General features: G+C 36.0%; 1 protein-coding gene across 4 annotated transcripts; it reads right to left on the bottom strand.

Annotated features, from left to right (window-relative positions):
* Positions 1-3658: 3658 nt before the first annotated feature.
* On the bottom strand, positions 3659-64552 carry GABRA1 (gamma-aminobutyric acid type A receptor subunit alpha1). Of its 4 annotated transcripts, none has more exons than XM_040444028.1 (10): positions 64442-64552; positions 62016-62104; positions 58491-58603; positions 44005-44072; positions 36744-36964; positions 34416-34498; positions 27379-27522; positions 17739-17891; positions 11755-11957; positions 3659-6552 (listed from the first exon to the last, which is right to left on the bottom strand). In XM_040444028.1, the coding sequence occupies exons 2-10, from the start codon at positions 62087-62089 to the stop codon at positions 6241-6243; spliced, it is 1371 nt and encodes a 456-aa protein (XP_040299962.1). In that variant the 5' UTR covers positions 62090-62104; positions 64442-64552; the 3' UTR covers positions 3659-6240. The 4 variants fall into 4 exon arrangements, with proteins under 4 accessions (XP_040299962.1, XP_040299969.1, XP_040299978.1 ...); XM_040444035.1 differs by lacking the exon at positions 64442-64552 and adding an exon at positions 64316-64339; XM_040444044.1 differs by lacking the exon at positions 44005-44072 and having other exon boundaries at positions 64442-64469.
* Positions 64553-123468: the final 58916 nt, after the last annotated feature.

The following is a 123468-nucleotide window of genomic DNA, read 5'->3' as shown; positions in this document are numbered from 1 at the left end:
TAGAGGAGAAAGCAGGAAAAGACCTCTCTGACCTCAGCCGTAGCAATCTCTTACTCGACACATCCCCAAAGGCAAGGGAATTAAAAGCAAAAGTGAATTACTGGGACCTTATGAAGATAAAAAGCTTCTGCACAGCAAAGGAAACAACCAACAAAACTAAAAGGCAACCAACGGAATGGGAAAAGATATTTGCAAATGACATATCGGACAAAGGGCTAGTATCCAAAATCTATAAAGAGCTCACCAAACTCCACACCCGAAAAGCAAATAACCCAGTGAAGAAATGGGCAGAAAACATGAATAGACACTTCTCTAAAGAAGACATCCGGATGGCCAACAGGCACATGAAAAGATGTTCAGCGTCGCTCCTTATCAGGGAAATACAAATCAAAACCACACTCAGGTATCACCTCACGCCAGTCAGAGTGGCCAAAATGAACAAATCAGGAGACTATAGATGCTGGAGAGGATGTAGAGAAACGGGAACCCTCTTGCACTGTTGGTGGGAATGCAAATTGGTGCAGCCACTCTGGAAAGCAGTGTGGAGGTTCCTCAGAAAATTAAAAATAGACCTACCCTATGACCCAGCAATAGCACTGCTAGGAATTTATCCAAGGGATACAGGAGTACTGATGCATAGGGGCACTTGTACCCCAATGTTCATAGCTGCACTCTCAACAGTAGCCAAATTATGGAAAGAGCCTAAATGTCCATCAACTGATGAATGGATAAAGAAATTGTGGTTTATATACACAATGGAATACTACGTGGCAATGAGAAAAAATGAAATATGGCCTTTTGTAGCAACGTGGATGGAACTGGAGAGTGTGATGCCAAGTGAAATAAGCCATACAGAGAAAGACAGATACCATATGGTTTCACTCTTATGTGGATCCTGAGAAACTTAACAGGAACCCATGGGGGAGGGGAAGGAAAAAAAAAAAAAGAGGTTAGAGTGGGAGAGAGCCAAAGCATAAGAGACTGTTGAGAACTGAGAGCAAACTGAGGGTTGATGGGGGGTGGGAGGGAGGAGAGGGTGGGTGATGGGTATTGAGGAGGCCACCTTTTGGGATGAGCACTGGGTGTTGTATGGAAACCAATTTGACAATAAATTTCATATATAAATAAAAAAAAATTTAACTCGAATAGAAAAAAAAAAAAGAAAAGATGAGTTTTGAAAGTATCAGCTTTATAATGAAGGCAATATTACTTACACAGTCTTTTAGGCAAATCAACAGACCTGTATGAATTTCTTTTTTTATAACTACACTGTTTATGGTAAGAATCAAAGAAAATAATATCCAGGATTATACTTTGATGGACTATTAATGAAGAAATCATACCTTCCATAATAAAATTTGCTACGTTATAGAGAAAGGTAAATTACCAACGAAAACCGAAAAGAACCTTACTGTTTTTCAGCCCCATGCAGATATTGATTTCTCTTTACACCACAAATATTTTGTTGAAAAATAATATGACTTCAGAAGATGTAGGTAGTTAGTATCCTTTCAAATACAGTTTTAAAGCTTGCTCACTAATAATGAGGAGGATCACCTGCCCTTTCTCTGTGAAATAATTCTCACACCATAGTATAGGCTGTTCAATTAATGACCACCAAATGAATGCATGGATCTGCATAGATTTTCTGAAAAACAGAGATCACTGATCAGTTGAATTAGCCAAATTCAACTGGCTCATATATTTAATAAATGTAGTAGTTTCAAAATTAGAGTTAAAAAGAATTTCAGTACTGAATGTTTTTTTGTAACATTGGAGTAATGTTACAATACATGGACTCTTTCTCCACATGGCACAAAATAACTGGGGCTGAGGGTAAATACACTGGGAATGGGGTCTGTTTCTCACGGTACCTGGTGCTTCCTTTCGTGTCATATTTGGTCTTCACTCACATGTGTTAGTTCCCTGGCAATAGACTTTGTAACTCTCTGAGTTAAGTTTTAGTGTGTTACTACCATCTTTGAATGAAAGGCCTGCCCCTCATCACCATCGGCCATCCTCAGCAATAGAGCACCTGATAAATACTGAATCATCTTTTAAAAACTAGCTCAGCTAACACATTGATTTGAAGCCTTCCCTCATACCATTTCCCGAGTATAAATGCCCCATACCTTGTACATTTATTGGTAGATGTACATCTTGTTTAAAGTGTTGTGACTTTGGGTTCCCTTGGATTCTCTATGAATTATGAACTTTCCAAGATCACACAGTCATCTTCATTTCTGTAATCTCAGTACCTACCACAGTATCTGACGGTTTGTAAGAGGTCTCAAATGTTAGATGGTGGTTAAATGGCTAACAACGCATAGTGCTGGCATTATACCCCTAGTCCACTGACAAACTGTCCAAGACCACTTCAATTCGTCTGACATTTTAAGTTTTATCTTGGATATTATTAGTTCCTCTAGATAAAAGCATGTACCTTATGAAGAGTGCCAAATTAGCCTTGCCATTTGTCTCTTAGCTTCCTCTACTTTTCTTACAGTATTTATATTATTATTTTCGCCTGATCTCTTCCTCCCCTATCATAATCAATTTCCTAAAGGAAAAGGGCCATGAAATATTTATGTCTCCATCCTATCATGTAGCACAATACTTAACACAGGTTAGAGACACAGCAAATGTTAGAGAATTTAGTTTAATTAAATTAACATTTGGAGTTTATTTGACTGAAATGTGGTTATAATGTAATGAGTCAGATGATTGTTCTTGTTGGTCATCAGAGGTGGATAGATTTTAGAAAACTCCAACAGAAGGTATTAACAAACAGATATAATGAAATTCAAACAGATGGCCAACTACCATGCCAAGTTCATTCTTATTTTGATACCTTAGATAATTATTATGGTGAGCCCTGACATGCATATATTTTGATAGCCAAAATTATCATCATTCACTACATTCATTTTTGTGAGAGCCAATAAATCAATGAATGTAATAATTTTCCTAGTATATTTGGATTGAATAAGTAATTTGGAGGATTTTTAAATGATTAATTTTGCTAAACCCTGAATCCTTTTTTAGGAAGATTATTTGTAAAAACACAATTTATTTTGTTTTTGCCTGGCCACCATCTGACACAGAAAGATTGTGCCTCACATAGTCTTATCTGTGGAAACCAAGTACAGTTTTATGCCTTACACTGAAATAATTTTTCTATTGTCTTTCAAGTAGTTGTAAGTATTTTGTACTTTAATCTGACTTTGTGGTTATAGAAACATTGAGGAATGTTATAGCTCCAGGGGAGACTTAAAAATACAGTGCTCAGATTCCTCCCTCCAAAAATGAAACCAGTCTCTACGAAGTAGATCAGAAAACGAATGTGCTGTATTGGCAGTCGATAGATACTCTATTATCAGTTCAGTGTTTTGATTCTGTTCTATTTATGTTTTATAAATTTTAAGTTGACGTGCTACTGGCAGCATCAGATACCGGGTGTTTCGTAACTCCTCTTTGTAAAAGTGATTCAATTAAAACCACAGTTTAGAGTCGTACTATTTATACATGTTCAAAATTCTTCTCTGTACCCGAGATTCTTGCTAGCACTTGGCACTTTTAGGTGCTCCTATGTGAAAATGTTTAAAACGAGTCGTTGGTAGGTCCTATTGATAATATGAAAAGAGAGTCAAGCATTCCATTTTGTTATTGAATAATGTTAGCTTTATTGTTATAATAGAATACAGTATGACATAAAATTAAGAGCTTTTGCTAAACTCTGTAAAGCAATACATGCATCTGCCATAAACAACCTCGATTCATGTTAGGTTTTATTGCCACTTCACTGCACTGAGGTGCAATAAACATTCAGCGTCATCTTTTAAAAAATGTTCCTGGGAATAAACAGGAACTGTCCTCTATAAGAGTGTATCTTTATTTTCAAGGAAGACTTAACTAGTATTACATGGTTTAGCAAAGCACTGTAGAAAAGCTACATAGAATAATTTATCTTTGATAAATTGTGCAGTCAATTTATACAATAGAATACTATCCACACACACTAACAAACTAAGAAATGATAGAAATGCAATCATTGCATAGCAGAAAGCAGACTAATAAGAAATATTCACATCTAATGAGTAAAATACAGACCAAATGTTAGGCGTGAGGAGTCTGGAAGATAAAATGCTTTTAATAAACACATTAAGTTAACGCCGAAAAATAACAGATATAAACAGCAACACAGATGTTAGAGCCATATATATATATATTTTTTTTATTTTCTATACATGATATCTACACATGATACCAGAGGATGAAACGTCCTTGGTTCAGTCTTTATTGGCCTAGCTCATTGAATTTAGGCAGGACCAAATCAAACAATAAAGCACATTTAAAAAGAAAACCAGAGTTTGCTTAGGAAAACACAAACTGTGTTTTTTCCTACATCATTGGATAGCAGCTTTTTGAAAGAAACATTGCTCAAAAGTTGGATATGGATCCCAATGGACTTATTTGGCAATTATGCTGATAGGTTTATATGTCGTAGCATTTTAAGTGTGGTTAGACTATGACCTGTGGATTCTGGATGCTAATTTTAAACATCTCTGAAATTCTGTTAGACAAAAGGAGACTTCAAAAATACCTTCTGCATAAATATTCATCTCTAAAACTTCTGGGAAGTAATGAAACAGACCAGAATTTTTATAGGGAGTATTAATGGACCTCCTATAGTTAAAGCCCTTACATAGTATACCTACAAATATATTGCTACAGTATAAATGAAATGTAATAATGTTACTCAATAAAAGCTATTTCCTGTACATTCTTTCATGTATTTTTATATTTAATGCTACATATGGTACAACACTTATTGAAATAATTGGTATCAGCAAATATAGCGATAATATACAGTTGATCTTCTAGCTCCAACTAATGCTTTTCCATTTTCTTTCTATTTTACAAGAGCCTAAAATAGGGAAATGTGGCATGACTTGAGCAGATAGCAGCTGATTTACTACTGTACCCCAGATAATAGTTTGAAATTACAAGCTTTCTCTACATAAGTAGACTTTATATTTTAAATTCCATCTGATTCCCACAGGCTGTTCTGTTCTTAATGCAGGCTCTAAAGGTATTTCCATATAGCACTTAACAACATTCTAACAGCTAAGAGCGGTGAGTCCTACACAATATTTTAAGAACACAACTTTAAAAAAGTAAAAAATGTACAATCTCATGCTGTATATTTACATATATAATTTGTTTATATAGTCTATATTTGTTTACTAATCATAAATTTCAATCTAAAGCTTTTAATGTACTGTTATATAAAATAATACATTCAACAATTCTAGAGCTTGCAAAATAGGTTTGCCTCTCTAAAAACATCTTCATAATGAGTATCAAGTGATTATTGGACCCATGTGCTATCTGGATATAGACAAGGTGGCAAAGGGAATATTTTTAATTGTTTTATTTCATTTTTATTAATATTTTTTTTAGTTTTTAGTTTTTATTGAGTGTATGTCTCTGTTAAAATGATTTCTCATCGAAGCAAGTGGTAAAAGCTCAGATGATGATGAAGTAGCCTATTTAAAGCATTTCTCTTTTTTGGATTAAATGCTTAAGGAACTGTACGTTTGCTTATGCAATCTCCATGGATTCTAAAATAGCATTTAACAGCAATATAATGCACTAGCCATTTTTAAAAGGAGGAAAAAAATTGGGATCTTTAGCTTTGGAAACAAAGTGTTAAAGCTATACATCCGTTCAAAAAACAAAACAAAATGTAAGCACACTGTAGTTTGTGCAATAAAGACATAGATTTTTAAAATTGTTGTCATTAAACATTTATAATGTATTCTTTGAAACACCTCCACATAAAAATATTTTTGACATATACAGTATCTTTTTTTTAGAATATTTGGAAATAAATATCTACAAATGACCTGGAGTTACAGACTTAAGTTTTATTTTCCTTCTACTTTCCCTCATAGCTTGGACCTCCTTCCCCACCTTTCCTCTCTGTTTCATTCTGTCTCCTTCTGTCGTGATTTTTCTCTCTCGCTTCCTCTCTCAGAATCCTGTCTCTCAGCTGTATGTTCTGCTTTGCTCTGGACTGCTGGACAGGGGTCTGTTGTTCTCGTATGAATTATGGAAATAAGGAAACCTTCAAATTCTTTAAGACAGAGGCAAGAAAGCAGATGGGAATCACCGCGTTGAGAACAGAAAGCAATTCCCAGTGCAGAAGACGGAACAACGGAATGTGAATAGAAGGACTTATTGATGTGGGGTGGGGGCTTTCAGCTGAGGCTCTCTGTTTAAATATGTAGCCCAGTAGACCAAGTTAAAGATTCCGAATAGCAGCGGGAAGGCTATTCTTGACAGTCGGTCAATTTTGCTGACACTGTTAAAGGTTTTCTTGGGTTCTGGTGGTTTTGTTTCCGGCTTGACTTCTTTGGGTTCTATGGTTGCACTTTTAGCAATCGTGGCTAAGCCAGGGTCACCCCTGGCCAAATTCGGGGTATAGCTGGTTGCTGTTGGAGCATAAGTGTTGTTTTTCTTAATGAGAGGATCCTTCACTTTCTTTGGCTGTCGAAGGAAAGAGTAAAAGCATTTGTTCAGTAAACTGTGGGAAGGAAGTTTATAAGTTGCTGAGCAAAATCTATACTTTGATTAATATGTAAGAAATGGAATGTATACCTGCTTTATTGAGACAAATTAAAAATGCAGACACAAATGCCCAGTTATAAGATTGACAAGTTTGGGCATCTACTGTACAGGATGGTGATTATACCTAGAGACATACATATACTTATCATATACTATGATATACTAAATACATATCATATACTTGAATGTTGCTAAGGCTAAGTCTTAAATGTTCTCACCACACACACACAAAAAAAGAAATGGTAACTTTGTGATGGGATGGAGACAGTAGTAGGGTAGGGTAGGGTAGTAATGACTTCATAATATATGAATGTATCATCAATCATATCAACTACATGGTATACCTCAAACTTACACAGTATCATGTGTCACATATCAATAAAGCTGGCGGAAAAATGCAGACACAGTATTTTCCAGGCTTCCCTATCAAGAGGTAGAGTGATGTGATGCCATGTTAGGAGCCTATCCTCAAGAAGCTTTGCAGCCTCAGCATTTACCCTCTGAAAACATTACTGCCTCATGAATTAGCTTGGACTAGAAAACTGAGTGACCAGAGACCATGTACAGTGAGAAGCCCAGTCCCAGTGTCAGGCCCCAGATGAGTGAGAGGCCATTGTGGATCCTCTGCTCCTGATGGAGTCTCCAGTTTACTGCAACCATGTTGGTGAGCCCATATCCTAATAGAAGTACCACCAGGTTGCTCCCAGCCCCACACGCCTGGAGGTTGCTGTAGGTCACTAAGTTTTGAAGTGGTTTGTTTTGCAGCGATGAGTTGCTGAGACAACAATTATTTGCTCCTTCTCCCCAGGTTGCAAGTGGGCAAATGATAAAACAGTTTTTCAGGGTATCTTGAAGCCAATTTCTTGTTCAATGTCAGCGGCTTGTCAATGTTATCTGCACAACTGCAGCATTTCTTGGGGTTTCTATCATATAGACATTTCCAAAAAATGAAGTGGATCATTGTTCACAGCTATGTGGTCTGATATACTGTCATTAGCCACTTGTGACTATTGAGCACTTGAAACATCGCTACTCTGAGATGTGTGTAAGTATAAAAATGCACACAGGATTTTGAAGGCCTAGTATAAAAAAAGGAAAAGAATGCAATATATCTCTTTAATAATGATTTTTATTGTTTACACATTATAAAGATGCTATTTTGGATATATTGGTAAAAGCATATTACTAAATCACTAAATTCTACACCTAAAACTAATATTACACTATATGTTAACTAACTGGAAATTAAATCAAAACTTGAAAAAGAAAACAAAAAAAAATAATTTCCCTGATTTGTACTTTTGAAAAAAGCTAATAGAAAATTTTAAATTATATACATCATTCACATTTGTGGCTCACATGTTTCTGTTGGATAGCAGTAGTTTAGAAGAGTAGTTCTCATTCTTTTGTGCACACTAAATCACTAGTTAAACACTTTTAAAGGGCAAATATCTTGGGCACAATCTCATATTTTGAATCAGAAAACCAGAAGTGGAGTCTGGTTACTGATGTTCCAAAAAGGTATAGAGAATACTGATGAACAGCTAAACTTAGCCAACCAGACTCAATGTTCTCTGAATAATCCGCATTTTTATTATTGAATCAGAATAAAATTTTACTACCAAAAGACCTGATGCTCTTCACAAGAAATACTAGTTAATTTTAACAGGTTAATTTCTTTATTATCCAGCCCTGTGATGTCTCTGTTACCTTTTCCCCTCCTTCAAATCTGTAAACATTACACTAGGACAACAACAGAAAGCCCAGAAATTGTTTTTTTCTAGTATTACATCATAAAAAGTAAGGCCACTCACTCTAACTGTACTCCTATTTTATAGTGAAGACAGATTTGGTTAAGCTTTATGAAGAATGACAGAAAGTTCCATAATTATTTGTACAAAACTGAGGCAAGTAAAAGTAATTCTCTCTTTCACTGTCAAAATGACTACAGGTCAAAAATAGATACGGTTTAGTAAGTTACACAGAGAAAGACAAATACCACATGATTTCACTTATATGTGGAATCCAAAAAACCAAAACAAATGAATAAATAAACACAAAGCAGAAACAGACCCACAAATACAGAGTAGGGTAGGCAAATACAGAGGGGGGAAGGCAAAATGGGGAAAGGGGAGTGGGAGATACAGGCTTCCAGTTATGGAATGAGTCATGAGAATAAAGGCACAGCATAGGGAATATAGTGAATGGTATGATAATGGCATTGTATGGTGACTTGGTAGTTACACATGTGGTGAGCATAGCATTAAGGTGTAGAATTACTGAATCACTATGTTGTAGGCCTGAAGTAATGTAACATTTTTTGTCACCGTACTAGAATAAAAAAAAGATATGGTTTGTTTCAACACAGTTAAACAGCCAAACTGAACTTGTAATAGTCCACTTCTTAAAAAATAAGAATTCTAATATTGCAGAATACAAGCATGCATGTCCTTTAGATAAAATGTATATGTACTCTGATGTTGAAGAGAGGCAATGGGTTCCAATCTAAACAAAACTTGTTGAATGACAGACACCCTATTAGATAAGCTGAAATGGGTAATCAGCAACAAGAATAATTCTTGGAGGAGAGTTTATATTATTAATAGATTTCATTTCTCCCAGTGCCAAATTATTATAGTACTCCAGTACTAGAATACTAAAATTTATCAAGTTAAGTGCTTTTATTTGCAACATCAAGTTGAATAACATATTGAGAATTATCTGGCTGGCTTATCAGGAAAGAGCACTTAACATTTTTTTTTTTTTTAATTTTTAAGAACGTTAAGCTCCCCATATTCTCTAAGAAGCTGGTGTTTCTTTCAGCAATTTAGTATATGAGAATGGATCTTAAGCCAGCTACTGAATGTTGACTTGATAATGTGATGACTTATGGAAATTTTCTCTTTATTTTCAAGTTATATCATGTTAGAGACTGAAATTTAACTCTCCTGATCATAGAATACACTCATCTGGTCATACAAAAAATATTTTATTCATCCTCTCTGAATGTCAAAACGAGACCTGGGTCACATTGTGATCACACTCCCTGTAATAAGCAAATCAAACTGTCAAATCCCTGGGGAAGATTTTTACAGAGGCATAGATAATTTACAGAAAATATTGTCTTTCTTCTTAGGATGATAGATATAGATGATTCGCTGATAAATATATATGTGTGTATATATATAGGTAAGATATGACTATACCTATATCTACATTTGTATACTGAATAACATAGACTATAGACTGATAGAGATTAGAATATTTTCATTTGACACAGGACTTGGAAACCTAATACAGCATCAGACAGAGATAAATATAAACTTACCTGTGAGCTCAACCAATGCTGCAACCTAAATTCTATGTTTTCCAGACCAAATTCATGTAACAAATCACTAACAACCAATACTGATGAGCCAGAATCAGAAAGACACTGGTCTCATGCAGCAAAGTATTAAGACAGAAAAGCAATTTTTTCCAATGTTTGCACATCACTTCAGTTGCATATCACCCACGTTTGCATATCATTAATTCTGAAGAACTTTAGTAGACTATTCCAGTGATTCTAAGATGTGCATTTAAAAATTGTTCACATCTATGACTCTGGGCTATGTCTTACGACTGGTAGTGTCTTATGATTACCCATCTCTATGTTTGGATCTCTCTCCTTTGGGCTGCTCTTCTTTTCTAGGACAAATGGAGGCCATCAGTGGCTAAAGTAAGTATTTGACAATTACTCTGTCTTCACTCTTTTCATTCCTCTCTCCAACTAGTCAACACAATCCCTTTGTCTTATCTCCTCTCTCTACTGAACCCGAGCCAAGGTTCTTGGTTTGAAAATTCAGAGATTTTTTTTTTTTTTAATACTTGCCAAGCATGTTTCAAGGGAAGGCAAATTTTGAGGGTGTGGTTCAGGTACTGTTGGCTGCCACAGTGCATTCTACACAGAGCCTCCCTTCGCTTTTACCTGTGTAGGAGAGCATGGGGGTGTTCAGCTGATTGATCTGGGGTAGATCTAAAAGGGCTTTTACTTGGCAGTATATTTTCTTTCATATGCATATATTAATGACTCATCTTATAATCAGTAACACTATAAATTCATTTAAATACGGTAGCTGTTTCCACCACAAAGCATTCCTTTTTCTAGTACATCTGTAGAGCTATGAGGAAAACACCATTAAATTAATTTCTTTACTATAGACCCTTTCAGGTTCTCGAATACATTGTGACTCTGTGATATAGTATACACCATTATATAAGTGTATTCAACCACACAACTTTATTTTTAGGGACTAGCTCATGAGATTAGTACTCTGAGGAACAGAATTTTGGGAAAACTACTATAGAGTGAATTCTTCTAAATTACTTCTAGATGTCTTACAATCTCTGTGTCTCTGACTTTGACCTTCTTTCTACCACCTGAAGGTTCACCTGCATTTTGACATACTTTACTTTCAAGCCACAGAAGTAGAAATCTCCTCCTTTCATGTTCTTTAAAATACACTCTAGAATAGATTCTAATTTAGAAAAACAGTAATGAGCTGTACTTGATAATTTTCTACAAAGAAGAATTTTTCTGTGATTTCTGTGTATGATCCTTAAAGCAAAACTCCAATTTGGGGAAAGAAATATCTTTATTGCCCCTTGCTTTACTGAAAATTGGAGATAATGCATCTCACAAACTCAATTCCACTGAGGCATTATAGTCATAATATTTATGACCAAGGTGATTAGGCTCAGAAAATGACCAAAAGGCTATGATTTTCAAATTCTAAAAATTATAATGGCATAGCTTTATTTGCTCCTAATGTCAGGTTGATTAAAGCTGTTCTCAAATCGATGGAGGGCACAGGAAAGCATACTTGAGTAGAAATGTTCTCCTTCATCTCTCTATGATCTCCTTACTCTACTCTGCTCTGCCCATCTGCCCACTCAAACAACCCCTCTCTTTAGCACTACCAAAATTACCATAGCACATAGTCACTGATGATATAAGAAACAAAGAATCCTCATCACCCTGTCTCTGCATTCTTCAGCCATTTCCCAAAGTCTGAACATGCCATCTCACAGGGCTAATAAGACATACCAGTGATGCATTACAGGGGATCTTAAAGCATTTACCTTTTCTGGAACCACACTTTTGCCATCCCATGCGTAACCTCTCTTGGTGAAATAATTTACTGTGGCAAACTCAATCAGAGCCGAGAACACAAAGGCATAGCACACTGCAATGAACCAATCCATAGCAGTTGCATAAGCCACCTTCGGAAGGGAATTTCTGGCACTGATACTCAAAGTTGTCATGGTGAGCACAGTTGTTACCCCTGTAAAGAGAGAAATTAAGTGAATTTGTAGGTTCATACTGCAAAATTTGATCACTGGAGGCCAACCTACTTGTGCAAAAGGTAACCAACAGTGCCATAGATACAGTGGGTTGTTTTTGTTGTTTTTTAATCATCCCATGTTGGTTTGGGATGAATGAGTTTTAATACAACCCCAGTGTAGTGTATAGTTCATGGTATGGCAGTATTGAGGGGGATCTCTTGGAGAGATAAACTGCTCTGCTACCGAGAAGCTGTTAATAAAATCATGAATTCCCTTAAACGGGCACCTTGAACAGGTGTCCTGGGCAGGGAAGGAAACAGTACTGTCTCACTGTCCCCAACGCTTTCAAACAGAAAGCATAGATCTTCATTGTCTCTGACCCACAAGAAATTGTTGTATCCTCATCTCTGTTTAATATTCTATCTGCATATCCTAAATGTATAAACCAAGAAGCTAGTAGCTTCTTGTTAATCAATAATTGATAGATAATTGAATTATTTTAGGATAATATTTTGCTACATTGTTAACTTTTCTGCTTTTATACTATTTTCCCCCTAATTCTAAAATAGCTCCTCTTTGGGGCACCTGGGTAGCTCAGTTGGTTGAGCTCCTACTCTTGATTTTGGTTCAGGTCATGATCAAACAGTTCGTGATTTCAAGCTCTGCATTGGGCTCTGTGCTTACAGTGTGGAGTCTACTTGGGATTCTCTGTCTCCCTTTCTCTCTGCCCCTTCCCCTCTCACTCTCTCAAAAATAAATAAATAAACATTAATATAATAAAATAAAACAGCTCCTCTTTTGAAGAGATTCCTGAAATAAGTTGCATGTCATTTGCTTGAGGTTATACAGCTCAGAAGTGGCAAGACAAAAATACGAACACAAGTTTGATTCAAATGTCCACAATCTTTCCCCTTTTTTTGGTAATGCTGCCTCATTTGCCCGATTCTGTGAATCCATTCCTAGTGATTAATGTTACCTATATTCAAAGCAGTTTTCAAACCAGTTGTTTTTAGCTTATTTAGACAATTATGAGTTGGTATGTGAATGATATCCATTAATGTTCATTTAATAAATTGATACAATCAACCTACTATATGCAAAACCCTATAACAGAAGCATTGTAACGTATCTCTTAAGCCATTTGAAAATGTATTAAAAAACTCACAGTAGTCCCATAGGGGTGGCTCAGGCTGCATGGTATGGAAAGACTTCTAACCTCTTCCAGTGACTAGTCCCAACCTTACCACTTACTAGCTCTATGGCCTCAAGTAGGCAAATTTACTTGTAGGGACCTCAGTCTCCACATCTGTAAAAGGGGTGATTTACATTTCATTCTCTCAACTATCTATAATTGTTAAAATTATCAGAGAAACTTCTGTACAATTTTTCACAAGATTACTTGAGGATTAAATGTAATAATAGGTAAAAGAATTTTAAAGATGGTAAATTATTTCCATGGAAGATACTGTCATCTCATGTCTAAAACTCATATCTATGATTACCCTTTTGGATTAATATTTACAGAATCAGCAGTGTCACACAGCTGGTAGGTGACTAATTTTTCTAAGCTGCTTTAAGCCATCCAATATTTCCTAGTTTTCCATGAATTTTAAGGTAGATGATCTTTGTAACTATGTTACGGAGTGATAAGATTAAAAAGAAACATTGAGACTTTTATTAAATCATATTTTTTTGATACATGGTCACAGATATAGGGAGTAGACTTACTCTAAATTTTGGAGGTGTTACAGAAAGTTCTGGGAAATTATCTGTATTATATAACCAACAAATGGTTTAAGAAATATTTGCCGGTAAACAGTTCTTAAATTTACATATCAGTATTAACTTGAGCTAAGAGCAAAGTAATTAAATGTCAGTATTTGAGGAACTGAACAACCCAGTTCAAATCCCAACTCTGTAATTGCTGAATGACCTTGGGAAAACTGCCTCACAATCCTGAACTTTTTTTTTTTTTAATTTTAATGCTTATTATTTTTGAGAGACAGAGAGCATGAGTAGAGGATGGGCCAAGAGAAGGAGACACAAAATCCAAAGCAGGCTCCAGGCTCTGAGCTGTCAGCAGAGTCTGACACAGGGCTCTAACTAATGAACCACAAGATCATGACCTGAGCTGAAGTCGGACATTTAACCAACTGAGCCACTGAGGCATCCCTGTTGTCTTTTTTAAAAATTATCTCTTTTTGGGTCACTGGGTGGCTCAGTCTGTTGGGCATCTAACTTCGGCTCAGGTTGTGATCTCACAGCTTATGTATTTGAGCCCCACATCGGGCTTGCTGCTGTCATCATGAAGCCTGTTTGGGATCCTCTGTCCCTCTCCCACTCGTGCTCTCTCTCTCTCACAAATAGTAAATAAACATTAAGAAAATTATATCTTTTAAAATTAATTTTAATAAGTCTAACTCAGAGGGATATTATGAATATTAAATAAAATACTGTAAAAAAAAGTGTTTAGTATTAAGCCTGATACCAAGAACAAAGCTAATGGCTACTATTATTTTTTTAATGTTTTTTATGTTTTTATTTACTTTTGAGAGAGAGAGAGACAGAGACAGAGCATGAGCGGGGTAGGGGCAAAGAGAGAGAGGGAGACAGAATCTGAGGCAGGCTCCAGGCTCTGAGCTGTCAGCACAGAGCCCGACATGGGACTTGAACTCATGAGCTGCAAGATCATGACTTGAGCTGAAGCCGGATCCTTAACCGACTGAGCCACCCAGGTGCCCCAATGGCTATTATTATCGACAACTTTGTTCCTTGTTAGTAAATCTCTGCTGCAGTGAGTTTCATTTTTTTTTTTTTTTTAATTTTGGTTCATGTAGACAACTGTCAGAAGTAATTTGGGAATGGGTGTTCTTAAACTAAATGTATCGGTAAATTAAGAGTGAAGACTAGCATAAACAGAGGTGTGTGTGTGTGTGTGTGTGGTCTTCCAACACTTGCTACAGGGGCAGAGAAAGGAAAAAAAAAAAAAAAAAACTGTGTTGAGCACCTATTAAAAGTTCCAAGAACTCAATCTGACAATGCATATATTTTATTTCTCTCAATATTTTAAAAAGCACTATTTTACTTTAATTGCTCTCTCATTTTACAGGCAACTGAATCTTTGAAAAATGAAGATTGGATCTAAAACTTGGATCTATGTGGCAACAAAATTACAGGACCACACTGCCTCTAAATGACAGCATGGACCATCAAAATGATGTTTTAAGACATAAAACAGGCTTTTGATTTGCTGCATTCTTCAACCTTATACTAACCTGTTAGAAAGAACAACTTTTTTTTTTCTTTTTCCTTTGTATATTTTTTCTTTAAATATCCATGACCCTGTCAGGCATCTGACACAGCACAGAGGAATGTGCTGAATTGAGACTAAAAACAATGGAAACATGTGTACTAAGTAAATGTTAAAAGGCTAAAGGTCTAGAGAAATTGTACTAGTGATTGTATTGAACTTAAAATGTTACAAATATATGACTTGATACACAGAAATACTTGCCACAGCTGAGTTTACAAATACGTAGTTAGGTTCACCAGAAGGGCATGAGTTGGCTGAGATATCACATTGCTGGAAATGTGAAGAGCAAGGGTTTTGACTTATAAAAGATTCCAAAATGCTTTAGAGAATTTCCAAAAAGGAAGGATAGAATTTATTAGGGTGAGAAGGAGGGAGAGTGAGTATTAAAATAAATAAATAAATAAATAAATAAATAAATAAATAAATATAACTTTTTCACTGCACTTCTGGGTTCATTCTACAAAAATAAACACAAATATTCAAACATTTTCTCTATTCCCTTTCTTTTTCAATTTCCAGTGAATAAAGGGCTCAAATTAAATATACATATAGAAGTAAGCACCTTGACAAGAGTTCAATCTTCAGTTCTAGTAAGTGGCTTCAACACTAGTTAATATTAACAAATGGTAATTAAAGAAAGAATTTGAAATGAGCTACTCTTGTGCTCTGCAGCTTGAATCATCTGGGATCTTTTTTAATGTTTATTTATTTATTTTTAGAGATGTGGGGGTGGGTGGCAAAAGGGGGAGAGAGAGAACCCGAAGCAGGCTCTGCACTGTCAACACAGAGCCTGACGTGAGGGCTCTGGGCTCAAGCCCACAAACTTCAAGATTATGACTTGAGCTGAAACGAAGAGTCAGATGCTCAACCAACTGAACCACCCAGGCGCCCCCATCCCAGACCTTAATACAGCTATGTTTCTAGGCTACACTCAGAGCAAAGATTTGGTCATTTCCAACCTGGAAGCACTTTGCTAAGTTCAAAAGAAAAGACTCTTTCCTGGGCACTCATAGCAAAGTCTTGTTTTTTTCATGAGATAACAGATTTTTCATGCCTTGCCTGTTATTGAAGATTGATGCCATAGGGATCTCGGCACATGAATAATCCTCAATTTAAATTATAAGCTTCTTAAGGTTTTTTTATTCTCTGGTAAAGAGGCTTAAATATAGCATGTGCCTAGTTGATGTTTTAGAATAAACCTTGATAATTTCACATTTCACCAATAAATATGTGATTATTATTTCCAAATGAATCCCACAACCACCTGATTTCATGTCTCATCATTCCATCTATATAGCATATTGATTTTGGTTTGGAATGGTCATTAAGGCACCAACTCTACAGCGAAGAGAGAGTCTGGGTCTTACTACAGACACCTTCACCTAATAGCTTCTGAAGGTGCTATTCTTGGGCAGGTTACCCAATTTCTTATTCTTTAGCTTTCTCTTCTATAACACAGGGATAATAACAGTACATAGAATTTTTTAGCATTAAATAAGAGAATATAGGTTTATATAATATAACCTGATATAAGAGCATTCAATAAATATTATCTATGATTTTCAATGTGACTCAAATTTTAAGCTCCAGAATATAATCTTCATAAGGGGAGTGGTTTATGTTCAGTTCACTGTAGCATTCTATGTCTACAACATAGTAGGAGCTCACAGTAGGTTTCAAAGAAATGTTCGCTGAATCAATGTATGAATCAATCAATGAATTCATTTTTTGTAATGGAATATTTTGTTTTCATCAGTCTTTAAAGTAAAATTAATATAGTGTACTACAATACAGGCAGGAAATCCCTCTTTATATGAAATACAAGCTTCTAAAATTATAAGTTAGGGGGTGATTTTTCCAATAAGTAAAAAGTTTGTTACAATTTAAACAATATTGCAATTAGATTTCCTTAACTCATAACATATAGAACATTTAAAACATCTTGATAGGAAAAAACAAAAGTGTATTTGAAACTCTTCAGAAGCATACACATGAGGTAAAATGAGGTATTTCTATACTGATGATGGTCATTCATGAGCTCTCCCTACCTAAAGAATCCCTGCCTTCATATATGTAAGGAAGTAATTCTGCTGATATTTTCTCAGATTCTCCAAAAATACACTGATACATGATTATACATTCTAAATATATGATTTCAATATTAATATTTCTGTTTTTCATCTATCACCATGTATTTTATGTTTGCTTTATTCCTCAACTCTCCCAAAACATCACATCAAATGTTCGTTAGTTCCATCTAACTACATGCGCTAGAAACAGCTTTTGCTATTTAGAGAAAAAGTTTTTAAAAATCATACCATAATGACAATGGTAACTCTGAACCTTTCTATTGTGCTAACTTCAGATTTTAATGTATAATTACTTTTTCATTCCATCAGCGACGTCACCAATATGATATAACTTGCCCTCCATGTTAATCGGCATGCAAATGTTAATCGGCACTCACCAAAGACAGTCCTTGCTGGTACAGACTCTCTGTTGAGCCAGAAAGAGACTTGGGAGAGAATAACCGTCATTATGCATGGCAGGTATGTTTGAATAACGAAATAGCCAATCTTTCTCTTCAGGTGGAAATGAGTGGTCATTACAACATATTCTCCTAGAGGGTAAAACAGACAGTAAGGTGAAACAATTTGACCTTGAAAAGAAGTATCTTTAAATTTTTCCAGCAACAGCAAAAGCCTGTTCTTTAGACCTATCCTGTCTCCAGGTGACATTTGTTTCCCAAAGAGAAAAGCTTTTATCCAGGAAAGGAAAGAGATATTACAAAAACACACCAAGACGGGTCTGAGGATGAGACTGAGGTGCCAGAAATGTCATAGATATTGTCAGAACCTTATCATGGTGCATCACACATTTCAGACATATCTGAGCATCTATTTACAGATTGGCTTTAATGACCATGAAGGCAATGTGTGAGTCCCCGATGACACCTACTAATGGGTTAGAACAGATCAGATCCCCAGTTTACCACTATGGAAGACATTCAGGCTGTCTAATGAAGAAGCTTTGGTGTCCAACTTGGGGGAGTTCCTCGCAACACCAACAATTCCTTTCAGCAGCTCTGTCACCTTCAGTAAGTCATTTAGCTTAAGCCTGATCTTTGAAATAGGAGAGTGAGCTATCCCCTGGGTTCTATACCCAGAGTTTCTCAAAATTTATTTTGAGTAATACATTCATCAGAATCACCTGGAAAGGTTTTGACATTCAGTTCTTCAGGTCCTACCTAGATACACAAACCATTCTTTAAAAAATTTTTTTTTTTTAAATTTTTATTTTTTAAAGAGAGAGAGAGAGACAGAGCACAAGTCGGGAAGGAGCAGAGAGAGAGGAACACAGAATCCAAAGCAGGCTCCAGGCTCTGAGCTGTCAGTACAGAGCCCGAAGTGGGGCTCAAATCCATGAACTGTGAGATTATGACCTGAGCCAAAGTCGGACACTTACCGACTAAGCCACCCAGGTGCCCCCACAAACCATTCTTCAGGCAGGCCCAGGAAAATCCATTCCAATACAACTTTTGAACTTGTCCCAATTCCTAGCCTAAGCTAGGAAACAGTAGACTAGGTAGGCACAATTCATGGTTTTGATATGTATCAAAATCTGATTTCACTTAGAGGTCGAAAGTGATAGACATACAAACCAAATTGTAGGAGTTTATTTTTTTAATTGATGTTATATTTTCTCAATTATAAACCTTTAGAATCCATTCTGAATATATATATACTTAGCTATCTGTCAGTGGGTAGAAGAGAACTAGGTGTATTCTTACCCTATCACTTCCTTTGGTATTCACATTCTCCATCTTTCTCCTTCCCTTCAACTCCAAACTTCCTCCTATGCAACCTGTTATATATGTTTCAATCTGTGGCCATCCAGCTTCAGACCTTAATGAGGCTAAAACTGTTCATGATCTCTTAAAATCCTAAACTTCATCTTTCTGGAAAATAATTATAGAGGTTCTGAGTGTAGTTTGGCTTTCAGCTTTCTTCCCCTTTTTTTCTTGACTCTGGCCAGGATTTCCTTTCTCACCCCTGACCCTAGTGTCATTTGTACCTAGAGGGCTGCCAAATCTAGAGCTCTAAGTAACATCATTTTTAAAATCAACCTGTATTCCCAAATATCTACAAGACATCTCAGACATTCTGATTTTTTATTGACATCACCAACTAAATACATTCAAAAACAGACATTAGTTAACCTTTCCCATAAAAAATAATGACCAGCATACAGCTGTGTTGAATTTCCACTTAGAGTCCATCTTTAAATTCATGGTACTCTCATCTTTCTACTCACTCAGGCTAAAATCCTGGAATTGATCCATGGATGTGAAGTAGGGCTTCAGAGGGAGAAAGAAAGGAATAAGTTGAGCATCACAATTTTAATTTCTCCTGTGCAGTATCTCCCAGTCTATCGTTTATCTGGTGGTCACTGCTCTTAGTGCCTTTGTAGATCCGTCAATTGTCTTGCTCATCTCTAGCCACTCCCTCACTCCAGTTTTCCCTAAACTTTGATGCAGAGTAATCTTTTTAAAGCATATGTAGGTGCACCTGGGTGGCTCAGTTACTTGAGCATCCTACTCTTGATTCCAGCTCAGGTCATGATCTCATAGTTGTGGCATCAAGCCCCGCGTCAGGCTCTGCGTTGAACATGGAGCCTGCTTAAGATTCTCTCTTTCCCTCTGCCTCCTCTCTTCCTTGTTCTCTCTCTCTCTCTCTCTCTAAAATAATAATAAAAAAAGGATATGTAAAATCTTAAAATACCTTAATGGATTCCCATTGTCTACATTAAGGTTTCTCAACCTCAGCACTATTGACATTTCTGACCAGATAATTATTTATTGTGAGGGCTGTCCTATATGTTGCTGTATATTCAGCCTGACCTGTACCCACTAGATGCCACTAGCAAATACTCCACTCTTCCCCAGTGTCACAATCAACACTGTCTCCAGTGTTACATATTGGCAAGCAAACTCCCTAAGCTGTATTTAAGACTCTGTCACAGCGCTAAAAATGCATTTTAGCATTACGTCTCATAGCTCAGCACTCATTCTCACAACTCGGTATATTGAGATACTGATACAAAATTCTCTACATGACATCTATTACTGCTGAATATTTTGTTCACCTATGGGTTGGGATGAATCCATAGCAGAATAGGAAGAAATGTACCGTAAAGGAAAGCTTATTAGCTTTGGAAGCAAATGGATTTGAGCTCAAAACTTAGACATCTTATATTCTTACTGTTAGCCTTGGGCAACTCAGTCTCTGATCCTCTGTTTCCTAATCTATAAAATAGTGAGAAGTATACTGTGGGGAGAATGAAGAATAGGGAGTCTATTTAAGATCATGTTGTGTAAGAGTTTTAAAATAAATTTTAGTTCCTTTTCCCATTTTCTTACCTGTTCCCTCCAATCAGAATTGGTAAAAGTATTAGTAAAATAAATGCATTTATTCTTCACAGTAGGAAATAATTCACAAGTGTAAATAAGCTTTCACTGATAATTGTTAATAATGATAACAATTTTAATTGTTATCAGTAATGTTAGTTGTTTTAATTGTTATCAGTAATTTTAATTGTTATCAGTAATGATTTACTGATCCCTTGTAATTTCAAATTTATTTATAGCTTGTTTACATTTATAATAATATCTTATACTTTTTAGTTTATCTAATTTATATGCTTATATTCCTCTCATCAAACTTAAAATTAATTGGAAAAGGATAGTTCTTTGAATATAGCATGGTTTTACATATTTTAAGTATTCAAATATCTGTGTATGGTGAAAAGGGACACACTGAGATTTAAGGGCACTCACTCAAATCAACATCCATCAGAATCTCTCTTTGGGAGGGAAATATGCTTACTAATTTCTTTTAATTTTCTATAGATACATTAGGTGACCTCCAAGGTCACCCAAAAGAATTAAATGATTCAAAATTGAGAAAGATGCAAAAAACCAATTTTCCCTGGGCTACTAAAATGTCATCTTATGGACATGGCCATGTTACATTTTATCCTCTCAGGAGTACTCATTATTATTCTAACCATTCATTCAACTGAGGTTTACAAAATTTTACCAGCCCAAAGAGAAAATTCCAGAATGTCAGAAAGATGAATATCTATACATATTCCATTATCATCTTTTGTTGTTCACAATGAACATTTTAGGAAGATTCTGAAAATAATATTATTTTGGGGGAACTATTATTCAACATATTTGTTATATAAACCATTTTGTCACTAACAAAATAGAGAAAGGAAGATTTCAAATCTTCTGAAATCATTTTCTTAAATTAAACAAAATCTAAGAAGCTTTGGCACAAAACATTTAAGTAAGGAAAAGAAAAGGCAGCAAAATCAGAATCATGTTGTAATAGTTTAAAAATAAAAGAAAAACACAACAAAAAAAATCAGTCTCCTAAATTGAATAGAGATATTCCTAAAGAATATCTCTAGACATCAAGTGTTTATGCACTAAGCATGTCAAATTCTTTTCCTCTAATTCAATAATCTAGAAGAATTGTAATTCAAATATCCTTGCATATCATGTAACCCTCAGGGAGGCTTGTAAATTAGATGTGACAATATTTCTGATACGTTACCATACAAAATTAAGGAGAAGGAAGGAAAAGAAACAGGGATTTAAGTCAGAAAGCAGCTTTGAGGGTTTGTTTAGAACTGGCTTCCATTTACTTGAAGAGCAAATTCCTTGCTTAACTTTATTTGACTTCAGTTTCCTCATTTGTTCAATTAAAATGATAGTGCTTTACTTAATTATTTCCTTGGATGCTGTGAGGATAAAATGAAATGGTAGATATGGAAGTTATTTTAAAAAAAATTGAGTCACATGCATATTTATAGCGTGTAGACAAAAGGATAGAAAGGTATTCTTTCCATATCTAGAAAGCAACCATTCACTTCAACAAAGTTGTAGTGAACATTAGGTCCATATAAAGTTGATCCTTTCCTTCCAAGTACTCTAAAATTTGTGTTTCTAAGTTATGTGTTTCCTAAGTTTCTATGATACCTTTTTAATGGGAACGAGGAATGAAAAATATCGAGGGAATAATTCGTATTTTAATATCTGCTCAAAGGGTTATGAAAAAGAAATAAGAAAAAAAAATGGTGAGAGTTCTAGGCCACTTAGCCTCTCTAGACCCATCTCTTCATCTGAAATAAGAATAGGTTGATCAGATGACTATAGAGTCTTTTCTCCCCATCCCCAACTGCCAGGCTTTACATTTTATGGCTACAATGATTTCTCTGGAGATCATGTACTAGGTTTCATAAATGGGAGACTTGAGGCTCCTTGGATGAATGTTTAACAAAACTGCTGCCTCCGGTCTGGGAAAATGGTTGTTTCCTCATTCATTTTGACCCTGCAGGGTCGTCCTTAAATAAAGTCATCCAGAGAAGATTTTAAGGATGTCACAATTTCTTTTGGTCTGATGTTCTAAGGATAAAAGATAGTCATTCACAAAGAAGAAATATTCATACTCAGCAAAGCTCACCTAAATTTCCTCTGATCAAATCCATCTAGTAACTTAGGTAAATATGAAGGTTTTAGTCATCACTGTGTACTTAAAAAATGCATTACATATTATTTTGTTATTGTTTTCTGGCCATATTTTCATTACACCTAATGACTAATTACCTATACTTATTTAATTATTATACTTTCTGTATAAGTCATATTTCCATGCCTCTTAATGACTACTATGATTTTTGCATGGGCTCTCCTTAAAGAATTATTTAGGAAACATAATGTGGTATAGTAGAATGAGATGGGGCCATGTCTGTGGTCTAGTTCCAAACTGCTTTCTCTGATATGTCAAGCAGAAATGACCTCTTCTTCTTGCCATGTGGCTCTCTTGCACTAACCCTATCACTATTATTGATAGTAATATCTAATATTTATTACATAGTTTTTACATGTCAGGTGCTCTGCTAAGGAGGTCACGTGCATTTTCTCATTTCAATCTCACAGTAGCTCATGAAGTAGATCCTCTTATTATCTCCAAATAGCACAAGAGAAAAATGAACAGAGAAATGTCTTGCCAAAGGTCAGGAAGTTAATAAGTGGTAAAACCAACATTCATTCAAAACTTCATGGCATAATTCCAGAGCCCACACTCTTAAATCCATGATGCACCACATTATAGGATTTCACACATGTCTACATTTCCTGTTTCTAGTCATGTGGTTGAGAGCACTCTGCAGCTAGACTACCCAGGTTCAAATCCCAGCTCTGCCAATGCCTTGCTGTATGACCTAAGAAGAATAGTTAAATCTCCCTGGATTCAATTATGTCCCATCTGTATAATGGTTATAGTAAGAATAATACCTATATCCTGGGATTGTTGTGATGATTTGAACAATGGCAAGTGCAGGTTAGCTATTTATATCAATCAACTATGAGCTTCTTGAAGGCAGGAATTATGTGTCCTTCATCTATCTTTTCCAGGCCCAATTACAATGTCAAACACAGTAAGTGAGCAAATGGCTGAAGGAATTAGTTAATAAATAAATTAATAACATAGGATTGTATTGGATTTGAGAGCTGACTGGTCTCATCATTTAGTGTGCCTTTAAGGTTTCTCTCTGCCAGGTGACTAGCTGTACTTCAAACTAAATCTCCAACTTACTTTCTTCTCCAAAATTTTATGGCAGACTCCAGAGAAAGATTGTGCTTTAGTGGGTTTGTACTGAATTTACAAATCCAGGGATTGAACTGAACCTCTTATTTCCCCCCTCCTAGGTCACAGAAAAAGACCACTGAAAAAGACCACTGGTGTTCACATGTGAGTTGGCTCAGGCAAGTAGGGCAACCCCTTCTAAGAGGTGATCTATATTGCTTCTCTCCCCACAGAGAAATTTAAGGTAGAAGATGGTTTTTATCTAGTCATTCTCAACGTGTGTGCTCTTTCTTGCTATCATTCCTAGTCTTCTGGCAGAAACAGGGAGGTAGCAGCACTCAGTGCCATTTTAACTTACTGTTTTTAGGGCTCCACAAGGATATTTGAAATATGGGATGGAAGACCTTAGAAAAGATCTTTGTTTCTTCCTACAGAAATCTATCAGGGTGGGTTTTTGATGAGCTAAAGGGGACCCAGAAGAAGTATAGTTCAGTGACTTATCATGGAGATGAAAATGTACACCAAACTGAGCTCCTACATTGGAGAATTTGCTCACTAGTTTCCTCGCCTCCCTTTCTCCCATCCCCCAAACAATATCCATTACGGGAATGATAAGAAAAAATTTTTATTTGTACAGATAAACTTGCTGTTCTAGCGCAGATGAGTACTTTTAATGTACGCAACTTATGAGGTCCAGCCAGAGTGGTGGTGGTAGATTAGGCCACTGCCTCTCATCTCCTATCCCCAATTTGTGCCTGTGTCTTATTTCTGAATAACTAGAACGTATATAGGCTAAAGCCTGATGAGGCCAGAGACGTCTCCAAGTTCATCAGACTAAGCCTTTCACTTTGAAGACATGGAAACTGGTCATAAAGAGGGATGCAGAGACATGTCAAGGTCACTAGCACTAGAAGTAGAGTGGAGGCACACCTTCCGTGAGTAATCCTCATGGTTTGTGTATACTTTTACTATTGAATACCTGCATGCCACTGAATTTGAATTATTGTTTCATTCACATCCCTCAGCCTCCATTCTACTGATATTAGATGGAGAATTTCTAGAGGGAAAGTCCTATGATTATTATTTTCAATGTTCTGGGCTTAAAATACTGATTATTTGGTTTCCAATAAATACAAATTAACAACATGAAAGTCAACCCCTGCAGTTACTCTTCCTTGATTATTCTAGGCTGGATACATTTCTTTTTTTATTCATTAATTCAAAATATTTAGTGTCTCCTCTGTTTTAGCTACTATAGTAAATAATAGGGATACAGAAGACAGATATGGTCCCTGCCCTCACAAAATGTTAATCACGGCACTTACCACCCATTTTGATAATTATAGTTTATATGTTTGTCTTCCTTTAGATTTCACATTCCATGACAGCAAGATCTCTGCCTTGTCTGTCATCAACTCTCCAGTGCCTGCCACAATATCCAAATAGCATTCGATTTTTAAAAGTAAACACTGCTCATTTTAGTATGTTTTCTCACTTGTGAAGAAAAAAACATTTTCACTATTTTCCATGTTATGTAATATCTTCAAGACTATAGCAATAACTGCTACATACCATTTTGAGTATTTACTATATGTAGCACTGTTTAATGTTTTATATTATCTCATCTTTAATGCAAAATTATAGAATCACCACTTCTTAGAAGACACCAGAGTTTCTTTTTTTTTTTTTTCAACGTTTATTTATTTTTGGGACAGAGAGAGACAGAGCATGAACGGGGGAGGGGCAGAGAGAGAGGGAGACACAGAATCGGAAACAGGCTCCAGGCTCTGAGCTATCAGCCCAGAGCCCGACGCGGGGCTCGAACTCACAGACCGCGAGATTGTGACCTGGCTGAAGTCGGACGCTTAACCGACTGCGCCACCCAGGCGCCCCAAAAGACACCAGAGTTTCTAATTGGATACAGGACTTTCCCAAAGTCACCAGGCTTCTATGTGGCAGGACCAAGATTTGAGTCTACCTATTTCTCACTGCAAAGTTGAAAACTTTATACTATGCCACATGTATTTTTAATGTTGGCAAAACTGAGGAGCAATTTTCTCCATTTTTCAAAATAAGAAACATAAACATTTGAATTTACAGATTAGCCATGGTTTCTATAAAGTAAGCAAAAGGCAGATACCATTAAGCAGGAATTTTCCAATAACCAGAATAAGATATATTGACCTATTACATGAACATGTTAGAATTATCAGGGTCCTAATATAAAGCCTGAAACATAAGGAAGAAATTTTTCTTAGAAAATCAGCACTTCTACCCTTACATATTACCAAATTGCATTTTTTAGAAATTATAAATCAAAGTGAATGAACTAATGTAAAATTTTAAAGACAACAATAAACTTGTTAAGTCTTCAATAGTTGAGCATAACTAAAAGTATTAGGATTGAGGGAGGGTTAAAATCCAAACTTTATAATTTTCCAGCCTGATGATCACATTACATTTAGTCATAAAATGGATATTTATATAACTAAACTCTTAATTTCTTGAAGCAACTTTAAAAGTTTAAAGTTTTGGGTCCAGCTGCTTAATAGTTATCTGATCTAGTTCTCAGTATTCTGTTGGTAAAGCAGTTACAATACTAAGAAGAATGGTACCTCACCTACTTTTAATTCCAAAGTGAAGTGGTCAGTAATGTAATTATGTTTCTGTGGAATTTAGCTGTGGAAGATCCATCGCTGGAGACATGAATGGATAGGTTTATGTTGAAGAAATTGACTTTTGGTATCATATGTGTAGAGGTCACTGCTACAAATGCACGAAGATTCATCAAATCATGGCAATAAATTGGGCGTAGATGATATTAATAGCTAACATTTATTAAGAATTTTTTCATGGGGCACCTGGGTGCCTCAGTTGGTTAAGAGTCTGACGTCAGCTCAGGTCATGATCTTGTGGTTTGTGAGTTTGAGCCCCATATCGGGCTATGTGCTGACAGCTCAGGGTCTGGAGCCTGCTTCAGATTCTGGGTCTCCCTCTCTTTCTGCCCCTCCCCCACTCATGCTTTGTCTCTCTCTGTCTCTCAAAAAATAAGTAAACATTAAAAAAATTTAAAAAAAAAGATTTTTTTATGTGCCAGAAAATATCATAAGCACTCTTTATGGATTTAATTTATTTCTTCCACAATCATCAGGTAAGGTAGGAGTAAGAATTTAATCCGTACATTCTTCCCCAGAAGTTCACATTCCTAAATACTCTGCTACCCTGATCACATAGAACCAGTACCTTATTTTGCCAAGAAAGAAACAGAGGCCAAAAGACGTTAAATGCTGAATCCAAGGGCAAAACTCTATAAACTCGCTTAATTGGTCCTGGTTTAGCAGAATTTCTTGTTTCTATATGTGTTATTGAAGACCTTACTGAATTCTCACATTCTCACAAAAACAGCTTATATTTCTTCTGAAATATCTGGAATAATCAAATGGCACTTACCTGTACTAGATTGAACAATTCCAGAATCTACTGTTTGCCCAAGAAGGTCATACTGATTTAGGCGTGATCCATCTTCTGCTACAACCACTGAGCGTGCTGGCTCTCTGGTCCACTCATAAACAACTTCTGCTCTGGTATAGGCATCTGAAAGGAAAGAAGGGTACATGGCCCATGTGTTATGCTACTTTCATTCTCCTAATTATTTGGTGAGTCCTATCAGTTTCATATTTTCTATTGCATGGTTGCAGAGGGCAGGCCAGGAAAGGAGAGCCCATATCCCTTAGTTTAGAACACTAAAACACATTTTCCTGACTTGTTCAGTCATCTGTTCACTCTTACAACAAATGGTTATTAAGCATCTACAAAAGACAAAGTGCCTTACTGAAAATATGCTACTGAACATAACTAACAAGGTTCCCTACCGCTGTGACAGTAATGGGGACAAAAACAGATAAGCTAATAAACATATAACTTCAAGTAGTGTTAAATGCAATAAAACCATTCACAATAGGTAAGAGGGTAGAGAATGCACTTATTTTAGGTGAAAGACTCAGAGAGGGTCATTGTGGAAATGACAATTATATGCATGACAGAAATGAGAGTAGGCTATATAAATCTTGGGGAAGAGTTTGATAGATAAATGAACAAACAATTTTTTTTTTCCTCTGGTGCAGGTAAAAGCGTGATATGTTTGAGTAAGAACAGGAATACCAATATGGGCAGAGCTGAAGTCCATATGAGATGACATAAGGTTAGAGGTAGTAGCCTGGGTCCAGATTATGTCTGGCCAGCAGAAGGTCATGATAAATGTAAAAAGTAACACTGGAAATTTTACTGAACATCTGTTTCTAAAGGAAGTCCGATTTTACTTCTTTTTACATTAATTCTCCTTTTAATAGATATTTACTATGACAATGATGATGTTGATGAGTGACACCATTTAGCTCATTACACTTCTCAATTGTTTTCATTTACCATATCAGTTTTAACCTAGTCATCCTTCTATATGAGAAGCTAGGTCAAAATCCTGATTCATTACTCAGGAAAGTTGGGGGAAGAATTGTACAGAATAAGTGAGAAGAAGAAGAGATTCCATAGTTTTTCTGGTGGTCACAGAACACCCACTACACATAGGGTGGAAAGATAGTACACACTTTCCTCTCTTGAGATGTAGAGTGATATTAAAAGTTAAAAGACTATTAGATTAGCAAAAGCAAAGTTTCCAGGGTGATTGAGAGGCAGATATGTTGGCAAAAGTTGGCTTTACTGTAAAAGCTTTATCCCTTACCCAATTTCTGCAGTAGGCATGGTAGACAAAATGCCCAGGGTCCACAATATCTTCAGGTGGACAAATAATGTTTTAATTTCTTTTAAAATCAGAAAAAAAAGTGATCCCATTTGGGTTTTATTAATCTTTATACAAATATAGTCCTCAAGTATAAAAGTTTAAAATATAAAATTATAAATCAAAGTATAGTTTTAATATACATTTTTTGAGGAATTGTTCAAAAAAGGCAAACGTGCCTAGAGCCCATAAAAGTCATAATGCATCCCTGCTTTACCCATCCCCTCCCATCCCAAGGTAACCAAACTTGGGTGTGTTTTTTTTCAAATCTTTATTTGTCCAAACTCAAATATTATGAGATATGAAGTGATCATTGCATTTTTACACACACGTGAAGCTGCCATAAAAAAGATGAGAGCCGTGCCCCTCATTCTCTGAACAAAAGCTTTTTTCTGTCTCTGGGATGAGTTTTGCAGAAGGTGCAGTCAATATTAGTATTAGTATTCTCCTAATTTTACATGGGTACCCCATCTGCTCCAGCATTACTTCTGGACAGGTTGATAGTCAAGTTCAAGTATATTTTTTTATCAAATTTTCCAGGAGTTTGAGAGAATATACTAGAAATTAATTTAGTGGTTATTGCTTCTTTCATAAATATGTAAGACTGATAAATGAATAGTTTTGGAATCTGTTCTCACTGATTTTTCTTTTTTAATTGTGGCTCTCCTCATTGACTTTTTTCATGGCACTAGTCTTGTATGTATGTACATATGTATGTACGTATATATGTGTGTGTGTATTTATTCACAGCTTTATTAAGGTATAATTGACAAAAATGTAAGACATTTAAAGTGTACAACATGAGGATTTGATATACATATGCATTGTGAAATAATTCCTACCATTGAGTTAACACATCTCATTGACTTAAAAATGTTTTGAATCATTTTAGCATTGCATTTGTTAGAGAGGAGGATTGCATTTGTTAATAGCATCTGAAACATGATTTATTTTTATAAAATCCCTCAAAGAGTGCAGAGCACATTAGTTTGAGAACCATATTGCTTACAATTTGTAGGTACCTATATTCAGTAAAATATTTTTCTGATCATGATAAAATTTTTTAATGGGCCTTATCTAAGAAGACATATCAAGTTTATGATAACAAAGAATCATTGATTGTTAATATGGAAGGACTTTAGAGGTGATATAGCTTATCTCATTTTACAGATGATAGACCGAAGCACAGAAACTGTGAATGACTTGTTTAAGGGTGCATAGCTGTATAGTGGGAAAACCGAAGTAAGAGCATAGGATGACATCCATTCTACTCCAGTGCTATTGATAAAGATATTCTAGGCAAAAACTGTATATTAGATGCTTAAAATCCAAGTAAGGATACTTGTTGGTCAAGTAATTAGGGATGAAACCAATTATACACTTTGTGTCATTTCATAACTAATAAAAAAAAAAAAAACTCTTGCTACTGTATTACACTAGCATTAGCAACAGTGCCTGGACTCCCTATTTTTTTGTACCTCATCATGTGTTGCCAATGGGCTGCTAATATAATTTTAGAGGAAAAGATCTGTTGCCATTGACTTCTCATGTCATATAATTCCATGTCTGATTCTTGCAACTTGTTAGAAACTCCATTGTGCACAAAATCTACAATAAACATGACATTGTTGTGAAAGTGGAGATTACGTATTGTTCATGTCTCTCAGTGGAAATCTCCCAAAATGCAGAGTAGATCCACATGGTGAAATGGGTGATGGGGATTAAGGAGGCCACTGTGAGGAGCACCGAGTGTTTTATGGAAGTGTGGAATGACTATATTGTACACCTGAATACATTACACTGTATGCTAACTAACTGGAATTTAAATAAAAATTAAAAAAATGGCATTTTAAGATGTAAAAGACAGATATACATAAGGCATCGTAATAGGTAATATACCTTATTTCTTCATTTCAGTATCTAGTAGAAAGTAGGTCTATGAAAACTTCCTTCCTTTGAGACTATTCAGCAAAGAGAAAAGAAGCTTAAAGAGAACCTTCAGCTATTTAGTCAAAATGTTAAGCTCAGATTTCAAATAAATGCGCAGATTACCTAAGAAAAATTTAAAATATAAGACAAAAAGTTTTGGTTGGGGTTATGAAAGAACTTTCTGGGGCTACAGCACTGGAAGCATAGACTTGGTATCAGAAGAGCAGCTACTTATAGACACTATCATTTTACATTTAGGAGCCTTCATCTCTCCATTTGTATGAAGCGGGTGCACTGAATAATTTCTAAAGTTATTTATTGTTCAGAATTCACTTACATTTCTACTTATCCCTCTCTCCTTATTTACAAAGCACTGTGCTTGATAGTCAGGGAACCATCACTTATCAAGTCCTTTCTAGATCTAGCACTTGCTTAGATATTCTTTTCAGAATATAACCTGAATCTCTTATTTTAATTTTTTAAAGGTTTATTTATATTTGAGAGAGTCGGAGAGAGTGCAAGCAGTGGTAGGGCGGGGGGGGGGGGGCGGGGGCAGAGGATCCAAACTGGGCTCTGAGCTGACAATGCAAAGCCTGACGTGGGGCTCGAGCTCATCAACCATGAGATCATGATCTGAGCTGAAGTCAGAAGCTCAACTGACTAAGCCACCCAGCCACCCCTGAATCTCTTCTTTTAGTATCAAAGCCCCATTTGTATTTTCCTCAAAATGTAGTTAAAAGACGTCAGCTGGAGCATGCATGTTGTCTTCTGGTTATCTGGCCTTATGAAGAGGGCTCTATCCCCAATAAGCAAAAAATGTGATGTAACACTGACAATCAGGGTCTAATGGAGAGTGGTAAGGAAAAACATCTGCTTTTCTGAGCTTAGTTCTTATCAACATATGGATGAGGTTGCCCTGGATGCTTCATAAACATAGATTACTTAGTGTTCTACTAAATTATTACCAAATCCTCTATCTTATCTCTTGCTTATTCTCTTCTCTGACATTTTGGCAAGACATTTGCTTCAAAAACTGGGCCAAAGCAATTTTAGCACACGTTTGCCTCAGTTTCTTCATTTCAGAAGTGTGCTGACTAGGCCAGGTCAGAGAACTAACCATACAATAAATCAACCACTGTGGCTTCTCAAGCCAATGGCAGGCAACGGTAATTAGTCATGGTGCTCTCCCACTGAGCTCCAATGCTTACCTTTCAGTGTCAAGTCTTTTCTGTTTCTTTAATTCCCCACAGGCCTGAAATTGGCTATCTTTTCTGAGACTTAAACATTGAAGGGGCATTTTAAACCTGATTGTTATAATTTTTATCCATTCAATAAATATTTACTGAATGTCTCCATTATATCAGGCTCTGTGCTAGGAAATGCTGAAAAAAAATAGACTGTACTCTCATGGAGTTTACAGTCCCCAGACAATAAAAATGTCAACCAATAAATAAAACTAATAATTATTGCTGTAATATATCTAAATTAAATATGTATTGTAATCAAGAAGACTGGCAGGACTGTATGTAAATTTAGATAAGGTCATTAGGGAAGGCCCTAGGAAATGTCATTTATACTGAGAAGTGGAAAAATAAAAGAAGCCAGTCCCATTAAGAACCAAGGGAAGAGTAATCCAAATAGAGAAAAGAGTATGTAAAAAGGCTCTGAGGTGGAAAACAGATTTTTATTTTTCTTACACAAGACACTACTTGTTTTCTACTCACTATCCATTTCTCCCTTCCTAAAATACCTCCTATTTTCTTCTTAAGTAGGCTGACAATGTGCCTACTTAAGAATATTTCTTCCCAGCCTAATTTGCAGTTAGCATGGGCAATGGGACACATCTTTGATTAATGAGATGTGAGCAAATGCCTGCTAAGATTTTAGGGAAAGCTTTTATCTTTTTGATACAGGTGCTAGTTCTTTCTTCTTTGTCCACTGTTCTTTGTTTTTAAAGCAGATGCAATGACTAGAGTTGCAGCAGCCATTTTGTGATCAGGAAGAACATCTAAGGGCATCTTAAAACATCATCCTTGTTGAGATGCTGACTAACCAATAATCAACCAACAATCACTTACCTTAATTCATCTCATATAAAAATATAAACTATTTTTTTCAGCTATACAAACTGCTTGAAAACATTCCTGACTAATATACTAAACAAGTAATTTGTTGTCCAAGACAAGGTATTTCTGAAAGTAAAAGGGGGCACTATTAGTAGTTATGCCATGATATTAGGCATAAAATAAGTATAGTCCCAGGCAAACTATAATGAATGATTTTCCTAACTATAAGATTATTTTGTGGATTGGATGAACTGATACATATTCAAATGTTTAATATACTATCTGACCTACAAGTAACACATAATGCATCATATTATTGTTAAAAATGAAAGTGGTAACCAAGAGAAAACATAGTAGTCCATAACATAGAATATACATTAAATTGGGGAAAGAGTGGGAAGGGGAGGGTTACCACCAAAGGCCTGTTTGGCTGACAATTTTTTAAGTAGTTTGTCCTTGGGTTTCAGTAGGGAATTAGATTTATAAATAGAGACACTTGTCTCTCCATGAGGAGTGCTGCTAGGAGCCTGAAGGCCCTTTGCTATTTTCTTTGCTTGCTGTCTTCCTACACTACCCCTATTTTTTTTTCTATGAATCATATCTTCACCAAAATAGTTGCTTAGACTGTCTGTCTAGTGGGAACAGAAAGCTGGTTAGGTAGTCCAGCAGTTGACTCAGTATTTGTAAGTAACTCTCCTGCAGGAAACCAGGAATACACTGGTCTCACTCACTTTCTGCGTGTGTGCTATTCAAAGCAGAAGGATAAAGGAGGACCAGAGAACCTGACTCCATTGGCCAAGGTTCTCTTGGCTCCTCTGATGTGTGCCTGCATATTTTCAAATAGCAGAAGCCCAGACAATTATCATAAAGGTATCTAGGATACCTCCAAAAGCATTAATAGACACATGGATTTCATGGTATATCCAAACAGACCTAGAAGTCTTCTAAAGACTATGATTAGGGTAAGTTCTTTTCTGGCAATATATTTTTTTTGGTGTAGGCTTCATTATTAAGAAAAAAGTACCATCTGTTGCTGCCACCTACCAATATTTCTATCTGATAAACAATGTGCAATATTCTTTTTAAAATTTTTTTAATGTTTATTTTTGAGAGAGAGAGAGAGAGAGAGAGAGAGAGAGATAGCAGGGGAGGGGCAGAGACATAGAGACACAGAATCCAAAGCAGTCTCCAGGCTCTGAACTGTCAGCATGGAACCCAACGCAGGGCCCAAACTCACAAACTGTGAGATCATGACCCAAGCTGAAGTCGAACGCTTAACGAACTGAGCCACCCAGGTGCCCCACAACTTGCAATATTCTTAAGGTTAAACAAATGTCATCAATGATGCAAAATAAACATAACGATCTCCATTTATTGGAAGGAAGATATTATATATGGGGTAAAAACATCCATACTCCTCTTGTTTTTCTATTAATACAACTTTAACAAAAGTAGAATTTTTCTAATTAATTAAATCCATTCTTTCTCATTGAGGAGATAGGGAATAATGTCTTCCTAAAATAACATTAAAAATGAAATAAAAGATTATTACTTATAGAAAGTACTTGCAGCAAATAGCTATTTAAACTTTCTTCATGCTATTTACATTTCTAACAGACGTTATTAACCGCAGCTTTCTTTACTAAAGATGGAGGTCTCTCATAAGAATAAAGAAAAATTAAAAGAAATTTACTCACAGCTTCCAAATTTTAGTGGGCAGGCATGGGCATCCATAGGGAAGTCCTCTAAATGCATTGGACACTCAGCTCTCACTGTCAGCCTTATCAATTAAAGAAAACAGCAGAAATAAACAAGAGCCCTATAGATTAGATACTTTCTGATAAGTACAAATGGTGTGTTACTAACTATAGCAAATATATTAACAAAGCAAGAGAGGCCCACACAAACTGCAGCACTATTCTGAGCTATTAATCAAAAGATCTAAAAGGAATTATTTACAACAATGACTGGATGACACCAGATTTTGTATGATGAGCAAGAATTGTTACTGTTTCCCAAGACAAGGATCATCACCTCATCCATTAAACCCAGCAAATATTTGGAGACTAAAATTAAATATAAGCAAATAAATGCTGGTATAAGACTTGGTGGAGAAGACATGGGTGGTGAGGAAGAGAAGAGAATGCTTTCTCTCCTCAGTGCAGCTCTCCCTATCTCCTTCCATCTCCTTCCCAAAAAAGCACCAAATGCATAAACCAACAAAGGAGTAGGTAAAGGAGGAAATGTCCGCAGGCCTTGTGAGATTGATAATAACATAGAGTCTCCTTGAGATTTTGCATGTGATCTCACTATATTCTAACCATTTCATTTTCTTTACAAATCTCTGACTAATGGAAGCCAGGACTCTGCTGTGCTTCTCTTTAGTTCCTCTCTTCAGAGAATATGAATTCTATTTATGTTTGAAAAAGGGTAAAGAAAAAATTTCACTGAAATATGTTTGATCTTGTTTGGTGGGAATTATGAAGGGATTTATGGTTTTTATAAAATATATTTACCCATATTATTAAGTAGCTCAAGAAATGTGGTCAGGATGGCTTTATAGCCAGTAAACTCATTAAGTGATTATAATACTGACTGAAGCAAATATGAAATGGGTAAATTAATGATTAAACTCACATTTTAAAATTAAAATATTAAGGAAAGTGATAACATATTAGCAAAGGTGGTGAGAAACTTATGAGATGGGAGATACAGTCTAGTTATTGATGAAGAAAAGTGAATATATCAGAAAGTATTAATTGGTAAACTTATCAGATATGCAAGTCCTGCCCTAAAAGAGTGCCAACTTGGAGGAATAAATACTGAACTTAGGCTCAAAAACAAGATATTTTTTACAAGGGGAGAATATTTCAAGTTTCAATTATAAATAGATCCTATTGGATAATCTGGAAAGGTCTCAACACATCTGTCCACTGATCTTCTATTTTCTTTCTTTCTTTTCTTTTTTTTTTGTGAGATTTTTTTTTCATTCTTTAAGTCCTATTATACATTTACTAGTTGAATCCAACATCTAAAATGGCTCTTGAGGCATTTTATTTTTCTTTCTTTTCCATTTGGATATTTTTGTATAAAAAGGTAGGAATCCTGGCAGCTTTCTTCAAAAGCAAACTATCACTCTATTCCCATGCTAAACAAATTCCATCAAGTCCAGGATTTTGCCTCCGTTACCTTTTCATGACAAAGGAATAATCGGACAGTCTGAATTACCAAGTACTGTCCAGATCTACAAAAACAACATTCTAACAAGTCACTTGGGTATGAAATCACTGCTTCCCTTAATAATGAGTTCTGGACAATTTTTAATTTCTCATGAATTAGCAGTATTCTAAACATCTTTTCTTTAAAAATATTCACAACTTTTTTGATTCATGTTTCCTTCATTCAATCATGAATGAATGAATGGTATCCAGCTGCTGGATTTTCAGTAATCTCAAAATGAGGGAAATGTTTATAAAGCAGAAACATATATATATATATATATATATATATATATATATATATACACATAATAGTATCATTATAAATTCTTCTAAATGTATACCTTCACATGAATCTATAGTTTTTAAGACCCTTATGCTGTCCTAATTTTTCCCCTTCCCTTTATTCCCTTCCCCCCTCTTTTTTTAAGTAGAAAAACTTTCAGATATATACTTTGAGATAGCTTCTAGAAATTTAATCTAGACTTTACTGGGATGCAGGAATATATGGGGTTAATAGTAGGGGAAGAATTTCCTTATACTGAATTAGAGTATGTTGGAGAGATATATCACTTAGTATACATTATAAATTTTTTCCCATTTTATCTAATCATTTTACTTAACACCTCAATACTTGCATAATATTTCAGTCAATTTATTTCTCACAACAGAGTAATTATTAAAGTTGTAGAATAGGGCAGACAGGAAACGAGACACTCTACCATGGCCCACTGGCTTCATGATCACATATATATGGGAGAGAAAGAAGTTCAGAAAGAGACCCAAACAGAACACAGTCATCCTTACCTCATGGTATACAACAAGGTACCATCCTCTGTGATCCTCAGGAGTTTGTTGGGCATGGTCATGTTGTGTGCCACTGACTTCTTTCCATTGTGAAAAAAGGTATCTGGAGTCCAGATCTTACTTGCCATTAGGTTATTTAACCGGAGAACTGTCATGGGTCCTTTAAATTTTAATCTTTCATCCTTCCAGCTTTGACGGAAAAATACATCTATTGTATATTCCTAGGTAATTTTGGAAAATGGCAAAGAGTACACTGAGCTATATTTTGCAATGCAAATAGCTTACACAGACCATGCATAATTTCTGTAACTTTAGAAGCAAAATATGAGCTAGGTGATGTTTCCAGAAGTAAACTTGTGGTAGCCTGTACATATTGGTGGCAGGTGAATCATTGGCTGGCATAATCATTTTTTAAAACACCTAAAATGCCTGAAATATTTCTTGGTCAGAAAATTTCCACTGATTATTTCCTGAGATATGTGAAAGGAAATTCATGTCCTACTCCCTACAGCTCCACCACAGCAGCACTCAAAAAAACCAGAATACAGTACACATAAAAAATAAAATTCATGTTAGAGCTTACTACATACAGGAAAATATTTAAATTAGGTTAATTCCAGTTATGAAGACCCAGCATAGTATCTGGAGCGGGGGTGGGGGTGGGAACAGTGCTTCCATAGTTTCTGAAAATCTCAGTCAATCTCAAATCATCCACTGTGGCTTCTATGGTTGTGTTTTCCTCTCTCTTGTTCCAGCTTCTAATAAGAGTGTGAGAATCCCATATCCTTTTTGGCTAAGTAAATTTTTTTCTTTTTCACATATAATGTGCAGAGACTTTCAATTCTCCACAACAAAGAACATTATGAGGATAAAGAATCTGTTTCACTGTTAATTGGGATCTTTGCCAAAAAAAAAAAAAATACAGAATACGCGGGTGTGTGTGAGTGTGTGTTTGTGAGATTATGTGTGTATAAGACACATGAGAAATGTGTGAAGCTCATCATCATTCACAGCCAGGGAATCTATTTATTTGAATAAACACAGCATTCCTTATGGCAATACCCAGAGACAAACATCTGCTAATCTGAAAACAAGCAATGTGACTTACCAGCTCCTAAAATTGAAAAGGGTAATATCCATCTTCCTTGCAGCACTTGCTACACTGACACTAAATTTCGAACTTAATGGTTTGAAATAAAGATTACCACATTCTCCATTAATCTTAGCTTGCTTCAAACTGGAAGAAAGACTAACTTGAAAACATCATGGTACATTTTCTTAATCCCCTAAACCTCAGAAAGCTGTTGTTGTTGTTGTTGTTGTTGTTGTTGTTGTTGTTTTTAATCGTATACATATAATCTTAAAGCATGCAGAATATATAATGTCTGTGTATAGACATTTTGTGCATGAATTTAACCACCTGTCTCTTTCTCAGGGTTTAAGTAAGATTGGGTAAAGACTGAATAAAGGTTTATGCTTCGGCCACATGTTTGGCATTGCTGAGCTCTTACTGATCAAGTAGCTAACAATTATTACTGCATAGTTTACAGTGTGTCAGGCATAGTGTTAAATGCTGATTGAGACAGCAACAAGGAAGTGTGACATAATGCCAGTTTATTTTTGTGGGCAAGAGAAAATACCTTGATTTTTGCTTAGGTTTTCCTGTGTCCGGAAGTGTGAGGTGAAAAAGCACTGAGATACATGACATAGGAATTTACTCACCAAGAAACATTTGTTAAGCATCTTTTAATTTAGCAGAGGGAGAAGCTGTTTAGATATGGATGCTGTAAGGGAAACTCATGTAGTGCGATGGGCTTGGAAAGGCATTTTCCATGAGGAGAGAAATGGGGAGGGAGTCTATGGGCTATGTGGGGAAGTGATACAGAGTAGCAGTGCTTACCCTGAAAGCAAATGGAAGGATTTACCCTGGGCTGTGTTTGTTCTCATCTCTGGACAACAGACAGGCTTATGAGATAGGGACATGATAATGATGATATTTCTATTACTCAGGAATCAGCCACATAAGCTCTATTTTCTGTCCAACTGAACTACTTTACCCTGTCAAACAGTAGAGGGAATAGTCACTTGTAAATCAAGATTTCAAGGATGCCTAAACTGACCATATTCCCATGAATCCAACAACTTTGCTTGTTTACTCACTCCAAGGAGATCTTTGAAAATGAAATGTTAAATATTTTAAAAACCTTAAAATGTATTTATTATCAAATCTTTAACAAGCTCTATCCCAAAGTCAATGATTCCAAAAAATTATGTCAAAACTTGCCAAATTGCTTTTTTTACATAGTTGTCATGTTTACAACCAGCTTTACTTACCTGTGCTAATGGCAGACATTGAAATGCCCAAATTCATTTATGAAATTCTCCCTTCAAATACCGTACTGGTGGCACAAACAGGCCACACACACACAGAAAATTAACTGGATAAGCTTTGATTCCCACGTTCCCTTCAGTTCAAAGTAGAAATGAAAATTGAAATAAAAGCACTTGATAATGATCAAAACTCATCTAATCAAGAGTGTAAATATTTGGTTTCTCATTTTCTATGAAAGGCCCTGCAATATTGCCATGGGAGCGGCAGGTGGCTCTTGGCATGACCTAACCCTCAGGGTCAGAGTTCATTAGGCCAGGATGGGCCAGAGCTTTCTTCAGGAAGCTGGAACAAGAGAGAGGAAATAGACCCATACATAGCATGATGGTTATGGATATAAGTTCCAAACTTGCTAATTAGAACTGAATTGTCTGTCTTCCAGATATATGACTTTAGGTCATTTTCTTGGCTTTCTAAACTCCAGTTTTTGACCTAGAAAGTGGGGATCATGGCAGTACTGATTTCACTGGCCTATTGTGAGAAGCGAGTTAATGCAAGTGAATAGCTTGCAAGAATGTCTGAAACATAGGAAGTTCTCAGTAAACATTAGAAGTTATTTGTCTCCCAATTTTTTGTTTGTTTGTTTCTAATCAACACAGATTTAGACTAGAGTTCAGTGTCACTGGGAATGAAAAAGTGCTATTTGTTTGGACAGGTAGCAGGATAGGAAACCTGAGGAAAGTGAGGTGGTCATAACTAAGCAAAGAAAAATCAGAAGGCACAAGAAAAGACTCTAGAGAAGACCGTCTGAACAAAGAGGAAGCTCTGGTGAAGAATCTGTTCAAGGTCTGGCGTTCCAGCCCCCACCATCCAAGTGAAGTCTCTCCAAGTGACCCTGTTCAATACAGTGGTCCCTGTAGAATTTGAGTCTTATTCTGAAGACTGGGATAAAACATCCGATATGTTTCTAAATAAATATTGTGTGGAAGTGTTCCCACTCGCACCAGCTATTACCATCTGTGTGTGCTCTGACTTCGTACATTTTAAGCACCATGGAAAACAGGGCTCTGTGATTGTGCTGCCTAGATATTTCTGTCAGAACCTAGTGCCCTGGGAATGTGCTGTTTGATTGCCAATTAATGGTTTTTAAAATAAAGCTAAGGAGTTGTCCTAATTTTGTTTTCTATTCCAGATGAAGTCAGATGCCTTGGGAGCGGCAGAGTCTCTAGGGACACAGAGCCTGAGTTCAAGTTGCTACCTAGATAGGTCACTTTCCTCCTCTGGAAAATGTGGATAATAATAATAATACGTAGGTAAAATACACAGTATGAGTTACTAGATGAAATATGATCTATAAAACTGTTAGCATGGTGCCTCACATATTATAAACATTCAATAGTGTTTATTATTAATTACACATTTTAGTAATTCTTATTTTAAAAACTATGAAGTTTTTCTGGTCTTGAAAAATAGCTTTTTCATTTGGCCTTCTAACTTTAATAGCCTCTAAATCATACTTTACTGCTCTTTATGCATAATTCTCCCATAATGTGGTTTAAAGTTTTGTTTGTTTGTTTGTTTGTTTACTTATTTTGAAAGAGAGAGAGAGACAGCAAAAGAGGGGCAGAGAGAGAGAATCCCAAGTAGGCTCAGCACTATCAGTGCAGAGCCCAGTTCAGGGCTCGATCCCACGAACCGAACTGTGTTATCATGACCTGAGCCGGAGTCAAGAGTCACGCTTAACTGACTGAGCCACCAAGGCGCCCCTCCCATAATGTGGTTTAAATAAGTAATCTTCCCAAATGACTTGGCCAGGTATAATTTCCACTAGCCACTTAGCATATCAGTTGTAGACCTGACTAATTTGGTCCTTTGACAGAACAACTCAAACATCGTCTGGTTCTGGAATTTTAGGCAATAAGAAGTATAACTGGCTTAGACACTCTGTTCCTTCTTCCTATCTGATATATGACAAAGGCCATGTATGAAAAGTAACTCATGATAATCATAGGGTTAATGCATGCATCTTTAGTCCAAGACAAAAACAGACAAACAAACAAACAAACAAACAACTGTGGTTCCTTAAATCACAATCTAAACTGATGACTCAAAAGTATATCAAATATTTTCAAGAGAAGTTTTTGATTGCATATACCTTTACTTGAACACTGTCCCTTAACAACTCCTATTGGGCATCTACTCTATGTGAGGCATTATGAAAGATGCCAGAGATAGACAATATTCACTTTTCATTATGATGATGATAATGATAATAATGAGGAGGAGGAGGAATAATATAATTATTAGTGTGTGATGTTTGTAATGCTTCATCCCCTCTCAATGTTTCCACTGATGAGAAGAGAGCTTCAGCAGTGCAAAATCTTCTGGATGCTCCCCATTCCCTCATACCCTTCTATTTAGGGAGGGGAGGAGGAAGAATAATTTAATTTGATGGGTAAATTTGGAAGGAGAAATCAATCTTGTCTATCTCAGCCTCTTCCTGCTCTGCGCTGTCCATAAGACTCATAAATTCGGCTGTTTCTCTATGCTAGAAGTTTTACATAGACAGTCTATGCCTTAACAGAGGGAGGCCAAAGTGTTGCCTGTTAACTAGGTGGTAATCTAGCTGATTCTGATGTTTACTCTCTGCAAACCTACTTTTCTGCAGTTATAAGCCACTCCTGCAGTACCACCATCATTAGTAATAAAGATGATATTCTCATTTTCCAAACCCCTTACTCTATTACCTTATTTCTAAAAAGGCTCAGAACTCACATAGGAAAGAGGGCATTATTTATTGAGTCCCATAAGACCGTATTTTTTTAAAGACAATATAGACTCCTAAACCTATCACTAAATAAGTAGTAAGTCAACACATACTGCAGCCCAGCGATGCACTGATACTGTGAGGGATATGAAACAAATGTGTCTTTATATTTCTTGGCATCACTTGAAGAAAATAAGACATTTATATAAGAGAAATAACCTTACAAAGTATTGTTATAAATGAGACCAAGAGCTAAGTTGTTATTTTACCATCAGTAAATGTGACTAGAATGCAGAAAGGGAAACTTAATCCATTATTGGATTGGTAAAAAAAAGTTTTCATTAATCTTTTAGGTTTTGATTTGGGCCTTTATAGAAACATAGGATTTAGATGGGTACAAAATAGAGGGAATTTCCATGAAGGGTACATGGCATGATAAGGAGTTCAGAGGCAAAAATAGTAACTATTATTTATTGAGCACTGTCTATGAACACTTTATATAGGTCATTTAAAATTCCTAACTATCTTATAAGGATGGGCAATTACAATAGTATACCCATTTTAGTACTTTGAGGCTTACTCACTTACCAAGGTTATATTGGTAGTGGTAAGATTTGAATTCAGCCAGCCTGGATCCTAGGCAAGTTCACTCACCCCCCAGTGGTGTTGCCTCACAGAAAGTAATATGTAAGCAAATAACTAAGATAGTCAACATTAGGAACAAGAGAGGATGAGTAGTGGCATCATCTATGGACTGTATGAAATACAGGCAGAGAAGTTTAAATCTGACCTTAAATCTGACTGGGATCTTTTACATGTTCTTAATTAGAGTAGTAGCATAAGAGAATAGTGTTGTAAGACAGAATTCCAACATGGGAGAATCACAAGACGTTCTCAGAGAGTGATCAGTTTGGCAAAAACTATGTAGAACACAACATTTCAATAAAGTAGTCTACAAACCAACCACTGTAATAAGTTGCCAAAGGAATAAATCCACAATTATGGGTACTTTTATATCTCTATTTCTTGCATAGTAATAATGGCTGACATTTGTTGAGTGCTTCCTATAGGCAAGATTTTTTTAAGTGCTTGTCATGTATGAATTCATTTAATATTTGTGATAACCCCATGAGGTATTATCATTACTCCCATCTTACATGTAAAGAAACTGAGGCAAAGAGATATTAAGGAACTTCCAAGAATACAACAATATAAAATATAAGTGCAGAAGCTGGAATTATAAACCCAGGCAGCGTTCTGGTTCAGAAATCTGTATTCTTATCTACTACTCTGCTGTCTCTCTTATGTTCTGCTGACTCTAATTGCCATAGTTGGTACATTTCTTAACCTGTGTTAAGATCTAACATATGTAATTATCCTGAGCCAGCACTCCCCAGTGTTTGACTCACAGAGTACTAGGTCCACAGAATGTCAACAGGTATCATATAAAAGGTTTTAGGCAAATATGATTGGAAAAACACTAGCTTAAATGTAGTTAAACAGGTTTCCTTACCTCGGGATTTATCAGAGCTTTTACCCTGCCAAACTGTGAGCTTCCACACTTTGGGAAATGCTGGTCTAAATTGATACTTTCTGTAATTTTTATTCTGAATCATCTGAACTACTCTGAAATGAGAGGACTTTTATGTAAAGACGGTGTCAACAAAAAGGCATTTCAAAAATGATATTCAACAAATAGATCTTTGAAAAATTCATAACAATATGTCTTCATGACTTCTTTATGATTTTTTTGGCTTCCATAGTTCACAAATATTACATAACATCCTGAGAGCTCTACTGATTTACCAATTCCCATCAGACAGAAGAGATATCCATGTTAATTTATTGGGTTGGGAAAAGAAAGAACAGGTATGTACTAGTTTTATTTTCCTTCTTGGTAATAATTTAATGAATGTCTTTTGCAGTGAAGCTAAACATTTCCCTCCAGTGTGTTTTATTTTAACTATTTCTCTGTCTAATATATTCCTATTATGCTAATATTATACATTATATGTAAGTATATATTACATATTACACTTTTGGAAAGACACAAAGATACAGCCAAGCTATTTGAAGTTATTTTCGACATACTTGGTCTGTACTTTTCTTTCCAAAGTTAAATTTAGAAAATATACCAAGAAAACCAAAAATGTAGTGTCACTTACCATATCATGGTCTGAAACAGGGCCGAAACTGGTGACGAAGATGTCAGTCTTCACTTCAGTTACACGCTCTGATGAAGCAGGAAATTAGGACAGTGAATGTCCATCAATAGTCCTTATTAGATCTCACCACCACATACTCACACCCAAATGGGAAATTTATTGGCTTTGATTAGCTATTTCTAAAATTGGTCCACTGTGTAGTCCTGATAATTTGCTGCTTACACATGAAATTTCACAGTTAATATTTTTTCAATGGAGAATGCAGCCCAAATATGCCACTTTGGGAAGCAGACTCCATGGAGGAGCCAGCGGCTGCTTAATGAATTCTTCAATAATGGACACACTTTCCTAAATGATACCAAGCCATTTCACATTGTCATAACAACATTAGCATATGGGTATGATTTCAGCTTAAACATTCTTACAGAGCTCAAGAGATCCTCCAGGTATTTAGGATACCCTTGGGAAGTATATAGTATACTGCAGCAAGCTTTATTAACTCTTTAAGGACTCAAGGGTATGTTTTACAAATGACTGCTTGCTGGCACTAAATCATAACTGAAATATCCAAATTACTCCCTGGGAAAAATCTGACAACCTATACAAATATTTTCAATTTTGAGGATAAGAAGGACATATATTGGCACAGAAAAAGTTCCTTTAATAGATTCCATTTCAAGTTCAATGTGGTTTTATTTTATTAATCTCTGAGGCATATATATCAACCAACAAAACATATTTATTGTAGTTAGGTGACAACTCAACACAGACATTTTGAAGGAAATAGTACCCCCTCCCCCCAAAAATTGAAAAATGTTGCTTTCATATAAGGACACAATTTGTTTGAGGTCAGAATGAAAAAGGTGGCTTTGTCATTTTCAACTGTAGCTCTGACAACTAATGGCCCAGTATCTTAAGCTACTCATTTTATTTATCAGGACATTTGTATCTCAAAGGTAGGACATTAAGAAGGTGATCTGATATATGCAATAATGAATTCTTTTGAAAATCAAGAATTTTATCTTTGAGCAAGTCACTTGCAAACAGAAAATACTTTCAGTATAGATTTCTCTCAAGAAGGTCTTATTATATACTACACATAATGTGTACCACAAATTATAATCTAAGTTGGAGGTACAGATAATCCCTTCAACAACCAATCCAATATTTCTTTTTTTTTCCTTTCTATGCTTTTTTTTTTTTTTTTTTTTTTTTTGGCTAACAATTTCATTGGCTCCAAAATGCTTAAATGAACCCCTTGATGTAAGAATTATCTGGGATTTACCCTTTAAAAACTTCAAAATGGAGGACATAGTTTGAGACAAATAAAATAGAGCTATGTATTTAGAACTTATTTCCAACATCAGTGTTAACATTCTACAGCAAGTGTTTCACTTGTCCTTCACTGTTCCTTCACAGCCATCAGCAACGTCTAAGCTGCAATAACCATTTGCCTCTTCTACCTGCCCCCATCCTCTCCCCTTCTGTAAGTTATTTTCCCAGTGCACACATCTCTTTCTTTTTATTGCACTCTCTTTCCATAAGTATTTTTTTCTTAATTTTTTTAAATGTTTATTTATTTTGAGAATGGGAGAGACAGACTGCAAGCAGTGGAGGGGCAGACAGAAGGAGACACAGAATCTGAAGTGGGTTCCAGGCTCTGAGCTGTCAGCCCAGAGCCCCACACAGGGCTTGGACTCGCGAACCATGAGATGATGACCTGGAGCCGAAGTCAGACGCTTAACCGACTGAGCCACTCAGGCGCCCCTCCAAAAGTATTTTTTACTAGACTAATTCTTTTCCTTAGCCTAAACATCTGCTATTTCTTAAGACTCCACCTAGAGCTCATACTTTATGAGAATTTCATGGCCTGACTTCGAATTAAAACAATAATAAAAAGAAAAATGTATGCTATCTATTCACAAAAACTAGAATTTATTTTATTAATTGAGCTCATTTTTGGCCTTTCTCTTTCAGCATTTTCCTTTCTAGTTCAAGCAAAGGAACCATCACTTGGACTTTCTTTGATATGACAAAATATGCACTTACTGTCATGAAAACAATACAAAAAGAAAGACAACAGATAATATAGAATTGGGCATATTTGCATCCTAATTCTTTGAATACCAGGTATGCTCCTTATAGGAAATAATTTTCTTTATTATTTACAGATTAATTTCTTGCAATTAAAAGCACTCCAAATTGTGTGATAAGAGAAAAATTAATGTCTGTATTTTCTTTCTACATAAGTCTTGAAATAGTTGGATCATCCTGTTATTTTATTTATTTTTCTAACTGTATGGCTCAACCTAATTTTGTTTCTAAGGCTGAGTTTTGATTCTCTGCAGATTATAAACTGTAAGACTTACAGTGAATACCTTATAGATCTGAGAGACATCTGCAGAATTAAAATGATACCCATTCTTTCATTTTTATTTTTGTGGCAGGGATCCACTATTAAATGCGTGTTCATTTAGGAAATATATATGAATCCCTGTCTGCACACTTGCAACTGCTTGGCAGTGTGGGGTAGTTTTTTGAACTCCTTTATCACCATTATCTATTTCTTGGGTGCAGGCAGGGCATAATTTCTGCACTTCAAGGTAACTCCCCAAGGTAGCTAGTAGCTTTACAAAAATTGACTTAGCAGATGTTTTAGGAGCAACCAATCTGTTTAATCTAGCATGATAAAGCACTGCAAAGAAGTGAGATACCCACTTTCTAAATATATGGGCCATTTCCCCTTGCAGTTTTAGATTGTTAGTAAATGACGATGCTATATAACTAACAAATTATAAAGACCAAACAGCCTATTTATAAAGATTACTGTAACAATAAAATAGAATGTAAAACATGGTTAAGTTTACATACATTTATTGCCACACATAATTGTTACTGTGCCATATAGAGGTTAGGTATAAATGCAAAGCAGTTCACACAAATGGCTATAATCACACTTTGAAAGTATATTTCTTTAATCTTTTATCTATCCCTACCCCTAAGTATACTTACCATACCAGTTCATCATCTTCAAGTGCTTCATCTTATTTTCCACTAGCTACCTCCCTCTGATATTTCCCAAAAGTCACCACTGTAATATTTGCAGGTATGTACCCTGACCAAGAGCCCTTACCTCATGCATCCCTCAAATGACCTCACCCTGCACTCTAACCATACAGATATCTTTAAAGAGTTTCTGATTTTTGCTGTCTGTTCATCCTGTTTCTCCTCCAAACATAATCACAAACCCTAAGGTTAAGGTAGCAAAATTTCCAAGTCCCCAAACTGAAGTTGCCTGGGGGTGGGGGAGGGGCCTGCAGGGACCACTCAACTACTGAATGGAAGAGGTGGGTGATGGCACCAAAGCACAATGCAGTGAAATACAGGAAAACATCTGGACCTTGGGATAAGATTAACTAGAGAAAGGAAACAACACCTTCTGTATTTTCCCCTCTAAAGTATTTTCCTTACCGCATACCCAAACAGTTTTCTTTGATTTCTCATTGGCTGTTTGTGATTGTCCAGTTTCCACTGTTTATTATGCATGCCTCTGGAAGATTCATCATGAATATTAGCGTGCCAATGTCTCTAAGATGTCATGTTTTAAATAAATGCGATCAACCTTGTTTAGCCCCGTATTTCCCAAACTTATCTAGGAATGCTGCTCTAAAATGTTACAAAAGCTTTTGGATAAACATGAAGGCAATAGAATGCATCATGTTGTTTATTTAATTTTTTAAATCTTCATAGTATGTTTGGAAATTTCAAAAAAAAACATAAAAAAAATTAAACTCCCTAGAATACTACCATTTACATAAATCCACTGCTAACATCTTATGTATTCCTTTCCTTCGTTTTTCCTTTTCAAATACATACCTAATGATTAGCCTCAAACCACATTCTCATTCAGTTGAGTACAATTTCAGTGACAAGAAATAGGTTCCTTTGACCAAAAGTATGTCTTTCACTCCAGCTCACCAGCAATTTCCTTAGTGATAAGTGAAGTCATTGTTCTTTAAGACAGAAGATTTATAATTCAGAGTGCAAGGGTTCAAGATAGAGGACTGTTATGAATGTACTTTAGCCAAACTGTAAAAAGTGACATGGTTAACTTGCCTGTTTTATATATATATATATATTTTATAGATAGATAGATAGATAGATAGATAGATAGACATTGCACTGGACTCTTAAAGTATTATTAGAAACATCTAGAAAATACTCAAGGCCTTTCTATGGATCTCATCAGGAAAAGTAAAGATATTTTTATGTTTCCAATATTCTACTTAAGAGCACACAACATGAGTCAGGAACTTCTAATAAAGTTCAACTGGAATGATTTTACAGCTAGCCAAAGTTAAACATGAATGGACCCCTTATGTAACTAGGAAATTGTCTGAAAATGGAAATCAATTAAAATAACTCAGCTGGAGGAAACGTTCAAAGAGCAGATTAATTAGCAAATAAATTTTTTAAAGTATATTTTTCACAATAATCTATCTCTGTCCACTGTAAAAAAAAAAAGATCAACAGTCTTTAAAATTTGTGTAAATTTATATGTATGTTCAAGTGTCAAAGGGATAAATGTGGAATCATGTAAAATGAGATGATGATGATGATGATGATGATGAATACAGTGGTTGGGGATACCTTTTTTTAAATGTTTATTTATTTATTTTGAAAGATAAAGAGGGAACATGTGCTTGTGAGCAGGAGAGGGGCAGAGAGAGAGGGAGAGAGAGAATCCCAAGCAGGCTCAGCCCTGTCAGTGCAGAGCCTGACACGGGGCTCGATCTCATGAATGAGAAATCATGACACGGGGCTCAATACCATGAATGTGAAATCATGAAATCAAGAGCTGAAATCAAGATTCAGGTGTTGGGGCACCAGGGTGGCTCAGTCGGTTAAGTGTCCAACTTTGGCCCAGGTCATGATCTTACAGTTCCTGAGATCAAGCCCCGCGTTGGGCTCTGTGCTGACAGCATGGAGCCTAGAGCCCACTTCAAGTTCTGTGTCTCCCCATCTCTTTACCCCTCCCCCCAACCCCTGCTCACATTCTGTCTCTGTCTCTCAAAAATAAATAAACATTAAAAAAAAAAGTAAAAATAAAAAAAAAAAAAGAGTCAGATGCTTCATCAACTGAGCCACCCAGGTGCCCTGGAGATATCTTAAAATAGTATATCAATATAAATAAAATTTATAATGATAAGTAAACCAATCAAAATCAGTCTTTAAAGAAGCATAACCTTCAAAGATACACTTTACATACATATATATAAGTATTTTATGTGCTTTATATATATGATTTATATACATTTATATGCTTTATATATATATATATATACACACACACAGAAATATATATATACATACACATACACACACACACACACACACTATATTATATACTCTATAGCTGCTAGACAGCAGTAAATTTGTTTTTACCAGGGATTTCTTACAATGTTGATATCCTGCTGATAAGTATTGAAATAACAGATGTTTTTAAGTGATAATTCAAAAAGATGATTAGTGCTTGAGGCAGAAATGAGAAAAGCAGTGTGGTATAGTAAGAAGTAAGCACATTGGATTAAAAGTCAAAACAGTCAGATTTTTACTCTGATTCTCCTGGAGAACAAGCTGTGTGATTGCAGGTACAATACTTTAATCTCTCTGAGCCTGTTTTCTTGCCTTTTCAGTGAAGAAATAATACCTGTGCAGTTGACTACATCACACTGGAGTAAGGGTGGAATAATATTTGATGCCAAAAACACTTTGAGATGCGTTTGTTGAGTACATTAATTTAACCAGCAAATGTTTATTGAGCATTTTCTAAATGTCAGGCAGGCACTGTTCCAAGTTATAGTAATATTATGAAAAAAAAAGTGTAAGTGTTCCTATTCTGTAGTTTATCTTTTAGTCTTGGGGAAAACATTTTAGATAGATTAGAAACATAGATGGGATAAATAGATGATAGATTAGAAATGTAGATTGCTAGATCGTAGTTATATACAAACACATACACAAATTATACTAATTAATTTCAGATCATTATACATGCTCTGAAAGAATGACTTTTGAAGAGATAACTTTGAACTGAGACCTCAATAATGAGAAATATTCAAGGATGAGCAGAAAGGGAAAGACAATTAAAGGAGGAGATTTCAGAAAGAACAAGATTTAAGGTAAGAATAAATATGTGATGTTTAAGAAACAGAAAATCCAATAATATATCTGGAGTCTGGTGATGCTGATGGTCATGGTAAAAGATGACACTCTGGATGCAAGTGGGGCCACACCTAAAGAGATTTGTGCATTTTACCAAGCAGTTGACCTTTATTCTAATGCAATAAGAAGCCTTTGGGTAATGAGGTGAAATGATGTTACTTGCAGTTTAAGAAGAAAGCTGATGCTGTGTGAATAATGCATTATAAAGAGTGTAATAAAGAAAATGGAAGAGGGAATCAACAGTGAAGAATTACAGGTGGTGGTTTATTAGGAATGCCTATCCCAATAATTTATTTAATATGGTACTGGCCATATTTTTCCTGGAAATGCTATCTGCTGAAGAACTCAGAGTAATATTCACTAGGCCCTGTTCTGTGGACTTATAACTTATGAGGGAGGTTTATTGCCTCCTTTAAGTTACTTTTTGTCTATTAATTCAGAGAGGCAGTCACTATATGGAGACTAAATGGACTAACATTAGTCATCATAATAAAGTATATCTTAAAACCCCACTTGGAAATAGTCCTGTTTGGAAATTGAAAATATCCTGGGCTCTCTACATAACCATCAGTGTGTACTCTTGGAAAGGACAATGTTTCAACTCCTTGCCAATATGCCTGGGGCAACATTTTTGTTCCCTATCCTTCATTTTCATTCCCTAAATTCTTTAGAATAGTTGGCAACTTTCCCTAGCTGATATGTAGAGCTACATATATAGCCTACAGCCTGATATAGCCTACAGCCACTATATCTGGATATGGGGTAGGAACTCACATTTCAAGATATCTAATCAATCCCTAATCCTTTCGTGCTTTCGGATTCAAAGTACTCAAATGATACAGGCATCTTCCAGGACAAAAATAAATAAATAAATAAATTTTATTGTGGCAGGGATTAATCTCATTTCCATTGAGAATTTCCCTCCTTTCTTCCTTATATTATAGGCAGTTTTTACTGGGAGAGGGTAACCTTTAGAGAAGAATATGATGGTTGTGCTGGAGAAATGGGTTTCTTTTGGTCTATATTAAGTCTTGAACAAGACTGTATAACCTGTAATAGCTTTGAGGCATCATACTTCCTGTTCGCATGATAGTATTTTAGTTACATGAGACTAAACTATAGCACTCTTGGAAGAATATGACATCCATTTAGGATTTTGTTTTCTCTTAAATTTTCCAAAATGGCAGAGTTTCTCATCTCAGAAACACTACAACATTATTTTTCAAAGAACGAGTTCAGATTCTACCTGAAGAAAAGCACAATCATCTACAGAAAACATTTTTTAAAATATTCTACATTGGTTGTAGAATCAAGATGAGAAATAAAAACTATAAAAATTTCAAAAGTAACTGCACAAAAAATAAACTGCAGCTGTTCACTAATAACTTGATCTTTATAACTTGAGCATAATCTCAGTAGCTACATTTTATCTCAGGAACTTCTTGGCACTGATCAGAAGATGATTTATATACAACAGGAAAAGATGAGAGTAGATAGTTTCTAAACATGCTACAACATTCCTTTGGGTATCTAGGTTGGATTCATTAGACAAGCTGGCTTCAGGAACTGACTGGAGATCTCAGCCAGGAAAGGTTAAAAGGTGTTCTCTGTTCATTTTAACAATTCCTCTTGGGTTTTTGGTAACTGCTTTTTCTCAAAAATTCAACTGAACTATGGAATGTCTGGATACAGTATTTCTGGTGAAATGGATTACATTATGCCAAAGTCTGAGCATCGGTTTCATACCCCACATTAAAAGCACCCAATAAAACTACAGCAAATTCAGAGAGAAGGATCCCAGAGTCCAATTTCAAAAGGCAATACTAAACACCATTATCTGGCAACGTAAATATAACACCACTACCACCAACAAAAAGTACTGGATGAATCTAACCTTTTAAATTGTTTTGGATATTGTCAGTAACTTAGAATCTTTCTATTCTGTCAAAAGCCACCGCATTGTCCTCTTAATATCTCAGCCTCTTAATTTTTGCAATTCTGGCTGTTTAATATAAATATAAAATGTATGTGTTAGCTTCTGTTGAACATGAATAAAATGGTTGCTTCTGATATCATCATCACACAGGATACAAATAATACAAATAATACAAAGTTGAATTTTGACAAAGAGGTAAACCATACTGCTTTCTCTACCCCCTAATCACCTAAACTTTACAAAGTTATACAAAATTTCACAAAAGTCGATTTGCTTTTTTTTCCGGAGCACTTAGTTTTCCGCCTTTGCTTATTTTGATGTAGAAAGAACCCTAACCAAAGAACCTAAACTAATTCTCCAAGGAGTTAACACCATTTTGCCAGCTGTGCACATATCCAAGCCAGTCACCTTCCTTAGTCGGAGACGTTTGCATCTTAAAGCTGAGATCTCTTGCAATAATTGGGCTAAAAGAAGTCCAAAAGGTCTTATATAGCATAACAAATCCAAAATTGGGAAAATTAGGAAGTTAAGGAGAAAGTTTGCTTTGAAGCATAAGATTGTTTGTTAAATATTATGTTAGTGCTTTTAAAAAATATTACCTTGAGAGAAAAACCCCAATTATATTCCAGTTCCAAATATTCATCTAAATGATATATTCAAGTAAAATATGAGAGAAGTAAATAAATAAAAACCCCAAATCTATAAGACTTATGGAAAAAGGAGAAAATCTTAACTAAATATCCCTTAAGGGTGTAGAAGGGATAAGTAAAGTACATTATCTACTCATCTAGCTATCTACTTCTCCCATCCACCTAGGTTTGTCACATGATGAGTATGCATTCACTCTCTCTCCTTTACCATCTTCATCTTTTTGGCTTAATGATGAAGTCTTTGAGAGGCATCCATCACCCTAGATGTTATTCATTGAGGTTAAACCTAAGGCAAAATTAAGAAATTATATTATTTCTAGAAACTACTGTTACAGGGAGGGAGAGAGTCAAAAGTGTTCTGTAATCCTTTCAAAATGTGCTTCAACCAAGAAAGATATCATTCCTTTGGCACTATCCTTTTTGAGTTCCATTAAAAATGGTTTTACCCTGGGGCACCTGGGTGGCTCAGTCGGTTGAGCAGTTGAGCAGGCCTGCTCTGGAGTTTATTTAGTTCAGGTCATGATCTCACGGTTCTGGGATGGAGCCCCGAGCTTTAGCTCTGCACTGACTACACAGAGCATGCTTAAGATTCTCTCTCTCCCCCTCTCACTCTGACCTTCCTCTGCTTGTGCTCATGCTTTCTTTCTCTCAAAATAAATAAATAAACTTTAAGAAACCTTAATCAGTTTTCCAAGGATGAAATAAAATTGTTTATAGAAGAAAAGGTCTTTTGTAAGCAAGATGCTTAAGAAGCCTGTGAATAGGAAGAAGGGCAGCCCCTCAGCCTGGTGTTATGTTCCAGACAATAAACTGCAAACATCAGCCCTGTTCACCCTGGGATTTTGTCCTATTATTGATAAAATGTAGCCTATATAGAAGGCTGCGCAAAAGGAAAGGATGTCACTGGAAGGGCATTACCTATCCTTAAACACTGAAACCTCCCTTCAGAATTGAGTTTGGGATCTATGTTTATGGGTTGTTTTTGTCCCCCACCAAGAGTGCAGGGGGAACCAATGTGATAGAGTGGCCAAATTTTAACTCAGACGGTTGCAATTCAGGGGCTGCATCATTTAACGCTTTAGGAAGCTGAAGAAAATTCAGGTTTCATTAATATATTTTAATCATAGTCAATAAGGAGAAACCTTCAGAAGGTGAACTCAGAATGTGTTTGGTTTGGTCCTGATTTAAAGAGAGAAGAGGAATCTTGATTAATCAAGGAACATGTGAGCCTACCAATCTTCATAACACAGATTCCTCTCTTTTACCATCTTCTCTGTGTTCTTCTCCTTTACCTTCTCTATCCCTCTCACTTCCCTCTTCTTATTTTCATTTTATTTACTTATTTATTTATTTATTTATTTATTTATTTATTTATGAGAGGCAGGGAGGGGCAGAGGAGAGAGAGAGAAAGAAAGAAAATCTTAAGTAGGCTCCACGTTCAGTTCCTATGTGGGGCTCCATCCCACAACCATGAGATCATGACCTGAGCTGAAGCCAAGGGTGGGATGCTTAACTGACTGAGCCACCCAGGCTCACCTCCTCTCCTTATTTTCAATGCCCAATTTGCTCACCTTTCTTATCTAACCTTTTGTTTCTCATCTTGCCATTCTTTCTGGCTTTTATCTTCTCCCCTTCCCCAACGATTGTATTCTGTAATGACCAGGCTTTGGGCAAGAGCCTTTCCAAAACATGCTTTAGTCCCTAGTTCAAAGAAGAAACAGCCCTCTATACCTTGCCCTCAAAAAAAGAGATTTTTAAGTAAGAATGAATCCCACAATTTCTGACAGTTTTGTTTTGTATTTTCTGGCTACTGATTATTTCAAATTGACTCTATTTAAAGGTTTCTTCATTAACTCTGTATTTAAAATATGAACATGGCCAAGGGTGCCTGGGTGGCTCAGTAGGATGAGCATCAGACTTCTGGCTAAGGTCATGATCTCACAGTTCCTAGGTTGGAGCTCCATGTCGGGCTGTGTGCTGACAGCTCGAAGCCTGGAGCCTGCTTCAGATTCTGTGTCTCCCTCTGTCTCTGCCCCTCCCTTGCTCATGCTGTGTCTCTCTCTGTCAAAAAATAAATAAACGTTAAAAATTTGTTTAAAAAATAAAATATAAACATGGCCAACTTATTGTTCTCTTTTGTTCCTGACTAAAGTACATCCTATCATTAGAATTCCATACATTGTATCATTGTATTCCTTTTTATTTCTTCTATTACAGAAAGAAAGAAAGAAAGAAAGAAAGAAAGAAAGAAAGAAGAAAGAGTAAGAAAGAAAGAATGAATATCCCTTCCAGGGTATATTTCTTTATGTGATCCTATCATTTTCCCAGGATTGCTCTCTGGGCTCTGAAAAGGTAGATGTTTTAAATAGTGTAACAATATCTGCAAACTGGTTTCTATCATCTAGATGAACCAAGCTACATATTTTGTTGCTTAGTTATTAGATCCACTGTGTGTGTCTCCAAAGAGTATTGCTATACCTTCGGATGGCAGTGTGTTTTTCTGAAAAACAGGTCATGATGAATTTGCACATACAAGAGTTTCTTACGTTTGTCTCGAGTCTCAGTTTATTACATTTCTATACCTTTGGAAGATACTCAGAATAAAATATCCCTGCCTTCTGCATATGTTACTCTTCTTATAAAACCAGAATTTTGTCCTAATAGAGAAGAGAGTGGGCCCATTTCTCTTGCTAGAGATTATCTCAATTGTGATCACAAAGCTATTAAGAGGAAACTTTTACTCTCTTAGAAGCTAATGATAATCTTTCAAGTATTTCGTCTACATGGACTTTTCATCACTGAAAATGGGTAGATAAAGAAGCAAATGGATCATGTGACAATAACAACAACAAAAGTACACTTTTGCAATGGAGATCTACTGGAATTTATGTCATACTTAGCACAAATCTATGGTAAAGAAATGAAATTAAAATAACTACAGAGAAAATGCAGTCAATAATTTCAGCTTATAGCATCCAGAAATCATGGGGGTAATGTTTTTCTAATTCTGTGGCTGATTGTGTATTCGAAAATATCTAAAAACTATGTTTAATATTTTAAGGTGTAGTTTTCTAAAGACAGAGAGACATTTTCAAATGTACTTAAAAATATTGATGACTCAGGAGATACATGTAATAAACACATACCAGTATATCCCTTATGGCTAAAAACTGCACTCCAAGAAAATTAACAAAAATTAAGTGAGTCAGTATTAAAGTTTCCTCATATAACTCTCAAGTTTATCAGATTTAATTACAGTACATTCCAGGATACATAAAATAGAAACAGAAGCAAAAATTTGAGCTACTTTTCAAATTGTTTGGTCTATCATATCCTTAAAATCACTGTTTCCAGGAATCATAAATATCAGAAAAGTCATCTTTAGTAAATATTAAAGCACATCCATTCTTTTAAATTTTCTTGAGTCCTTGAATTCTCTATTATCATAGCACATTTTATCAATTTCAATTAAAAAGAATATACCTTGACTACATTTGGCTAACTACTATTTCTGTTCTTTAAATACATGTCTATTTTTGTTATTAGGAGGCATTAAATCAGTATTAAAAGTAAATTCTAACAAAGTAGTAATGTTGCAGTGTGAATGAATGTAGTTGTTTCTGTTAACAAATCTACCATTATCTCAGTTCTTGAAAATTAGCTTTTCAACTTATTCTTAGTCTACCTTATATGTCTTCAAGTTCTGTGTCTCTCCAAGACCCAGGTGTGCACATAAGAAGTAGATAAATGCTTCCTGCTTACACTATATTTGATTAAAGAGTTAACATACACATGTCTATAATAGTTAAGATATATAATTAAATGTCAATGAGCAGTCAGGGTCTATTACTTACACTCCAAACAACAATACAACCACACAGCTGATCATTAAAGGTGTGTATGTGTGTGTGTGTGTGTGTGTGTGTGTGTGTATTATACGACCACACAGCTGATCATTAAAGGTGTGTGTGTATATATTTAAAAATCCTTTCACAAACTGAAAATTATGCACACCAAGCTGACAGAGGATACTCATATTCATATGTTGAAGTATTACATGGGATTTCCTAAGCCAGAATGAAAACAACGTTTTCTAGATGCATTATAAAATTCTGCTGATTTAGTAAGGACTGGTGTCATGGAGCAGGAAGTAAATGAATCAGATGCATGCCCATTAGTACTTTAGAAAGTCTTTCTTTCTAAAAGTTATATCACTTTCCTGTTTTTCTTTTTGTACATTCATCCCCTACCTGCAGTCTTTGTAATTTATTTCAAATTTTATGATTTAAGGACAATTTTCCTGAAGCCAATTGAGATGTTTAGATATACACAAACATTACTGCAATACATCACATACACGATTATGCACTCCATTTTCTTAACAATACATTTGTTCCTTAAGATTTTTTTTCTAAGAATGTAGAAAAGGAAAACTAGGTGGAATTCACACCTGAAGGAATTTGTACAGCATGTGCAAGAATGAACGTTTGAAATTGACAAGAAAAAACACCTGGTAAGACCTCTGAGATATATTTGAGTTGTGTCTTTGACACAGCAGTTCCTCTTAAACCTGAGACACTAAGGGCATTTGGCAGCCTCAAAACAGACCCATGATCCCCATCTATGTGATTACACTATTCAAAATGTTAAAAAATAATAGACTCTAAGTGCAGTCTACCATTCAGTTTTAAAATCAAAATTTGGATTCTTAAGCTTATTATTTGTATATGTTTGCTATCTAAGTAAAGAAGAGCTGACTTTCTTAATATTGCCACTTAATTGTAATTTAAATATTCCTGTTAAATAGTTGCTAGCAAATGCTTCAGAGAAAGTGTAGCATTAGCTATAGCTGGAAATCATAGATCCTCACCTTCGTTTCCTATGTGACTTTAAACAATAATTTATTTCCTTGCTTCCCTTGTTTTACTCTTAGATCAATATTTTGTTTTGTTTCATTAGTCTTTGTTTAAATAAGATTGGTTAATTATCTTATTCAAAGGTTATTCAAATAAGTGTGTAATAGCTAGCACTATTTACTCTTATTTTTATAAATATTGTATTATTAAGTGCTATTTTCTTCCTAAGTATAAACTCATTAGTGTAACCAATTAATTGGTAAAGAAAGAAAAATATATTTTTACTACAGAAAATTGAGATTTAAGTTCAAATGCATGGTTAAAAAAAATATCATCTATCACATTCACCTTTTATCCTAGAGTTGGTGCTAATCTAATGCAAAATAGTGGATCAATATGTAATATTCCAAAATAAATGTTTAGAGCATTAGGCTCAGAGATAATCTACTTGAATTCAATGCAAACATAGCAATGCCAAATGAAGTAGATGTAGCCTTTGGGCTGGAAGGGAGAAAATTATCTTCATGTTTCCCCTGGATAATCAAGTCATTGCACAGAAAACATTATGATTGACAAGCAAATGTAACATTTTTAATGTAATTATGAGAAGTTTGTATCTGCCTTTTACTACATATAGGTATGTTCACAGAACTACCTTAGTAAATTGAGTTAACACTGAGCCATCTATTAAAAATAGGATTAGTCCATTAAACTACATACTGCCATTCTTATTACTCTATCATTTAGAAGGAAAGCAAGGCTTCATTAGTAAATATTTAATACTGTTCTCTAAAATAAAAACACAATAATGTGACCCACCTCCCAATCCTGGTCGCAGACGATTGTCATAACCATCGAGGAGTCGGTCCAAAATCCTGGTGAAGACTGTAGTATTGTCTTTAAGTTCATCTTGTAATGAGGGTTGTCCATAGCTGAAAAAAAAGCATAAATGCAGGTATTAATCTAAATTATACATTTCTATTAAAACCTTTTTCCGAATAAACCCTTCCCTGGATATTCCTACCTTCTTTTCTATTGAATCTTAATTTGAAAATTCCTTTTGGTAAAGTAAAAAAAAAAAAAAAAAAAAAAAAAAGTAAGATTTTAATTTTTACCATTTTGTCATATTTGTTCTTACAGATGGTAAGTTCTTTATTCTATTATTTCTTCTATGTAAGCAAAATAACAGTAAATGTGTTTTGTCTCTTTACATGTATAAATTTCAGCACATATACAATGCTATAATGCATGTTTTTTCTGGGCAAGCAAGAATGTTAATGCATGCTAGGGAGAGAAAAAAAATCTGGCAAACCTCTTCCAAAATTAAAAAAAAATGTATTTATGAGCTATCAAATTAATAGTTTTGTTTTCATTTAATTAACATGCAGCATTAGTCTAAGATTTCACCTACCAACATAAGCTTCCTTCAATCCACTTTATATATATATATATATATATATATATATATATATATATATATATATTTGTCCTTCTGATGTTCTCTCAGGGTATTTAGATGAGACAAATAGTTAAAACTTGTTTCTTAGGATAATTATAGTTTCAAGTCAGTGTGTAATTTCCATTCCCCTAAGGTTTATGAACCAATTTTTGTGACGTGTCTATTTAAAACTCTAATTGAATTTGTATCATTTCTGTCTTAAAAGTAAAAGATACCTTGAAAAAGATATGTTCCAATATTCTTAATTTATGGTTTAGTAAACTGTAGTGTGGGATTAGATTTTGTTTAAGAAAACACAGCTATTTGTGAGCAGAGCTTAAACTCGAACTCAGTTTTCTTCAACTTTTAGTCTAAAACTTTAATTCTATTCTTCTATCCTGGAGTAATTGTTTCTATTTAAATCTTGTCATTTGCAAATATAGTTCCTACCCCTTACCATTAATCTTTGAGTTTCAACCACATAGTTACCACAGTTCAAATATTGTGTATTTCTTATATTAATCACATTATCATTTTTGCTCATTGAATCATATTCTATGTAATGATTAGGATGACACCTCCAAAAGCCTTTGAGAGAAGAGTTTTCTATCTTAGGGTGGATCACACTCACTGATATATTTCAATAATAGCTCTGACCTTGAATACAAGAAAAACGAGTTCAGAATGTAAACTAAGAAACACCACAAAAATATCACTTTCATGCTTTCAACTTCATATGCTTTCGGCTTCACTCTTGTGTGTTTATATTACTGCTCAATGTAAAAAATTAGTAATTGAAACCAGGATACACTTATTTGACCAGAACAAGAAATATAATCAAAGTAACATTTCAAAAACAAAGACTGTTTTTTAAAAGGTAATTAATTTTATATTGCCAAAATTCAATGGACATTTTTCTGATAAAATTTGAATTTAATAAAGCTATTAAAACTAAAAGCTCTTCATGATATTAAATGTATGAAATGTACCTCTATGAAACAATTTTTCATTCTCCTAAATTCAACATTATACCATATAGATTGAGAGTTTACTCTCCTTTGGCAAAATTAAACATCTTACTAGTTTTTTAAACCAAATTTTTACTGAGCTCTGTGTCTTCCAGGGTGTCTCATTAGTAGATAACACCAATAAAGCAAAAATAGTTGTCTGAATGCAATTATTTATAAAAACTCGTCACAAAACAAACTGCCATGTATGCATCTTTCAAGGATATTGGAAGGTCATCTTGATAAAGGTGGAAAAGAAATGCTAGTACACTTTAAGTTGTGAGGAAGGCCTGATCAAGGGGTCTAAGGAAGAAAGCATGAAATAAGAAGGGGGAAAGATGAGATGGGGTGACGTGACAGAGCACAATTACATTGTTGATAGGATTCCTAGAATATGCGGTTGTCTATTACCTTTTCCTGCATTTTCTTTGTGTTTAAGCTTATATCAGATTCAGGAAATGTTTTTATTTCTGGTTTTATCTTACAAATGCCATTTCCAGCAATTGTATTCATTGTCATACAAAAGCCAAAAGAGACTTTCCTTCCCTCCCAGAAAACTAGTTCTGCTATCCCAACTGGAATAGTAATCTTTATTTCATGGGATTTTTCTAATCAGGTTATTCTTTTATCTCTACTTCTAATTTACCAAGTCCAGTTGTAATTGTCAGAAAATAACCCCAGGATAAAGAACAAGATTATGTATTGCTCTTAAACACTTATGCCAATGTAAGGTTTCCTAAACTGAACATATAATTCAAAAAGAAATGTCAGTTACAGTACCTGATTTTGATTCCATATGAACCACTATATAATAAAACGCTGTGCACTAACTCCATCTACAGGTCATTACAATAGTAACACTCCTATAATTTTTCAAAAGCAATGAATAACATTTAACTCCTCAGATTAAGAGTATCTGGTTATAGTGAATCTCCTCATTATCTGGTAAGTCATTATTTACCATACACAATAGCAGAAAATAAAAACAGACAACTTCCCAACTCAAAAAATCCTCCTAAATTCATATCTTTCCAGCTAGTGCTTCTCTCCACCTTAATTCATGAGAGTTCACTTTCCATTACATTTTGAAGAACCTTAGGTGTTTATAATACGTCTAAAACGTTCTTATGGGCCATAGGAGTAGACTATGCAAGAAATATAAAAGCAGATAAAGAAAAATCTTTAGTTCTTCTTGGTTCTTTGGTCATTTATATCATTGCTTCTATAATGTGTTTATATGCTTTATTTGATCACTAGTAAATATTTTGAATATGGTTAAGCACATTATTAAATTTTTATCATAACTCGTCTCCATAGCAGTTACGCTTAAATGGGAAAGTTCAATTTTACTTAATGTTCTCAAATAGTTGTTTGGCATATTCTACCTCAATCGATTACACAAATAATGGTTTCAAAACAATATGCACATGCATTTATAGAGACGTATGACTTTCAAATTACAAATATTATTTTAAACTTCCCACTTTCATATAGTCACAAGTTACTCTATGATCTTTACAACTGGCTAGAAATTTTCTTGTTGGAAAATCAACTCACATAGTACACAGACATTAATTGGAGTAACTTTTTCTATGAATTATGAAACAACTTATTTTGTTCAGTTACAACTGAACAGTAAAAAGTTCAATTTAAGATTTAAATGTTGAATGAATACATTCCTTTAACAAAAGCGTGTTAAGTGTATTCTAACTATCACGCAAATAAGATGATTATTTTTTCATACTGCTCTTCTTTATTCTTAGTTGGAATTTTATTGCAGTTAAATTTTTTTGGATTCCCTTAGTCATGAATTCATCCAAGGACAATTTTCTTCCCCCTGAAAGAATAAACAAAAAGTTACAGAAATTCTCATGCAGATTTAAAATAAAGTGCCCCCACCTTCTTCCAGTCAATGTGCTCAGAAGGAGGGTCCAGGCCCAAAGATAGTCAGAGAGACCCGGACTTTTCTTCATCGTGGGCTTGTGCAGCTGAAAAGTAGAACAAGTAGAGATCAATGTCTCTTGCAAGAAACATCAGGTTATAACCACTAGGGCTGACTGAGGCAGTTCAGATGAATGCTTTGAAGTCAGGAAATGACCTCACTGGGATATGACACCTCATTGGAAGCAATGGAAACCTGGACCATCCATTCTCCACTTTCCCTTCCATTTCTCCATTCAGAAATATATCAGTGCCTTAATTTCTCCTGTAAAAGAATACAAGTTGAAATCCTTTCAGGTGACAATACTGCTCAACATGAAAACTGTGAGTTTTTTTTTTTCCTCCAGGTTTTATATTTCTAATATAGTTTGAATTACTCTCTTCTTGTTGTTTATCATTTGAGAATATTGACCTTTCTGATTTGAGCTTCCACGCCTGAACTGTGCATTGAAATTTGTAAGCTGGTGTCTATAATGGGGAGAACATGCTTAGGAGCTGAAATGGGGTTGGTTAATATGCTTCAATGACTGACTTCATCTTTGAATTCTGGATTTACCTTGGTTTCAGAAGCAACTGTATTTATCTTAAAAAAAAAACAACAACAACATAAGAAACACACTGTTGAATGCTGAAGTCGTGCTTATATTCTCTGCCTATGATTGCCTTGTTAAATACGCTCACTAATGCTTCTGTGAGGCTAAAGGACACACTTTACAGTCAAGCCATGTGCTAATCTCTCTCATACACACAAACCACACTCACATAAATGCATACAAACATGCCCACACATATCTTTTAAGCCCTCTTGAATTCTGCCAGGTTGCTGCTAGAAAATGTTTCATCTCAGACAGATGGGAGCTAGAGTGCTTTGCTTTGCATGAATAAGGGAATCTTTTTTTCCCTCTTAGGTAAAGTGCAATCAATCACCATCTGATTGTCGAATTTTAGACTTGATAGTGGGATGCTGGAAGAAAGGAGGAGTATGGAAAGCTTAGAGAATTTTGAAAAACTAGGACCTATTTGTGGAGACGATTTTTAAAAATCAGTGCACTACCTGGGTAAGAGCAGATGTGGCAATACTTTATTTAATTTGCTACAATTAATGGCAGCTATAACATGAGAAATGTTAGAGGTATTTATTAGCCCTTCCCTGAATCTATACTCCTTAGTACAGTGAGTGATTAATGGATTGCATGTCTTTTAAAGCATGTTTTTTATTAAGCACTATATAGTTTAATGTGGTATGCCTTTAAGTACATCTACACAAATGCTTTCCACACTCTTGGGGATCATTTATATCAGTAAAAACCATTACAAACAGGCATGTAAGCAATGAAACATAATTAATGTGTTTAGAGTGAAATGGTCTAGATCTAGAGATAAGAGCTGTGAGCTTCATAGTTTCTACTTAATTTAGTCACTGATTTTGGCACAGATGACAAGAATTATTGGATAAATATCATTATGTTAAAATATTGCATCTAAATTGCACAGTTATAATTCATTCTTGCATTAATCTTCAACATTTGTTATGAAGGAAAAACAATTTGTCTTATCCATTAATAATTGTTGGCCTTTGTAAAAAAAAAAAAAAAAAAAAGGTAATTCCTGAAGGGGTAAATGAAACAAAACAAATCCCAAGGCATGGTACCATAGCTTTTTGTCCTCCTCTGGCATTTTAAAGAGAAAAACAAACCTATCATGGCACTTGAGTTGTTGAGTAAGAAAGTTTCTTGCAAATACAAACATAATAGTTTAAAAGAAAATGCTAAGCTGCCTCCTTACCCTTTTCCACCTTCAACCTCCCCCCTGCCAAACACACACCCTCCAAACACCTATATCCCGCACCACCCATATCAAATGATAAGTTGAGTTTTTTATGTTCAGAACCAGAGAGACCCCTACACCAGAGGGCATTTTAGCAGCGTCCACTGGAAAGGAGAAAAGAGGCATTTTTGCAGCCAGAATGAGAAAGTGCCTTCCCAAGGATGGAACATTAACACAGGTTTTCTGTCCCAGCATCTTAACTTTAAACGATGCCCCCCAAAGCCCCTCCCCACCTCATCCCAGCTCCCTCTTGAAAAAAAAAAAAAAAATCAAAACAACATGTCACCACCCACCCCGCGGAATAAATTCATATCTGCCTAAGAAAAGAAGGAAAGACAAGAAGAGGTACGGGGGGGGGGGGTGGGGGGGGAGATAATGCTTCTATATCGCTGCGGTTTTCACCCTGAAAGAAAAACATTCGTTGTTTCTACCTGCTATGGGATCAGGCTCTTGTCCTGTTCCTTTTTTCTTTTTTTTTTTCTCTATCATTCCCGTCTCTCCAGCTAGGAAAAGCCACGTTCAAGGCTGTGCGTGTAGCGGTCCGAAGCCGCACTTACCTCGGGCCCCCTCTGGGCACAGGATCGCTCAAGACCCGGGAAAAGTGTGCGAGAGAAAATCGCGGAGAACCTGGAGCCAGCGCGAGTCCGCGAGTCCCGGCGCGCCGGGAGCGGAGGGGCGTCCTCGCTCTGCCTCTCACTCACTCGGTCTGAGCCATCATGGACTCTGCGTGCTCCTTTGCTGAAGATTTCACACCCAAATTTGCTTCCCAGTATCCGATCTGCAGCTATACAACAAAAGATTTCTCTTTACCAAGACAGTAGTAATACGTCCCAGGGCAAACCGGATGTGAAATAGGCGGTGACTTCATGCCAGAGAGATTTTATTTTAGAAAGGAAGGTGGTACCAGCCTCTGGATCTGGAGACCAATCCGCCCATTTTTTATATGCAGCACAATTTAACTTGCATCGCTCTGGCCCTAATCCCCTTCTCTCTGGCTGCAGACTCAAATCCTTCCACAATCTGCTGCAAGCTTTCCCTTTTTTTGTGGGGAGTAGAGATGAGGGAGGAAAGGGTAGCAAGGGTGAGAGGCGTAGGGACTCCACTCAGTACCTTTTCACACTTCCAATTCATGAACAGTTTTAAGGTGTGCCCATCAAAAAAAAAAAAAAAAAAGACAACTGATAAGTATAACTAGTCCAGCTTTGATCAAAGATTCAACCACTGCATGCACATGAATGAGTGCAGGGAGCTAGCTGCAGGGTTGCACATGTGGAGAGCCGCTGTCCTCTCGCCTGCCTCCCTCGCACGCACTCCCACACACATGTCTGAGTCCCTGTGTCTTGCAGAGTCACGAATGATGAGGGATGGCGGGGAAGAGTTCTGGCCAGTAGGGAATTGGCCACCGGGCTTCTCGAGGCTTTCGCACTTTCACAGGTTGTGAGCGCTGTCCACCCCACCTTCGTCTGTAGCTTAGAAGACAGCAAGAAACGCGCTCCGGAACCGGGTTTTCAACCTCTGGAGGCAACTGTTTTCCTGTTTACGTTATGTAGGAGAAAACACAAGCTCCTTTAAATAAGAATTGTGCTGGGTTCCCGGGGCGAGGAGTATTTAACTTTAAATAAATCACCCAGATCATTTCTAGGTTTGAGAGTCATATCTCCATTTCCGGAATCATTGCCTTGCCTCGAACTCCATCATTCTCCGGATTGGGAAAATGGGAGAGGGGGAGGAGAGAAAATTAACAAGATTTTCAGAAGTCAGGACAAAACCGTCTTCCACTTTTTTTTAAATTAATTTTTTCCCTCTGCCCTCTTCTATTACCCTCCCTGGTGGCTCTCCACCCACGAGTAATTATACACTTAGGAAGGAGGGTGTGTTCCAACATCAGTCTAACTAAATCTCCAAGGAACTAGGGGCGACTGTAGTTCTCTCTTCGGATTTTGTGAATGGGTGTTTGTAGCAGAGAGGAGATGGGTACTGTCTTCCTGGGAGTGCTTTCTGAAATGATCTGAAACTCTGGGAGCTGTCCCTTCAGCACTTGCACACGACTAGGTAGGAGGTGCTGAAATGGTGGGGTGCCTCCATGTAATGCTTCTGGTGAGTAAGGTCCGAACTTTGATGAGCTGCCTAATCATTTTGTCCAAGAAGACTTCTAGCAGGGGAGACGTTTTGGATAGGGGCGGAGCTTGGCCAAGTGAAATAAAAAACCTAAATGGTCAGTCTATACCACTCACGGCTTTATGATGCTACAAACGTTCCTTGACCCTGTGCTGCAATACAATCAGCTTACATAGTTACAACTTAAGACAGGTGATTGAGATGATCAGGAATATAAAATTGAAGACCACCTTCCGCAACCGGCTTTGTTATCTTGAGTTTTGAACGGGAAATGTTACTGGGAAATGATTTTAGAAATAAATCTTTAAGGAAGAGAAATTTGAAGATCATTTTATGTTGCCTCCTCTGTTCAGACACAACAAAGGTCAACGTACTCTTAAAGATATCTTTGAGGCTCATCATAGCTTCCCTATGTGATATTACTCAATTTTTTAAAATTTATTTATGTGCTTATCCATTAATCATGTATTGACTGAGCAGTTGTGAGAATAAAACTCACTTTACTAAGATTTTGAAATCCTGGGTTAACAATTAGAAAACACTATTTTCTTACCTGACAATATATAACGCAATTCCATGGTTATGTTTTGATTCAGCAAAGACTGATAGTCCCAGAAACGTAATCTTTTCATCTTTTTTTTTTTTCCCCTCCTGGTAAAATTGTCACAGCTCCTTCTACTCTTCTACACTGTTTTGCAAATGGGAATGACTTTCTATCTTATATCTAATGTCACACAACCAATCACTCTACTGCTTATGGTTTTTTTTTTTCCAAGCACAGTTACTGAAACATTATCATTTGCACAATAATCACATTGAGAACAATGCCAATGATATCTTTCTTCAGACTGAAAGTATTATGTGACAATTGTGCAGCATTTCCATACATTTTAAAACAAATATTTATAAATAATTATTGGGTTTATCTTAAAACTACAGTGCACATATGGAAATGTCCATACTATGAGTTTCTATTTAAAATACAACACTTACGTGGGGGCACCTGGGTGGCTCAGTCAGTTAAGTGTCTGACTTCAGCTTAGGTCATGATCTCGCAGTTTGTGAGTTCAAGCTCCACATCAGGTTCTGTGCTGACAGCTCAGAGCCTGGAGCCTGCTTCAGATTCTGTGTCTTTCCCTCTCTCTGCCCATGCTCTGTTTCTCTGTCTCTCAATAATAAATAAATGTTATTTTTTTTTTTAAATACAACACTCACAGGGCAGTTTTTACTAGATGATATTTGTATAACTTGCTTTTGGGCATATATGTTTTTAATAAATAACTTGTAGCCATTTAAGTGTTGAAAATTTGACTACTCCAAAAACAGCAATTGCAACTCTAGATTATCAGTATTTATTATTTCCCATCAAGATATCATTAACATATGAACATAAAACCAAGGAATAAATATAGGAATATAAGAAATTAATAGTAAGGAATTAATTTACTTTATATTGTCCTGTTATATTGGATCTTTTATTTATTTATTATTTTTTTTATTCTAGAGGGAGAGTGTGTGAGCAGGGGAGAGGGTTAGAGGGAAAGTGAGAATCTTAAGCAGGCTCTATGCTCAGCATGAAGCACCCCTGTGGGGGCTTGATCCCAAAACCCTAGAATCATGTCCTGAGCCAAAATTAAGAGTAAGACACTCAACTAACTGAGCCACCCCAGGTGCCCCTTAAACATTTTAAATAATTGTTGACACTCTTGTTTTTTTTTTCTTCTACCCAGGGGAATAAATCCCTTCAAAGTGTGTATGCACCTGATTGAAGTAAATTCTTGAAATAGTAATAACCATGATATTTAATATTCTTAAAGGGTTTACTTGGTGCCAAGTAATGTGCTAACAAATTTGCATAAACCTAACAACTTATTCCCAAAACATGTCTGTGAGAGATAGTTTTAATATACCTGTTTTACAAATCATTCAATAAATGATAGATTAGAGAGAGTGAGAGATTTGCCAAAGGTCATGTGGATAGAGAATGTTCATGCATTTCAGTTCTTCTGACTCCAAAGCTTAGTTTCTTAACCACACTTCCACAGTACTTTATGTCCTTTGTTACTCTGGTTGTAAGCTCATGTTAAAATCTGTTGTATTCATCTTACTCTATGTTTAACCATCTTCTTATCAGTTACATGAAACCTTCCTTTGAACATTTTTTAAAAACATGTATTCACAGTGCGCCTGGGTGGCCCAGTCAGCTAAGCATCCCACTTGGGGTCAAGTCATGATCTCACATTATGTGAGTTCAAGCCCCACATCAAGCTCTTTGCTGTCAGCCCGGAGCCCACTTCAGATCCTCTATCTGCCTCTCTCTCTGCCTCTTCTGCATGTGTGCACACACACTCTCTCTCAAAAATAAATCTTTAAAAAATAATATTTATTCACGACAAGATTCTTCCTTTTGCTGGTCTAGTGCATCAAACTACAACACAGCGTCAAGCCTACTTTAGTGTTTCAGAGGTTCCTACTATTTCCCTTCTGTCTTACAAGGCCATTCCCTTAAGGGACCCTCAAACAGTCACTGGTTCTGGGACAAAGGGATTTGAGGTCAAACCTAGGACCACAGATCCTGGGGAGGCCTGATAGCTCTATTTCCAGTGTAGCAGTCTGGTACATCTTGCTTTTTCTGTCAATTTTAAATGGCAGGAAGCCCTGACCTAATTGAAGAAGTGGTACTGATTCTTTTCAACAGAAATGTTTTTACTTTCTCCAACTAAATGTGAACCAAATGAGAAAAAAAAATAGCAAGAGTGTTCTCATTAATTCAGTGTGGCTTTTTATCATTTACAAAATAATTTGGGGTGAGGGAGAAGAAGAGACAAGTGAAAATAATGAAATATCAAATAAGTTTCAACTGCAATCTAGAATAAAGTGGTCTTTTTAAATGTCTTTGCATGGTTTAGACATATACACTGAACGTATGTTGTAACATATATGAAGCATGGTTATAAATCTGTATCAGTAAATGTACAGGTTGCAGTTAAACATGATGACACCTGCATTTATGCATATAATCTTGGATATTTATATGGAATTTTTACACTCACTAAGCTAGTCCTCCTTTTCTAATTTCCCTGTATATAATACAGACCATCTTGCTAATGAACTATCTAGCACATTCAGAGAGCGATGACTTTTTTTTTTTTAAGTTTACTTATTTTTTAGAGAGGGAGAGAAAGCAGGGGAGGGGCAGAGTAAGGGGGAGAGATAAAATCCCAAGCAGGCTCTGCGCTGTTGGTGTGGAGCCTGATGCAGGGCTCAAACTCACGAAACTTGAGATCATGACCTGAACTGAAATCAAGAGTCTGTGCTTAACTGACTGATCCTCCCAGGAGCCCCTAGAGGACTATACCTTCTTTTATAATTGGTATTGAAATAATAGCTCAGTGGGAAGAAGAACTGTGATTTAAGTAATAGACCACTTTTTGAACCTTAACCTAGATACATTTACCATCTGGGTTACTTAGACAAATTCTTTCTCCCATGCTGGAAGGCTAGTTTGACATCTCCGCACAGTGAGAGACAGCGTACGTATAATAAAAACAAAACAAAAATTTTCTCATGTTTGAGTCACAACTGTTTAACACTCTAAAAGGATTTAAAGATTGTTTGCCCCAACCAGTTTGACAGGTCACAAAGACTATGTAATTCTTCCTGTGATCTTTATAGAAGTAGAACTTAGGTTAGCATGGCAGTGACTGCTCACGCATGGATAGATATCTGAAGCCACTGGTATCTAAAAGCTACATGACCATTGGTATATTGCTGAAATTTTCTGAACCTCATTTTCTGAAGTTTTAGAATGAGGTAATGTTACCTCACTAGTTGATTGAGGCATTATATAGGAAAACAAAAGTGACTCACATAGTCCTCTTGCATAACACCTAGTAGGTATCCAATGAATGCCACTTTCCTTCTCTTTCACCCCAATACAGATTCATTACTTTTCAACCCTTGTTATACATTCTGTATACCATATTCACATAACTCACAATAATGATTATATTGCCTACATTACACGTTAGACTTAATGGAAACATAAAATTCCCAGTTAATAGATTAGCTAGCTTGCACACCAGGCTAAATCTTAGGCCCATATTCTTATTTCTAGGGTGTTCTGAGAAAAAGAATGCATCTCACTACACCTGCCTTAGGCATTGTATATTTTACATATACTCTAAACCAGGAGGATTTGAAGAGTCTGCTCCAAGATAGAGCCAATCACAGTTTCTACACTAAGCCATAGACCCCTTCAAAGGTACATTTTACAACACTGTCCCATAAGATTTAAGAAAAACCCAACAAATACCTTTTAGGAATAAAATATAGATACAAAAACTAGACTCTTTTGAAGAGTCTTATAAGCAGGACAGTATCCAATCTTCTTTTGCGGCAGTTTTCAGTTTATCAGCAACTCATGTGTAACCCAGATTCATCCCCCCATTTTCTTTCAAAACTTTTCACAGATGTCAAACCCATCAACCCAAGTGGGAAAATGCAGATTTATTCAGGGTTCAGAGGAATGATAATAAGCTGATAGTTAAAAGAAATCATTTATTTTCAAATATCAAATAAATATCAATGACTTTCAAAACTTTGAAGACTCTGCAGATTCCATTAGCCACATGAAGATTGCAATGTAATTCAGGAGGGGGGTAAGAACATGAGCACAGTCTATTAAAGTGTTGTCACAATTCTAGATTAGATATTTTATTGTTATTTTCTTTAAGTTTATTTATTTTTGAGAGGAGAGAGAGTGGGAACACACGCACAGGGAAAGGGCAGAGAGAGAGGGAGAGAGAGAATCCCAAACAGGCTCCGCACTGACAGTTCGACCTGGGGCTCAAACTCACAAATCGTGAGATCATGACCTGAGCTGAAACCAAGTGTCTGATGCTTAACCGACTGCACCACCCAGGCACCCTAGATTAGATATTTTAAAATAGATGACTTGATGGAGGAAACATGCATTCTCTACTTTTATGGTAAAATTAAGGTATTCAGGGTGTGTATATGTACACATAATCAGCTTAAAGTGTGTATACATACACATAATCCCCATGTAAACTCCTTTAACCCATCGGAATGCTTATTGTTCCTTATTTTTCTTTTTTCAGGTGAACATAATGAATAGATATTTAATCAATATCATTTATTAAGGGTTTAGCATGCAGAAAGGAAAAATAAAGATCTGAGTTGGGGAATCAATTTAGAAAGATTACTTGTGAGAAATAATAAAAATAAATAAATAAATAAATAAATAAATAAGCTTGTTGGTACCAAGAAACTGCATTTAGTTGATGCAAAATCTTCTGACATGGTAAGGATATACCCAATTTAGAATATTTGAGGATTTTAATATGGTTTCATTATCCTGTTGGGCAGTTGCATTCACATATTTGTTTGAAATCATAAAACTCAAAAAGTGACATAAACATTAAAGCAGCCTTAAAAAAAAATCACTCATCATGCCCTGAATTGCCACAGGATTTGTGGAAAGGATATGAAATGGAAGGATTTACTAGAACACAGATCAAGAATTAAGACCCTAATGCCCCATCTGTTCAGTAACTCCCAATTCTTGATGTTTACAATAATTGTGTTCTGTGCAGTGAAATAAAAATGAGTTGGTAGATATGGATGCATTTTTTATTATGATTGTTCACAAATATATCCCAAATTATCTACTGGCCTTGCGTTAAATGTAGAACATAGAACCAATTAGAATTTTTTTTTTTTACTATAATTTACAATGAAACAATGTCAACTAACCCATTTCCAATTTCACTTACAATAGCATTCACCATGGTTTTTCTTGGAAGAAATTTCACAACTTCCATTTTCAATGTTCCTATGATCTTGGGCAGGGGTAGGGAGGAACAAAAGGGTTTTAAATGTGAGTGATAATTACTCTTGAGTAATTTCATTTGTGTAACAATCAGCCCATGCAAATCTCAGGAATGTAGATTGTCCCCCATGAGAACTGGAGATTTAGCTCAGAAAGCATTGCCTTGGATGGGCAAAGATATACAATATCAGAAACCATATAGTCCAATACCAACTTAACATAAAGGATCAAGATGACAACTGCAGATATATTTACTTGTTCCATACTTCATCTGCTTATAAAGATGACAGCACATAATTGCCTTTAAAAGATGTGAAGTGTGATTCTGAACGCAATGGAGTGGGCTCACTGCCACTATTCACTTTCAATGTTAGAATTTCAACATAAACAAGACCATTCTTAAATTTCACTTAAGGAGATTAGGGAATGGACTCCAAATTGCCACTCCCTCCCCCCATAAAAGAGATTATCTCCCATTTAGTAGCTAAAGTATACCAGACACTGTACTGGGTGTTTTTCCTCCACATAATCTTTGCAATTGCATTTTCAAAACAATGCCGTTTACAGACAGAAAACCTAGATTCAAAAGAATAGGGGGCATTCCCAGACACACATGGCTCATAAATTAGAGCCCAGATTTGAACCTGAAAACATTGATTTTGTGGCTTCCAAAAATTCATGATAACAAGGTAAGTGAAGGTAACTTCCTTCCTCAGAGGCTGGCTGTAGAACTGTCATGACAGACTGATGAAAGTATTTCTGATAGCAAATTTGTGATTTGTGAAGAAATGTAATTATATGAATTAAAAATTTTTTAAATGTTTACTAGAGGGAAGCAGAATAACATGTTTAAGAAAGTGGAACTTGGAGTCAGACATTTTCTTTTTCCATCAATTACTTACTGCTTAGCCACTTCTCCGAATTTCTGTTTCCTTTTTTGTAATGGAGTATTAATAATTTTGTTTTACAAGGAATTTTCATAAGATAATACCTATAAAATAGGTAATACATTAAAATATGTGCAACAACTGGTAGTTATGGTTATTATTACACAATCTTTACACTGCAACAATCTGTGATAACATACAACATACCCTAGAAGATTGCTTAGCTTTTCAAATATTGAAATTATGTTTTTATATATGGTAACCAATTAAGTTAAGGCTCTGCAGTTGGAACAACTCACTCAGCCAAAATTTATTAAATATGAGATTGACCATTTGATTTTTTTTTTCATCATGGAGTTATAGCCTGAAGCAAGAAAGCATTGGCTTTTACAAGGAAAGTGAATTCATTATTTCAGAGGAATTCGACTCAGCAGGTGGTAGAACATAAGACACAAAATGCTTAAGGCGGAAGCAAGACTCAACCATAACCCCGCGACAGGAGGTGAAAAATCCTCTATCCAACTTCTGCTCAACTATTTTGCAAATAAGATGGTATATATTTAGTCAAAGTATGGGATGGCTTAATATTAAAATCAGATAAAATGGAATAAATGGGATAAAACTCAAAAACTGAGATAAAATAAAACAATGAATGAAAATTAATGAATAAATAAGAAGTTAAGAAAAATTACCTACTCTTATTCTTTTTTTTTTTTTTTTTTTTGACAATTGTAGCAGATACCTCTGAAGAAGGAAGCAGTTCAGAAAATTACAGTAGGGAGCATTGAAAAATGGGTCATTTATTACAGATTCAGCAAATTCTGAAATTGAAAAGTAACTTTTACTAGACCAAGAAAGGATCAGAAAAAACTCTTGCAGAGATTTATTTTTTTATACCATGATTTTGATCTTATTTATTTGTGTAGGAACATTTTATTTTATCAGGGAAGTTAATCCCATAATGGGCCATTTGAATATCAATGTTTTAGAATTCAAATAAAACACAGATATCAATTAGTATTGAATTGTAAATCAGACAAATTTTGTCTGATTTACAATTCTTTCTATAAGCTAATTTCAGGTAAAAGTGTACTTTTCTAAACTACCAAAGTAGGGGTACCTGGGTGGCTCTGTAGGTTAAGCATTGGACTCTTGATTTCAGCTTAGGTCATGATCTCAAGGTTCGTGAATTCAAGACCAGCATCAGGCTCTACTCTGACCGTGCAGAGCCTGTTTCAAATTCTCTGTCTCCCTCTCTTTCCGCCCCTCCCCATCTCTCTCTCTCTCTCAGAAATAAATAAATCATTAAAAAAAAAAAAAATTAAACTGCCAAAGTAGAATAAAGGCAGAACTTGGAAATGGTGTTTGAAAAGCAGCTTCACTAGACTGATGTTCTGTTCTTAGCCTTCATTATTAGTTCTGTGAACCATGTTAAAAGATTATAGTTACTCTTTGGGTGACCTTGAGAGATTTGATACCTCTAGGAAATCTAGCTATTTCAGGGATTGAACTATTCTAAGTTAGTCTGACAGCCATATGTTTAAATCATGATTTCAGTGCCTGGAGAAATTTTTGTTAGGCTCCCAAGCAAGTCAGTGAATTCAGGAGAATTGCCTTGTGGCTTTGGAAGAACATGGTTGGGGAAGGTCAGTCAAGGTTCAGAAGCCTTTGTCAAAGGCTTAAGGAAGGCAAACACAAGTCCTGTTCTCAGACAGAACAGCATCTATCTCCCATTTAGACTCCTGTGGAAGACCCTATAAATCACCAAAAAATAAATAAATAAAAAGAAAGAAATCCATTACAAATTGTGGCCTCTCCTCACACTTTTTAAAATGAATGTATGATTTCATTATATATATAAGAATATATATATATATATATATATATGAACCAAAGAAAATTAAAAAAAAAAACAGAAATAGAAGATGGGCTAATATTTTCCTTAAGAAGAGCTTGTGAGTCACCAGAAAAATTTAAGACAAAACCAAAAAATTTTAGGACTAGTTTTGTTTGAACTGTGTAGTAGTTCCTCTACTATAATTTATGGGTACAGGTAGAGGAAGTATTGGTAACATTTGAAATTGTAGGCCCACATTTTACCATTCTTTCCTTTTGAAGTATCATGCTAACTTTACATTTGCTTAACTCCCTTCTCTTTCTAAGCACATTAAGACATAAAGTGAAATATGGTCTTCAGAGTTCAGCACATTAAATATCATGCAAAAATAAAATTTTATATAAAAATCTTAATAAAAAGACTCCTGGACAATATTAAATATTTTTTAATCATGCCATTTTTATTTAAAGAGGCCTCACTAACCATCCTTTGTATAGATCCTTATTTTTATCTAGTTTCCAAATCCAAAGCCAAATGTGAGATTTCCTCATTTAACAACGTACTGTATTCAAGGACTCACTTGCTCGGGCCAACTACTTTCACTGTCTCATACCTATTTGCAGAATTCCTATCTATAGTTATTACTGGCTTAGAGTTTCCAGAATGTGTTGCATACAAAATCTTTACAAATGCACCAAATACTCTAATCAGATTATTCTTAGAACTGTTTAAAAAGTCAATTCAAATGTTCTTCTGAGGAGCGAATATGAACAAAATCATCACCAAAACTTTGGGGAAACAAAAGTAGGCATAGGGATTGTTTGACCAGATATAAAAATGTACATAAGGAAACTATAGTAAATAAATTTTAAATAGTTCTGGCCCAGATGCAGGTGGAGGCTTAATTAATGTAAATGCCCCTAAAGTTAGAGGCATCTTAAATGTCCCCAGACAGGGGAGGAATTGAATAAATTTTGGTATATCCATATCATGAAATTATAGGTGGTACTTTAAAAAAATGAAGTAAATTTTTACCCACTGACATAAAATGATGCTTGCAGTGTATTGCTACATCAAAAAAAGCAAACATGGGGGCGCGTGGGTGGCGCAGTCGTTTAAGCGTCTGACTTCAGCCAGGTCACGATCTCGCGGTCCGTGAGTTCGAGCCCCGCGTCAGGCTCTGGGCTGATGGCTCAGAGCCTGGAGCCTGTTTCCGATTCTGTGTCTCCCTCTCTCTCTGCCCCTCCCCCGTTCATGCTCTGTCTCTCTCTGTCCCAAAAATAAATAAACGTTGAAAAAAAAATTAAAAAAAAAAAGCAAACATGAAGAAGTATGATTACTGTTTTGCAAATACATTTAATAGCAAGATAAAATATAGACCTGAAATGGTACACAGTTTAGATACATAGAGCTGTCATTTTATCCTTTCCATAGCATGATGTTTTTAAAATGTTTATTTATTTCAGAGAGGGAGAGAGAGAGACAGCACATGAGCAGGGGAGGGGCAGAGAAAGAGAGAGACACAGAATCCAAAGCAGGCTCCAGGCTCCAAGCTGTCAGCACAGAGCCCGATGTGGGGTTCAAACTCCTGAACTGTGAGATCATGACCTGAGCAGAAGTCGGACACTTAACTGACTGAGCCACATAGGCGCCCCTGTAGCACGATTTTTTTGTGTGTGGGTATGTATACCTTTTGTAAAACTTGTTGTATAAGACAATAACAAAAAGAAAAGTATATGATTTAGCTTCCTGGATACAGAAGAAATGAGGCAGTGACACTAGAGTTCATTTAAAACCCCAGAAGTCTGAAAAAAAAAAGCCAGAAGTCTGACTCTAGGTTTACAGAGCGAGGTTTGTTATTATAATTATCACCCCGGAGGAGTTGGATTCTCAGAATTGCTGAGATTTCATTCACTTATCTTAGAGGTTGAAGATGAAGTGGCAACATAGTGCTAGAAAGTCATACTCACTTTCTTCATCTTTCTAATTATATAGTGATCCAGGAGCAAAACTTCCCTGGAGAAATAAGGTACTTCGTTCAGAGTCTTAGGCACTGCTTCAAATGAAATTATAGGTTTACTGTGAACTCAACAATAAATGGCCAAAAAATAAAGGCTGTCAATCAACTAAACAGACACGGTTGAGTATGAAAGAAGCTCTGGTACATACTATAAATCCCAGATCCTTTTTTTTTTTTTTTTTTTTTTTTTTTTTTACCTTTTCAGATTTTTAACCCCATTTTTTTTTTTTTTTTTTTTTTTTTATTATTTTTTTTTTTTTTTTGGTTTCAGGCAGAATTCATTTTGTGCCTGCTTAATACCCTAGGGAGCATATGTTTAAGTATGTTAGCATCACATTGACGGGAACTAGAGCTCTTCACCTAACTCTCTGCCTATAGACCTTGGAACTGTTGACCAGTCACTTAATTCTCATCATCCTGTTGTTAAATGAATCACTTTCTATCCCTTATGTTGGAAGATATGTAAGCTTGGCTGTGTGGTTTTACACAACAGTTGTGTAAGTAAACATCTCCAAATCCCTATCAAGCATGCTCTTTTCTCTCATTTGAAAGGTTCTCTCCTGCCTTCCCCCGCACACATAGCCTTAGCAAGAAAACCAAGTTTTAAACAGAGAGAAAATTTAAATGACTCAAACTTATTTGTTTTCACTCCTAAAAAATGTACCATCATAAGTTAGTGTTTTTTTTTAAACATTGAAGAAACAGTTAACCTCATGGTCAAGAGAGAAGTATACCTCTTCTTTGCATCTTTGTATGAAAAAAGGAAAACAATTTTTCCATATATGATTAATATTGGACTTTGGGCATCTATTTTCCCATGGGTTGAAAATAACTTTCTATCTAAAGGATGAAAAGATCAGGCTTAATCATTGAATATATCTGCGAAATTTTATTAAAACACTTTTAAATGTAAAACTCTGCTCATTACAGTTTACTATTAAGCTGTGGTAGAGGAGGTTAGCATTTCTTACCTCTCACCTAGCTTAAATAGGTTTGCATTTCAGATGAGTATGTATGCAAAGATAAACCTAGCCATGTAGTATGGGGTCAGTGAAGTGTCGTATGCATTAGTCTCCAGACTGGTTGTAAAAAGATTTCCTTTCTTCTCCTGAGATCAGAGGAGGGTAGATATTGGAAGTAGGGGCTAAATGTCCCATCTTGGATGCACGTAAAGATGGCAGTGACATTTTGTTCAACACAAACTCAATGAAATAGAGGTCCAAGCAGATGTACAGCAGAGCAGTTTCAGGGAAACACGGGTCATGTCCTGGCTCAGCTAATTACTGAGCTGAGACAAGTTACTTAACTTTTTTGTATTTCTGAAAAGAGCCACTTTTTTCTTAAGAAACCTAAATTAGATAACTTAAATAAAGTGCTTAGCACAGCGTTTGGCACATGATAAATACTCAATGAACATTTTTTAATGTTACTGATATTATTTCTACTCATTAATATTATATCATCACTATTATAATAAAATCTTTCTGATACTCAGTTTCTAAATTAATGGATTGTGATTCATATTTCTTCCTCACAGTGAGGTTCAAAGGAAATTGTACTATCGATACTATTACTGGAGACAATGACATTATAAAGTTGCTTTTTTAAAATTTTGTTTAATGTTTATTTATTTTTGAGAGAGAGAGAGAGAGAGAGAGAGAGAGAGAGAGAGAGAGAAAGCAAGTAAGCAGGGGAGGGGCAGAGAGAGAGGGTCACACAGAATCCAATGCAGTCTCCAGGCTCTGTGCTGCCAGCAAAGCCCAACGCAGGGCTGAAACTCACGAACCGCGAGATCATGACCTGAGCCAAAGTCGGACTTTCAACCAACTGAGCCACCCAGCAGGCCCTTTATTATAACATTAAAAAAAAATTTTTAATGTTTATTTTGGAGAGAGAGAGGGACAGAGCATGAGCAGAAGAGAGAGAGGGAGACACAGAATCCGAAGCAAGCTCCAGGCTGTGAGCTGTCAGCACAGAGCTGGACATGGGGCTTGAACTCACAAACTGCAAGATCATGACCTGAGCCAAAGTTGGACATTTAACCGACTGAGCCACCCAGGCACCCCCATTATAATGCTTTTATTTAGGAAATATTTTGGTCACCATCACTTGAGAATTTACAAAATAGCCACGTAAATGCCACACATCAGGGAAAACGTGTCTCTCTGAATGCAGTGTACAATTTAGGATTTAATGGATGAATTCAAGATTCCTAGAAAAAGTGATGCCAATGTATATTAGCATAAGCAGTCACTATTATCTTTAGACAATCTTGTCTTAAATACTTTAAGCTTTAAAAAGATTCAGGTTATAGGAACACTGATGTTAGATTAGTCAGAATGCACAATTACTTCTCCTTGGCTCCATGAATCTATGCATAGACAACAATATTTCATGTAGCATTTTGCAAATTGTGTATGCTCCCATCCTCTTCTCTCTTTATTTTTGTTGCTTTTGTTTAAATTTAAAGTTTGTTTATTTATTTTGAGAAAGACAGAAAGAGAGAGAGAGAGAGAATGAGAATCCCAAGGAGGTTCTGCACTGTCAGCCCAGAGTCCAATGAGGGGCTCAAAACCATGAACTGTGAGATCATGACCTGAGCCAAAACCAAATTGGATGCTCAACCGACTGAGCCAACCAGGCACTCCTTCCCTGTTTCTTTTTGAATACTAAAGCTTATGTCTCTTATCACAATAATTAAGCAAGAAAATTGTTACCCTGCATATCAGCCCATATATCTCTTATGCATAAGACAAAGACTTTACTGAACATTTGCAAAAACTTGACAGCTCAGGTATTGGTGCCTAGGATTCTACTGGACTAAAAACTTCCCTCCCTTAATCCCAACCCTATAAATATACACTGGTTATATCCCAAGCTATGACAGACACATTGCCAACCCCAAAGTATTGGAGTCATGCTGATTAGGGATATTCTGGTTATTACATATTCTAATAATAGTGATTCACATGAAGGAGTTCTCATGCTTGGACTTCTCCTGTTGGGTTAATACTTCTAAGTGCTTCAGAGGACACCCAACCCTTCATTCTTAGAGGAAAGTATTAGTTGACTACCTCCTGTCTACTATAGTTAGGGAGATAGCTCCAAAACACAGTGTCAACCATTCCAACTATTTATGAGGCCGTGGTCATGGGAGTGAGATAGGTAAGGAATGCTGGTTTTGGAGCTGGAAAATCTGGATTTCCTTATTCACTAACATTAGATTGTAGGCTCCCTGAGATCCAGGAACATTCAGAGGAAACAGATAGATTGAATAAGTCATATATAAGGTAGAATTTAGAAGAGCAAAATAGACATCGGGGTGAATTGTGAGTAAGAGTTAGAGGGACTTAGTAGGAGGCAATTCTCTGTTGTTTTCTAGCATTTCTGCACATGTTATGAGCAGAGAAAATGATTGCTTTGTTTCAGATTATTTTTTTCAAGGATGTGTCTGTAGTAAGGTAGAGATAGCATACATGTTTCTCATAACAAGAGATGTGGGTTCCTGGGGCTCCTGACTGGCTCAGTTAGTAGGGTATGTGACTCTTAATCTCAAGGTCATCAGTTAAAACCCCACGGTGGGCATGGAGCCTACCCAAAATAAATAAAATAAAATAAAATAAAATAAAATAAAATAAAATAAAATAAAATCTTAAAAAATAGAAGAGAGAGATGTGGTTTCCCTATATTCCGGGTTCCTCTCCTGTAATGCACTGCGTTCCATATGCAGGTGCCATCTGGACCTCTTCAGGTTGTTCTATGGAAACTGGGGTATGGGGCACTGATGCAAATGTTACGCTGCTGGTTGTGCTTTGAATAATAAAATCCTTTGTCTTTGACCCAGGTGTCTTATGTCCTCTGCCTGCATCCAAGAAATTGCAGCAAAGTGTTAGCTTGCAAGTAGGGTGCAGCATTAGACACCTCATAGTTCTTGACAGAATATAGCAAAACAAAAGGATGCAGCATATAAAGAAAATCTAGAAAGGTGAATGAGCAAACGCTGGCCTGCAATTCCCTTCCTTTGTGTTTAATAAAGGTTCACTTAACATTAATTCATTTATTCATATATTGAGGACCTTCCAATGGGGCAGGTATTAGTCAAGGCACCAGGAATACAGTACTATGACTGACAATTCCTCTCCTCTCTTGCTGCATGCCTACTAATAAGTAGAGACAAATATAAGTAGGTAAACAAATACATTTTAAAATTTCAGATGGTCATAAATAAATAAAGCTAAGTAAAAAGGATAACGTAATTAGGGACAACTTCTTTCATTAGAGTGGTCAAGGAAGGCCTTTCTGAAGTGGCAACATTTGGTGTAAAGTCTGTCATGTAGAATTTTGGGGGAAGAACATTCCAGGGAGATAGGGGAAAAGAGAGGGAGAAAGAGAGTAAGGAGGGAAAAAGGAGAGAGAGACACAGCATGAGTAGAGACACAGAAAGCTTGAACAGGAGAAATAAAAGCAGTGTTGCTGGAACATGGGTAATGAAAGAGAGGAAAAGTGATATTGGATGATTTTAGCAATTTGTGCAGAAGCCAGACCATATTGGAAATTATAGACTATGGTAGGCACTCAGATGAGATAGATGCTCTTTTCCATTATGAAGTTATATTGGTTCAATTTCTTCATTATTTTTAAAAATATTCAAAGTTTACTGGTACTATGAGTGTTCAGAAAATAAGGAATACATTTGTGCTGTGTAAGGCAGGTGTTTGGATTTATTTGAAAAAATGGAAAGAAAGCTTTTGCCTAGAAACTTCTGGAGAACAGAGCTAACTACTATTATTACTATTAAAACACTAGTACAGTACTTCTATTACTACTAAAAATAACAATATATATATGAGAAGAATGAAGAAGGCAAGAAGAAAAACAGAAAATTATGGAGATAGCCATGCGCCAGGAATTATGCTCAAAGCTTTACATACTTTTTTAAAACTTCAATATGAAGCTGCAAAATGCTTTGGCACTTCTTTCAGACATGGAAATTCAGGCTCAGAGATTAAGAGTTCTTTCCTGAGATTTTTGAGCTATCCTACACCTGTTCTAGGATTTGAACCTTGGAACTCTCTTGCTCCAAAGCCTGGAACTTTGCAGAATATGCAGCCTATATTCTAATGTAGCATCTCTATGCTGAAGATGTTCCTTCCTTATAAAGCAGGCAGCTTTGTCATCAGTTGATACAGAATTGTAGTATCCCAGAAATTGTTAGGTTTAGTCATGGAACAAAATGATTGGTTGTTTTTATCTGCATTCTTTGAAAAGTCTGGCTCTATACAGAGGTTGAAATACAGCACATAACATTTTCTTTTCCAGTGGATGCCATAGCAGACAGATGTACAATGTCTACATATTAAAATGGGAAAAAATGCCTAAATTGATCATCAAGCATGAGAATATAGCTGACCCATGTTTTATTCCAGGTGCTTCTAGACTTTGGTCCTTTGGAAGAAAAATGATGAGCTTCTGGAAAATATCTCTAAAGAGAAAGGATTATTATCATCCTAGAGAAAATGCTTTAAAAATGTACAAATTCAGAGGTACAGGAACAGAAAAAAATTATCTAAACTAAAAAGGCAGGTCTTGATCTAATAGAGTAATAAAATATCAATCTAAGGGGATCTGAAGTTTACTTCTTAGGTAATTAGTGACTACTAACTTGTCACTGGGGAAAAAAATTCTGAAACAGATTGTCTAGACAGGGGTTTCCAAAACTGTTGCAAAGAATGCATGTTTCTGAAAATGCCAACATTTTATGAAATTAAGATTCCGTTGTTTGGAAAACCTCTAGCAAAATGTATCCAAGTCTCTTCTTTCTCAGTTTTATTTGGGGTTGAAGATGGAGGCCAATGGTTTGGTGAATTTAAAACATAAGAGTGGGAATTCAAAACAAGGAAAGAGAAAAACAAGCAGCCAGATGGCCTGTTATTGAAATCAACAAAGCTCTGTAAAACAAAGGAATATGGAGAGGGTGTCCTGGCTCTTTCTCTAGTCCTGTGGCTGGCAACGTGTTTATTGGAGATAGCCATCTTTGAAGAGGATGCCCCTTTGAAATGGATGTCTCAGCAATCAAAGCTTAAGTCAGGCACTTGCATCACACACACACACACACACACACACACACACACACACACACAAGCCAACTGTCAAGATTTACACTACAAAAAGCTGCAGAGGAAATTTAAATATACTCTGCAGCACTGCCACATCAGCCCTGGTGTATCTATATCTTAACTCTGTTTTGGTGAAAATACAAACTCTACTGGGTTTAAATGATTGTGACCAGATCTCTATTACTTACCAGCAATTAGGTGCAATTCTGATACACCCCGTGTATTGCACATTTCTCTTAAAGGTTTACAGGCATATTTACTCATTAAAGACCTTGAAAATTAATGTCAAAAATAATACATTCATAAATAAAACAACTATTAAGAAATTACCATGTGCTAGTCACTGTGCAAAATGCTGAGGGTGTGGGAAACTAAAAGACAGAATGATTATGTCATGGATGCCTTTTCAAAAGAAGCTCAATTAAGGTTTGAGGGGTGAATAGGAATTTTCTAAATAGAGAAGAAATGGAAACACAAGACCTGTAGGGAATGTAATAAATGAAAAGAGATAGCATTATTAGGTTTTCCCAAGAACACCAGCATCCTTTATAACAGCTGAGGAATAGAAGTGAGCTGCTGTTTGGGGTGGCTATGTGGTCCTGTGACAGAATTACACATTTGGAGAGGTAGACAAAGGCCAAACTATGCAAGGCTTTTATGCCAATCTAAGACACTTAGGTATTATACTCTAGACAATGTGGCACTATTAAGCAATTTTAGACCAGGAGAAACAAAATCATTTTTGTGTTCTTGAGTGACCTCTCTGGCATTAATGTGGAGAATGGGTAAGGGAGGTTGATTGTGGAAAGCTGGCAAGATGGGGCATGAAACCAGATATGAGAAAGCCAAATTGGACTCTACTCTAGAGGACACAAATCATTTCAGTAATCACTTCTCTGACTGACTAGCGAAAGGCCACCAATATTTACTCACGGAACAATGCCAGTTCCATGAATCTACCAAAGATCATAGTAGATTCTGACTCTTACACCAATAGAAAGCCCACATTTGAGGAAACTTATTCCATGAGTTAAAATTAAAAAAAAAACCAACTTCCCAGTCTCCAATTTGTTAAAGGACCACTTTTTTTTTAAGCACAAAAGTGAACATACTTCTTTGATCTATTCTGATTCTACTAACACTCAGCTGCATACTGAAGATGGTTTTGATTTCTTTGCCACTTTGTAGACATCTCACTATACCAAGATAAGAGTACAGAGTCTACTCATCTCTTCATATCTGTGATCAAGAAGATTTCCATTCTCCCAAGGCCCACTTTTCCCGGAATTGAGAAGATGCTGAGAAACAGCCCACTGTGGTGTTTAGCATTACTCTTGCTTGGAACATTGTGACTGAAGCCAGTATCATCTTCACTGACTTACTACCATTGATACTAAAGAGCCAATGGCTGCAACTTCAATAAAAACCTGCACAGTCCTGATTTCAGAGTCCTTTCTGTGGGAGGTCATTACAACTTTAGGATTCCTTATCATCCCTAAAATGAAAACAGCTACAACAGTGCATACCCAACCTCAAGAGTTTTTGTAACAACCTTCTACCACACCAAATTCTGAGGAGATTCTGAACTTTTGAACAACCCCTCCTCTGAAGTATAGAGTGTTTACTTTGCAACCTTTGTGGAAGATCTGTAAAATATTTCTACATAAGATTCCTAGATTACCATTTTTTTTTATCAGTATCTTCCTCTTGAGGTAGTTGGAAGTAGATTATCTTCTTTATTGTAATAGTGGTGTTGTTATCATTTTTATCCCACCCACAACTCTCATCACCTCCACCCTGCCAACTAGATTTCTGGGAAGAATCAGTCAATGTGTGAAGAATTAGAACTCAAGTTCATCCATGCTGCTTTTGCCCACCATCTGTATTTCTTTACAAAGACTGCTGCCTCAGACTTTATTCCTTTAGGAAAATTTTTCCTTTCAAACATGAAATATATCACCTCATCAAGAAAAGGTATCCAAGAACCTCTACTCAAAAGGATTTTTGGCAGAAGGTATCACTACCCATCAGATAATGGCAGAGGCTGGGTATACAATGGGGGGGCGAGGGGGATATGTGATTTTGTTGGATATCCACTCTATTTGATGAATATTTTAATTACAAAGCAATGATTAGATGACTTAAAAGTATATACATGAAAGTCTACTTATGGAAAAGTATAAAAGTATATTTTGTTCATTTTTATTTGGTCTCCACCTAGTTCCCAAAGAGAATTAGGAGTGGCTACTGGTATATACTCTGTCTGCTTTATTAATTATTCTAAGTTTTGTTGATGTCCTTATATGAAAGGAAAGGACACATTTACACATAGTACTTTCTCTTTTACTCAAATTAAATTCAATTTTTTTATTTCTGGAAAAGTAATATATTCAATGAGATGAAAAGGCAGTAATAGACAGTTTGGGAATGAGAAAGAGAAAGAGCCATGTGTGGCTCAGTCTTTGTTTTTCACAAATGGAGAAGAAAGCACTGAGATAAAAATCATGGTAGCGAGCCTTTAAAATATTTACAAAGCAAACCTTTTCAAGAATTATAGGCATGTCCTCACGTCTAGGAAACATCCTGACTACAGCCCTATAAAATGAGTAGGAATCACAAAATCCCACAGATCCTGAGATCAGTTTCTCGAAAGATGATTCTTAGAGAGCATTTAATCCAATGCTTGTACGTCACAGTAAGAAAACAAAAATTCCAGAGCATGAAAGCAACTTTTCCAAAGTCACCTAGTAATCGGGGCTAACTGGAGCTTTTTGAAACCTACTTCAAAATTATTACTGTATGGTGTGCTCCCAGGCAATGTATTCTGCGGGGAAAGCCCTGGGCTAGGACTCTACTTTTATCCCATTCACAAAGTAGATAGGTGTGCCTGTAATTTAGGACACATTTATTAAACTGTTTGTTTGTTTGTTTGTTTGTTTGTTTGTTTGTTTTGAGACAGAGAGAGAGAGAGAGAGATCTCGCAAGCAGGGGAGGGCCAGACAGAGAGTGGGACAGAGGATCCGAAGCAGGCTCTGCACAGGGAGTGGAAAGCCAGATACAGGGCTCAAACTCATGAACCATGAGATCATGACCTGGGCTAAAGGCAGACGCTTAACAGGTTGAGCCACCCAGGTGCCTCTACGACATCTATTTTCTGAATTTTTGTTAGATGATACAATCTTGATTTTTAAGAATCGAACAAAACCACCTAATGTAACAACATTTGAACCAATGTCTGAGATCAAAGACTAAAAGATACCTTGCTTTAGAAACTAAATGTGACATAATTCAGATCGAATTTATAAAACTAGGTAGAGCATTTTATGTAATTACTTCTTTTAAGGAAAAGAGACTTGACAACACCTTATTTCAAATAATAAAAAAAAGGCTTTTATTTTATTCAGTTGTGGTTCCATCAGTTAAAAGATTAAAGAAACTTTCTTAGGTTTCTGGAAATACTTAGTAACCCAGTTTCGTAAGACCCCATCACATCCCAGCAGGATGCATGTTTGAGAGCTCTTCGATATAAAAGTTTAGACCAGGGAAAAAGAAGAGCCAATCTAGTGGAAGAGAAGCATTCTCTTTTGTGGAGTTTTACCTTTAGTAATTAAATTAATCAAATAGATATTTTTCATTTTTCTCCCACAAAATACACATTTAAAGACCATTCAAATATAAATTGCTCTCACAATCATGCTAATTGGCTCTCTGGTAATTCAAGAGATAACTTCTTGATGAAGAAAATAGTGATGAGCTCTCAAGGGAATGTAAGGAAATTTGATTTTTTAAGAGTAGTCCTACTTATAGTTTGTTCAAGTTACAAATAAGTAGAAAACACTTTAAAGTGGAAGCTTGAGAAGGGTTCCTGAAAGGGATAGTAATGCTGATATTCATCATCTCTCATCCTCAAGGTAAAAAGGAGGGAAACCTCTGAATTACAAGCTTACAAATTGAGTAAGAAGACAAACTCAGATAATAAGATAAAGCTCTGTGTCCCACTTAGCTTCACATTTATGGTTTTCCCCAAACATAAAGACTTTGTAATTGCTCATATTTCATTATTGTGTGTGAAAAAGAAAGACCATTTTCCACCTCTGTGCTGCAAAAAGAAATGATTAACATTTATAGAGCAGAGAAGTAGAAATGTTCCTGGAATCTAGGAGCCTGGTAGTTTCAGCTGGTTGCCCAATGTGGCTGCTTCTTTGCCGCAGAACATCCATTTGTTTGGATATTCACCCTCACATGGTTCAGAAACAAAATAGAGGAGGAGAATTATCATAGGTCTCAAACTCCTTAGTAGTGATTGATTAGGTATGAATGCATGACCCAATCCTGACCAAAGGGATAGACAGGTAAACCTCTCAATGTGGCTTCCCAGGCAAACAAACAAATAAAATGATGCAAGAGTAGAAATATTTATTTTTTTCACTAGATATGGCCAAATGTCAAGATGATAACACAAAACTGCTATAAATATCTCTCAACCGTAAGTAAAAACATTTCCAACTTGCAAAGGATAACAGATTACTAATATACCAAGCATCTGTGTCCATGATGATATGCTGACTTGAAAAAACAATTCTGGACTCAACCCTTGGCTGAGCATGGAGAGAAAATTTTCCATGGGTCTCTTGCATTTCTGCATATCTGTACTGTAAGCAACGGTTCTGATTGCCTTTGTCTCTGACTACATTTTCAAGGATGTTTGTATAATGAAGAAGCTTGGAAGATAGAGATAGTATCTCCCTGTGTAACACAGAGGCAGTTTGTTTAGTTTTCAGCATGATAAAGTTAATGTTTGCCTCCAAGACAAAGTGTAGGCAAGCTTACAACCAATTAAATGAAAAAAAAGATTCTGGTTTCCTGAGTTTAGAGTTCTTCTCTTGTACAATGCAACCAACTTTATGTGCAGGTGTCACCTGGTCATTTTCACTTCCATACAGAAATGAGTCTCATGGAACTAGTGCAAAAACTGATACTCTGGCTGTTGTTACTGTTTTGAGTAATAAAGCGTTTGTATCTGACCCAGAGTCTTGTGTTCATATGTACTCCTGAAACTATTACAAGATAATTATTTTAGCCACAGGTAGAGTAAAATCTCAGACCATTCACATTTATTGACACTAAACTTCCTGTTGTGTGAGGTTATATATATACCCAATAATTAATCTCTTTTTAATGGGATACTCTACTGTTTATGAGTAAAATAATTCATCAAGGTATCATCACAATACTGTGTATTTTTGGAAGAGGAGAGCAAAATATTCTCTAGGTGTATGTTTCATGTTATCCCAAAGTCCATGGCATGATACAGTGAAGTTGGAAGAACTGGATACTTCTGAGATTTTAGGAAACTATTTGATCCTTTGGCTTAAGCATTCTTTTTCATTAAATGGTGACAGTAAATATGCTCTACCTACATATGCTCTTATCTAAGCATTGTGCTTGCAGAATATACATATAGTTGCTTTAGTAGATCAAAAAGTCATAAAATTTTATCTGACTATTCTCTAGAAATAAACAGAACTGTTTATATAATTAGTATTGCAGTACAACATGTTTTATAACTAGGTTGTTATTGCAGTACAACTAGGTTTTATAAATGGCAGATATCTTAAATTCTACAATAAATACCTTTAATTTAAATTTTTGGGGGGTAGAACTGCAAAGAGATCATCTTAGGTACAAGTGTAAAGTCATTTCTTTAGATAACTCACATTTAAATATGTAACCCAAAAGCAACCAGGAAGAGCTATGTACATTCCCTCTTCTCTTCCTTTCTTTTTCCTTGTTGGTAGAAGATGGACTATCTTTTTTTTTAATGTTTCTTTATTTTTGGGAGTGAAAGAGAGAGAGAGAGAGAGAGAGAGAGAGAGCAAGTGGGTGAGGGGCAGAGAGACAGAGACAGGGAGACACAGAATCCAAGGCAGGCTCCAGGCTCTCAGCTGCCAGCACAGAGCCTGATGTGGGGCTGGAACTCACGAACTGTGAGATCATGACCTGAGCCAAAGTTGGATGCTTAACTGACTGAGCCACCCAGGACCGCATAAGTGGATTCATTAAAGAATCATTTGCAAAGTACCCTTCAGTGGACAGAAATTCTGTTAAAAATTCTTTACCAGTTTTCTTTCCTTTTCCTTCACTGGGTAGAAGAGAACATTGGGCAATGTTCTGGAATGGTAGGTAGAGAGGGAGGGTAGGGGAACCGAACAGAGGTATGGAATGGCAGGGTTGATGGTGCTCAGGGAATCAGGGCAGACTAGAATATGTGATGACCAACATGGGATTAATGACAGGAAGGTTAGAGATAACAGAAGAGATGGCTGGCTGGCTAGAGTTCAGTTACAGTAAGCAAATAAGGAAATGTGTTGAGAATAATATGAAACCTCTGGAAACAAGAGAAGATGTTAACAAAGAAAGGTAAAATGATGGAAGGAAACATGAGGTGTGGGACTAAAATTATAGATTTTAGTATAGACTCATGATTTTGTAATATACATACACAGCTATATGTGTAATAGTTGCAGTTGTATATGCATTATATACATGCACTTCCAAGCTCTGTCCATTGATAGGGCAATGCTACTCCTGTAACAATAAGTATGGTGAGTGCCAAGACACTGCTTTTCTAAATGCTGACCTCACTAAAAGAAACCAGGTGCCATTTGGCAACTATCAGAGATCATGGTTAATTAAGTAGATGTTATCAATAGACACTAAAGTCATTTGGTGGTGGTTTGATGAGGAATGGGTTTGTAGAATCAGTCTGAAATATTTCCCTACATGACTCTAGTCAATTAATCTGAGAAAATGGTGACTGTAGAGGGGAAAAATTTGGCAAAGGCCAGTATTACCAGCTAACTCAGTTAAAGTCACCAAATGAAGGATTGTTCCGCAAATGTCTCCTGAGGTGACGCACCAAGAAGCGTGCAACAAAATTTTTGTGGAATGCCTGCCAAAAGTGCATGAGCTGGATCAAGACAAGAAGAATCATCACACAGGCCCAGGTTGCAGGTCATGCTATATAGAATGCAAGGCCTCCTCCTTTTAAACTTGTCACAGACACAAAAGACAGGAAAACACTGAGGGACTGAAACAGGATGGAAGAATCAGGAGACATAACAATCAAATTCCATATGGTACCTTGGATAGGAACCAGAACCAGAATGGAAAAGTTTTAACTTTGGGGGCAACTGACAAAATTTGAATGAGAACTTGGGCTTGAATGGTCATATTATACTAATTTTAAATTCCTGATTTAGAGGGTTATATGATATTCGAGAAAGTATGCTTGTTTGGTGAACAGAAATATTGTATTGTTTGGAGTGATGAGACACTATGTCCACATCTTATTCTTGACACTTCAGGAATAGATAAAGGATAATGGCTATATATTTATATACAGAGAGATAGATTGAGAGACAAACAAATGTGGCAAAATTTAACAAATGGAATATCTGGTATATATATACTGATATTAAAGTGTACATGACCATTAGAAAAAATGTAATTATTTCCACTTGAATTTAAGGTGGGTATTCAATGCATCATTTATGAGTCCAACAAATACTGGGATTCTGCATTGTTTGCCCCAGTATTTTGGGTGCAAGATTTACAGAGGGAACAAAGATTCTGCCAATGACTATATAGACTGTAGTGGAATTCACATAACCATGGAGGTCTGTGATGTCTTTTTTGAAGTATTTACTTCATTACAACATTATTTTCATTTATGCTATTTTTAGACATTTCAGTGGCCTTGTGAAAGGAGGTGAGGAAATCTGAGCAGAAAATTATAATATTCAACAGGATAATAAGTGTATCCACCAAAGCCTGTACTTTACAGCAAATGTACTCTATTTCCTAATTTCTGGGATCTTGAATCTAGAAAGTATGTCATTTCCATTATTGTTACCAGAATTATGAATAGAGGTTTTTGTTTTTGTTTTTTTGTTTTGTAATTTTGTCAAGGACTTTAGCAAATACGATATTGTTTGCAAGGCTGAAAGCAGTCTGGTAGTGAACTGCCTCCTCAAATAACAAATACTATATTTCTTCCCTTCCAGCTCCCAGTTCCTTACATTTCAAAGGTCAGAAGTATTTTGAATAAAATAGTAAAGACCAAATATCTTTATAAATTGTGGTGGAGGCCCTCCGTGGAAATCTTATTTTTAAAGTGCTTATATCTAAACAATAAAGAAGGTAGTATCTACAATGTATTGACACGTTTCTTCCAAGTTCTATTAAACAGTAAAACTTTCATTGGCTTTAATTTATTCTTTATTCTGTACTATATCTATCATAAATATAGACTTCCAAAACCATAAAAAATATTAAAAATTCTTAAGAATGTTGGCAATCTCACTAAGGATCTATGTTTTACTTCCCTTTGTTTTGTTAAGCTGCAATACTTTTTGCCACTGGAATTTGACAAATGACTAATAATAATTATCCTGGTTTTCCTCTTATTGCATATAGCGAATTTACTTTATTTGTACATGAATAGTAGTAATTCAGAATATCTGCATATATGAAAAGTAGATTGCAACCTAGAACATACTTGTCTAATGACTAAACTGCCTCAAGCCCAATGCTACTATACACATGAAACATAAAACAAATGAAAAGTAATGCCTCAACAGGAAACACATTTTGGTAACAAGCGAGTAAGAATCCAATACAGAAATTTATTAACATATTCATAAATAAGGGTAGAGAAAATCTGCAGAAAAGTATGACTGTCTCCAATTAAGGAAGTACCAGGAATGGCTTTCTGGAGAAGAGGACAACTTGTTTAAGTTCTGTTGTTAAGTTACGGTTGTTTTTCCAAATAGATGCAACACATACTAAACCTAACATACTGAAAAGTTTAGTAATTGAACACAGAAAAAATATAATGATAATCTCACTGTTCAAGTATGTCTGCCATTAATATTTAATTTCTCATTCTCTTTAACTTTTGTTGTCAATAGAAAAATAAATACCCACATATAGAAATTAATCTTTTTTTTCCTCTTCATTAATGTCATAAAATAATGAACACTTCTGGAAATCCATATTCAAGTGAGTAAACACTGTGTCAATATGGCACTAAAGTTAATTCAATATCCCATAAACTGGATGGATTTACATTTGAATCTGGTAGCAATTTAACAGAATATTTTATTTAATTAATCTTTCATGATGCTTCTGGATTTTAAGGATACTTTACCAGAACTAGATTCTTTCAAAAACTGAGTTACTATCATTTATAGTCCAGATTCATAACTTTTTTCAAGTATGTAAATTGATTTGCTTAGTAAACACTATACCATTCAATATTTTTCAAATGGAAGTTTCAATTAAGTTTAATACATAAGTTCTAACTACTTGCCAAGGAAGATACACGTTATCAAGTAGAGAACATTGCCCTTTTTTGTATGCCTATTATATTGTAAGTAAGGTAAGTTACACACACACACACACACACACACACACACACACACACAGAAGTGAAATAATATGAGATTGCTTACATTTGGTGAAAATAAATAAGCAAAACAGAAACCTTGCTGTTCTCTTCATCTACAGCAGTACATGCTATGTGTTTCTGAGATCAGAAACAGGAAGTTTCTTGTCTGGAGTCCGTGATAATCTCTAAAGAGTCATTATTCACATGGTTTCTGGGCCTGTGGCACTACACTTCACACTGTATCCCTGTGTAGAATAATGAGGGACAGAAAAAGTAATTTTGCAGTATGTAGAATGGTTACTTAAGGAGTGAGCCAATGTTGGATTTAGAGACAAATGGATGAAAATGAAAGAAGGATGTCAGGTGTATATGGTAAAGAGCCCCCTATATGTACTCTATTGTACACTCTGCACCTACTCTTTAGTGTAGGTAGTCAACAATATTTGTTGAATGAGGTAATGAGTCAGGTTTAAAATGTTCTCAATGACTGGAAAGAAAAGGTGGCATTATTGATGGATATCACTTACATTGACCTGATGAAATTCTTCTCTAAAATACATGTGCCTATAGAAAACGAGCACCCTCAACTCCTAGTAACAAAGGTAAATGTAAACTCAAGATTCAATGGCTATGTATCTGCAGGCTGCAGAGTTTGGACTATTGAATTGAAAAGGTGATTTGAATGTCTTTAATTTTCTGAGTATGTTTCCAGTTTTAAGTAAATAATACTTCAATGGCATAGCTTTTTCCTAATAGAGCCACTGTGTGGGAGGAAAGTAAGGATAAGGTCAGAAATGGAACCCAAATCAAGGAGAGACACTTTCCAACTTTCTGCTCTTCTGATGAAGACTCTCCTGGCTCTAATTCGTTTCATTACAAAAGTCTTAAAAGATTTAAAGAAATTTCTAGTTTTGTTGGAAATAGTTTCTCACAATCTCTAAATAAATTAATCCCCTTCAGTATTGCTATGACATGCTATTTCTGCTATGGTTACATTTTTTTTTAAGCAGTAGAAGAAACTAAAAAAGAAACCACAGATTCATTAGTTTAAATTCATTTAGTGAAGGAAAACTGCCTGAAGATTTTTTTTTTTAAGTTTCCTTCCCTGAAGCAAATTTTTAACAGGAAATTTTATCTAAAAGCTTGCTATATTATAGCACATTGCAATTCCTTTATGCTTGATCCAAGACCACTTTAATAATCAAGAGACTGATATCCGTGCTCATGGATTGGAAGAAAAAATATTGTCAAAATGTCAATACTTCCCAAAGCTATCTACACATTCAATGCAATCCCAATCAAAATTGCACCAGCATTCTTCTCAAAACTAGAACAAGCAATCCTAAAATTCCTCTGGAACCACAAAAGGCCCCGAATAGCCAAAGTAATTTTGAAGAAGAAGACCAAAGCAGGAGGCATCACAATCCCAGACTTTAGCCTCTACTACAAAGCTGTCATCATCAAGACAGCATGGTATTGGCACAAAAACAGACACATAGACCAATGGAATAGAATAGAAACCCCAGAACTAGACCCACAAACGTATGGCCAACTCATCTTGGACAAAGCAGGAAAGAACATCCAATGGAAAAAAGAGAGTCTCTTTAACAAATGGTGCCGGGAGAACTGGACAGCAACATGCAGAAGGTTGAAACTAGACCACTTTCTCACACCATTCACAAAAATAAACTCAAAATGGAAAAAGGACCTGAATGTGAGACAGGAAACCATCAAAACCTTAAAGGAGAAAGCAGGAAAAGACCTCTCTGACCTCAGCCATAGCAATTTCTTACTTGACACATCCCCAAAGGCAAGGGAATTAAAAGCAAAAATGAACTACTTGGACCTTATGAAGATAAAAAGCTTCTGCACAACAAAGGAAACAACCAACAAAACTAAAAGGCAACCAACGGAATGGGAAAAGATATTTGTAAATGACATATCGGACAAAGGGCTAGTATCCAAAATCTATAAAGAGCTCACCAAACTCCACACCCGAAAAACAAATAACCCAGTGAAGAAATGGGCAGAAAACATGAATAGACACTTCTCTAAAGAAGACATCCGGATGGCCAAAAGGCACATGAAAAGATGCTCAACGTCGCTCCTCATCAGGGAAATACAAATCAAAACCACACTCAGATATCACCTCATGCCAGTCAGAGTGGCCAAAATGAACAAACCAGGAGACTATAGATGCTGGCGAGGATGTGGAGAAACGGGAACCCTCTTGCACTGTTGGTGGGAATGCAAATTGGTGCAGCCACTCTGGAAAACAGTGCGGAGGTTCCTCAAAAAATTAAAAATAGACCTACCCTATGACCCAGCAGTAGCACTGCTAGGAATTTACCCAAGGGATACAGGAGTACTGATGCATAGGGGCACTTGTACCCCAATGTTTATAGCAGCACTCTCAACAATAGCCAAATTATGGAAAGAGCCTAAATGTCCATCAACTGATGAATGGATAAAAAAAAATTGTGGTTTATATACACAATGGAGTACTACGTGGCAATGAGAAAGAATGAAATATGGCCCTTTGTAGCAACATGGATGGAGCTGGAGAGTGTGATGCTAAGTGAAATAAGCCATACAGAGAAAGACAGATACCATATGGTTTCACTCTTATGTGGATCCTGAGAAACTTAACAGAAACCCATGGGGGAGGGGAAGGAAAAAAAAAAGAGGTTAGAGTGGAAGAGAGCCAAAGCATAAGAGACTCTTAAAAACTGAGAACAAACTGAGGGTTGATGGGGGGTGGGAGGGAGGGGAGGGTGGGTGATGGGTATTGAGGAGGGCACCTTTTGGGATGAGCACTGGGTGCTGTATGGAAACCAGTTTGACAATAAACTTCATATATTGAAAAAAAAAAGAGAATGATAGAATGATTTTCATTTAAAAAAAGTAAAAAGAAAAATTCCAGACTGAAATAAAAATATTTATCAGTAACAGTTAATAAATGAAGTTAGAATTCTGTACTTACATTAAACCAACTGTATAAGTTTGAGCTCATCACTTCCTCTCTCTGAACCCCCGTTTTCTGATGAATAAAATAAAGATATTGAAATAGAAGTGATCTATAAAATCTTTTCTATCTTCCATGTCCAGTTACTCTAACACTCTACTTAAACCAAGTAGTCTACTGGACTTTAGAAAAAATCCCCCAACACCACTTGCAATTTCTGCCACCCCTTTTCTCATTCTGCAGTCTTTGAGTCAGAATTAACTACCACAGAGCACACTGATTACACCTCTCTAATAGCACTTACAGTCTCTTGCCTTATTTGACAAATTGTTTCCATGACGGCTAATACTTAATGGATACTTATGACCACTTATGCACTTCACAGTTGTAGGAATCATTAGAGAGTAATACTGTGAAGCACCGTCTCTCCACCCCAAGTGCTCAAGTTGTTATCTTCCATAGACTGTATGTTGCTTGAGGACCAAGACTCTGTGTTTTACTCTCCTTGAAGATAATAGAAAGTTTCGTTCAATGTTTCATACATACTAAATGAATAAATGAATAAATGAATGAGGAATTAAATGTGTTATCCTGTATTGAGCAATTAATTCCTAGTTAGGCTTTAGGTGGAAAACAAACACATATATCAGGTTTGATGGCTAATGTCTCTTGGAAAACAGATCTATTAAAGCTAGGTCCTCTGCCAGTGAATGCAGGCAGATAAATAGAGGTAGGAGAGAGGAGGTGGAAAAAAAAAAGCCATGAAATCTGAAACTACAATACTGTTATATTTTTCAGGATGTGATTTTTGTTTGTTTTTCATCTTTATCTTTTCTGTTTCAGATGTTTTGAGCTAAGGACTGAAACTAGGTAAAACTCATAATTTCTTTTGGATCTTTCTAAAATGTAACTTAAAAAATTCCTCTTTTGTTATTGGGAAAGTATTTTGAAAGCAATAATATTCTCTAAGCTAAAATATATCTTGCAAAACAGAAACTTCAAAAGATTTCAGGAACTGATACCGAAATCAGTGATAACTTATTCAGTTTAAAATTGATTTGGCCTGCTCAATTTTTATTTTTTATTTTTATTTTTTTTTAATTTTTTTTTCAATGTTTATTTATTTTTGGGACAGAGAGAGACAGAGCATGAACGGGGGAGGGGCAGAGAGAGAGGGAGACACAGAATCGGAAACAGGCTCCAAGCTCTGAGCCATCAGCCCAGAGCCTGACATGGGGCTCGAACTCACGGACCGCGAGATCATGACCTGGCTGAAGTCGGACGCTTAACCGACTGCGCCACCCAGGCGCCCCCGGCCTGCTCAATTTTTAAATAATTGCCTAAATATGGAATTATAATATTCTAAGTATTTAGGCAAGTCTCCTTGGTTGTTTCTTCCACTAAAAACCAAGTCTCCTTGGTTGTTTCTGTTTCTGTGTAGTTTACTAAAATAAATGTAAGCATGCAGTTATATTCATCCATTAAAAATTTCTTATAGCATTCACTTAACATATTTTCATATATTCCTATTATGAGTAAGACAGTGTTCTAGGTGCTGGTTAGTATCAGCAAAAAAACAGATGAAAGCACTTTCATCCTAATGGAAGGAGATCACATAAATAACATAAAAATTCTATACTTGGTTAAAAGGTATTAAAGAGAAAAATAAAGCCAAAAGGGGAACAGGAAGTGGAGACATGAAGATGACATTTAAAAAAAAATTTTAATATTTATTTATTTTTGAGAGAGACAGAGACAGAATGAGAGTGGGTTGGAGCAGAGAGAGAGGGAGGCACAGAATCTGCAGCAGGCTCCAGGCTCCAAGCTGTCAGCACAGAACCTGATGCAGGGTTCAAACTCATGAGCTGTTGGATGCTCAACCGACTGAGCCACCCAGGCACTCCCATGAAGGTGACATTTTAAATAGAATGACCATAGAAGATTTCACTGAGCAGATGATATTGGAGCACCAGCTTGCAGGAAGTGAAGGAGAAAGTCCTATGGTGGTTTGAGGAAGTGTTCCAGACAGAAGGAGCAGTGGGGGCAAAGTTGTAGCACACAATGCCCCATGTGGTAAAGATGCTACGGTGGCTTGTGAAAAATGAATGACTTTAAAAATCATTTCAAAGATAATTTAAAAATAAAAAAATCTTTCCCTTAAAATTCTCACACATTGTACAAATATAAAATCAATAAGTCATGTGTCTATCCCCAATTTTTACACTGGAATATTGTAGGAATAGAGAACAGGTATTTTTTTAAGGTTTTTTTTTTTTTTTTTTTTTTTTTTGCAAGAGAGAGAGAGACAGAGAATTCCAAGCAAGCTCCACACTGTCAGCACCTAGCCCAGCTCACAAATCATGGCATCATGACCTGAGCCAAAATCAGGAGTCTGATGATCAATTGACTGAGCAACCTACATGTCCTGAGAATAGGTACTTTGTAATCATAACTGATGAAGAAGCAGAGCTGGGATTATGCCCATAGAACATATGCTCAAGACAAAGGCTGATAAATGAGATCAAGGACTGACAACTTTTTGCTTCAACTTTCCTCTCCCTTTCTCTATACAGAATAAAATAATGTGTCTCTGTATTAACCTATATAGCACCCAGCCACAGAAAATGTATGTGATTCTATATTCTTTTCTTGACATTGCTCCAAAGATAGTATCCCTGTTTGAAAAATAAAGCAGACCATTATGATGCTATCTGTATAATACAAGTAAGCAGAAATCCCATTAGTCTGAGTTGCCAAGATAACTTCGCCAGGTGATTGCATCAGCAGTTTCCCTGCTCGCTATAAAACTAAGCAGTGCTAGGTCTTTGTTTCTTCTCTCCTCCTCTTTTCTTTATGACAACCCTGTAGACAATAAATCATTTATGTGGAATCCAGATTATCAAACATATCTCGAGAGATTATCAGATCACTCTGCTTTGTTAAGACCAAAGTTGCAACCCCCTTATAGTCTCTCAATGGGCCCCCCATTGCATGTTACCTTTGGATTGCACCCCCTCACTTTTTCTTTTGTCTTTTCAGCTCTGCTTTCTCAGGCAGACATCTAAATCTATCCCCTGAAAATTCATTCACAATGAAATGATGAAGAGGAACTTCAAATAGTATCTCTCCTAAGGGAAGAAGTTTTCAGGGTAGAGTCTATTTTCTAGTCAGCTGTAAGGAGGCTGACTTTGTCACCTGTCTGTTATTTTCTGTCACCTGGGCATTCTCTAAAAGAAGCCAGGTCCCTGGATAAAAGGAACAAAAGCATTAACCCAACCCACTATTCTTTCTTATGCTTTATATCACAGACCCTTAAACAAGGAAACAGAAGATGTCAGTATCTGCCAGGAAAGACATAGACAGATAACATATTTATATATAAACAGTTATTTGAGTTCACAATATGATTAAATGGCATAAAAACATTTAAAATTCAACTTTGGAAAACCTAAGGTGGCAAGAGAAAAATTTCAAGTTATAAGAATAAGTGAAGAAAGCATGACATAATGTGGCATGTGTTTGTTAATAGTTGTATTCATGCATCTGTATACAAATACATATAGGAATGTACAAATATAGAGGCAAACATATGTGCATAAAGGAAACAAAACATTATCTTTAGTAGTAATATTATAGGTAACTCTTTTAGTTATTTTTTATATTCTTCTGTATTTTCCAAATGTATATAGTTCATCTAAAAAGCTCATTTTACTTCTCCCTTTCCTTAAAGACTCCACACAAAAAAATAAACATTTAAACAAATTAAAGAAAAAACGGTTAGAACTAGTAAGTGAGCCAGTAAAGTTGCAAGATACAAAATTAACACAAAAGTCAGTCCGTGTTTCTATACACTAACAACAATCAATGTGAAAAGAAAACCAAGGAAACAATTTCATTTACATTAATTAGCATTAAAAAGAATAAAATATGTAGGACTAAACTTAACCAAGGTGAAAAGACCTGAGCATTGAAAACTAAAAAACACTAATGAAAGAAATTTTTAAAAAACACAAATAAATAAAAGGACATCCCTTGTTCATTGACTGAATAGTTAATATTTTTTTATATTTCCTTATTTCCCAAAGTGACTTGTAGACTCAGTGCATTCCTTATCAAAATTCCAATAAAATTCTTTTTACAGAAATAGAAAAAAAAAAAGTCTTAAATTTCATATTGAGCCACAAAAGACCTTGAATAGCTAAAGCAATTTTGAGCAAGAACAAAGTCAGAGGCATCACACTCCCTGGTTTCAAAACCTATTACAGAGCTACAGTAATTAAAACAGTACAGTTATAGCATAAAAACAAACATATAGATAGATCAATGGAAGAGAACCGAAAGCCCAGAAATAAACCTTTTCATATATAGTGAGCTGATCTTTGACAAGGACGCCAAGGACACACAGTGGAGAAAAGATAGTCTCTTCAATATGGTTTTGGGAAAACAAGATACCCATATGCAAAACACTGAAATTGGATCCTTACCTCACAGCATATATAAACATGAACTCAAAATGTGGTAAAGAAATAAGCATACAATCTGAAAGAATAAAACTCTTAGAAGGAAACTTAGAGAAAAACTCCTTGATGTTGGACTGGGTAATGATTTCTTGGATATGACACCAAAAGCACAGGCAGCAAAAGCAAACAGACAAGTAGGGTTACATCTTTCAGGAAAAAAAAAGAAATAAAGAAATAAAAGGCAATCTACAGAATGGGAGAAGATATTTACTGATCAGATACCTCATAAGGAATTAATATGCAAAATATATAAGGGACTCCTCAATACCATAGCATAAAACAAATAACCCAATTAAAAAAATTAGAAAAGGACCTAAATAGACATTTATCTAAAGATAACATACAAAAGGCCAATAGATACAACATCACTAATTCATCAGGGAAATACAAATCAAAACCACAATGAGACATCACTTCACACCTATTAGGATAGCTATTTTTAGAAAAACAAAACAAAAACAAAAACAAACAAATGACAGCAAGTGTTGTTAAGGATGTGGAGAAAAAAGAATCCTCATACACTCTTGGTAGGAATGTAAATTGGTAGAACCATTATGGAAAATAATATGGAGGTTTCTCAAAAAAATTAAAAATAGAGTTACCTTTTGATTCAGCAATCCCAATTTTGGGTACATATCCGAAGGAATTAGGATCTTGGAGAGGTGCTTGCACCCCTGTTCATTGAAGCATTATTCACAATAGCAGGATACATAAATAATCTAAATGTGGAAGAATGGATAAGAAAAATGTGGTATATACATACAATGGAATACTATTCAGCCTTAAGAGAAAAGGGAATCATACCACTTTTCACAACATGGATGGGTTCGGAGTATATGATGGTAAGTAAAACAAGCCAGACAAAGAAAGACAAATATTGCATGATCTCACTCATGTATGAAATCTAAGATAGTCAAACACAAAGAAGCAGAGAACAGAATTAATAGATCTAAGAGGATAGACCTTATGTTAAGATTTCTAACCACATGAGGAAAAATAGAGGGGTAGCAAGAGGAAACTTTTAGAAGTGATGAATAAGTTTGAGGCCTTGATAGTGATAATGCTTTTGCAGGTGTGTACTTATCTTCAGAAACATCAAGTTGTAGAAATTAAATATTTACAGCTCTTTGTATGTTTAATCATACCTCAGTAGCACAGTTTAAATTGTAGTGTTTACAATTTAAATTTTACAATCAGGGAAAACGATCTTTTCATATGATGTGCTATGTTATCTGCATTACTATTTTGCTTTTGTCCTCAACAGGGAACAAAATGTACATGTTAAGTAGGGACATCTCTTAAAAGCATAAATTCCTTCGGGGGGGGGCGCGGAAGATCTTATCATGAAATAGTTTCTCTCTAGCCTCTAAGGCACCAAGTATAGAGATGCACAAGTTGCTAAGGTCAAGGAGTATGTGCCCGCTATTGTGTGTGGACTTGTCCCCAAGGGGGTAATTCAGAGGACACTCAGCCTCATGAACATGGCACACAAATGTCCTGTTTTCTTAGGCTGTTGCAACATTTAAATGTATTTGGCAGTCCAAGCACATAGTTTCTTTCTCAAGGAGTTTTTTTGCTGAAGGTTATGCTATGTATGCCACTAAAACATAAATCTGTTGGCTGTTTGTTAAACCTCTTGTACAATGAAATCAAGGCAATCATCAATGGGTATGGTTCACTGGAAAATGTAAACTGGCTTCTCCACCCCAAGAGAAATAGATTAAGCTATGCAGTTGCACATACTCTCTATAGACACCATCTCTTTTTGTAGGGAAAAGCTTTAGTGCAACCCTTCTCATTGAACCTGCCAAGTTCCTCTTTTCTCCTGAAAACACAAATTCCCATTCCACATCGAAGAATGACTAATGCCTCTCAGTGCCCAGAATGTGTTTGTAATAATTGATATTTCATCCTCTGGTGCCAGGGCTACATGGATAGAATGCTTTATGTTGAAGGCTCAGGAATATGCTTTGGTTTCTTTGGTATTGTAGGGGGGGAAATTTTTCCCTTCTTCCCATCTAGTTTCTTTGGTTGGCCTAATGATTAAATTGATGTAAGACAGATGACATGAAGAAAGCAAACTTAATTTTGTGTGTACATGAGTGGCACACAAAGACAGGAGAGGCTCCCTGACAGGTAATTTAGGTTTATATGCTATCCCAAGCTAAGGAGAACTGGCAGAGGTCTGAGACTTCAAAGGGGAGGAAGAAAGACTAGAAGAGCAAAAGTTTGGTAAACTAATGCTTGCCATGCCATGCAGAGAGGTCTTAAAGAAAAATAAAAAAGCAAAAAAAAAAAAAAAAAAAAAGAGCAGGGTACAAGCTTGTTATCTAAAATTCTTTCAGGAAGTTAAGGGGAAGGTAAAAAGCTCTTGAGTTTGTTGGACCCTAATCATTTTCAGTTTGAGATAATTAACATGCAAATGTGGTACATTCTGGGGTGGCCTGCCCTGAACCCCATTGGTATCCTGCTCAGATGAAGTATGCCCACAATCTTTACAGGACCAATGCAACCCAAGCACATAATACAGGTATCTCATAAAACACAGGAGCACCAGAGGCTTACATAATGTATCAGAGATATGAAAGTGTTCTTTGGGAGAGAGAAAATATGATATAGAAACTACCTGGGTGAAGAAGAAGCACCTCAAGTTCTTAGAAGTCAAATTTTTATTAGTAGGGATCACATGGCATGGAATTTAGGCTCCAAAGCTTATCATGTCTCTAAACTGCCTTATTCAAATCAAGTATTATAATTTATTGTCATAAAGTGTCTCTGCTCTTCACCCAACCTATCTCCACTGCTGTATTTTTTTTTTAATTTTTTTTTTCAACGTTTATTTATTTTTGGGACAGAGAGAGACAGAGCATGAACGGGCGAGGGGCAGAGAGAGAGGGAGACACAGAATCGGAAACAGGCTCCAGGCTCTGAGCCATCAGCCCAGAGCCCGACGCGGGGCTCGAACTCACGGACCGCGAGATCGTGACCTGGCTGAAGTCGGATGCTTAACCGACTGCGCCACCCAGGCGCCCCATCTCCACTGCTGTATTTTATATCAGTGTCTAATTATAAAAGCAAATACCTTTTACTTTAAGTAATTTTACCACCATGATTAAGATTATCTATTCAATAACAAAAGAGAATAAAAGAGAGGTGAGAAAGTAAAAAATGACCTTGAAAATAATATGATGGTTGGGATGTGAAAATCAAATGTTTTTCAAATACTGGGAGTATAGGAGAGAAAAAACTTTTACCATCACATGAATCTCATCTATTATTTTATGAATATAGCTTTATTAGTTTAAATAATTCTTATCCATTTATTTAAACTTCTCTTGGATATTCTTGACGGCAAAATATGAATTATCAGCATTGAGAGCAAAACTGATAACTGCCTCTGGGTAACTCTAAAACATGGATAGGGGCGCCTGGGTGGCTCAGTCGGTTAGGCGGCGGACTTCAGCTCAGGTCATGATCTCGCGGTCCGTGAGTTCGAGCCCCGCGTCGGGCTCTGTGCTGACAGCTCAGAGCCTGGAGCCTGTTTCAGATTCTGTGTCTCCCTCTCTCTGACCCTCCCCCGTTCATGCTCTGTCTCTCTCTGTCTCAAAAATAAAATAAACGTTAAAAAAAAAAATTAAAACATGGATAGTTGGCAATCAATTAGTTATTGTGTATTATTAATTAATTGATAAATTAGCATTTTTCAATTCTCTATGCTATTTCACCTCACTTACCTATCCCATCCTCACACCTTTCCAATGTATTATTTTTGCCAAATCGGGAAAGGATAACCTGAGCCTTACCCCAAAATGCCATCAACTGAAAGTCAAAGTGCCCATTTCTCATCCTTTGAGGATATCTCCAATTGTTATCCCCAGCGAGTTTGAAAGTACTCTTGGCAAAAGAAATGGGGGAGAAAAAAGATCAACAACAAATGTGACTTGTTAGGTGTTTGTTATGTTTGTTTCTTCCTTAATGGAACATGCACATAATTTTAACTGACCACCACCGAGACACTTCCAAGCTTCCCAATTTTAAGGACTTGACTCTGTGCCAGAGGCAAGGTTTTCAAATGTAGCTTCTCACAAGTTCCCAGAAGTAAAACCATTTGGATATAATGGATTATTAACTTAAACACAGTTGAAAACCAACAGTGAAATATCTGAAAAAGAAATGCTTGCATATTCAGTCAACTAATATTTGACAGGGGAGCAAAGGATACTTAATGGGGAAAGAATAGTCTCTTCAACAAATGGTAATGGAAAATTGGATAAGCACATGCAGACGAATGAAGCTGACCTCTTATTTTACACCACTTACAAAAATTAATTTGAAATGCATTAAAGACTTAAACGTAGACCTGAAAATGTAAAACCTCTAAAATAAACCAGGGAAAAAGCTCCCAGACATTTGTTTTGGCAGTGATCTCCTGGGTATGTCACACACACACACACACACACACACAAAACCCAAGCAACAAAAACAAAAATCAATAAGTGGGACTACATGAAACTAAAAAGCTTCTGCACAGCAAAAGATACAATCAACACAATGAAAAGGCAACCTACAAACTGGAGAAAATACTTGCAAGTTGTCCATCTAATAATGGGTTAATACCCAAAATATAACAACTCATTCAACTCAATAACAACAGAAACAACAACAACCACAAACAAAAATAATACCCTCAAACAGTTCACTTAAAAAATTTGAATGGACATTTTGCCAAAGAAGGCATACAAATGGCCAACAGACACATGAAAAGGTGCTCAACATAACTATCAGGGAAATTAGATCAAAACCATAATGAGATATCACCACACCTCCTTTCATAAGGACTATTATCAACAAGTTAAAATATAAGTGTTGGTTAGGGTGTGGAGAAAAGGGTGCTATTCATGGGAATGTAAATTGGTACAACCACTACAAAAAACATCTAAAGTTTCCTCAAAAAATTAAAAATAGAACTGTCATAAGATTCAGAAATCCTACTTCTGGATGTATACTTCCCCCCCAAAAAATTGAAATCAGGATTTCAAAGAGGTATTTGCCATCCCATGTTCATTGCAGTATTATTCACAACAGCCCATATATGGAAACAAGCTGTGACCATCTACAGATAAATGGATACAGATGTGATCTGTATATTCCACTATATTCAGCCATAAGAAAGAAGGAAGTCCTGTCATTTGAGGCAACATGGATGGACTTTGAGGACATTATACTACTGAGTAAGATAAATCAGACAGAAAAAGATAAATACTGTATAATCTCTCTCATATGTGGAATTGAAAAAAACCAAACTCACAGAAACAGAGAGTAGATGGTAATTGCCAAGGGCTAAGTGGTGGGTGTGGGTGATGGGGACATATTGGCCAAAGGGAGCAAACTCAGTTTTAAGATGAATAAGCTTTGGAGATCCATTGTACAGCATGGTGACTATAATTAACAATATTCTATTATATATCTGAAAGTTACTAAGATCTTAAACATTTTCACCACCCACTCACACACTTACACACACAAAAGGGTAATTATGTGAGATTATAGAAGTGTTAATTGACCCTATGCTAATTGCTTCACAGTTTGATACATGTATCAAATCACCACCTGTACACTTGAAATGTATACAGTGTTATGTATCAATTACATCTCAATAAAATTGGAAAAAATACATCGTTGAAAATAGTTTTCTTGAGTTCTGTTTTTGATATTTGTCCCTATCCAGAGTCTAGTATGGATACTACATCTGGTGGAAGCTCATCCTCTGGCTTACACATGTCCCCAACACCACAATGGTCTGGCTGCTGCTCAGGTCTTATGTAGTGTTTATCACATCTTATAGAAGTCGAATGTCATAAAGCCTTAAATTTGTACTCCAGTCTTTCGTCCTAGGTTACTCATCTAGGCCTGAGCCCAATTTAATTTACTAATCTAGCCATGTATCTTATGCCACACAATCTAATTTTTTGGTTTCAAGCCTCTGTGAACGGACTTTGCCTGGGTACACAATGTTGAAATACAAAGAAGAATAAACTAGAAGAATAGAGACTGGCTGTCAGAGAAGACATGGACATTAAGTCACAGTCATAGCAAATGATTTGGAAAATGATGGCCAACATCGTGTGCCAGGAAATGTCCTCCAAACATGGCAATGGGAAAGTTTGAGAACAGGTATCCCATAGACGTTAGGACTGGTTTTATTCATCATAAAATTCAAGAATTAAATGTATAACTACTGAAGTTTTTCTGAGAATAAAACATCTTCACAAACAATCTATATTTCACACATTTCAAACATTTATGACTTAGGGAACAGAGACAGTTTTGACACAGACCTGCAATACAGTCCACCAAAGGAAGTTGTCTCCTGCAGAGGTCAATCAAAAGCCTGATTTTTTTCTTTTTTTTTTTTTCTTTTTTTTTTCAACGTTTATTTATTTTTGGGACAGAGAGAGACAGAGCATGAACGGGGAAGGGGCAGAGAGAGAGGGAGACACAGAATCGGAAACAGGCTCCAGGCTCTGAGCCGTCAGCCCAGAGCCTGACGCGGGGCTCGAACTCACGGACCGCGAGATCGTGACCTGGCTGAAGTCGGACGCTTAACCGACTGCGCCACCCAGGCGACCCCTGATTTTTTTCATCAATATAGATTTTATATAATTTCAGTGGATAAAGCTAGTATTACTTGAAATGCTACTCCTCCCATGAGTAATTTTAAATAGCAATAGTATTTATTTTTGTTCCTCTCAATATAATCACTGATGTTAGCTTTGGGCTTTATCACTCATTCGTTCTTTCATTCTTTCTTTCTTTCCTTTTTAAAAAATTCACTGCAGAAAATAAACATTTGATAATTGCTTATTATTTGTCAGATGTATGCTAGTCACTGGTGATGTAAGTGAATCAAATTGGTGAGCTTTCTTCTCTCAGTATCCTAACAGTCAAATATGGGAAACAGACCTTCATCAAATTATCATAGAAAAATTACAGTTGGCAAATTCACTAAGTCCTATGAATACTAATAATTAACATTTCTGGAGGGCTTGCTCTGTGTCAGATACTGGTGTGAATGTTTTAACAGTATTAACTCACTTAATTCTTGCCACCACCCTAAACAATATATCCTAGTATTATCTCCATCTTACAAGTGCAGCCACCGAGGCCAGACACATTAAATCATGTGTTATCTTAGAACACAAAATATCGGGGCGCCTGGGTGGCTTGGTCAGTTAAGTGTCCGACTTTGGCTCTGGTCATGATCTCACCGTCCGTGAGTTCGAGCCCCGCGTTGGGCACTGTGCTGACAGCTCAGAGCCTGGAGCCTGTTTCAGATTCTGTGTCTCCCTCTCTCTCTGCCACTCCCCTGTTCATGCTCTGTCTCTCTCTGTCTCAAAAATAAATAAACGTTAAAAAATTTTTTTTTAAAAAAAGAACACAAAATATCAAGTACCAGAACGGACATTGAATATCGGAGCTTGATCTTCGAGCCTGTCTTATACTATCATATTCTTACTTCCTCTCGTGTTAAAAAAAAGTATATTTTGACAATGCATGAGTCAGCTGTCACTCTATTATGCTGAAATAACAAATATACCGCAAGTCTCTGTGGCTTATAACAATAAAGGTTGATTTATTTATTGGTCATGTTAATGTCCCTTGTGGGTCAGCTGCAACTCCACTCCATGTCCTTTTCCTTCTGGAATCCGAGAGAAAAGAAAATCTCCTGTCTTAGTTATACCAGACTTGAAGCTTCTTTCTGCACATGACATCACTTCCACTTGCGTGTCACTGTACAAAGCAAGCCTCATTATAATATTGGGTATCAGTGGGGAAGGAGATATCCTTCTCCTGCAAGAAGAGATACCAGGGAGGGGTCATACCAGGGTGAGTCTGGAAGGCAGGGAATATTTTTAACAAATAATATAGCACACAAAATACATGTAAAATAAGTCCTTAATCCAGTCAGGGAGTCAAAGAAATCTTGAGGTACTGTCTTAGTCGTGTTCTAATGGGTGAAATGTCCACAGAGAATATTCCATGCAGTAGAAATGGCAGGTCCAAATATCATGAAGATGCAAGCAAGCATGGTTTTTCAGGGAATTGAAAGAGATAAGGCTGAAGTAAGGACAGTAACGACAGGGGAGACTGTCCTGAGAGGAGTATGTAGAAGTAAGCAAGAGTAAGATTATGCAGGCCCTTCTAGGCCTCACTAAAGATTTGGACACTGAGCTTAGTAGGAAGCCACTAAAGTATTTTAAACAAGGGGTGATTTCACTGGTGATTTTGGTTGCTTTACAAAAGAATCCTTCTAGGTAAGGCTCATCACCTAAAGATGTCCCCATCTCCCAGATCTTCCTAATACTATTGCTTTAACTGTTTAAGAGGAGAAAATAAAGCTAGCTTTTATATTGTTACCCCTAGCAGAGTACCCTGTCAGATCCATCCATATGCAGTGATTCAGAACAGTCAGTAACTTCCTCCCTTTGTCTCAGAGAGCAGTTTATACCCTCTTACCTTTAGGTTCAGGTTCTCCCCAGTCAGTCTCCCTTTTGTTCTCCCTTTTTGTCTTCCTGAGGAGCTGAAAAGGGAGCAAATGGTGACATGGCAAGTCTGAGCATGAGGCCCTTTGCCCTTTATAGTAATGGGTGGGACTCAGCTGAGAATTGTAGTAGTTTAGGGCAGGAAATCTGTGCAAATTACCTCTAAGTAGAGCTTTCAATTTGGAAAAGGTGCAGCATGTGCCTCAGATGTTTTTAGTAGAAATAAATGCTACCACTCCATTGTCATGGCAATCATCATTCGCTTCTGATGTGAACTCCGGTCTGTCTCAGGCATTCCATGGAGAATTGTGCTATCCCCCAAAGGGTGTGCAGCCCATCCCAGCCTGTCTTCCTGCTACTGGTAATTTAGGGCTGTTTTATTTGTCACTTCAACTGCTAACATCAACTTCAGGATGCTGGTCAGTTAAGAGGAAAACAAATGAACAACAACAAAAAGCACCCAGCATATGTTTCACTAGTTTAATACCTGAGAAAAGCTATCAGTCAATATTTGTATCAGCTATAGAGACCACACTGTTTGTTGGAATAATGCCAGGTTCTACAACTGTGAGGAATCAAAATCCCAAATTCCACTCCACATTTACTGATCATAGACACAAGTGAGAACTTTCAAGGGATCATTCAGGAAACCAGAATCCTTCTATCTTGTGAGTCTACTACTTTTGAAGTCCTCTCATTAATCACTAGATAATGCAAAAGCTTGGAGGAACTATCCATGCACGTATTTTATGGAGCAAGTGTGGAAGGGGAGAATGTTAGCTTCTGCTCACACTCCACATGCTATGAGCTACAACCCAACCATATGGCCACACTGAACTAATGGAACAGCTGGGAAATAAAGGATAGCTGTAAGTACAGGAAACAGAAGAAAAACATCTGGAGAAAGCTAAGTATTTGCCACCATACACATTACATCTACATTTCATCTTAAAACTTGGGAATGAAATGGCAAATTTCATATTACATATATTTTACCACCACCACAACAGAAAATAATGGGGGGATAGGATCTTCAGAAACAGTCAATTTCTGTTTCATTAAGTTGTACTAAAAAATATCCTTTGAATAGTCCTGCTCTTAATGTTGAAAGTGAGATTCAATTAACTCATTTTCCTGTCTTATTTAGCCTAACACGGTTTGTAATTTTTGACATCCAGATTGAGGGTCCAAAAGGGTGATTTAAAAACATCACTAAAAGTCATTCTAATTATAAATAGCCTTAACATGTTTTTTCCCTCAACATCCATTATTTTGTTTATTTTTTCCAACAAATATTAATTGAGTAGCTATTATATTCAGAACTGTATGAGACAATGGGTACATAGAAATAAACAAATGGATAAATCCCTAACCTGAACTTGTGGCATTTATATTCTACAGAGGCGGGGAAATATTACACAAGGGGAAAAGGCCAGTTTATTAACAACTATATGATATTTGTTACAAAGAACACAGTCTGCCATGACAATGTAGAGCTAGAAAAACAGATGTGTAGCCAGCAGAAGCTGGATGCAAGAAGAGGAAAAGTGGGTGGAGGAGCGTTTCAGCCACCACTGGGACAAACACGCTAGTTGGAAAGAGGTATAGCAACAATAGAACAACACCCTGAGGGAGAGGGAAAGGGACAGGAGATAATAATGTGGAGTTAGGTAAGGCCTGACTGAGAGCAGCGTAGAGCCATTAAAATTTTGGAGCAAGATATCAGTTACAATTTGGAAAGATGACATTGGTTGTTCTTTATCATACAATAGAGGGATACCAGCTAGGAGGCTATTACTTTTCTTAAGGTAAAAATAGCCAAAAATAAATGCTCAAAGTTAACTAGCAAGGGAAGAGGAAGAAACACAGGGAGGGAGAAGTAAGGAATGATAGATTTATACAGACAATGTTGGAAGCCCATATAGAAAAGCAGAGGAAACCAGTGAATGATTACATATGTAAAGACATTATCGTTTCGCTAGTATCAATTTGCTTTCAGGAAACAACTATGTTGTCATAGGGGCACTTGGGTGGCTCAGTTGGGTAAGCATCTGACTTTGGCTCAGATCATGATCTCACAGCTTGTGAGTTTGAGCCCCACATCGGGCTCTATGCTCATAGCTCAGATCCTGGAGCCTGCTTTGGTTTCTGTGGCTCTCTCTCTCTCTCTCTCTACCCCTCCCCCACTCATGCTCTGTCTCCCTCTGTCTCTCAAAAATAAAATTAAAAAAAAACATTTAAAAAATTAAAAAAAAACAACTATGTTGTCATGACCTTTAGATTTATTTCCCTGTTCTCTGCTAAAGTACACAAATGGAGGGCAAAACAAATTAGTTTTCTATGGTTCTAATAACTTCCCCAGTCTGGTGCCCCCCAAATGTACCTACTCAGTGTACTTTATTATGTCTAGCATGTACCAGACACTGTGCTAGGTCTTAGAGATAAAGTAGTGAAGAAGAGAGAGTTTCTCCACTTATGGATTTTATAGTTTGGTGGGTCTCTGGGTTGTATCTACCCAGACAGTTTTATCCAACTGAATATCATGCTTTTCTACATTTACATTTCTACATTCTACATTTCTACATTTCTACATTTGTTTATTGAAATGCCTTTCTATATGTTATTCTAGGCTGTGGCCATGGCTTTTGAAATTAACAAAGTGTACATGGATGGGATCTATCAAATACTTTAGACATGTTGACTCTGGTGGCAAGTTAAAATGTCTGAATTAGGAATATTCCTTCTATAAACCAAATAAACTACATAAGAATACTTAATTTCAACTGTATTGAATTTAAAAAATATATCAAAATGTATTCTCACTTTTGTCATTTTAGGTTAAAGCATTCACTCTCCAGACTCTAATCTATTTCCTATCACTATTTGATTTCTTCTTTTATCATCAAACTCTCCCTCTTCAGACTTTATTAATCTATAATTTCATTCCACTTGGAAATCTTCTATCTATGTATCATAGCCTTCATGTCACCAACAAATTCTTGGAACAGTAGTTTGTATTTTTAATAATTTACTCCTACCATTCTCTAGTTTGTTTACGACAATTTAATTGATCCCACAAAACCACTATAAATGGCTCAGAGCAACAGTGACCCCTGACTACAAAGTGTCCTGGGCAATGTTAGCTTTCAGTTTACTTGATCTCTTTGCCGTGCTTGGCAAAGTTGGCCACTCCCAACACCCCAACCCCTTTTTTGAGCTTCTGAAACATTTCTTCTCTTCTTTGATAACACTGAATTTTGAGGAACACTGGTTCTCAGTCCCCTTTAATATCTCCTTTCTCCTGTGTAATTTTTAAAATATTCATTATTCTTAGGGGGTTCCATTTTATACCCTAGGTTATTCTTACCCTTTATACTTTCCCCAGCTGATATTTTCAAATATGATTTATGATCTATTATGATCTATGCTTTTGACTCTCAAAATTTTATCATCAGCTTCTATTTCTCTATAGAGGTCCAAATTTATACACACAATTACATTTCATTCAATCACTTCAAACTTAATAAAGCCCAAACTGACCCTACCTGGCTCTGCATATATACAGAGATCCACCCCCTACTAATAAACCCACTACAAATTCAGCTCTTTTTCTCCAAAAATCACATCCTGTTGGTGGATAAACACCACTGACTTTACCTCTTAAATATCTCCAAGTTTCTTCACTGTTCTCTAAGACTTCAGTATTGTCAGCCACTCTTTATCTTCCTCTGGGTCATTCTAACAATCTCCAATTCGACCTCACCTTCAGTGGCTTGTTCTTGCTTTCAAGATAAATTCCAAACTATTTGAAAACTAGCAGAGACACTTCTTAGCTGGCCAAATCTCTCTCTTCTTTATCTTCTCCAGCTACAAACTTAACCAGTTTGCATTTGTTTTATAATAAGAATTTCAGTATCAATAACAAAGTGATGTCATTTTCCCTAAGAAGTCTTCCTGGCTTGTTTCTTGTGGCAGAGTTCTTGTGCCATTTCTTCCTCGCGAAACCTATAGCTCTGTATGTATTCTTCTTTTATATCACTTATAATATTTCATTGTAATAGGTTGTTTCCATGTCTGGCAACCACTTTGGGACTTGGGGGCATGGAAAAACATTTTATTCATATCTATGTGTCTGATACCTCCCACAGCCTAGGCTTACAGTATATTTCTAATATTTACTGAAAAAGAAAAATATAGGTGAATAGATCATTAATTTTAAAATGTGGAGAGTTGTATTGATGGTGTGTGGTCTCCTGGATGCTATTTTTTTTCTTTTTAAAAACTGTTTATTTATTTCTGAGAGAGAGAGAGAGAGTGAGAGAGAGAGGAGAGAGAGAGAGAGCAAGATAGAGCATGAGCAGGGGAAGGGCAAAGAGGGAGACAGAGAATCCCAAGCAGGCTCCACACGGCTAGGGCAGAGCCCGATGCAGAGCTCAAACCCACAAACCTTGAGATCATGACTTGAGCCAAAATCAAGAGTCAGATGCTCTACCAACTGAGCCACCCAGGCACCCAGATACTATTAAAATCTTCCAAGAATTTTGATTATGTGTTTTTCATAGACTATTGCAAATCTGAAAGCAACTCCAAAATAAGGAACATTCTCAATTCTAGATTTCATATTTCAAGCACTGACAACTCACTCTTCCATTATTCAGAAATCTTGTCTTTGAACTTTATAGAGTCTACTAGTCATCAGCCTTATGCTAGGGATAATTGATAACAATTAACTGACAGCTTCTTATATAATTACTAAGAGTAAAAGTAAATACAAACTTTAATAGATATGATTTCATAATATATTTTTATAGTCTTTAAAAAGTTCATGAAATTGATCCAGTAATTTTATGTCTGGGAATATATCTTAAGAACCTAATCAGAGTGCCTAAAGTTATTTAAGTAAAAGAATATTTACCATAATGTTATTGTGTGTATAGGGCTGATTGCAGTGAATTGGGGTTAAGTAAATAAAGGTGATGAATTTCTAAGAGAGATTATATAGTCACTTAGTGTTTTTAAGGGGAATAAGGAATATATAAAAGCAACAAGAAATGTGAGATTTACAAAAATACATAGAGTGAGATCCCACATCTTTTGAAAAAATGTACATAGTACACAGTATTGGAAACATATAAATGAAAAAAGACTGGAGGAAAATGTACCAGAATACATGTAATAATTCAGTGTTATGAAGATAATCATGAATTTTCTTTAACCATATGTTGATTCTGTAATCTGAAAAAATAGACAGCAAGTATGTTTTCCCTAGTTCTATTTTGTGCCTCCCCACTTTTCCATGATTTCTTCTAGAAATTTGTAACTGTTGGAACCCCTACTGAAAGGTCAGCGTGCTACATAACCCTGAGCCACAAATTGCCCTAGATTCAGTCTATAATTTGAGGGGCTAGTTACTTACTGTCTGAACAGAAAACAGGAACTTGACAAATAAGATCCTTCACTTGGTGTTTTAAAATAGGATATTGAGGGTGTTACTTAGCATTTGGAACCAAAGTACAAGTGTTATAATGAAAGAGGCAATGGAACCCAAAGGAACTAAAAGGAAAACAGGGTGATAATATATTAAGAGCACTGAGAAGCAGAGGCCGTGATTTAGCATTGAGAGAGTGCTTGACTGGGCAAGACTAGAAAGACTGGACTGCCCACCATTCAGTTCCTGAGAAAGGCAGAAAGAGCTGGGTCTGTTTCTGAAAGTTTTTCTGGTTCTGTGATTCCTGGCTATATAGTGGTCTTTTACCTCAGTTCCCATGAAGTATACGTCTTGTTAAAATACATGCCCTTTCCCTCTTTTAAGATTACTTGTGTCACTGTTCCTTGCACCCAAAATGATTCTAAAAAAAAAAAAAGTATTTTCCAGTTCATATAGGCAGGATACTGGTCATTAAAAGATTTAATGATTCCCCATTTCTACTGACTTCACCTACTGTTATTAATTGCACTGGTCACATAGGATGTTAGCTCTTCCTTATAGCACGTAGGATATTTGACCTTGCAATACGACTGTTTCTGTACCATCACCTCCAATAGAGGGCAAGGTCCATGACTTTGTTTACTGTTTTTTTTTTATTTTATTCATTTTATTTATTCCATTTACAATTATGTATTGAATGCCGACTTTTTTCAAGGACCTAGCACTGTGCTAGGCTGTGGGGATACACTAGCAAACAAGACAATCATTTCTGATATTACGGGATTTGCAGTGCAGGGGATTAAGTTCTAAGGGTTCACTGAAAAAAGACTAAATTAAACATTACTCATTTGGTTGGGAAAGTTAGATATTCTCCATATGTTTCACAGCCATTTGTATCATATTTTTAAGATAACGTTTTTAATGTTTATTTATTTTGGCAGAGTGCATCAAGGAGGGGCAGAGAGTGAGGGATAGAATCCCAAGCAGGCTCCACGCTGTCAGTGCTCACCCCAAATCAGGGCTCAATCTCAAGAACCGTGAGATCATGACCTGAGTCAAAACCATGAGTTGGAGTTTTTAACTGACTGCCCACATTTCTATCATATTTTATCTAAAATAAATTACTGGGAAGAAATTCTGGTCTCATTGAGTCTTTATGACTTTTGAGTAAAGTATTTTGTCACTCTCATTTTCCTTTTCATCACTGCTGAAGAATTTTATTTTGCTGTTCAAGAAAACCAGAGAAAAATGCTGTATGAAATGTCATTAACTACTATTTGGGTGCAACATGCAGAGTTCATATGACCAAGCACACCTACAGTAGTTTCACATGAATGTTTTATAAAATGCAGACAATTTAGGACTGTTTTTTGTTTGGTTGGTTTTAGCTTTGTGATGAGAGTTATTTAAAAATTTCTCATTTGGGCCTCATGGAAATTTAGGAAACACAGTTGATAAATTTAAAAAGTAATCTGTATCACTAGGGTACTGGTTAAATATTGTAGTACATTTGTACTATGATCTATTATGAAGCAATTTTAAAAGAATACTATGGAACTGTATGATGGCATGAAAGATGTTTAGGGTATTTTTTTTTAAATTTTTTTAATGTTTATTCATTTTTGAGAGAGAGAGACAGAGTGTTAGCAGGGAGGGGCAGAGAGGGAGAGACACACAGAATCTGAAGCAGGCTCCAGGTTCTGAGCTGTCAGCACAGAGCCTGATGCAGGGCTCAAACCCACAAATCATGAGATCATGACCTGAGCTGAAGTCTGACACTTAACCAACTGAGCCACCCAGGCACCCCTAAGATACGTTTATCTATATCTATAGATCTATAAATCTCATTTCTAGAGAGAAAACTATTTATTTGTACATGCCTAGTACACATTTAAATTGTTTCTTTTTCATCCATACCTTCCGTTCTTCTTTTTACCAAAATCCAAATTGTCTTCGGGGATTTACATTCTTCCATGTGTCTCTATGGCTGGTGGCCCCACTTAAGACTCTCTGAACGCTTCTTCCTTGCCAATAATTGGTTCAAGAATGTGATCCAACATAGCCCTATTTACTATGAGAAGGCGTTTGTGAGGGATTTTCTAGGAAATTTCTTCTTCACCTTTTGGTATAGCTTTTGAAAGCAGCTCTTTCTTAGGATGTAGCTGTATGTGAACATAGGGCCCAAAACTGCTGAAGCCATCTCTCTTAAAGCTCATTGCCCAGAGGCACAATTCAATAAGAAATTATAGGAAACATAGCCACAGTACCAGAGTAAGTCAACCTTGAAACCTATGTTTATCTATACTTTCAGTAAGGTGAACCAGAAAGTTTCCTTAGTTCACAAGCTAGCTTCTTTTGTCTATTTAGCCTGTTGCATCTAAAATCATCCTGAGGTTTTGTATGTTCTTGTGTGTGTATGAGGTTATCCATTCATAGAAAAAAAAGGGAAGAACATATATCAATTAATAAAGGAAAATAATGGAAAAAGTGGGTTGAGTAGAAGAGAAAGAGGTCCCTCTCTTTTTATCTACATGTTTTTTATGGATGTAATAGATATTTAATGATATTGTATTTAAAGCATCAAATAAAATGGAAATATTAAGAATAAATTTATTATCAATACTATGCTGTATCACTATTCCCTTAGACCACAATACCATATTCTAATTTTCAATAAAATCACTGATGAATCCACCAGAGAGTTCACTGATGAATACTTCAAGTTTTAAATGTTGGGAGCCATATTGGAAAGGAGACAAGAGCCAGAGTCAGGATATTTGAGTTTTTCTCCTGTTTCTGCCCCTAATTTAGGTACCTGATCTCACACAAGCATAGAACGATCATGAGCCTGATTTACATCATCCGCAGAGTGATAAGAATGGACTCAAACATCTATTCTAAAGATTTTCCACCATTCTCTGATTTTTTTTTGTTTGTTTTAACTTACATCGACAAACGAAATAGTTTAGATTGGATACAAGCTAAAGGCAAGACAAGGAACCAGATGAATTGGCAAGGTTTATTTCCAGTGATAGCAGAATTGCTGTATCTGGTACTACCTGAGGGATGATGAGAAAAAACAGATAGAAACACCATTTGTTTCATTAATTTGTTTATTTTCAGGTTAATGTTTTGTAGTGGTCATTAAAGACTTCAAAAGGAACTGGGATGCTTTATATATTAATTAATTTCTCTATTGTCTTATAGTTTTATAATTTCATCTCTATAATGATGTTTTCCTTAATCAGGTCAAAAATGCATTCACTTTACTCCCACCAAAAAAAAAAAAAAAAAAAAAATCCCATTAAAAAATGGGCAGAGGACTTGAATAGACATTTTTCCAAAGAAGACTCACAAGTGGCCAACAGATACATGAAAAGATGCTCAACATCACTATTCATCAGGGAAATGCAAATCAAAACCACAATGAGATATCACCTCATACCTGGTAGAATGGCTAAAATCAAAGGCAAGAAACACTTAAGTGTCGGTGAGGATATAGAGAAAAAGGAACTCTCGTGTTCTGTTGGAAGGAATGTAAATTGGGGCAGCCACTGTGGAAAACAGTATGGAGGTTCCTCAAAAATTTAAAAATAGAAATACCATATGATCCAATAATTCCTCTATTGGATATTTACCCAAGAAAAATGAAAACACTAATTTGAAAAGATATATATACCCATATGCATATTATAGCATTATTTATAATAGCCAGAACATGGATGCAACTTAAACGTTCATCATTAGAGGAATGGATAAGGAAAATGTGATATGTATATATAAATATAAATATAAACACATGTAAACAATGGAATATTACATAGCCATAAAAAGGATGAGATTGTGCCATTTGAGGCAACATAGATGGACCTAGAGGGTATTGTGCTAAGTGAAATAAGTCAGACTGAGAAAGAAAAACATCATAGGATTCCATTCATAAATGAAATCTAAAAAAAATGAATAAACAAACAAAAAGCAGAATCAGAACTATAAATACAGATAACAAATTGACAGTTGCCAGAGAGGAGAGAGGTTGGAAGTTGGGCAAAATAAATGAAGAGGAGAGGGAGACACAAGCCTCTAGTTTTGGAATGCATGTCATGGGAAGAAAAAGCAGAACATAGAGAAACCAGTCAACAACATTTTGTGATGTAATGGGACAAATGGGAGCTACACTTGCGATGTGCATAATACAGTGTATAAACTTGTCAAATTACTAAGTTGTACACCTCAAACTAATATTGTGTGTCAACTATACTCAAATTTTAAAAAATCAACACAATAAAGGCTATATTTTCTGACTGTAAAAAAATGTATTCATTTTATTCTTAAGCATTAACCCCCTTTTTTCCCTTTTATATGCCTTTTTTCCCTCTATTATTAAATATCTTTGAATAATGGGGCGCCTGGGTGGCGCAGTCGGTTAAGCGTCCGACTTCAGCCAGGTCATGATCTCGCGGTCCATGAGTTCAAGCCCCGCGTCAGGCTCTGGGCTGATGGCTGGGAGCCTGGAGCCTGTTTCCAATTCTGTGTCTCCCTCTCTCTCTGCCCCTTCCCCGTTCATGCTCTGTCTCTCTCTGTCCCAAAAATAAATAAACGTTGGAAAAAAAAAATTAAAAAAAAAAAAAATAAATAAATATCTTTGAATAAAAGAGAGAGCAGTTCTTCGGAATGACAAAATTAACGCTTTGGCAGTCAGCACAGTTGTTCAGTTACTTTCTTATCAACTGTATTTTCTCCTCCTCTGTCATTTTTTTCCTATACAAATAAATGCATTTATATTTCATTAATAAAATAATTTCTAATTCTTTGTTGGATGTTTATTCTTACTTTTAAAACAAATAATTAATGCTAATGATTTTTATAAGATAATATTTTATAATCTTCAAAGGTGGTTTAATACACATTTTCTTAGGAATTGAAAATTCTTGAGAAGTAGTTCCAAGGAAATAAAGTCTCCAATGTACAGATGATGAAGTGAAAGTCTTAAGATGCTAATTATTTTTCTTAATTAGTTAGCTAATTATATGGCCAGTCAGCCCAGATTTTATAATAAAATAAGGCTCACTCTATATCCTGCTTCTTTTTTCCCCATCTTTTTGACCTTATGTTTTCTAAAGCATCACTCAATTTATTTTCTGGCAGAAAAATTATGAAATTAAAATATGTCCAGATATTTGCAAGTATTATTATTAGTAAAACGTGCTTCAGGTGAGAAAATAGAATGATTTCAGCTTATAATACCCCTGCATCCACAGTTAACAGTTGTTTCTCATCATAGTGTGTTCCTAGGCCAGTAAGATGATAGGAACACAATGTAATATCTGGAATCTACAAAGTCCCCAGATAATGCACAACTGTCACATGCATGGTGAGAGAGATGTCATAGACATTGGGGAAATGATCTCAAGTTCTTTCATGTGGGTGTGATTACAACCTGGCTCACAGACAGCACACATAAGGCAGGGGAGTTCTACAGCCTGTGTGAACAGCAAATTGCTCATGTCCTCAAATGTCCAGTTTGGTGCCCAGCTGCCACTGATACCACAAGATTAGTGTAAAGATCCTGTCAAGAATTTTGGTCTTGTCATTATCAAGTTGACTGGCATGTGGTGAAGGAATATTGCATTCTTCTGATATTCCCAACTTATTTTGAGACATTTTTTATGAATGCTCATTTGGGTTAAATAATGGAAACCACCAGTGTCATTGTGAATCACAAATTGCTATTTGTTTCAAATTTGCTATTGTTTCATCCTCAGCAAGCTGAGGCTTCAGTCTACCTTAGGTCTTTCTGATGCAAATTTACCTGATTGATATCTTTTGGCTGTCACTGCTACCAGAAGCAAATAAGAATGCAGTCAGGACTCACAAAGTAGTTATAAAATTTAAGGACCCTTCTGTGTGCTACTTTATTTTCTAAGCCAGTAAAAAAAGCCATCTGACTTTTGTGACAGGTAACTAAGTTTTCTGCTAGACTTTCTGTTAAGAAACTTCACTTAACCAGATGCCTATTCTCAGACTGTTCAAGGCGTTCTGTCTGTGTTTACACCAATCTGTGTTCATCTACCAAGACTCCTCAAATACAGATTCTCAATCTTTGTTTGCTTTCTTGGTTTTGATGAGTGTCAGTGCGGGTAGACTTCTAAACACCATGTTCTATGAGAGGAAATTCTTAAATAGTAATGCTATGTGCAATGCTAATTCTTTTGAAAGGTTAAAAAAAACCTCAATGTGCCTTATATAACATGATCTATTTATACTCTGTCACCAAGGAGAGTCAGCTGCATTTATGTTTGGGGTGAACAGAACAATTTATTTGTCCCTTCTCACCCAACTGATTACGACCAGTTTACCCAACTCACTGACAACACTCAGGTCATGAGACACTATCAGAAGCACTAACATGTTTGGGACTGAATTATGTAGCATAAAAATACATTTAAAATAAGAATTCCACAAACAGAGGAATTCAAGCCCAAGAGTTTCTATATCTTCTTCCAGTATCAGTTAAAATATTAAGTTCTGTCAGAGGATGTTCTACATGATGACAGCTACTAAGAGACTCTTGCAGTTTCTATCTCAAATTGGATGCTTTCAAAACTCCTTCAGTATTTCTAGCACCTGGTAGTGACTAGTGACACCCATGTGAGTTTTTTTTTAACCAATAAGAAGCTCTTTAACTTATAATAAAGCAAATTATTGAATTGTTACCATAATAGAAAATTCAGGAAGGGGGGGAGGCAGATTCTAGGTTATATAGCTTCTGAGACCAAAATCTGACTATGGTTTCCTAAGACTATTAATCATGTCTCCTTCATTTATGTATGGAAGCTACCATGAAGCATCAAATGTTACTATATTTTTACAACCCTTTCTTCTCTAGCCCTCTCTTAGTGCTTGTATATGCTCTTGTATCTGCTTGTATCTGCTTAATGCTTGTATCTTACTCATTTGATGCTTAGTGTATCCTTTCTTCTGCTTTAATTTTCCTCACAATACAGACCTTGTTGTACGGTGCATGGTATGGAGCACATTACATGCTGTATTTCAATAAATCATCACAACAACCTTATGTAGTTGGGACTATCGTTATACCCATTCACAGAGGTGGAAACTGAGGTTTGGAAAGTTAAGTAACTTGCCTAAAGGGATGCAGCGTGTAAGTGATAGAAGATTTCAGTCCTGACCACCTGCCTTCAGCTTCCACATTCTTACTGTCCTTCCTCTTTCCCTTCCCTCCTTTTCCTGACGTCCCCCTCTCCGACATGACAGCAAAATGCTAGGAGTCAGAGATGAGAACAAAGCAAAGTCAGTGTCTACACAATGCAAGTTGTTCATAGGATTAACAATAATTTTAGAATTAGACTTTATTTCCATGCTTCCTAATTTTTATTTCTTTTCTAAATCCTAGCGATAGGAAGATGTCACTATTGTATACACGAGCACTACCTGGCTGCAAAAAACTGGAAAACCTGTCACGCTGAAAGGAACCACAGGAAGCTTCCCACCTTAGTCAAACATCTATTACACAAAGGGCACTCGATAAAGATTTGCTATTAAAGGCTTCAAGTTCCTTTTTGTGTCGTTTCATATCTCACTAATGGGCTTCAGTTTAATTCAGTTTTATTTATTCTTTGCTTATTTTATTACAGTAAAAAGGTGCAATTTATAACCTCACAAATTACATTGCTCTTTATATTTGTGTTGTGTGGGAGTTTTTTGGTAAACCTCACAAAGCAAGGTATAATGAAAAACGACCTGCAATTCAAGAAACTAATACAAAGAAAAAAGTGCTTTGAGAATGTAAACATAAACAAATGAAGAATAAACTGTCAAAGTGCATTGTCATAATCACACATCTTTTAATGTATTAAATTACACATAATGTTAAATTCTTCAAATAGTTAATTAAGGATGCAGAAAGTTTTAAATGTGCTGTATTTTTCCAACAGGTGACGCTAGGGTTGGTGTTTCTCTTAATGTCATCCTTTGTATTTTTTTTTTCTCCACACATGATAATATCTCCATGTTTTATGTAATATACATTTCCAGCTCCACCAGACTAAGAAGTAAAATAAAGTAGATATGAACTAGATACTGCAAAATTATTTAAATCAGAGAACTGACATACACCTGAGAGATTTCATCAGGTGAAAATAATTGATAGGCTAAAATGAATATATCCACCTTTAAAATAATCTAAGATATAACAGTCTATAAAGTTGCAAAGATAAAAAAACTGGCTCTAAACTTTCTCCTCATTTCAAAGCTCATGTAGTCTGAAGACTTCCTCTACAGTATAAACATTATTTGAACTGCAATGAGCCCAACAAGGAAATTGTACAAAAAGGGGTGTGAAGAGTCAGGATATAGAGTATTTGCATAAATTTGCATTACTTACACATCCAGAAAAATTTCACTCACCAGCCAAATTTAGTTTAACAGATGAGAGCATTTTGATTCAGGCTTCAATTTCTGACTGCAACATTTATTTGCTTCAGAGAGCCGTGTATCCTCTACTCTTAGAAGGGCTTTTGCTGCTTCTTGTGCACACATATCACAATCCACTGCACAAATTTAAGAGAAAGTATTTGCTTAGTGCCTTTTTTCTCCTACTACGATAGTATTCCACAAGGGCAAAACCATTGCCAAGTTTCCCCCTGTGTCTCCCAGTACTCTATTCAGTGCTGAGCATATAGTACATGTTCAATGCCAATCAAAATTGCACCAGCATTCCTCTCAGAGCTAGAACAAACAATCCTAAAATTTGTATGGAACCACAAAAGACCCTGAATAGCCAAAGTAATGTTGAAAAAGAAAACCAAAGCAGGAAGCATCACCATCCTGGACTTTAGCCTCTACTACAAAGCTGTAATCATCAAGATAGTATGGTATTGGCACAAAAACAGACATATAGACCAATGGAATAGAATGAAGAACCCAGAATTGGACCCACAAATGTATGGCCAACTAATCTTTGACAAAGAAGGAAAGAGTATCCAATGGAAAAAAGACAGTCTCTTCAGCAAGTGGTGCTGGGAGAACTGGACAGCAACACACAGAAGAATGAAACTGGACCACTTTATTTTGCCATACACAAAAATAAACTCAAAATGGATGAAAGACCTAAATGTGAGACAGGAAACCATCAAAACCCTAGAGGAGAAAACAGGCAACAACTTTTTGGTCTCATCCTCAGTAACTTCTTACTCAACATGTCTCTGGAGGCAACAGAAATAAAAGCAAAAATGAAATATTGAGACCTCATTAAGATAAAAAGCTTCTGTACTGCAAAGGAAACAATCTACAAAACTAAAAGGCAACCGATGGAATGGGAGAGATATTTGCAAATGACATATTGGATAAAGGGTTAGTATCCAAAATCTATAAAGAACTTACCAAACTCAACATCCGAAAAACAAATAATCCAGTGAAGAAATGGGCAGAAGACATGAATAGACACTTTTCCAAAGAAGACATCCAGATGGCCAACAGACACACGAAAAGATGTTCAATATCACTCATCATCAGGGAAATACAAATCTAAATCACACTGAGATATCACCTCACACCATTCAGAGTGTCTAAAATTAACAACTCAGGAAACAACAGATGTTGGTGAGAATGTGGAGAAACAGGAACCCTCTTGCACTGTTGGTAAGGATGCAAACTGGTGCAGCCTCTCTGGAAAACAGTGTGGAGGTTCCTCAAAAAATTAAAAATAGAACTACCCTACCACCTGGAAATAGCACTACTAGGAATTTATCCAAAGGATACAGGAGTGCTGATTCATAGGGGCACATGTACCCCAGTGTTTATAGCAGCACTATCAACAATAGCCA

The sequence above is a fragment of the Herpailurus yagouaroundi genome, unplaced genomic scaffold (assembly GCF_014898765.1).
Source record: "Herpailurus yagouaroundi ecotype Mexico unplaced genomic scaffold, PumYag 29, whole genome shotgun sequence".
Lineage (NCBI taxonomy): Eukaryota > Metazoa > Chordata > Mammalia > Carnivora > Felidae > Herpailurus > Herpailurus yagouaroundi.
This window is presented reverse-complemented; position numbering and strand designations above follow the sequence as displayed.

Coding starts and splice junctions, on each gene's coding strand:
- GABRA1 (XM_040444028.1), bottom strand. CDS start 62,089: ATGAAGAAAAGTCCGGGTCTCTCTGACTATCTTTGGGCCTGGACCCTC. Junction 44,073..58,490: donor TCTGCGACCAGGATTGGGAG/GTGGGTCACATT, acceptor CTGCTTCATCAG/AGCGTGTAACTGAAGTGAAG. Junction 11,958..17,738: donor ACCAGCAAGGACTGTCTTTG/GTGAGTGCCGAT, acceptor CTCTCTTTACAG/GGGTAACAACTGTGCTCACC.